Source organism: Sminthopsis crassicaudata, chromosome 2 (genome assembly GCF_048593235.1).
Source record: "Sminthopsis crassicaudata isolate SCR6 chromosome 2, ASM4859323v1, whole genome shotgun sequence".
Lineage (NCBI taxonomy): Eukaryota > Metazoa > Chordata > Mammalia > Dasyuromorphia > Dasyuridae > Sminthopsis > Sminthopsis crassicaudata.
In genome coordinates, this window is record NC_133618.1 from 110,569,670 (window position 1) to 110,685,678 (window position 116,009).

The 116,009-nt window shown below is 35.7% G+C and overlaps 2 protein-coding genes across 8 annotated transcripts; one reads left to right on the forward strand and one right to left on the reverse strand.

The window, feature by feature from the left end:
• Positions 1 to 4,768: 4,768 nt before the first annotated feature.
• On the reverse strand, positions 4,769 to 98,762 carry PUS10 (pseudouridine synthase 10). 6 transcript variants are annotated; one of them, XM_074287003.1, is made up of 18 exons: positions 98,376 to 98,762; positions 87,276 to 87,412; positions 86,007 to 86,261; positions 85,524 to 85,610; positions 53,262 to 53,296; positions 49,713 to 49,824; positions 43,109 to 43,170; positions 39,982 to 40,027; positions 24,051 to 24,115; positions 22,462 to 22,547; positions 19,973 to 20,098; positions 16,339 to 16,395; positions 14,777 to 14,853; positions 14,638 to 14,693; positions 14,056 to 14,173; positions 10,885 to 11,027; positions 6,939 to 7,038; positions 4,769 to 5,027 (listed from the first exon to the last, which is right to left on the reverse strand). In XM_074287003.1, the coding sequence occupies exons 2-18, from the start codon at positions 87,399 to 87,401 to the stop codon at positions 4,989 to 4,991; spliced, it is 1,590 nt and encodes a 529-aa protein (XP_074143104.1). In that variant the 5' UTR covers positions 87,402 to 87,412; positions 98,376 to 98,762; the 3' UTR covers positions 4,769 to 4,988. The 6 variants fall into 6 exon arrangements, with proteins under 6 accessions (XP_074143104.1, XP_074143105.1, XP_074143106.1 ...); XM_074287004.1 differs by having other exon boundaries at positions 87,276 to 87,416; positions 98,376 to 98,508; XM_074287005.1 differs by having other exon boundaries at positions 87,276 to 87,416; positions 98,416 to 98,502.
• On the forward strand, positions 98,675 to 114,744 carry PEX13 (peroxisomal biogenesis factor 13). Of its 2 annotated transcripts, XM_074287011.1 has the most exons (6): positions 98,675 to 98,805; positions 99,251 to 99,423; positions 102,212 to 102,906; positions 105,543 to 105,668; positions 109,339 to 109,440; positions 113,988 to 114,744. In XM_074287011.1, the coding sequence occupies exons 2-6, from the start codon at positions 99,275 to 99,277 to the stop codon at positions 114,047 to 114,049; spliced, it is 1,134 nt and encodes a 377-aa protein (XP_074143112.1). In that variant the 5' UTR covers positions 98,675 to 98,805; positions 99,251 to 99,274; the 3' UTR covers positions 114,050 to 114,744. The 2 variants fall into 2 exon arrangements, with proteins under 2 accessions (XP_074143112.1, XP_074143111.1); XM_074287010.1 differs by lacking the exon at positions 113,988 to 114,744 and having other exon boundaries at positions 109,339 to 112,379.
• Positions 114,745 to 116,009: the final 1,265 nt, after the last annotated feature.

The following is a 116,009-nucleotide window of genomic DNA, read 5'->3' on the forward strand; positions in this document are numbered from 1 at the left end:
CTCTTAAAATTTGCTTTTATGGACAAAAATTAAAGTGAGTTTCATTCTCCCTGTTCCAACTCTTGCATATAAAGATAAACCTGGGAAAACTTATTTAGCAATCTCTGCCCCAGAAAGGGAAGAAGTGACCCCTGAGTATTGACAGAAATGTGATACTTTGTTATTCTTTACTCAAATTTCTAAGTAATTAAAAAATATTTGAGATCCCTTCTGATCAAACTGGGGGGTCACTTCTTCCATTTCTGGGGCCCTATGCTGAGCTGACACACAATTTTGCAAACTTTTTAATTTTATGAAAGACTGAAAAATTCTATTAAAGTTTTCCTTAGAAAATAAGCAATATTCAATAATCAAGTTCCTATCTACATTAAAAGCTCTTGTCTATTTTTTTCTTTTCAAGCATTGAAGGTTATTAACATTTTGTGAGTGGTAGGGTGAATTTAAAAATTTGCTATATTCAGCTACAGTAAAAATCTTAAATATACTCTCACTTTCTAAAGGAAACATAAGATTAATTTTTAGTACCTTATTTTTTTGCAGAGATGGGAAAAAATGACTAATTTAGCAATGTAAAAGTCACATGTGTTCTAAAATAAGCTTCAGTAGTCAAACTGGGACAAAGGAAATTACAATGGAAAATGCCCTTAAAAGTGAAATTTGAAGGCAAGATCTGTTCATTATAAAATCTAGTCACCACTTTTCTGTTTCCCATCTTGAACATTAAACATCCAAACAAATGGCCACTTGACACTGATAAACCCTAGTAGGTGAAATGACTTAGTCTCCCATCGATGTTCTTTTAAAGTAAATAATCTCTTTAAAAAAATATATATATATATATTATATATAATCTCCCCTTAATAGTAATGGCCATAATTTTTCCTCATAATGGGTAACATTTATTATCAATTATATATTTTATTAAACATGTTCAAAGCTAAGAGGTGGCTACTAATACAGACTGACAACTATTTTTGACATACTTTGAGGAGTTGCTTAATGTCTGTTGAATTCTAATGTGATTTCTCTTCATAATATTGAAGAAAGAGCTGAGTGATCTGTTTTCAGTTTTCTTAAAGCACTTCTCTACTTCATGCGCCCATTAAGGCACGCTCACAAACACTTGAGCACTTGCCACTAACTATGCTCACTCCTGAGCTGTGGATCCTTTGGCTTTTAAGTACTTTTATCCCCCAGATGGATGGCAATCCCTTGCTACCAGGCTTGCCAAAGCTTTTGTCATCAGAGTTCCTCAAATAATTTCATTACTCCATGGTAATTCCCTGTAGCAATTTCTAGAATGTTGCCCAGAATTACTGGGCATAATTATCTGAGATTTCTAACTTTTGTCCTCCAAGACTGGGTTTTTCCAGAAGCTATAGGCATCTGCTCATGACTACAATCTTCCTACCAGCCCTCACTCCTTTCCCTTTCTGTTTCAGATCTTCTTTCTAAGGAATTTAGGGAAAATAATCCATGTACATAGCAAGCTAAATTGTCTTGCATGCTATCTTTACATCCTCCTGATGAAACTTTTAAAAATTAAATTCCAATGGAAAAAAAATCCATTTTTCTCTTCCTTTCACCTCCCTCTCATTGAGGAAAAAGCAAACAAAGAAACCAAATAAAGATAGTCAAGCACAAACAATTCCTGCACTAGTCATGTCCAAAAAATACTTCTTGGTTTGCACCCCGAGATCATCACCTGTTAGGATGAGAGGCAAGGTTCATCCTGGTACTTCTTGTATTATGGCTGGCCATTATGGTGAAGAGAGTTGTTAAATGTTAGGTAACTTTATAGAAGAATGTCAATAAAATTCTTTGGGAAAATAAAGTCTTTTGTGCAAAGCATTTCCAGAAAGTTTTCAGTGCCACAGAAAGTCTATCATAACAGCAACAATAAATCAGAATTGAATTTCAAACAGTATTATAAAGCTTTTGGTCTATACACTAACTGGTTCAAGGTGGGTACTGCAGGAGGGTCAGAAGTGAAATGATCTAGCCAACAAGCATCAGAAGCAGAACTTGGATAAAATAATTAGAACGGGACTCTGGATCTGGCTTGACCCATTTCTGAACATGAAGCCTCCCTTCAACATCCCTGCCATGTCATTGTTCGGTCTGGCGCGAAGGCCAGCTTCTTGGGATGAGGGATGTCTTCTGCCTTTTTTGGTAACCCTAGCACCAGCACAGTGCCTGGCATCTAGTAGGTGCTCAATAAGTGCTTGTTGACTTTATTTGAGGAGAAGTGTCCTGTCTCCAAAAGCATTCTGTTTAGGAGCAGTTATTTGGGTGTCTTTTTTTTTTTTTTTAATATAATTTCCATTCCTTTTTCCAATCTCTACCCTTTGGCAGCTCAAACTCCTTTCTTTCTTGATTCCTAAATTCGGTACTTTTCCCAGTATACCACCCTGGGGAGAGAAGAGACATGGCTAAATTCACCAAATGAGAGTGGATGTGTAGGGATGGAGGAGAAGAGTTAGAAGAAGTATGAGGAAGATGAGAAGCATTTGTCCAAGGAATCTTGGACGAGGCAATCTTCAGCCACCAATCAGCATAAATTAAGAAATTCATGCAGGGAACCAGCATAGCCAGAGACAACAGTAAGCTACTGTCCCAAGAGAAAGTTTCCCTCGTAGGTCAGTCTGCTTGTTCCCTAAGCAAATATAGCATCTTCCTCTCCAAGACTAAAAGAACATGTCACTACCACACTATAAAGAAAAAGAATAATGGATCTATAAAATATTCAGTATTTTACCTATTAATCACTCCCTTCACTTCTATTCTTTTTGAGGTTTTAGACTTTTAGACTTTTCATTTATTTTATATTGCTATAGCTCAACAATGAGTGATGAATATTCCTCCAATTATTTATCTTCCTTGATGTAAAGAGTATTTTGTAATTATATTTAAGTCTTGTGTGTTAATATGACAGTTCCAAGCATCTGAATGAGTTTTTTTCCTCCTAGAATACACACACATGCATGCAAGTATGTATATGTAAATATGTATACCTATACATATATATTTACATACACACACATCTTATTTGCAAAGATAAAAATATAAGTGTTGATACATTAAAGTGATTTTGATTCATTTCTTCGTTAATACTCTGAAGCCAAGATCAAGCTGTCTGTAAATAGATTAGGCACTTACTTGAGGATATGTATGCCTTTAATTTCTATATTTCTTGTCTAATTACAATCATTAGCATTTCTAGAACCACATCAGATAATACTAACAAAGAACATTTATTAAGCCTATCATCTAGTGCCAAGCTCTGACACAGAGAGCTACAGAGCCCCTGACTCCAAGAAGCTTATATTTTTGAGACAGATCATAAAAAGTAAAGGGTAATGGTGAGAGGTTGGGGAGTGAAAGGGATCAGGAAAGATTTCACATAGATGATGTATAAAATAAATTTTGAATGAAACTAGAGATTCTAAGAGATAAGAGAATACTGAGCAAATAGGTCAGTTCAGCTAGACCAAAGAGTGCAGAAGGAAAGTAATATGTAACAAAGTTAGAATCAAAGAAATGCCAATTAAAGAGTTTGTATTTGATTCTAAAGGAAATATGGAATTTGTGGGACAGGACAGAGATAAAGGTAAACATGCACTTTAGGAATATCAGTTTACCAGAAAGATCAAACAAATAGGAAGCATCAGAACTGAAATTTGAACCCAGATCTCTCCCAATTCCTCAATTGTTCTACCATGCCTTCTTGCTTTCTCTCTATCCTTGGAACAAAAACTTTAACTGTGTTGAATCAATTGCTAACCCAATACACTGGAAAACCTGCGTTCTTAATTTCAGGATCTGGAAGAATATTTGGGAAGACTAGGTAGACAGTTGTTTGTCTGAAAAAAAGCCTACAAGCTCAATATGAGTCAACAGAGTAATACCCAGTAATGAGAACAAAACTACCTACTCTGTAGGATTATTGCAGGGATCAAATAAGATATTACAGATAACAGTACTTCAATAATAAATATCTTATTTATCACTAATTTTTCAAACAATTCCCAGAAATCCAGGTTGCCCTCAGCCTTTTATGTTTAAAAGATTTCTTGAAAGTCCACTATACATACTATGTATGCATCATTACTCGAGTCTGTTTTTCTTCCACAGGAAAAATAATGGCAACACCAGGTTAATAGGGTGGTTAGTAAAAAAGTGTGCCAAACAACAAATTATAATTAAACTAATAATTCTCAAAAAACCCAATTAACTGAGATTAGCTTTGTATATCATAATTTATGTGATGAAAGTAAAAATTAAAATTTATATAATGCTTTAAAGTTTGCATAACATTTTACATGTATTACCTCATTCTATCCTGTCAACAACCCTGAGTGGTAGATGCTATGATTACTCCTATTTGGATACTCAGGCTGATAGCTCATGATACTTGCTTAGGGTCATAAGTGTCAGAGGCTGCACTTGAACTCGGGTCTTCTAGACTCCATGTCCAGCACTCAATCCCTTACATCACCTCCTTCCCTTTCATAATATGTTTCATAAGCCTATGTATAGCTTGTAGCTGGACTTTATTTCAAAAAGTAGAGAAAATTTTTGATTCAGAACACAAAAGGAACGAAATGTCTCACTCACTGGAGATAACTAAGGAATAGGGGGTCTGTTAAATGTCAGCACATGTATCTTGTACTCTACATACTTCTCACAATGAAAGAAGCAGAGAAAAAGCATTATCTGTTACTATTTCAAAGACTGGGTGAAAAGAAAAAAAACCACAATTAAAATATCCTCAGACCAACTTAATGTTTAAAAAATAGCAATTAGATGAAAAAATGTTAATGACTAGAAAACTGTGCAGATCAATGTGATCCAAGTAGGTCTCGAAGACACTTTCACTTCGGGAAAGAAAAGAAGCTATCTCGCAGCCTATGTCGTGTATGAATGTCCTGACAGATGTCATCGGCAGGACAATCGCTGAGCTCTTCTTCTGATTCCCATCTTCAAAGTTAATTGTCCAGAGCAGGTGGCCAGTCAACATCAACAGACTGGGAGGAGGAGAAACTAACATCATTAAGGTCGCACATTACTATTTTATTTAGCGTTCATTAACAATTGTGATGCAATATAGCAAGGAGAAATTCTCATTTGAAGCAAGTTGCTGAGGACAGCTAGATGATACAATGAACAGGACACCAGGCCTAGTCAGAAGAACCTGAATTCAAACCCAGCCTCAGATACTTATCATCACTTCCTAGCTGTGTGATCCTGGACAAGTTACTTAGGCCCAATTGCCTCACACACACACACACACACACACACACACACACAAAGCTGGTCAATGGCACCATTTTGAATGACAATTTAAAATCTGATCTTTCAAGGCTCTGTACCTTAAACTTTCCCTGAATCAATTAAGACCAAGCAGCAGAAATAGTCTCTTACATGCTCCACTTCTTAAAGAGATGAGAGATTAAGGTTGAGGTCAAAAGACTATATCATAAGTTAAATTTTAGAAATAATGAGATTAGTTTGACCTATTTATGGGTTATTTTTTTAGTTCTGGCTGTCCCAAATATTTGAAAGAATCAAGCAAATATGTCAATATATTTGAAAATCTGTGTGACAAAATACTTAAAATATTTAAGTTTTATTATTAATGCTGCAAATTACTTCTAGCTTTTTAAAAAGTAGTAAGACAAACTGCCTCTGCACTTGAAAAATAGACTTACTGTCATCTGTAAAAGATACTTTCACCAGGAAATGGGGGTGTGAGGCCTGAGAGAAAATAATCATTTAAAAAAAGCGGTGTTGATGATTTTGATAGCTTTGTCCTGCCAAGGACACACGCCAAAAGTGCTCAGCTTTTCTTGCCAAGAATAAAAGAATAGTCATACCAAATCCACTCTCACTGTTTACTTACAATTTGAATATGTGGCCTCAAGATGAAGCCAACATATATCTTTTTCAGACTTAAGGTAGCTTTGTTTAAAAAAAAAAAGACCCAAGAAAATATCTATCTGCTTGCCATTTTTCTTAGGAGCTGTTTTCCACATGTTAGCGGTCCCTCTTTCTCCTTTTTAGCTAATCCATTAAATCTTCTCATTTCTCATTTCTCTTTTAAGAAAATAAGAACATATATATTCCCACTCCTTTCCCATTCTAAAGTTCCTATTGAAACCCAATTATTTAAGCACTTAAAAAAAATTCTAAAATCATTTCAAGTTTGTTTTCTGGTGTATTTAAAGGTCTGACTGGCAAAGATAAGTAAAAAAATATACATTTGAGGTTTTCTATAAAGAGAATTTATAGCTTGCCCATGGATAACATAAATGAGATAGAATCAACATCTTGAAGACACTCTGATGTCATTTACAGCCACTGGCAAGGGTCTTTTAAAAGATTAAATGTACATTATCCACTAAGATGCCACAGTAACCAGTGAACTACTGCAGCATACTATATTCTCAGTACCATAAAATATAAAAGCACTATTTCCTGATTTTTCTCAAGAGCAGAATGGTGCTATAAATAAGAAAGAATTCTGTTCTCTTCACCTCAATTCTGCCGCATTTGACTTGAATTCCACATCCCTGAATATAAAAGCTAGAGAAACCATAAATAAATACAATTTAAGATTTTTGGCCTTTTAGCAAATTAATTTCTTTTTTCCACTGCAGTTTCCTCACCTGGCTTCAAGCCCAATTATATCTGATATCTCTGGGAAAAAAGCATTTTAATGAGAATGAGTATATTTTTATTTTGCCAAAATCCAGCATAGTCCACCCAAAACACTATTTTAGGTATAAAAGTTCTGACTGTTGACTGCATGTTTGATTACTATACAAATCAATATAATCTTTTTAAATCCTTTTTAAAGCCCAAGGTTTAATGTTAAAAGATCCCACATAAGGAAGAATATTCTTGACTTTTTTCAGTATATGATGCATGGAATTTACCTCCACATCCAGCTCCAGAATATCAGCTGTTCCATTCATCAGGGAACCAATATTTGGCTTGGTTCTCCCAAAATCTCCATGCACAAATTCTTTAATATAGCTAGATTTTACTTAAGGAAAAGTAAGTATGGTCAAGGGATACCAGATGTTTGCAGAGATTCAACAGGTAAAAAGGAAATGATAAACACAAAAGCAGAAATATTAAAAAAGAAAATCCATTTCTGAGCTATGTTTTACAAAATAAGCTACAGAAAACTAGCCCTAACAACTGGAAAGCCAGATACTAAAAGGGCCAAATTCTTTCCAGGCCATGTCTCATCACATATCAATCAGAGCATGGGCATGAGATTTTTTCCCCTTAATATCTACTTTTATGATTATAAAATCAATCTACCCATCTTTTTTGGCCCTAAAGAGTCAACAATGAAAGCTGGCCAATCTCTTTTAGGCAGCAGATTTTGATAGCTTCATGTGTGTAGAAAGATTCTCATTAAAAATTTTTCTTAAAAGATGGGCTGAATAAACCAAGTCCCTTATGAAATTACATTTAAACAGTGTAGACAATAAGAAAGTACAGAAGAGATAATTCAAAATTTTAATGAAAACCCTGTAGAAGTATCATCACAGTTAAACTTTATTTAACCCTGTCTTATTCCATGCATCAGGACCGACTTGGTCCAATCTATTCCAGAAGAAAGAATCCTCTCTAAAACCTCCCAAAGGCCTATATTTGAAAACCTCAATGAAAAAATTTCCACTTATTCCACATATTTCCACTTTTGGATACCTCTGGTTGTAAGAAGGGCTTCCTTATAAGAAGTTCCAACGTGTCACTCTACATTTCTATCCATTGTTTCTAATTGTGGTCTCTGGACTAAGTAAACAAATCTAATCACTCTCCTATAAGACAACCTTTCAAGTACCAATCTACCACATCCACTTCCCCCAAGATTAAGTCTTCTTTGCGCTAACCTCCCAAATTCCTTCATTTTTTCATATGGCTTCCTGTCTTCTCATCCTGTTCACCATACTCCTGACAATCCCCTGGCAATGCTTTTGTCACTATCTTAAACTGAATACAATTTTCTAGATGAATCCAGCAGAGAGAATCCAGAAGGACTAAGGCACCTCTTATTCTGGACCCTCGATTTCTATGACTATCACCAGAGATTACATTAGCTTTTTTCACTGCATACCCTATTCCTAGTTTACACTCAGTCTATAATACAACAAAGCCTTTGGGTGTTTTCCATGGTCTCTGGCTAGTGCCATCTCTCCTGACACATCAGCTCAATTTTTGAACCAGTGAAGCACTTTAAATTCATCTTTATTAAACATTACCTTATTAACTTTGATCTATGACTCTCACCTCCTGAGAAAATTTTGGAACCTAATTTTATAATTCACAAAGGTTACCTATCAAAAAGTCAAATCAACAAGTATTATTAAGAATGTACTATGTGCCAGTTATTGGGCTAAATGCTGGAGGTCAGGGAAGGCAAGAAAAGTCTCTGCTCACAAGGGGCTCAGAGGGGAAGATAACACACCAGCAAGCCTGTAAACCAAGACATGATCCCAGAGGGAAGGTACTAAGATTAACAGGCCTGGCAAAGGCTTCTTGCCAGAGCTGAGCCTTTAGTTGAGACTTGAGGGATGTCAAGGGAAGGAAATGAGGAGGGAGAGCATTCCAGGCATATGGATCAGCCAGAGAAAATGCACCGAGTTGGAGAGCAGATTGTATTGTGAGAGGAACATTGGATAACAGAATAAAAGATGACAGTGAGGGAGTAAGGAAAAAGAAGCCTGGAAAGGTAAAAGGCCCCACCAGCTATACCTTCATGAAATCATTGATAGAAATATTGAACATAAATGGGCAAATGATAAATGCCCAGGCAATCACTAAAACCCTCTCTCAAAGCTGACACTACCCCATTAATTACCACTCTCAGGACCAGGTTATTCAAGTAGGTCTGAATCTATATTCTCTAGCTGACAGTTTTCATCTTATCCATAAGGATATTGGGAAGGGCTTGTTTTATCGGGATTTCAGCAAAACATTTGAAAACATCTAAAGAATTCTTATCTTCTAAGAATCTACTAATAGTGTCAGAAAAGGAGATGAAAATTATTATGGTGCAACTGGTTCTTGATGAACCCAAACTGGTTCACAGTTAATCCTGTAATTTTTTGATCATGTATATTATATGTTCACAAAGTACTTTACACAAAAACACTTACTATAAACTGAACATTACAATAAAAATGTTAAGTTCTTAGATGTGATAAAGTTTTTATAGAAAACAAGATTCTATTTTTTCCCCAGAACATAGCCCTACTATATATACTCTGCTTTTTTTTTTCCTCTTACCATATATTTGAGAAGTATTTTGACTAGACAATAGTATCTTTATTCCCCCAGTCTATTTTTCACTTTCTATTCCTTCATTCATTTACTGGGAGACAGTCAGGATTAAGTGACTTGCCCAGGGTCACAGAGCTAGTAAGAGTCTCAGGCCCAATTTGAACTCAGGTCCTCCTGATTCCAGAGCTGGTGCTCAATCCACTGCACATCACCTAAGTGCCCCCATTTTCTACTTCCTTTAGGACAGACTCTGCTGCGGGATAATATGTGAAGTGGTGGAGACCCAAGGCCCACTAAACAGTACAAAAGGTTCAGGTATAACTTCAGTAAAGAGAAAACCAATTAACTCATACTTGTGGCAAAACTGCATTAAGGTGTTAAGAAAAATCACCATTTCCATCCCTTTTTCTTTATCACTCAAATTATTCTGATATTTGAAATAATCCACATATGGATTAAACCAAATGAAAAACTACTGATCTAAGACCTTAGAACTCATTAAATGTTCAAGCTAGAAAGAATTTAGAAATCTTCTAGCCCAAGACCATTCTCAAAGGGCCTAGGGAATGTGAATACAGTAAAAGAAGGAGGGAAAAAAAAAAGAGAGAGAGATCCTAAAACTAGAAAATTCTTTATCATGTCCAAAACAGAGAGGATCCTAGTGGTGGGATCCCAGATAGTATGTTAAAGCTAAATTGAGCAGGGAGGAATCTAGTTTTATGCAATGAAGGCCAAGATTTGAGAAATATTTCTATGGGAAGAGAAGTTTAGAATCAATCCCTATTTCAGAATATTTACTTAAAAGCATGATCATTTTATATTAAGATGCTCCAGTAATTTGTCCACAGTCTATTAATTTAATACCTTGAACCCAAAACAAGTGTTAAACAGTATTTTTTTAAAAAGGGATCTCTTGAGTTGTTTAAAAGATAGTAAGCCCTGATTAACAACCTAATATAAAAGTGATATGGCATTCTTTTAAAACATAAATTATTTTAGAAATTTCTATAATTATTAAATTTTATTAAATCACAAAAGCCTATCAGTTTTAGTTTTGAATCTCTTACCTTGTTTAATTCCCAATATAATGCTCTTGTATCTCTCCTATAGGAAATATGTATGCTTTAATGAACTGATGCAGCCAACAATCTTTATTATAAGGTCACATATAAAAAAGTACACACCTCTTTGGCTTCTAACAAACTACTAAACACAAAGAAAAATTCATTCATTCTGAAGCAAGTTTTAAAAATGTTCAAAGAACCTAAATATGACAGCGAATTTGTGATTCTGTGTGGAAGAGGCTTTCTCCAACTTAACCAAAGGCTCAAACGCGCATTTACTACATGACTACTACTAGAGCAGAGAGCTAGTTGTTTTAATTATAAGAGATAAATGTAACTCTGAAAATATGAGAACTGGCAACTTTAATTAAAAATGGCAATATAAATATTTGCTGGGAGGCTGGGGAGATTAAGAGGAAAAAAATACCACTTCCCATAATGCCTCCTACTTCAAGCAAATGTTTTTGCCAGTATAGCACTACTTATACTAATATCTGGTATATTGAAAGTGAAAGGATACGTTCCTGCCTGAGTCTTCAAATGGAGACGAAAATGATGCTCATCTATATAGTGTGTTTCCATGGTGTGAATTATACGAACTCTTATGGCTAGAGGTCTTCGGTGAAGAACTCGAAGTGGTGTTTTCTGGTTGATCTGTAAGTCCTGAAGTGGTAAATTTTAAAAAATACAATTATATTGTGCTTTAAGAACAACAAAATGCTTCCCACATATTAAGACAGATTAGTAATGGAAATAGTACCCTAATTTTACAGATGAGAGAGCAAATTATCAAGGGCTAAATGATTTGTTCATAATCTCACAACTTCAAAGTGTCGATGGCCTGATATGAATCAAGGTCTCCTGAGTTCTATATTCTCTCTATTCTGCTATGCTGCCTGAATACTAAACCAACTTGGAGTTAGGGCTGGCTCAGACTAAACTATGAGGCACATATTTCTCTCTGCCTTATTTCCTTCTATACCCTTACCCTACAAGAAACGTAGTTCCATTACTCCAAGAAGACCTTGCTCTCCTTGGCCTTAACACCCCCATAAGTGAAGCAAGGCCCACCTTCCTATCACTGAAACATTTTTGGGGGTCCAAAGTGTGAATTCTCTGTTGAATCAGCAATTCTTCCATAACATATAGATACTGAGAGGTTAGGTGACTGGCCAATGTTTACAAAGCCACATGAAGTCTTCCTGACTCCAAGGCTGCATTCATTATCCATTCCCAATGAAATTGACCTGTCCTAAATTTCATACCCTTAATGACCTTAAACCATGTTAAGGTGACAATTTTATCAGATGAATACCTCTATTCCTTTCTCATCTGCCTTAAAAGAGAGCATTCTTTGGGAACATTCTCATTTGTGTGGACTAACCAAAAGTCTGATTCTGATGGTGACTGTTTTTGATATGTGAGTGGGGACAGCAATGAAACAGACTTTTTAATAGAAAGGGTATGGCAGAATCTTTCAAATCACATTGTGAGGTAGCTATCTTTTCCACCTACATGTAGAAAAGTCGTACATTTCAAAACTATATTACATATGTTTCTTTTCTTCTAGACAGATATTTTGTTGTTCAAAATACCAAATTGAATTCTGAGTATACTTCTTAAAGCCCTAACAACAACAACAACAACAACAACAACAACAACAACAACAACAAAATCCCATAATTCACTATTTCTATTAAGAGTGCTAAGATAAAGCTTAGGGGGAAAAAAAAAATCAATAAATTTTTGATATGCCATCTTGAAAATGAAAAAAATCTAATGTCATGGAAAATATCATGGATAAAAACCTTACTATTCAGAATTTAATAATCTAGAAAAGGTAAAGTTGAGTTAAACTTATTTAATGAAGTGTTTAGTCCCTCTCATTTTACAAATAGGAAACCTAGGTCTAAAAAGATGAAGTAACTTCTGCAAGTTCATATATAGGATAAGTCAACTTCAGAACAAGTACTGAACTCCAGAACTCCAACAGATTTCCTGACTTTGATACAGAATTTTTTCCTACTATATCCACTGTCTCCTTGTTAAAAAGATTATTTTCAAATATCTTAGTAGTATTAATTTTCACAAGTTATATAATTGCAAAAAAAACCCTTATCCTATTTAAGTTTTCTAATTTAGTCTAATTCAAAGTACTTAATACTTCATTTTAAAAAGTCAGAATTTTCACTAATTCTAACAAGTCTTCCCATTAGTTTAAATTGCTGAGGGTTCTCTTACATATTTTAGAACACTTAAATGAAAGGCAGTGTTGACACTAAGAGGTTATTATTATTATTATTATTATTTAAAGACCTCTAACAGAATAAAAAACAGATTCATAACAACCCTGAAATGTCTGTAGTTTCTTGTTAGTACAACTCCTTCTGTAAATAGAATTATGGGTACAGGAAGTGCCTAAGGACATACTCAGAAAAAAAATTAATTGAGACCTGCCCAGTGGCAAAGAAGAACCAGTTCCAACACTATTGTACTTGAAGAAAGATAGATGCTTCAAAAGGGTTGTATCCTTAAAAGTGTTGTTTTCTCTTTATTTCCTGTGACTTGCAACACAATTTCAGGAATTTTGCAGAGGTGACCAAACTATTTATGACACTACTTTACCCACCTACTCTAATAAAAATGTCATCTAGTCCCCTCACTATAACAGATGAATTAAGCTCCACTCAGGTTCACCCAGGTAACTAATAAATTTTGGTACTGTTCAGTCCTTCTCTGTGATCCCATGTGAGGATTTCTTAACAAAGATACCAGGTGGTTGCCATGTTCTTCTCCAGCTTATTTTACAAATGAGGAAACTGAAGCAAAGAGAGTTAAGTGACTTGCCCAGGTACACATGGCTAGGAAGTACCTGAGGTCAGATTTGAACTTAGGAAGGCTCATCTTCCTGACTCCAGGCCTAGCACCAATCCACTGAGCCACCTAGCTGTCCATAATTAATAAGTAGCAGGGACAAAATCTGAATCCGGGTCTTGATCCCAAATCTAGTGTTCTTTCTACATGTTTCCTTTGCACTTAACATGTTATCTTTTGTACCATAACAAATACCTTATTAGCAAGCTCTTTTAAGACAGGGAACAGTGGCATTTTTTAATCTTCATGTGTCCACTACAAATCAAAGAGCTTTACAAGTACTAAAATCAATAAATATTTGAATTTATTTTGCTGATATTACTCTCTATCCCCTGTTCTCCTTATATATATATAAATTATCTTGTTTTACCTATTTGTCTCAATGAAACCAAACAGAATCAAAAAGAGAACCACAATTTCACTAAAAAACATTCAAAGAATTCTGAATTAGCATTTTTCCTGCCTAAGTACCCTGGATCACTTCAAGTGGCTTGCAGGGAACACTGAGCATGTCAATCTACTAGAAAGGAGGGAAATAACATTTCAGATTGCAGTTAATACCAGGAAATCTTGATTTTATTAATAAAAAGGGGTGGAAATTCCAAGTAAATATGGCATTTAGAATTAGATAGGTTGTCCAATGTGCTTGCCACAAACTTCCTTGAAAGTTTGACCAAGTAGAATCTCTCTAGTCTCCTACTTTCAAAGTATTTCTACTTCTCTTAAAATGATGCAGGAACTCAAAGCAACAAAACAGAAGGCAACAGAATTGCCTGTGAATCTTAAAATAAGAGGGGAAAATAAAAAAAAAAATTACCTTTAAATCATCTAGGAATTCAATGTCCTTCTTCTGTATTGCTTTATCAGTCCAGATTAAGGCACTGTAAGTCTTAGTCTTTTCTTCTTCACCTTCTTTCATATGTCCTATTGCTTCCCTAAACAAAATCAATAAAACCACTGTTACCAACACATAAAAGGATACAATGAATGCAGTCCAGGACAAAACATTTTTCTTTCTTTTTTTTTTTTATTTAGTCTGTTAAATATTTTTTAATTACATGTAAAGAGTTATGGTTTGTTTGTTTTTTTTCCCTAACAATCTATTAAAAAAAATATATGAATTCCAAATCCTTTCCCTCCCTCCTACTCATCAATACCCTTCTCCTAGAGAAGGCAATTTGATATTGATTATGCATATGGAGTCATGTAAAACATATTTCCTTGTTGCAAAAGGAAACACATACCCCCACACACATCAAACCCCCCCCCCAAATAATGAAAAAAACATATAAATATGCTTTAATCTGCCTTCATTAGTTCTCTCTTGAGAAGGATAACATTTTTCTTCATTACTAAAACATTTTTCTAACAAGAATCTACAACAACTTGACCCCCTCACCTGGTAACAAGCTGCAAGTCTCGTACTTGGATTTTGTCTGATGAGATGTTGATTTTCTAAAAAATGGAAGTACAAAATAATCTAAGTAATTCCAATAGAGACAGAGATGTGACTAGTTTCATGTCATTGATGCATTTACCTGCTGAAGTTCTTTAATGTCTTGTGAGGTGAATTGAACTCTACGAGGATTTACCAGTTCAACTGCAAAGGGCCTTCCTGGGAGCAGAAAAACAACCATGCTGTTGGAATTAACATATGAATTAAAGCAAGAGATCTGGGAGCTGCAAAAAACAGGGACCTGAAAGTTAGAGACAGAAGTGGACTTAGAGAAAGCAGAGAATATGTGAAAAAAAAAAAAATTGTTTGGTGGAAAAATTAAAAGATTAGTAATAAGTGAAAAGGCTTCTTGACTTGCTCCAAAGGCTCCCTAAATAAGTCTGTGCAATGTGCTCTCCTGGCAGTAACAATTACTAGTCTGTCCTAGGCCCAACAGAGTAGCTTTGACCACTGACCTTTGCAGTGTGAACTCTACCCGGCTCGCCTCCTCTGAGGCCTTCAAAGGTCTCTGGCCATGATCTTTTGAATCTATAGTTTAATAACCGGTAGCGCACTCAAGAACAGCCACGTGAAATCTTAAAAGCCTTTATTATACCTACTCACATAATGCCCTGACTTGTTGGTTCCCAAGTGAACACCTGGTCTGAAGACCCACGTGTTCACTACCAAAATCCTTACCTCTTTTGGCTATCCATCCTGGCTTGGCCACCTAGGCTAGGGAGCCAGGGTGAAGAGCGCCAGGTTAAAGAGAGCGACTGCTGCCTGCAGTGGGCTTATAAAGGGCCTGTGAGGTCACACACACGGCCAATCAGCGAGAGAGTCACCCATTCCGAAGTTATTTCAACATGGCCAAGATCCCACCTACAAGGCAGTCCTAATATCCACTGAGATTACTTCTGGGCCTCAATCTCCTGATGCGCTGTGGCGCCGCCCATTTAAAGGGCTCTTACAATTCCCTTCTCTTGTTTTGTGGGAACTGCATCCTTACAAGTCTGTACTAATTACACATTAAAATAAGCTGACTATCCTTGTCCTAGTTTTTGCTATGAGCAACAATGCCCAGGTAACACTGATTTCAAGTCCATCTCAATTAAGAAAACATCTTTCAAAAATGCTAAAGCTGATTCAAGAGCCATGGGGATCTCTGGTAAGACTAATTTTCGTCATCTTTTCTATGTTCTTATGCCTGTATGGAAGCCACACCACACTTGTAATATTGTTCCTTCTCAAGAACAAAAGACAAACAATAATGATAAGATGAGAAAAATGAAAGACAGGATATTGGTAATGGAATACTGTAGTTTCTTAGAATTTTTTCAGAAAGTATTCAAGTTTTAGTGAAAAGCATGCTAAATGGAACAAAAGCAATAACAAATAGAAGGTATGCCAAATTCTGCAGTATCTTGCTTCTAGGAAATGAGTAAGTAACAAAGATATACTTCATAGAACTTAAGACTCCTGGTTAAGAATTTTATAAAAGGATGTTAATTAAAATTGATCTGAGTTGACAAAGCTGAGATAATTTAAAAGCATTAAACCAGTGGTAATGTTAGATTTAAATAATTATTTCCATCTCTATTTGCCAAAAAAAGGCTAACTCAGTTATCTTTGAGGATGAGTTAAATGAGTTAATGATATTCTTACCATTTCCTAATGTTCTCACATCCACATCTTCTCTTCCAGATGATGAAAAGTTAAAACCTTTTAAAGAGAAAGTCAGAGAAAAATTCAGATATTCCTGACTTTTTAAGACTCTGGTTTCCAAACTTTTATTACATACATAATTTTATAATATTATTATAACAATTAACAGTTATATATTAGTTTAAGGTTTACAAAAGCAGTTTATATAAATATTATTCCTATTTTACAGATAGGAAATTTCTCCCCTGATAGATTTGAACAGGCTTTCCCTCTTTTATTTTAGTTGAAAAAAGAAGCTTGTCATCTTGTTTAATTATTTCCAATAGTGAAAAAAATATTTCAGAAAACAGACTAAGACCTAAAAGTCTTAATGGAGTTATCTTAAAGATGGTAGCTCTGTTTTCTGATGTGGTTTTTGGAGACTTTTAACATTTCAACTGGAATTAGAGAAAGGAAAAACTCTGATTTTTGCATCTTGCTATTTGGGGTGCTAGGTACCTTGGCAATACTCCACAAAGAAAAGGAAGCAATCAAGAAGATCAGAAAGACCATTGGGGCTAGTGGGTATATAATCAACTCATAAAACAATTCACTCCCTCCATTATTCTCAAAGCAAAATCTAAGAACAGAGATATTCACAAATAGTAGTCTGGTTAAAGTGCCAGGCCTTGAGTCAGGAATTCCTGAATTCAAATATTAGCTTCAGATACTTACTATCTATGTAAACCTAGGCAAATCATTTAAGTTGTTTGCTTCAGTTTCCTCAAGGGAAACATGGGAATAGTAATAGCATCTGTCTGGCAGAGCTGTTCTGAAGCCTGAATATTTGTACAATGCTTAGAACAGTGCCTAACACATAGTTACTATATTAAATCTCTATCCCTCTCTGTATTTCTCGCTCTCACACTCTGCTTTCAGTATAGCATAAAATCATCCTGAAGGCTGAGCTTAAAAAGTTCAAACTAAAAAGTAAAGGTTATCTATTTTTGTTCCTGTTACAGGTGAAAATTATAATCCATATATACTTAAGACAAATGAAAAGCAGTTTCATGTTTTGTTAAAATCCAATTTTATCAAGGAAAAACCTCACCAAGAATGTCAAATATTTATGTTGGGAAAAAACTGCAAGGAGAAAACAAAACTCTGTAAGGAGGCATCAATAACTCTAAAGGCAAAACCAAGTTTCCTTACAACCCCAAAATTCAGAACTGCATACTTCCAGATTTTTCTCATAGAAAAGATGGAAAGATATTCTGCTCTAAAACTTTATTTCAATTCCTCGTAACTATACAAAAAGGAATTCCAGAGCTCCCAGGGGAAGGAAATATGGGGAGATTAGACTATGAGAGTGGCCACTGTTTGTTCTTGGCCACTCTTTGTTCCTAGCACTTGGCACATAGCTAGCACAGAGCAATTGCCTCTTTTAAAATTAGGTACCTACTGATTAAATAATGTAGAATTAAGGAAAAAAGTAGTGGGAGCATTTTAACCAAAGGGATAATAATGGGTGGATTACCAAAATGCTCAGACTTGAAGGAACATGGTTGCCTGTGAAGTCCAAGAGTACTTCTGCAGAACTAGGGCAGAAAGGTCGGAGCCCCACTTGGCCCTTTCTGTGAGGGCCTGCTCTGCTGCTGTGGCTGAGTGTGGGCCCTGCCCCCGACATCACCAATTATGCTGGTGTCTGCAAGAGGGGATGAGGGCCTCCAGTAGGATGGAAGAGAAAAGAGGGCAGCAAGGGGGGGGGCAGTACAGAGATATGAGGAGGAGGGTGGGAGCCTATAGAATTGTGAAGGTGATGGCTCTCTTGGGTGGGGTGGGTTTGAGGAGAAAGGAAACAGGATCCCTTTTAGATGGTAATTTTGAGATGCAGGTCTGAAACATGGAATAGTAATAAGTGAGGAAGGAATGGCTTTCAAGAAAGACACTAGTGCTGGGTGTATGGACCTGGGAGACATCTGCTCACAGATGATAAAGGAAGCCATAGGAACTGACCAAGTCACTGAGTAAAGGTGCAAATAGTAAAAACAGTGGGTTCAGGACAGAGCTTTGTGACAGGACACTGACCTAACAGAGAACCATGAAAAAGAATAGTCAGACAGGTAGCAAAATAACCCAAAGAGAGCAGTCTCCCAGAAACTTAGAGAGCAAAAAGCATCCAGAAGGAAAGGCACCCAACAGGGTCAAATGCAGAGGCCAACAAGCATGAAAACTAAGAAAAGACCGTCAGTTTGTCAATTAAGAGATCACTAAGAGAAGAGGAGACTTCTCAGCAAGATGGCTGCCCAGGTAGAGACAGGCCTCCCCTCCCACCAGACTAAAACACCTTCTTCCAACAGTGAAGGATCAAGGAGGCTCCAGGTGATGTCTTTCATGCTGGAGTCACATGAAACACCAGCCAGAAGCTCTCGGGCAACAAAAATGGGATAGGGGATGTCTGTCAGCAAAACTAACATAGCGCAGGAATTATACAGGACAGTCAGGACCAAACACAGGATAGAATGACAAGTGACCTCCAGGTTTTGTGTCCGGAGACAGCCAAAGTGCAAGGCTCCTTCTAAAAGAGGGAACCAAAGATCCTTGAGAAATGGAAATTGGAAGCTGTGAGCAGCAGAGACTAGGATCCTCCAGGTTGGGGGTCTCTGAGGCCCTGATGCCTTGTGCTCAGATGCCAGCGAGGGTCCTGAAGCTCCAATAATCAAAAGCTCCTAAATCCAAGGGGGCCAAACCCTGGATAGTGGTCATGGAAGGAACCCAGATGACCCACACACTGCTTCTGTAAAAAATAATCCATCAGACGATGAGATGGCATTTGCCAAAACCTTCTAGTCCAGGGTCTTAAATTTCTCTAAGCTGGCTCTACTTTTTCAGACTGATGGATATGAGACAAGCAACATCTGCAATTACTGTTAAATGATTCAATTCTTCTAATTAACAACTCTTAGTACCTCAAGTTTGTCCTTAAGGCTGATGTAATCTTTCCAGCAACATTTTTCTACATAGTATTTGCTAATATGCCAGTATATATGACACTTTTGACTTCTTGATCTACCAGGTCTAATTAGAGTAAAAAAAAGATAAATCTGATAGGACCTGTTCTTCTAAGGCACATTAATTACAGAGAAATCTGTATAGTAGCCTGGCCTTTCTATGTTAAGATAAATTAAAAGCTTTGCCAGTTATTGTGCCTGAACCAGCTCATAGCATTTGTTTTGAAGTAAAGTCCTATGAACCATCTAGATGTTATTTAAAAAACAAAACAAAATCTTTCTTCAAAATAAAAATGGAAGCTATTTTTAATTCGTTCCATGTAGAAGATTTCAGTCTTGAGTATTTAAAAGTCAAGACTTACTGAATTCATCTAGGGTATGTAATTTTTCCCAATTCCCATCAGAGATCCTATATCCAAAACTAGATAGGTACCAGAGCCCAAAGAGATTATAGAATCAAAGTATTCATCTATTGAAAAATAATTCAGTTTAACACTTTTACTTTGCAGATAAGTAAACTGAGGTCCAAAGGAGCAAAGCAACTTACTAGGACTTGAACACAGGTCCTAAGATTCCAAAAGTAGCGTCAGACATAATTTTTGCTTATATAAATGCAGTTTAAATAGGAAAATTATAATACTCACTCTCAGCTTTAAATACTGTCAATAACTGATTGGAAATCAATTCCTCCACGGAAGATTCCAGTTTTCTTTCTCCATCAATTATCCAGGGAGTTTGTGGTAAATTTCTGGAGTATTTATTGTATCTTCCTGCCAAACAAAAACAAGTGGAACAAATCTTATAAATATAACAAAGTAACTATAAATTTAGTATTTACTGAGTATGTATTATGTTCAAGGTACTGCATTACAAATACAAAAAGGTATAATGGAACATGCAGTAAAGAAATTCACAATCAAGATTTACAGGCAAAACATAAACATGTAAGAAAATGAAAAACATTTTAATAAAGATTCAAAGAAAATGGTCTTTTTTCTTTTTTGATATAGTCCTCTGCCTTAGTTTGGGCCCTCTACAATAACAACCAAACTAAAATGTAAGTGGGAAGGTAGGTAGCACAGTGGATAGAGTGCCAGATATGGTGTCAGGAAGAATTCTCTTCCTTAGTTTAAATCCAGCCTCAGACACTTACAAACTATGTGACCCTGGGCAGGTCACCTAACCCTGTTTGCCTCCATTTCTCACCTGTAAAATGAGCTGGACAGTATTACTACTGGGCTTATATCCCAAAGAGATCTTAAAGAAGGGAAAGGGACCTGTATGTGCAAGAATGTTTGTGGCAGCCCTCTTTGTTGTGGCCAGAAACTGGAATATGATTGGATGTCCATCAATTGAAGAATGGGTGAATAAATTGTAGTATACGAATGTTATAGAATATTATTGTTCTGTAAGAAATGACCAATGGGATGATTTCAGAAAGGCCTGGAGAGACTTACATGAACTGATGCTAAGTGAAATGAGCAGGACCAGAAGATCATTATATATACTTCAACAACAATACTATATGATGATCAAATCTAATGGATGTGGCCCTCTTCAACAATGAGATGAACCAAATCAGTTCCAATAGAGCAGTGATGAATAGAACCAGCTATACCCAGTGAAAGCACTCTGGGAAATGAGTGTGAACCACTACATAGAATTCCCAATCCCTCTATTTTTGTCTGTCTGCATTTTTGATTCCTTCAGAGGTTAATTGTACATTATTTCAAAGTCTGATTCATCTTGTGCAGCAAAATAACTGTATGGACATGTATACATATATTGTATTTAACATATACTTTAACATATTTAACATGTATTGGTCTACCTGCCATCTGGGGGAGAGGGTGAGGGGAAGGAGGGGAAAAGTTGGAACAAAAGGTTTTTGCAATTGTCAATGATGAAAAATTACCCATGCATATCTCTTGTAAATAAAAAGCTATTATAAATAAAATAAAATGATCTGGAGAAGGAAATGGCAAATCATTCCAGTATCTCTGCCAAGAAAACCTCAAATGGGGTCACAGAGAGTTAGACATGACTAAATGACTCAACAACAAAATCTTAAGTAGGCTTTCTAAAATAGGACTCATCACAACATTCTTGGGTTCAAAAGCCCTTTAAATGGCTCAACCTGAGATCGAGAGGGGTCAGTTGATCTTTCCAAGGTAACCCGCACAGGAAGAAATGAGAAAATTTTCATGAAGTATTTAATTTGTTTAGTTTCTCTAACAATACTGCAGCTACTTGAGAGTAAAGCACTGTTGTCAAACCTTCACAGTGCAATGTTTTATCTAAATTATAAATATCTACTGACTGGATAGACTGAGGTACAATTTAGCAATGTCCTAACCCATAAAAGCAATCGTCAGCCCTATTTCTTGATTAGTACCTTCAGTGAAACTCTATGTGGTAGTATGAGATTATTTCTCCAGTAAAGAGATTAAGTTTTTTTTGTTGGCTTTAATTTAAAAAGCAAAAGCAAAACTAACAGAAATATGACTCAGATGAATAAGCAAATAAAGAGGGACTGCAATACTCTATTATTGTTTCAAAGCTGGGTATTAAGGTAATCACATTTTCATTTTAAATTCTTAAGTTATTAGATATCAACAACTTTCTTTACCAAAAAGCAAAAAGAAAAAAAAGTCAAAATGAAATTTCTTTTTTCATAATGTTAACAGTTTTATTTTCCTAGACTTCAGGGAATAAAAGTGCACAAGAAAATTTTCTGGAAGAAGTTGAAACTACTTGTCGTTCTAAAGTTAATAAAATGAGGGGAAAAATAATTATCTTTTACTTCTACCTTCTCTTCTGCATTCTTCCTCTTCTGGTTTGATGTTATTCTAAGTATCCAACATTAAAACTTCATCTGGCCATCACAAATACTACTACTTTACTGTAACTTTTTTATACTTCATGTCACTTAAGAAAATTAACCTAAATCAGTTTGCTTCAAAAGCATACAGAACATTAAAATATCAACGACACTATCATCTCTAATTCTCTGAAAGTGACTTAAAAAGCTATTCAGAATATGGCAACAGCAAACCTAAGGACTAAGAAGACAATTGTGTTTTCTGGAAAAGACAGAAACTTAATGTAAATTTATTTTAAATCAAATACTCACCAGCTACAAAGACTGCACCATGAGCACACTGAATTTCAACAGCAGAACAAAAAGCTTTTGGCAAACTTGGTGGACAAGGAAACTTCCTGAAAAATAAAGGGACAAAATAAAAACTTATGACTACTACTTTCAGAACAAGAGACTCATACAAATAGCTAAGATTAATAAGAACATTCTGAGTCAGAAGTTTTGATGTTGTATGAACAAAGAAATTTTTTTCATGTTGGGGCGCTAATTTACTAAGCCAAAGAGACTAGGTCTGTAAAGATATTTACTCCTTTTCAGTTAATGGAGTTCAAAGTAAAGTTGTGGAGACTCTTTAAGATCATTTATCTGCTTTGTGAGCTGGGCAAAGGCCTTGCCTTACCTAGCTCTTTTACTAATAGTTAAATCAGATGGTATTTTGCCTGAAGAGGAAATGAGACAAGTGTTTTCTACCCCGATTCTCTTCCTTTCCTCCTCCTCAACCTCAGAGACCTAAGGATTGGTCCCAGTGACGTAAATGACTCAATCTGGACAGAAAGTGGGGGAGACTCTCTTCTTTCCTTTTTCTCACAGTAACCTCATAAAACCTGATCTCAGATACCAGTTAAGACTGTGAAGAAATTTATCTTTACCATTTCAGATAATGAATATTCCAGATATTAAAGAGCATATCAAAGACTCCCCATGTAGTTTGATTTGATCAGCAATTGTTTAGGTTCAGGGAAACTATAAATTACACAGATGATTTGTCATGGAATGAAAGAAAGTTTATAAAAGAAGTTTATAAGAAACTTCCCTGGGTTCTGAAATATAATCATCCTGGAAAAATCTTTATTTATAGCTTTCTCACCCACTAATCAAATAATTAATTAATTGAACTGTTTAAATTTAATCACTTATCATTAATCTACCTTTTAATTAAATAAATAATTGGTATCATTAAAAATAACCATTTCTGGAAAGATCACTGTGGTGATAATTTAAATAGAAAATTCATGCAATAGCAGTATTTTAAACCAGTTAAAAAAAAAAAACTATTAGATTTTTATTGAACAAAATTTTAGCAATTAAGGGAGATCACATAATTTCCATTGTGTTTTTTTTTTCCTACAAAAAATTTAGACAATAAGAAAAGCAGATTGTTGTGTCATAAGGGAGAAAAATGTAAATTAGGAACCTGGGTTTTGATAATACAGGTTGCAAAGTAGATAGTAGGAGACTTTAACATGAGAAGAAGCTGAGTTAAATCCAACTTCTCACATTATTAGTTATATGACTGGGAAAGTCACCTACCCTTTTTGGGTTTCATTTTCCTGCTAAAATCAGGATCAGGAATACTTACTAGCTGGGTAACACGGGCAAGTCTATCTACCTCCACCTGTCCCTGTGTCAACATCCTAATTTGTAAAAGAGGGGCAGAATAAAGAATCCCTTCTAGGTTTAAGTTCAGGATCTTTTACTGGCTCTGCCACCAAATAGCTATACTAACCATGGGAAAGTAACTTCATTTTTTTTTTCTTTTGTAAAATGGAAAGGTCAGACCAGATAACCTCTTCAGTTCTAACAGACTTTTTTTTTCTGTGGGACTGTATACTTATACATACTTGCGGAAATCATCTTCTTTTATTTTGTCCAAAGCTTTCACAACTGCCATCCTGGTGAATACAGACTACAGAGGAAAATGAAAATAAGATGAAATTATATAAATTTGTATCACACAAAGGGTGAATATCTGAATAGCTAGATGTATGAATATTAAAGCAAGTATGCAAACAATGCATCTCTAAACTTCTACTTCCTTTCATGAATAGAATACTTTTCCTCTTAAATGGCAGATTTATTATCTAACCAAACCTTCCACTAAAATTAAATTACCTATCGCTATTCTTTTGCTAAATCCGATTCAGGCACCATACATATTTGCTAAGCTGATTTCTTAGTGCAGGAGAAGTAGGTGGATGTTCGTTACTATAGATAAGCAGACTACAATGGTATAAACCCATGAACACCCTTATGGTGCAAGTAAGTAAAGCAGTCATAAACCAAGCAAAACAATGGAAAATTCAGTAACACTGTACAAAATAATATCTGCAATAAATATTCCTTTTCAAAGTTTTACTAATGCCCTTTGTTTTTATATAACATTATTTTCCCCTCTTACTATTCTATTAAGGGATCCAAGAAATATAAAGAAAATAGTTTGACAAAATTTCTGACTTGGTCTGAGAGCATGTGCAATAGTCCATTATTACCCTTGAGTTTCTATAATTTTTGAAAGTCTAGAGTTTCAGAAATCTGAGAACCTTGGCTCAAATCCTGCCACTGATACTACACATGTAATCTTGGCCAAATCGTATAACATAGCTTTCTTTTTCCTCATTTGTAAATCTGGGGATTGGACTAAATGACCTCTAAGGTCCCTTCTAGCCTTATGATTCTATGGTCTAGAAACTAAATTATGTTATCATCACTTTAAACATATTTGTACGAACCAATAACAAGAAACAAGTATTTCTGCAATTATTAAAATCATGTTATTTCTTTAATGAGCATTTATAATTATATTTGTATTCTTAGTGCCTCAGTAGATAACTCCCAGGTATGTTTTATGTTTTTTTTGAATGTGATTTCTTTTTTCTGTGTTTTTCTTTCTGGCTTCCGATCTTTTACATTAGAGCATAGGGATCTTAAAGGCCATAAATTCCAAACTGTCTTCCCTCCCATTGTTCAGATCAGGAAACTCAAGGTCATTCATAGCTATCTGAGGCACTAAATATTCAGTTTTGATGGTGTATATGTGTAAATAGTACATCTGATGATTCCTTTAAAGTCTATTAGTTAATTTTTTACTTATTTATTATTTAAAGTTTTGGTAATCTAATTTTCCCTCTTTGTCGATCAGTTCAGATTATCCATTTTGTTAAGGTTTTCCCTAAAAAAATTTTTTTTTCATGGATATCATCCTTGTTTTCATATAAATTATGTTATTTCTCAGAGAGCTATTCTTTACAAAAAAGAAAAAAAGAGAAGAAAACAGTGAAGCAAAACCAAATATATCAAAGCAAACAAACAAGTCTGACATTATGTGTAGTGTTCCATATGCATAATTCCTGACCTCTACAAAGAATCCGGGCCAAGCGTCTTCTCATCTCTTCTTTGAAGCCAATTGTAATCATATCTTTGCATTACATTTCAGTTGTTTTGTTCTTTCAATTTATACTGCTGTATAGTACATTAGTGTATCCATCTTTCTACACTCTCTCACACTGGCTTTTCCTATTTTTTGTTATCTTGACTGATTTGAAGTAAACCTTTATTTTGATTTGCATTTCTATTATTAGTGATTTAGAGCATTCTTTCATAGAGTTAACAAAATACATTTATCCTTTGATTTATTATTTATTGGGAATGGCTTTTGGTCTTATACCTTTTTGATGAGGGAGGTAATGAGTCATAATGAAAAGGGTTTTCTGTTTGGCTACCAAAGTAACTTTCTTCTAAAGGGTAAGTTTGCCCTGTTGCTCCCCTTTTCCCCCCAATAAAAACCAGCAAATCCTCTTTACATTCAGGACAAAAATTCTTTGACATCATAAGGCCTTACAAAGTGGTATCATATTGGTGTAATACCCCATGCCTTTGCACTGGCTGTCCCTTATGCCCACAATGTTTTTCTTCCTGTATTTTGGATACCCTAGCTTTCTTCTAGTCTTAGTTCAAATCCAAAACTGCTGCAGGAGGCTTTTCCAGGTCTCCTCTCCTTTTCCTCAAGGTCTTTCTCAGAGATTACCTTTGACTTATTCTACATCTTACATATATAGTATATATATACACACACATATATATATATATCTCCATAGTTATTTATATTCCATCTCCTTTAGGAAAGGAACAGAATGTTTACTTTCTTTGTATATATACATATATGCTTAGCACAATGCTTAGTACACATGCAGTGTTTTTAATAAAACCCAGTTGACTGTAGAAGCTCCTAATACCCATGAAATTATATACTGAATTGCTGTCCAATCCTTATCCATAACTGCTGGTTATTGATATATTTCAGTCATTGTTTTAGTCTGATTGTTCCTATATAATGTATTTGTTAAACCCTTTCACTGTGCCAGAAAGTGTAATGTGCCATGAGTGTAAATCTTGCTCATTCATTCACTTATATTCAACTTTTCACGAATTCCATGGACCATAGCACACCAGGCCTTTCTATCCTCCACTGCCTTCTCAAAATCTGTCCAACTTCATACTCCTTGCTTCCAGGACACAATCCACCTCATCTTGTGCTGTTTCTTTCACTTTCTGCCTTTAGTCTTTCTCATCATCAGAGTTTTCTCCAAAGAGCATTAATTATCATGTCATTATGAGGCCAAAGTATTTGGGCCTCAATTTCAATCTATGTCCTTCTAATGAGAAATCTGGATTAATCTTTAGATACTGAGTGACGTGATCTCTCTACTGTTTAAGAGGCTTATCCAGCATCATATTTCAAAAGTGTGATTCTCAAATGTTAAGCTTTCCTTATGAAATTATTATGACATACATAAGTTATACATTACTGGAAAAACCAAAGCTTTGACAATAGGGATCTTCATCAGTCAGATAATGTCTCTGCTTATTAATATGCCATCTAGATTATGATAGCTTTCCTTAAAAGGAGCAAGTCTTTAAATCAACTGTTGCTGAGTGAAATGAGCAGAACCAGAAGATCACTATATACTTCAACAACAATACTGTATGAGGATGTATTCTGATGGAAGTGGAAATCTTCAACATAAAGAAGATCCAACTCACTTCCAGTTGATCAATGATGGACAGAAATAACTATACCCAGAGAAGGAACACTGGGAAGTGAATATAAATTGTTAGCACTACTGTCTAATCTACCCAGGTTACTTATACCTTCGGAAGCTAATAATTAATGTGCAACAAGAAAAAGGTATTTACACACATATATTGTATCTAGGTTATATTGTAACACACGTAAAATGTATGGGATTACCTGCAATTGGGGGGAGGGAGTGGAGGAAGGGAGGGGATAATTTGGGGAAAAAAAAAAAAAAAAAAAAAAGGAGCAAGTCTTTTTTCATTTCATAGCTGCAGTTGCTATATGAAATGAGCCTACTTTCATTTCTTTTCTATTTGCCAAGAAGTTATGAGACCAGTTGCCAGGATCTTCATGGTTTTTTTTTTGTTTGTTTGTTTGTTTTTTAAATTTTATAATTATAACTTTTTTTGACAGTACATATGCATGGGTAATTTTTTACAACATTATCCCTTGCACTTACTTCTATTCAGATTTTTTTCCCTTCCTCCCCCAACCCCCTCCCCCAGATGGCAAGCAGTCTTATATATGTTAAATATATTACAGTATATTCTAGATACAATATATGTGTGTAGAACCGAATTTTTTGTTGCACAGGAAGAATTGGATTCAGAAGGTAAAAATAACAGTTTACATTCATTTCCCAGTGTTCCTTTTCTGGATGTAGCTGGTTCTGTCCATCATTAATCAATTGGAATTGGATTAGCTCTTCTCTATGTTGAAGAAATCCACTTCCTTCAGCATACATCCTCGTACAGTATCATTGTTGAAGTGTATAATGATCTTCTGGTTCTGCTCGTTTCACTCAGCATCAGTTGATGTAAGTCTCTCCAAGCCTCTCTGTATTTCTCCTGTTGGTCATTTCTTATAGAACAATAATATTCCATAACATTCATATACCATAGTTTACCCAACCATTCTCCAATTGATGGACATCCATTCATCTTCCAGCTTCTAGTCACTATGAAAAGGGCTGCCACAAACATTTTGGCACATACAGAACCCTTTCCCTTCTCTAGTAGTTCCTTGGGGTATAAGCCCAGTAGTAGTATGGCTGGGTCAAAGGGTATGCACATTTTGATAACTTTTTGGGCATAATTCCAGATTGCTCTCCAGAATGGTTGGATTCTTTCACAACTCCACCAACAATGCATCAGTGTCCCAGTTTTCCCACAGCCCCTCCAACATTCATCGTTATTTGTTCCTGTCATCTTAAGCAATCTGACAGGTGTGTAATGATACCTCAGAGTTGTCTTAATTTGCATTTCTCTGATCAATAGTGATTTGGAACACTCTTTCATATGAGTGGAAATAGTTTTAATTTCATCATCTGAAAATTGTCTGTTCATATCCTTTGACCATTTATCAATTGGAGAATGGCTTGATTTCTTATAAATTAAAGTCATTTCTCTGTATATTTTGGAGATGAGGCCTTTATCAGAACCTTTAACTGTAAAAATTTTTTCCCAATTTGTTACTTCCCTTATAATCTTGTTTGCATTAGTTTTGTTTGTGCAGAAACTTTTTAATTTGGTGTAATCAAAATGTTCTATTTTGTGATCAATAATGGTCTCTAGTACTCCCTTGGACACAAACTCCTTCCTCCTCCACAAGTCTGAGAGGTAAACCATCCCATGTTCCTCCAATTTATTTATGATTTCGTTCTTTATGCCTAAATCTTGGACCCATTTTGATCTAATCTTAGTATGTGGTGTTAAATGTGGGTCCATGCCTAGTTTCTGCCATACTAATTTCCAGTTTTCCCAGCAGTTTTTGTCAAATAATGAATTCTTATCCCAAAATTTGGGATCTTTGGGTTTGTCAAAGATTAGATTGCTATTTTTATTCACTATCTTGCCCTGTGAACCTAACCTATGCCACTGATCAACTAGTCTATTTCTTAGCCAATACCAAATGGTTTTGGTGACTGTTGCTTTATAATATAGCTTTAAATCAGGTACACTTAGACCACCTTCCTCTGACTTTTTTTTCATTAGTTCCCTTGCAATTCTCGACCTTTTATTCTTCCATATGAATTTTGTTGTTATTTTTTCTAGGTCATTAAAATAGTTTCTTGGGAGTCTGATTGGTATAGCACTAAATAAATAGATTAGTTTGGGGAGTATTGTCATCTTTATTATATTCGCTCAGCCTATCCAAGAACACTGAATGTCTTTCCAATTATTTAAATCTGACTTTATTTTTGTGGCAAGTGTTTTGTAATTTTGCTCATATAATTCCTGACTCTCCTTTGGTAGATATATTCCCAAATATTTGATACTATCGACTGTTATTTTGAATGGAATTTCTCTTTGTATCTCTTGCTGTTGGATTGTGTTGGTAATGTATAAAAATCCTGAGGATTTATGTGGATTTATTTTGTATCCTGCAACTTTGCTAAAATTCTGAATTATTTCTAATAGCTTTTTAGCAGAGTCTTTGGGGTTCTCGAAGTATACCATCATGTCATCTGCGAAAAGTGACAATTTGATTTCTTCATTTCCTACTCTAATTCCTTGGATCTCTTTCTCGGCTCTTATTGCCAAGGCTAGAGTTTCTAGTACTATATTGAATAGTAATGGTGATAATGGGCAACCTTGTTTCACTCCTGATCTTACAGGGAAAGGTTCTAATTTATCACCATTACATATAATGTTTACTGAAGGTTTTAAATATATGCTCCTTATTATTTTAAGGAATAGTCCATTTATTCCTATACTCTCAAGCGTTTTTAGTAGGAATGGATGTTGGATTTTATCAAATGCCTTTTCTGCATCTATTGAGATGATCATATGGTTTTTATTAATTTGATTATTAATATGGTCAATTATACTAATAGTTTTCCTAATATTAAACCAGCCCTGCATTCCTGGTATAAATCCCACTTGGTCATAGTGTATTATCCTGGGGATGATTTTCTGAAGTCTATTTGCTAATATCTTATTTAAGATTTTAGCATCAATATTCATTAAGGAAATTGGTCTATAGTTTTCTTTCTCAGTTTTCGATCGACCTGGTTTAGGTATCAGTACCATGTCTGTGTCATAGAAGGAATTTGGTAGGACTCCTTCAATCCCTATTTTTTCAAATAGTTTACATAGCATTGGAGTTAGTTGTTCTTTAAATGTTTGGTAGAATTCACCTGTAAATCCATCTGGTCCTGGGGACTTTTTCTTAGGAAGTTGGTTAATAGCTTGGTCTATTTCTTTTTCTGAGATGGGACTATTTAGACTACTTACTTCTTCCTCTGTTAATCTGGGCAAGCTATATTTTTGAAGGTATTCTTCCATTTCATTTAAGTTATCGAATTTATCAGCATAAAGTTGAGCAAAGTAGCTCCTAACTATTGTTCTAATTTCCTCTTCATTAGTGGTGAGTTCACCCTTTTCATTTTCAAGACTATCAATTTGCTTTTTCTCTTTCCTTTTTTTAATCAGGTTTACTAAGGGTTTGTCTATTTTGTTGGTTTTTTCATAAAACCAACTCTTAGTTTTATTAATTAATTCAATAGTTTTCTTGGGTGAAGTTATTAATTATGTCTATGATTTGCTGTTTTACCCAATCATTCTTTAGTATAAGATTATTTAGTTTCCAATTATTTTTTGGTCTATTTTCCCCTGGCTTTTTATTAAATGTTATTTTGATTGCATTATGGTCTGAAAAGGATGCATTTACTATTTCTGCCTTACTGCATTTGATTTTGAGGTTTTTATGCCCTAGTATATGATCAATTTTTGTATAGGTTCCATGAACTGCTGAGAAGAAAGTATATTCCTTTCTGTCTCCATTTAGCTTTCGCCAAAGATCTATCATATCAAACTTTTCTAGTATTCTATTTACCTCTTTGACTTCTTTCTTATTTATTTTGTGGTTTGATTTATCTAATTCTGAGAGTGCAAGGTTGAGATCTCCCGCTATTATAGTTTTGCTATCTATTTCCTCTTGCAGCTCTCTTAATTTCTCTTTTAAGAATTTAGATGCTGCACCACTCGGTGCATACATGTTTAATATTGATACTGCTTCACTATTGATGCTTCCCTTTAGCAGGATATAATGCCCTTCCTTATCTCTTTTAATTAGATCAATTTTTGTTTTTGCTTGATCTGAGATGAGGATGGCTACTTCTGCTTTTTTGGTTTTGCCTGAAGCATAATAGATTCTGCTCCACCTTTTACTTTTAGGTTGAATGTCTCATCCTGTTTCAGGTGTGTTTCCTGTAAACAACATATAGTAGGATTCTGATTTTTAATCCAGTCTGCTAACTGCTTCCTCTTTATGAGGCAGTTTGCCCCATTCACATTTATGGTTAGAAGGACTATTTCTATATTCCTTGCCATCCTATTAACCCCTGCTTATGCTTTTCCCCTTTCCTTCCCTCTTACCCCCCTACCCAGTATTAAACTGGTGAACACCACTTGCTTTTCACAGCCCTCCCTTTTTAGGATCCCTCCCCCACCTTAAAGATCCTCCCCTTATTTTACCCCTTTTCCTCACAATTTCTGTATTCCCCTTAGCTTACTCCTTCCCTTTCACTTTTCAATGAAGTGGAAGAAGTTTCACCATAAATCGAATATGTCTATTGATACACGCTATGTTCATCTCCCTCCTTTCTTTCACTCAGATATAATAGGTTACCTTTGCCTCTTCATGAGATGTAGTACCACCACTTTACACTTTTTTATGATATAATCTGCTTTCCACCACTAGTTTCTAAGACAAATTGTACATATCTTCTTTACATATTTTTTTGACAGAAGTATAGTTCTCAAGATTTCTTTTTACCTTTTTAGAAATCTCTTGAGTTCTGTATTTGAAGATCAAACCTTTTATGTAGGTCTGGTTTTTTCATCAAAAATAGATGGAATTCATTTATTTTGTTAAATGTCCATCTTCTTCCCTGGAAAACGATGCTCATTCTTGCTGGGTAAGTTATTCTTGGCTGCATACCAAGTTCCTTAGCCTTTCGGAATATCATGTTCCAGGCCCTGCATTCTTTTAATGTGGACGCTGCTAGATCCTGGGTTATCCTTTGTAGCGAGCTGTCGTCTCCAGAAGCTGCTGGATCGCTCTCTGGGAAGAGATCTGCTGTGTCTACTACAATCTTTCAGACAGATTCTTCTTCCTGTAGTGAACCGTTGTCTCCAGGCAGTTGCTGTTAACTCTTGTCCTTAGAAGTTACTTCCCTTCCTGCAGATAGCCCCGTCAAGCCATATGTAGTGCAGTCTTCTTCTTGAATCTCCTCCAGCTCTTATCCTTCTCCAGGCCGATCTGCTCTCTGCGCCCAGTGCTGTCTCTTTTATCCTCCCAGAGAATGGGCGTGGGATAATGCAAGGGCTTCTGGGAAGAACCACCCCAGCCAATGAGCTTGCCCCCTCTATCAAGTCAACCTGAGTTCTCACCTTGTAATTGTCCAGAAAACCTGAATTCTCACCTTGTCACTATCCAGACAACCTTAGTTCTCACTTAGTAATCCTAACATCTCCCCCTTTCTTTTGATTTAGAACATAGGACAGTCATGACCTTGAAACATAAATCCATCAATATGGGAAGTATTACACATAATTACATAAATTACATAAGCACATAGTAACATAATACACGCTAGAAGTATATAACAAATAACATAATCAAATAATCATAAATTGAAAATTTATAAATGTCCATAAGTCCATTGTCCATTAGTCTCATCTTGTGTGAGGAAGTCCAATGATTCCTGCTGGTTTTTAAAGTTCTTTAACAGTCTTCTTATTATCCATGCTCTTTCAGTGTCAGATGTTTCTTAGATCTTCTCCTTTATTTTGAGGTCTTTCTCTTTTTCTGTCTCTCTCTGATGGACAAGGCGAATATGACTCGTTGGCACCCATCTGATTCCTTCTCCTGCTGAAGAAATACAAGCAAACCCTCTCTCCCAGGCAGTTAACCGCTTTCTAAATCTCTTCTCATCATCTGACAATTACATTGGAGTTGTTTGCACTGGATACAGCCATGTTGGTTTAAAAGGCCTGTATTCTCCCCAAGTGTAATCCATTTTTGCAATCTGATTGTCTTTTGGCTGATTGATTGGGTAATCCCTTTCTTCCATGTGATTGTTTTTCAGCTGATTGATTAAATCACAGTCCTGGCCTTCTAAAGGCTCTTTGGGTGTAACATCAGCTGCCATCATGCCCCAAGTCTTTTTTGCCTGGGGCCCTGGATCTGGGCCCCTCATCCTATTTCCCTGAATTAGTTTACACTCTGATGCCCAATGGAGTCCTCTGTTGCATTTTGGACATGGGGTTTTAGGTCTTCTCTCACCCTGTCTTCTCACTGTATCTCCATACCTACACTGAGCTCTTAGATGTCCAATTTTTCCACATTGAAAACATCGCCGAGTTTCTCTAGAAGTCCCTTGCCAGGAGGGACCCTGTCTTTCCACATTCATCATTGTCCGGGTGTAAAAAGCATTTGTTCCCACTGTAGCACAGCGTCTTATGATCTCCTCTAAAGGAGCATCTTTGTCTAATCCCCATATAATTCTTTTGCAAATCTCGTTGGCATTTTCCTTAGCCAGATGTCTGGTCATTATTTCTGTAGCTGAATTTTCTCCAATAGTTCTTTTGACAGCAGTTTGCAAACGTCCCACAAAATCTGCAAAAGGTTCATTGGGACCTTGCTGTATTTTAGTGAAAGCCTCTCCCTGATCTTTCTGTCCAGGGAGGACACCCCAAGCTTTTATTGCAGCCTTAGCAATTTGTTCATATATTGTCATGGTATAATGAATCTGTTCTGAATTCTCTCCATACTGACCTTCACCAGCTAAGTGCTCAAAAGTGAATTGTGTGTTAACTCCTATTTCCAAATTGCATCTGACTTGAATTTTACATAATTCATGAAATTCCGCAAGCCATAATAAATTTTCTCCAGGTTCCAGACATGTCCTTGCTATGGATTTCCAATCATTCGGGGTTAGGACTTCATAAGACAAACCATCTAGTAACATTTTGACATAAGCTGATGTAGCCCCATAAAGGGTACAACCTTTTTTCAAATCCTTAATTTTATTCAAATCTAAAGGTGCATATCTTCTCCTTTTTTTACCTACAGAGTCAGTATTTTCAATCACAGGATATGCATGTATAAAATCACTTATATCCTGTCCTTCTCTCTTAGCTTTAACCAATGCTTTTTCTAATCTTGTCATAGGCTTAGGCTTCTTCACAGGCAATTCTGTTTGTGTTTCTGCCTCTTCCCCTCTTTCTTCCTCCATCTCTGAAGGTGGGGTTGATGTGGGCCTGTCAATAATCTGTTCTCTAGGCAGGGTTGAAGCTTCTTCAAGAGAATCATACCATAATTCCTCATTTAAATCCTCTTGCTCTAGGGAAAGATCTTGATCTTTCCTTTTTTCCTCACACTTCCTCCTCTGTTCATTTTTTGAACTTTTCCTTCTCCTACAACTTGCTTGATAGTTTAAAGCTAATTGAACTATGTTGTAGATATAAAATACTTCTGCAGAAATTGAACGAGGCCCATTTTTTGCTTGAAATTCTTTCATTTCATATCCCACTAGCTTCCATTTATCTACATCTATCTTTTCTTCCTCTAAGAACCAAGGGGATGTACGTCTTAATGCAGCCAAGAGTTTAGCAATCTGTACCCAGGTTACAAGTAAACTCTGCTCCTCAATTATCTTGATTATACTCTCTATAGTACCACTCCTGAATGGAGCTGAGGTTGCGTCTGGGGCTGAGGTTGAGTCGGCTGAGGTCCAGGGATTGAATATAGCTAACATCTGCCCCATTTCAGCTATTAAGAGATTCCTGGTTTAGCCCTTAACAAGTTAAGTTCCTTATTTATCTATTAGCATGCTCACTTAATCTTTTAACAAAGTTTCCTCGTTACTCACGGTTCTGGGTCAGAGAGACTGAGATCTAGATCAGAAGCTTTTCCACTGGAATCAGGACTGTGTCTGTCCCTGTTCGGGCGCCAAATTGCGAAGGTCTGGTCTAGCTCCTCTTGTCAGGATAAGCAAAAGTCCTTGCCCCACGTGTGGACGCCAAATGTAGCGAGCTGTCGTCTCCAGAAGCTGCTGGATCGCTCTCTGGGAAGAGATCTGCTGTGTCTACTACAATCTTTCAGACAGATTCTTCTTCCTGTAGTGAACCGTTGTCTCCAGGCAGTTGCTGTTAACTCTTGTCCTTAGAAGTTACTTCCCTTCCTGCAGATAGCCCCGTCAAGCCATATGTAGTGCAGTCTTCTTCTTGAATCTCCTCCAGCTCTTATCCTTCTCCAGGCCGATCTGCTCTCTGCGCCCAGTGCTGTCTCTTTTATCCTCCCAGAGAATGGGCGTGGGATAATGCAAGGGCTTCTGGGAAGAACCACCCCAGCCAATGAGCTTGCCCCCTCTATCAAGTCAACCTGAGTTCTCACCTTGTAATTGTCCAGAAAACCTGAATTCTCACCTTGTCACTATCCAGACAACCTTAGTTCTCACTTAGTAATCCTAACAATCCTTATTGTGGATCCTCCATATCTGAATTGTTTTTTTCTAGCAGCTTCCAATATCTTTTCCTTTGTCTGATGGTTCTTGAACTTGGCCACTATATTTCTTGGCGTTTTGATTTTAGGGTCCCTTTCAGTAGGTGATCGATGAATTTTTTCAATGTCTATTTTACCCTCTGTTTCCAGTACGTCTGGGCAGTTCTCTTTGATAATTTCCTCGAAAATGGTGTCCAAGCTATTTTTTTCCTCCCATTTTTCAGGGAGTCCGATTATTCTCAAATTGTCTCTCCTGGATCTGTTTTCCAGGTCTGTTGTCTTTCTGGTAAGGTACTTGACAGTCTTTTCAATTGTTTCATTTCTCTGGTTTTGCTTGACTCCCTCTTGGTTTCTCCTTGAGTCATTCATTTCCACTTGTTCCAGTCTAATTTTCAATGATGTATTTTCTTCACTCACTTTTTTTATATCTCTTTGTAATTGTCCAATTGAGTTTTTATCTTCTATGGAATTTTTTTCCATTTTATCCATTTTATTTTTTAGAGAGCTGATTTCTTTTTCCAGCTCACTAATCCTGTTTTCCTTGGAGTTGTTTACCTTTTCCAGCTCACTAATCTTGTTTCTCAATGATTTGATTTCTTTATCCACTCTGTCTTTGAATGCATGGGATGACTTCTCCAGGCTCTCTTGCCAAGCTTCCTTTTCCTTTTCCCATTTCTCTTCCAGCTCTCTTGTGAGAGCCTTTTTGATTTCCTCTATGAGGTTCTTTTGTATTGAGGAGCAGCTTATATCCCTCCCAGGGGATACATCTGGGGACAGTCTGTTCCTAGTCTCCTCAGCATTTGAAGTCTGCTCCCTCTCCACACAGAAGCTGTCAATGGTTAGAGCCCTTTTGAATTTTTTGTTCATTTTGTCAGAGCAGGAATCCAAGAAAACAAACTGACAAGAGAAACAATTGGTCTTTTTTGCGGGGGATGGGGCTGGATGGTATTTATGGGCTTCCTCTACAGACTGGGGGTAGGGCAGCAGAGAGCCACTAACAGAACAGCAATGACTGTACTGAGTCTGCGCTCTGAGGCTCCGAGAACGCACCGAGTCAGTCCAGGTGGGGGTTGGGGGTGGCCGGGCTCTGAGAGACGCTGGCTTTCTGGGGTTTTAATCTTCACCTCCGGTGTTTACACCCTCTCCACCGCTCCTGGCTTGCTGCCAAGACGGAGCATCCACACTGGGGCAAAAGCCTTTTCACAGAAACGGCAGAGATCACACCCCTCCCCCTCCGGTCTGAGCTGTGTGAGCTGCCTGTCTTGCTCTGGCTGTCTGCCCTCAGTCTGCGCCCAGTCTGATTGACCCTCCGCCGAGCAAACACAGACCTTTTCTGGCGACTTTCAAGGATGTCTTCTCTTGGTGATTATTTGTGGATTTCTTTCTGGGTCAAGCATTAAGTCAGAGGCTTGTCATGAAGTAAGTTCTGAGAGAAAAGGAGGAGCTCAAGCAGCTGTCTGCCTCCACGCCGCCATCTTGGCCGGAAGTCTGTTTGTTTGTTTTATTTTTAACTTCAAGTCATCTTTGAAACAAGCAAAACAATCACAGCCCTCAAAAGCTTATATTCTAACCTGGGAAGACAATAAATAAAAGCAGGCTGGGGAGGAGACAGCTAAAGATATTCCTAAAATGTGGATACAAACCAGAAGCCCAAGCAACGTAAGGCCCAAACTAGCCTATCACAGCTAGTATGGCATCAGGGTATAGAGTCCCATTCTCAGGTAGAAAGGTAGTCAAGATGATGGCCAGAATGAAATGGAAACCATGATTGTAGTTCTTACTGATTTCTTTTCTAACTCTTCCAAGCATTCTTCTTTTTATTTCTTCTGTTTTCCTTTGTTTTTCTTCTCAATTTCTTAAGTGAAACATTTAAATATCACATACTAGTTCATTAACATTCTTTTTCTACTTTACTAATGAATGTTTTCCGAGAAATAATTTTTTCTTTTGAAGGCAATCACTTCACATTTTAGTAGATGCTACAATCAAAACAAAATACCTGACAGGTGACTAATCTTCAGTTTATAAACCTTTCCAAACTTCCTTAGAATAGTCTCATTGCATAGTAACTGTATTTAGATGCAAAGTCTTTCTAGATGGTTAGAAATTTGCAGGCAAGGATCACTACAAAAAAATAGCTAGATGCACAGAATATTATATTTAACAGATTTATTCTACCCTCCAAATTATAAAAGTATACATTTGGCAAATTTTATAATTTAATCGTATTTTCTGCCTTGACATTCTAAAACCTTCAATGTTTTAAGTTTTAAAATGTACAAGTTGGTCTTGATTAAGGAGTAAGATCCCATTTAGCTCTAAATCTATGATCCTAAACTAGCTAAGTATTCGTAAGTTAAAATGCCAACAGATGCTAGACTCATGATGTGTATATAATAATAGTAAAGAGAATATGAATTAAAAATGGATTTCATTAAAATAATTTCTGCAAAAGATGTCTGATAAATGTAAAATAGGCATAGATGGTTTCAATTGTATTATGTTCCTGTGAATTGACTATATATATATTTTTCCCTGAGGCTGGGGTTAAGTGACTTGCCCAGGGTCACACAGCTAGGAAGTGTTAAGTGTCTGAGACCAGATTTGAACTCGGGTCCTTCTGAATTCAAGACTGGTGCTCTATCCACTGCTCCACCTAGCTGCCCCCAAATTGACTATATTTGTAAATGAAGGTATAAAAAGTAAGAAATACTATGAATCTATACAAGTTAACTTTTTTCAAGTGTAGCTATAATCAGACTAACAACTCAGATTATCTCTGGGTAAAATAATCAATTTTGGGGTTTATAAAAAAAATTATATATTTTTAGAAAATGAACATTACATAAAATTTTGAAATGTGGCAGTTATATAATGAAACTTTTGGATTAGAATTAAATTTTATTTTCCATATTGAGAAACACAAGCATTACTGAAATTATGATACTTATTTTAACATTAGGGAACAACTCAGAAATTGTCATGAATATATGTACATATATGTTCTAGAACTTTTTAGTTAGAAGGGCTAAAAAAAATAAGCAATGCAAATATCTTTCAAAAGTATTTTATATCTTCTAACAAAGTTCTATTCTTAGGACTCAGAGTAGAATGAAAGTGATGCTGGCCTCTCCTAAGACATACAAGCTCTACTAGGTCCTATTAAGCTAGTCTTGATAAGTCTTGAATATGGGCCCAGGAACATGTCATCAGATAAATCTACTTAAGTTTGGACAAACTAATTACCCAAAGGCTGGCTATCAGTTGATGATTTTTATTTTTTTTTCTGGACATGGGGACTCATTAAAACTATGTTTCTAGGGCAGGGCTTCTTACATTTATCCCACTTGTGATCCCTTTTTGGCTAAGAAATTTCTTGGCCCTGGGTATAAATATATAAAATAGGTAAACACATGAAACATTTACTAATACTGTATCTTAATTTCACAACCCCCACATTCAGTTATGCAGCCTCATGTGGGTCAGGTCCCAGTTTCAGAAGCTGGGATCCAAAGCAGTGGTATCAAACTCAAACAGAAAAAAGGACCATTAAATCACCCAAAAAGGATCTTTGTGGACTACATGTTGACTTTAAAATCCATATAATAATTATTGTCTATGTTCTATTGTACTTTTTTTTGTTAAGTATTTCTCAACTATATTTTAATGTGGTTCAGGCTGTACTCAGGAGGGCTGTGAGCCTCATGGACCCCATATGTATGATGCATCATCATGAAGGATGCCCACAGCAGTATGTCTTCGAAGCACTGGATCATGATCAATATATGCAATACAAACATTACTATACCCATTTGAAAGACATGGAACCTGAATCTTGGGAACTCTAAATGACTTTCTCAGGCAAAGCAGAGACTCAAACCTGAGCTAACAGTAGAGAATCCCTGAGATGAGCACTTTATAAATAATACAGGGGATAATGGGAAATGACAGTTATGAGAATATAGCCAAGTCACTTAAACTCCATGACTTTCACTTTGACATCTCTATCAGAAAGATAATATCTGGAGAACCTGCTTCAAAGGCCCTTTTGAACCCCAGATAAGATAATAAATGTTAAGTGCTTTGAAATCTTTAAAATACTCTATAAGTTGTGTATTTTATTGGTGAAACTTCCACTCATATACCTTCTCCTCCTTCCCCCCCAAAGAATAAGGGAAATTTTCTACCTGTTTATTTTTGGCTCGTTTGAAACAGTCTGGGCATGAGGTGCTCCTAAAACAAAATAAAATTAATTTCAAGCATTATTACTATACTTCTAGATAATAAAATTTAAGTATATTTTATATAATTTGGCTATTGACTTCAGAATATCAGGTGGGAGCAAAAACTCTACAATGATAACAGCCCACATTTATCCACATTAATGCATAGCACTTTCAATTTTACATAGTTCTTTTCTTAAGTTCCTGTGTAGTAAGTAAAATAAGTATTATCTTTATTCTACAGTTGAGGAAAATGAGGCTGAGAGAGATTACATACTTGCCTGTGATCACACAGCTGTTAAATGAGAGCGCTAAGATTTTAAACTAGATTGTTCTAATTTAAAATCCAGAATTTCTCCAATGAACTGTGCCATTACTCTCCTAACCCATTTTGCCAATTCTCCCTTGTTTAGGAAGATTAAAGCGGCATGGTCTAGTTATAGTAGCAGTTAGAAGTGAGGTAGATACTATTATTATTCCTGTTTCAGAAATGAGGAAACTGAGGCTAAGAGAGTTTAAGTGATTGGTCCAGAACCACTGTAGCATGTCTGTGCAGGATGTGAACTCAGATCTTCCAGACTCTCAGTAGAACACCCTCTCAACTCTCCACCTAACTCTACTAGCAGTTAGAAGATATGGCTTTCCCACTACAGTGGGAAAATATTATATATATTATAAATTATAATTATAAATTGATAATACTTTACCTTTGCCAAGATAGGTGGAAAAATGGATATAAAGAATTGGCCCTAAAGTCAGTAAATACAAAGTTCCAATCAGATCCCAGATGTTAACTAGTTGAGCGACCCTGGGCAGGCCACAACTTCTTGGCTTCCCTTCTGTGTCTGTAAAATGGGGAATGATAACACCACCCCCCCCCTTTCAGAGTTATTACTGAGAATAAAATGATATCATATATATAAAGAACTTTTCAGGATTTAAAGTATTTTATCAATGCTTGCTATCACCATTATTACCATTTCACTAGAGTATTGTGAAGTCAAATAAAAACAGGAATGTGAAATGACGAATATTAGGTAAATGTAAAAAATCCTAACTTATTTCTTCGCTCCCTTAAGTATATCTGGGATCTTTAAGGTCAAGGAATTTTTTTCACTTGTTAATTCCAACAAAAGATTTTCAAGAGAAAACACTGAGTACCAAAAAAGCCTTAAAACAAAAGCAAGGGGAAGCTGGGTGCACGTGTGTGTGTGTGTACACTGAATGGTATCATATGTAGAATCAGAAAAGGTTTGGACTCAAATACCCACTCTAGTCCTCTGATAAAACGGAGATATCATTTAATATCCTTGAGCCCTGGGTTTGTTCATCTCTAGAATGGGAGCATTATCTTTAGTTCCTACCTCAAATAGTAAATGATATGTTTGCAAATCATCTTATAACCTGTAAAGAGTTTTATTAAACATTAGCTAAGATTGTTATAATTATCTCCAATTCCCAGTGTCTAGGCTGAGCCCCAAGCTGTAGCAATTCTTTTACTAGAAGCTGCAGCCAAAATTTACATCTAAGGAGTTGCATGAGTTTTGAAGGACTATCAGGTTCAACATTAAACCTAATATCAAAAACATATTAAATGACTATTCTCTTATTCTTTGCTCTAACCCCAAACTTCCTCCCATCCTAAAAAAACACAGGTCTGAGTATGTTACACCTCATCCCCAAATCAATAAACTCCAATGGCTCCCTGTGTTTGGCAACAAAAACCCTTCAGCCATGTTCACTTTACTCTCAGTTTTCTTATACCTTAATCTGTCCCTCTACATCCAGGGTCACCTCCAGGTGTTTTGATCTACCTCTAGCCACTGGACCAGATAGCTCCAGAGAGAGAGAGTAAGGCTCGTGAGCTCTCCCTCACCTGCAAGTCTTGCAACACGGGAAACCTCACCCGGCCCAGACACAGAAAGGATTGACAGATTGATAGCTCTTTCTCCATTCTGTGGGTGGTGGTGCATGGCCGTTCTTAGTTGGTGGAGCGATTTGTCTGGTTAATTCCGATAACGAACGAAAGACAAACCTCCTACACCACTATTTTCATCACTCCCCCTTCCTGTGACGCTGTGTCACTGCCCCCTTATTTAACCCCTTGAGAGCAAGAACTTTCTTTCTTTGTAGCATAGTACCTGGCAAATGCTTAATATAAGTTTTCTGAATAGGACAACTAATCAGTGGATAGAGTGCTGGGTCTGAAGTCAGAGAGCTTGAGTTCAATGTGACTTCACACATTTACTAGCTATGTGACACTGGACAAGTCACTTCACCCTGTTTACCTCAGTTTCCTCATCTGTAAAATGAGATGAAGAAATGGCAAACCACTCCAGTATCTCTGCCAGGAAAATCCCAAATGGGGTCCTGAAGGCCTAAAAACAACTAAACAACAAAAAACTGACTTATTGGCTTCCCACCATCTACAGAGAGCCTTCCCAACCCCCTTTAATAGAAATGTCTTCCTTTTGTTGATTATTTCCAATTTATCCTACGTACATAAATATCTTATTTGTACACGGTTGTTTGTATGCCGTATCTTCCATTAGATTGTGAGTTCTATGAAAGGAGTTTCTTTTTGCCCTTCTTTGTATCCCTAGTGTTTAGCAAAATGCCTGGCACTGTATAGGTCACATAGTGGGCCCAGAGAAATAGTACTGGATTAGAAATAATTTCTAACAAAATCATTTATCTTTCATGAATTTCAGATTTACCATTCTGGTGATGTGAACTCTTTTAAGGAAACCAAATAAGAAAATCTTTGAGTTAAAAGATCCTTTGTAAACATAATAAGACTATAGGATTTTAAATTTGAAAAGGATCTTGGCAGTTATTTTATACTGTATAAAATAAAATCCACAATTGGAGTTTGGTGGCCAAAAAAATCCTCTAAGAAGATCATAAGCAATTATTACCTATAATAATACCTATAAAATTAGGATATGAACTGATTTAATGCTTGAATTAAAATTAAAGAAGTGTAGGAGGAGAAAAATAAGCCATTAAATTTACCTTCATGAAAACTAAAGAATATGAACATGGTTATACAATTATAAAGATTACTATCATGCTTACAAAAGAAACTTACAGGAAGTGGCAATCCTCATCTGTTTCAGGGTGAGCAAAGATCACACTTACTTCAAACAAGCTCTAAATCATAAAAAAATAGTTTTGAAATTAGCAAAGGGAAACATCTCACAATTTATGAATGAAAATATAAATTAAAACTTTCAAAGTAAAAAAGAAAACTGAAAATGTTACTACAACCAGCTTGCTCAGAGCCTAGTTTTATAAGACACTGATTTAAAAAAATATATATTGTTAAAACTTAGACCAGTGCAGCCCGTTAAAATTAAAGATCAGAGTTTATATTATATAATAACAACAGTTTTTGTTGTACGTATATATGAAATATATGTGAAAATGGGGTGGGAATTTAGGGGAATAATACAGTGAAAGTGAGTTTTTAAGGTTTGTGCCTTTCAATCTTAAAATTATGATTATCTAATACAATGCTATAATCTAGTAGCCAACTCTATATATATGGGATAGGAGGGGAAGAGGAGAAGAGAAAGAGAAAGAAAGAAATCTGAGCAAGCATATTTTCCCTTGTTTGAAGGAAGCTAGTTGGCACAATATTGCTGACCTAGAATTCAGAAGACATGAGTTCAAATCTGAACTCAGACACACACTATACTGTATTCCTGGCAAGCAATTTAATTTTTATTTGACTCAGTTTCCTCCATTGTAAAATGTACCTCCCATGTAGGGTTACAATGAGAATCAAATAAGATAATATTTGTAAAGAATTTAGCACACTTACTAGCACATAGCAGATTTTACATAAATGCTATTGTAACATTATATAATTACTTTAACAAGTTGAGATGAGAGTAAAGTAAAAGTATCAATTGATTACACCCTTTTCTCTATTTGAACAGATTCTATTTTCAGGGCCTAATTACATGAGAGTATTTTTCCTAACTTTACCTTCCCTCTCCCCAGTGTATTCCCCTTCCCTACTCTCCACTCTTTAAATTTTGTCTATAAATCCTTTCTATGGTCTCTACTAAGGCTCCAAGGGGATATGTGTATCCTCTTCACATATTAAAATGTAGCAGTTTATCCTTGTTTAGTTTTATATCATTTTCATTCATGATTACCATTTTGTTTTTCTTTAGTTAACTTTAGGACTTCAATTCTGCTCCATTTTTTAAAAATCGAGAATACTTAAAAGTCTTTTCATTTTTTAAAGAGTGTATTTCGCCCTGCCCTGACCCTGTAGAATTATACTCAGTTTTATTAAGTTATTTTTTAGCTCTAAGCCCATATCTTTTTGCTTTCCGAAATAATGCCTTCCAAATTCTTTATAGTAGTTACTGCTAAACTCTGTGCGATTCTGATTGTGGCTTCTCAGTAACTGAATTCTTTCTTTTAGGCTGCGATTTTTTCTTTGTTCTGGAGACTCAGGAGTTTAGCTATTATGTGCTGAGAGTTCTAATTTGGGAGTCTGTTTTGGGAAGTGGCTGATGGATTTTTCTGTATTTCTACTTTGCCCTTTGGTTCTAAGAGATCTGGGTATTTTTATGACATCTTGAAAAAGGAAGTCTAAGCTCTTTGTTTGTAGGTTTAAGGTAGGTCTGTGATTCTTAAATTATTTCATCTTGATCAATATTCCAGGTTAATTGTTTTTCCTATGAAACATTTCAATTTTCTTTTTTTTTCCCCCCAGCCTTTTGACTTTGTTCCAATATTTTTTGTTGCCTCATGACATCACTAGCTTCTATTTGATCCTAAAATGGAAGTTGTTACTTGGGTAAAGGTTTTTATTTTTATTTTATTTTTTTTTTTAATCTCTTGGGCTAAGCTATGATAATTCAGTTTCTAATTCTTTCTTCTATATCTCATTTCTTTTCCAATTTTTTTCTCAAGTGATCTCATTTCATTTATGAAAACATTTTTAGACTCTTGCTTCAACTCTTTTAGGAATTCTAATCAAACTTTTGCTCAAGCTGTTTTTCTGAGTCTTTGCTTACTGAAGTAGCCTGGGGAGTGGTAAGCCTCCAATGTTCCCAAAGTGATCTGATTGTGCTGGTGGTTAGCGATGGGCATAGTTGCCTTCCAAAGTGGGCTGATCCAGGGCAAATCTGATTGCTCTTCTGATATGAGCTCTGAAGTTCCTGACCTGCGTTTGGGTATGAATGGCAATTAGGTCATTCATAGGCCTCCATCAACCAGCTAGGCAGTTCTACTGATTCAGTGACAGAACTGTTAGCTTCCCTTTACTCTGGGATTCTTGTTCTGGTTCCTCCTCTGTAGGCTAGGCTAGATGTTGGAAACTACAAGGGTTTGAGCCACACCACTGATGCTTGCTTCTAAAAACTCCCTCTTGTCTCAGTACACTGCCCAGGGCATTCTTACCCTCATGGAGGAGTCCTCTCCATAGTCCAGCCTGGATCTACCAGGTAACAGGCAACTAAAGCTGACAATTTGTCCTTATTGTAACGCCCCAGGAAGAGTCTGGAAATCCTTGTGCCTCAACTACCGTGTCTCCATAGGGGAGATGCTCCTGCCCTGACTCATTTGCAGACTTCTCTACCTTCCACTATACCAACCTGGTTCAGCAAAGGACTAAATGAGTATTTGAATTTTCCCAATGAGATTTGGTCTCTTAGGGGCAGCTAGGTGGTGCAGTGGATAGAGCACCAGTCCTGAGTTCAGGAGTACCCGAATTCAAATCTGGTCTCAGACACTTAATACTTCCTAGCTGTGTGACCCTGGGCAAGTCACTTAATCCCAGCCTCAGGGGGGACACACACAAAAAAAAGAAGAGATTTGGTCTCATGTATTTTTTTTTTTATCCATTTGTAGGAGAATTGTTAAATAATTTTTGCATCCTTTATGTTCATTACTGGATCGTAAGACTTCAGAAAAGGAACTTCTGAAATCTTAATAGTAACATCTATTATCAAGGACTGTGATATCTCCCTTCTACCTGTTGTTAACAACAACAAAACCAAAAACTAATCATAAATATTCCTTATATCAAAAGAAATAATCTGTGTGAATATATAAGTAGTGTTGCTTTTCCTATATCTTTTTTAAAAATAACTTTTGTTCTCACTTCAATAGGTAAAGTTATTAGTGCATCAAAACCGATTTTTAACCATTTTAATCATTTAAGATATTCCTGTATGGAACTCCTTCAGCTGAGGCAGAATGACAATTTATCTATACCTTACAATCCTAGAGTTCCTTGGAGCATGGAGAAATTGTATGATTTAAGTAATTTGTGTTAAAGACAAAACAGGATCAGACTCTGACTCCAGGAAGCTGACTTTTTACCACTTTGCTACTTTCATATTGGAGTACAAGTTTTAGAGTTCCAGTTCTACACCAGTAATTCTGGGAAAATCAAGGTACTTCAATGTCCTCAGATTGAAAATTGTGATAATACTTATACTACCTCATTCATAGGACTTTAATACTTTATTAAAAAAAAACCATATAAATGTGAGTTATCTTCTCTCACTTCTTCATTTATACAAGAATCAGCCTTCAGTTATAATGTGGTGGAATTATAATTGGTTTAACTACATAATTTTCCACTATAGTCCTACTCTGATACCTCACTCAGAGAAAGGGTATTAGATTAAAATAAATCTTTTCTAATCTTTGAACATGGCAGGTTCTGTAATGACTACAGAGATTGATTCAATCAATAGGTATTTATTAAATAGGCAGTGGGTCATTTTGAAAATTCTAATTGTTTAGATTAGTAAAATGTGAAGGAAAAATGACAGCAGTATATACAAAAGATAGTTGAATATATGGAGGTTTTTTTCACCTATTAACATTCTTGCTACTGTTAATGAATGCATTGGACCTACAAAATTAAATGTACTACTCTTTTAAGTTAGGTAGCATTCTTTTTACTAACTGAATGTGTTATTGCCTTTGTTCTACATTCTATAAAAATATAGAAGTACTGAACTTAGAGCGGAAAAATGGTAAGAGTTTAGATAAGATATGGCTAGGCAGTATTATCAAGTGATAAAATCAGCTAGTTTCTCACATGTTATTTGTTGAAGTAGAGAGATCAAGATCTCTTACTATTCTGCCCAATTATGCAGATTTACAACTAACCTAAGTGTCAGTGTCCAACAGGGGTGGTTCTTAAAATGCAATTGTCTATAAACTTTAAGAGTGAATTTTTAAAAAATATTTTGATAACTATATTTTAATATAACTTGTTTCTTTTGTAATACCATATCTTATGTTATATGTTTTGAAATACTATTCTGAGAAGGCAGCCCATAGGCTTTTACCCAAGGGATCTAAAATATTAAGACCTCTTGCTCTATATAAAAGTTGGCTTAAAAGTAATTTTGCTATAGGATCATAACACTATTATTCATAATTGCACACAAAGATATATCATAAATCAGATCACCAATCACACAGTCCTTAAAAGACTGATGAAAAAATGAGTAAACCTATGCAACTTTTTCTAATACCAGATTTCTAAGGCAAGTAGATGTAGATAGCATAATACATAGAGCACAGCATGTGAAATTGGGATGACATAAGTTCAAAATCAATCTCAGACACTCACTAACTAAATGACCCTAGGTAAGCTGCTTACCCTGTCTACCAAGTCACCTCATTGGTAAAATGAAAATCGTTGTGAGGATAAAATGAGATCATACTTGTAAAGTGCTTTGCAGACCTTAAAACACTATATAAATGCTAGCATACAAAAATTGTTATTATTCTTCACCAAGTTCTATTGTACTTCCTTGTCCTGTCTCACATCATATCAGAAGAAGACGATGAATGCTAACTGACAATGATAAAAATTTGAAGCTGATCAGCACACAACAGGGTGTTGCTAAACATTTGATTTGATCCAGAAAAAAAAATTTTTTTTAAATCTTCATTTACATGTGCATAATAGAGTGGGGATTTTTGTTTTGTTTTTAGCAAGACATTTTATTTTCTAAAATCCCTAAAAATCCGACACATATGTGAGACACACAGAAATGGAGAGAAGGCAGCAGTCACTGCCAGGTATGAGATTGTGTTTGCTGGATTGTGGATTAGGAAGAGTAGGCTAAAGTAGACATAAGAGCCAGCAATGAAATTATACCCTGTTCTTCTGAAAACCACAGAGATGATAATAGCTATCAGTTCCAAGGAAAGGCTAGAAAGACTGGTGGAATCTTGGAGATCTTGTTTTCAAGACTGGGGGGAGAAGGGGAGTATATAACACCCTGGAGAACTCTGCATTTGACACCTGATAGAGTGAAATTTCAGTCCCACAACCAAAGAGGATTAGTTCTAGCATATGCAAAATACTAGCACAGATCTTTGTGGAGCTCTTGGGCAGCATCTCTGCAGCTCTATTATCCACGGGTGAGGTCTAGAGAACATCATAGCCATCTGTAAAGTAGCAGCAGCAAATACTAGGAAGTAGATGTGGAGGTCCCCACTTGGGTCAGTCAATCCAAGGGGTTAAAAAAATCAAAGAAAACAAAAAAAATCAAGATTAACTGGAGTCCCCTGTAGCTTCATCCTTTGAAAAAACAGCAGGAGGAGTGCCCTTCTTATCTGAGGGAGTCATCTCCCATTTTTACTTCCTTCTAGTGTCACACAATTGGTTGGACACTCAGGATTTCTCAGAGGAGGAACAGAAGCAGACTATTGGACCCCAGAGTGCTCTGTGCTCCTTGAGTTACCTAAGGGAACAAATGCAGAACAGCAAACCTCCACCTACCAGAAGATGGGCTGTAGCTGCTCAACTTACACACAGAGAGGACCCCTGACTCCTCTTTTTAAACCTCAGTCAACAAAGGGTTGTAGAAATCCTTGATGATGTCATCATCAATCACACACTCAGGGATCTGCTGAGATGGAGGGAAAACTCTTCTTCTAGTGAGTACTAGCTGAGCTTCTGGTTCCTCCCCTTCTATGCCCACGTGGCCCCAGCAAGGTGCCAGAGTTACAACAGCAAGGTTCTCGCTGTGGGCAGGTCATGAGGCGGGCCAGCAAAGATCACATACCTGACACTGGATCTGGCCAGTGCTCTGCCAAACACGACATCCAAAAGCCTTCCAACACCACCCGGGCCACTACGATGCCATTGCCAATGAAAGCTGGGACTTTCCACGTGGGCAGGGTGAAGGACACTAGGCTTCCTACCCAGCCCTGTACTGAAAGCATCGTGCCAGCAGAAGCAGATGGAGGCTTAAAGACCTGCCTTGGAAAGGAAAGAGAGCAGCAGGGGTAGAGTATCTAATATAGATTCAATAGAGATCATTAGGCATCATGTGGTCCGATACCTTCATTTTGTGGATGAGGAAAACAAACAGATAAAGAGACTTGCCCACAGTCACACATGTACTAATCATGGAGAATATTACTGAAGCTCTTGATTCTATACTTAATGCTCTCTTTAAATTATTTCTGCCAGTTGTACAACAAGAAACATGCTAAAGAATTCCATTATGGGCAGGTTCATACAAACCCATGAAAAAGAATTGAATAAAATCAGGAAATTAAAAAAGTTTTATATTTATCCAAGGGATTGTTTAGAGAAAAGAATACTTTAACTCTAAGGAACTCATTGATGTTACACAACTTAAAAACCACATGGAAAAAACGAACACTATTATTACTTAATTAGTTAATACCTTTCCATCAACAGGAACACCCAGCTCCTCTGAGAACAAGGGATGAGAAATCCATTTGTAGGCTTCTTTAAGTTGAACAATATCATCTCTTCCCAGAAACAGACCCTGTTTCCTAAACATCATTAAAAAAAAAAAAATAAAAAAAATTCAGCAGGGTGAGTTCATATTTTTCCTATCAAAGACCAGAAACTACAAAAGAAAAAAATAGTTATTCAGTGGTTATAGAATAAGTAAAATATTTTCACCAGCAAGGTGTTTTTTTCTGAATTAAAATTAGCATATTTGCTTATGGCCAGGTGGATTCTAATGTTTACAGAACAGAAAGTACTGGAAAAGTTCATGTTGTAGAGACATGAAATGAAAAGAATTCATTGTTATACTCCAACTCTGATGTCTCATCATAGCAGGTTCTAACAAGCTGGAAAAGCTTTGAATATGGAACCAAGATGAACTGTGTATCTGCCATATGAGAAGCAGTTGAACTGAATTTGGAGGGGCTCGTAACCAGGTTGGTTAAGAGGTAATCAAGTATTTGGTTACAGCAACTCTCAAAGTCTACCTACCACATTATAGAGGGATTCTATCTGTGTTACCAGAGAATACCCGTATTGACAAAATAACATATTCATAAAGGAATAAAGTTAAGAAGTGTTAATATAATTTTTATAAGTAAACCAGTGCAATATTAGAAGAAAACCCAATTCATGGGTTCTGAAAATCTACAGTAAATATGTTAAGATTTCAACTCTTCAACATAAATTGAGAAAAAAATCAATTAAGTACCTATATGCAGAACACTGTGCTAAATACTGAAGGATAAATATTTTAAATATTATTCCCATTATAATATATGATAATTATACCAGAGTCAGAAAACATTGTGTGAAGTGCAGGGAACAAGGCCTTTGGAACAGATAGGAGGTAACACCAGAGAAGTCTTCATCAAAAAGTTGTCATATGATGTAGACTTTAAAAGATAGGGTTAAATTGAGCAGGTAAAGGGTATGAGAAAGGACATTGTAGGGTACAGAGACCAGCACAAATAAAGACACAGAAGAGAGAAGTTATAGGTCATTTGGTAAAAAACAGTATGACTTGGCTGCATTGTAGGATGCATGGTGGAGAGTATTAGAAGGCTAAGAAGATGGCATGCAACAGATTAGATTCCCCTGAATGATAATCAAAGGGATTTGAAATATAGAGACACGCAATAAGGAACTGATATTTTTAAGGAGTTATGATTCAACTAGATCTATGCATAAGGAAGATTTAAGAAACTAGGTAGGATAAAGGATGAATCAAATGGGAGATGTTAGGACGATATAATAATAGTCAAGGTAGAAGGCAATTTAAGGCATTTGTAAAGTGGTGAAAGTAGGAATAAAGAGAAGAGATAATTGCCAAATGAAGAACTGGCAGGATTTGGTAACTGGAAGGATAAAAAGCTAAAGACAAGCCCAAAAGTTCATTTTTAAGAACCTGAGAAGTGATTTCACAGTTAGAAATAGTGAGGCCATGATGAGGAATAACCAGTTTAAAAGTAAAGATAAAACATTCGATTTTGGAGATGAGTTGGGGGTGCTTATATTAAGTTTATATTAGGTTAAAATGTCCCCTAGAAAGTTAAAGATGTCCTAGAGTTCAGAAGAGGAGGCTAAAGGTTAAAAATTTGGTTAAGTATTTACTATTAAAATCATGGGAATAAAGGAGATTGTTTAGGGAAAGAACATAGAAAGAATAAAGAGAAACAAAAAGAGATTCTGAGAATCCTTATTTCCTTCAATAAAAAGTGGCTCAAATGCCACTTTCTCTGTCATTGCTGTCAATCACAATAGTAAAGGATCCCTGCTGGCTACATACTAATGCAGAAAACTACAAAAAGCAGAGGTGAAGGGCCTAGCCCAAAGTCACACAAATGCACACTATCTTATATTGTAATGTATTTGAGTTATTTTGGTAAACATTTCCCAATTACACTTTAATCTGAGTAAGGTCATGAAGTTGACACATTGTGGGAAATATCCATATCAAGAAGTCAAAATGATCATAAAAGAGTAAAAGAACCAGAAGTAACATGTACAAGAAGAATCAGTGGGGGTACTTCTTCAGCCAAAAGGAAACATCAGTTCAGAGGAAGTGGCCAGTTGACAGTTTTTAAATCTATAACCAATTAAAGAGCATTTTATTAAGTAAAGTCAGGAAAATATAGAACTGTGTTATACTCATGGGCCTATTTAGACTAAAATTTAATTGGGAAATGTTTACCAAAATAATTAAAAAATGCAATACAGAGAATGTTCATTTGTGTTTTTCTAAGTTGCTAGGTAGCCAGCAAGGCTAGATCAGAGCATATGTGGAGGTGGGTAAGGTGTAGAAATGGCTAATAATAAAAATACTAAAAATGATAATAACTTACATTTATATAGCACTTACTATTTACCAGGTACTATGCTAAGCACATTGCAATTATTTTACTTGATCCTCATAACAGCCTAGGCTATTATTTTCAACATTTTATAGATAAGGAAACTAAGGAAAACAGAAATAAAGTGCCTTGCCCAAAGTCACACAGCTGGTGACTGGATTTGAACTCTGGTATTTCTAAGTCCTCCTAGTCTAGTACTATATCCACTGCACCACTACCATCTGCTTAATGCAAATATAGAAAGAGACAAGGTTGTTTAGAATCGTCATTGTGGATAACAACATTGTTCTCCTAATGCTAAAGTTGTCTTAGATGTAATTTTGTTGATATAAAATCGAACAAAAGCAGATAGAATAAATTTATATAATCCTGATGAAAACATAAAACAATATGTATTATTATTTTTTAAAATATCAACAAACTCAATCAAAATAGATTATATTTGAAAATAGACCTAGGATCTGGAATAAGCATATTGTACTTCCCTATTGGTTTAAAAATTTCATATTGAGACTACAAAAATTATTTATCATTACATAAACATCAAGTAAAAAAAAATGAAATCTCTTTTTTATCTTTACCTTTAGAGAAAAACTCTTCTCATTTTGCTTTAAAAAGTAGCAAGACCTATTAATCAGCAAATTATTTTACTGCAATAAATGCTTAATGATTAGTAATCAAAACTCCAGAAATTATTCTAAATCCACTTTCAAAAATCTAGTTACAGCTCATATAATAAAACTATTCTAGTATATTCACAAACGTACCATGAACTTTCCTAAAAGATTAAAACAAATTTCTCTTGTCAAAATAGCTCATCAAACCATATTATATAATGTGGTTGCCTAGCATGTATTCTACCAAAATCTATCAGTATTCACGTTAAAGTTGCAAAGATTTAACAAGCTATCAGAATAAATTAGTGTGCTTCTGCTGCTATGCAAAGGAACTGATTAGAGAATGATAACACAATGAACCCAAATAATCACCAATTTTTCTTTATACTCAATCTAATAATGAGTGAAGTCACCCTATAAAAGAGAAATGTAGAAAAAAGTAATTTTTTAAAAAATCAGTAATCTGTATTTAAAAGATTGTAAAAAATCCCTGCTTGAATTACTCACCCCATTTCCTGTTTTACCAGCAACCATGCAGCATGCTGTAGGCAGTTTAGTCACACCCAGAAAGAAAAGAAAAAGGGAAAAAAATGTTCAGTGAAATTAAATTTCAACATTATCAATGAATACCTAACTAATTTTCCAATAAAACTATTTTTTAGAAGAGTTAGTTTTTTAAAATTTAGTAGTGACTTCACTCTCAGCAAATACTAGAAAGGCATTCAAACATCACTTTGTTCATAGTAAGCCTCGAATTAAACAGGAGGTATCCCCTTGACTCCTACAGATTTTCTATTAATGTTGCATGAGAACTAATGAAATCACATGTTTATTTTTAATGTATTTTCCCAATTTATAATGGGAGTCCCAAACTACATTTGACCCCAAATTACAAATAAATAGCTATTCTCAAGCATGTATTTGGAAACACAAATTTTAAGTTAGATTTTTGAAAGGAATACTGAAAAACTGAGAAATTTTATCCACTTCCATGAAATGTCTATCCCAAACTTTAAACAAAAGACTCTAAATATACATTTGATATATGTATACATTTCCTATACATGCAGACCATATTGCCAGGTTCATCACTAGCTTGACAAGCAAATAATGAATTTTTTGGCCACAGAAACACCTATAGACTATCTACTCAAAATAGAGCAAGATTACATTCTATGACTACACTTACTTACATATGTAGGTATGAAAGTAAAGTGAAACACACAGATAAAACATTTGACTCAAATATATATATGTAACCTGAAAAATTCTATGAGAGCAACTAGTTACAGATTAAAGACACTGGCCAAACACTAAATAGTTTTATTATCATCTATTTCATTTGCTTCTTGCTCCATAAGATAAATCACTTGAATTTATAATAATGTAAATACTTTTTACATATATTTTATTATTTAACACAATAACAATATAAAGTGTGACAGTTATTACTCTTGTTTTACATATGAGAGAAAAGGGAGGATGAGAAAGGTTAAGTAATTTGCTCATGGTCACATAGCTAGCAAGTATATGAGACAGGGTTAGAACCTGTCTTTGTGGCTCCAAGATTTGCCCTTTGTCTATTATTCCATATTATTCTTGGTACCTGCCTTACAGCCTCTGAGTACTTAAGTGAAAGATATTCTATTTAATCACCGATTAAAGGGGACATCTATGACTAGGGAAGGCAAGGTGGTGACATGGAAAACATTTAAGATCTGGAATTGCAGGACCTGGGCTCTACTGAAATCATTTTGCTCCTTTGGGTCTCAATTTAATCACATAAGGGAATAGGCGTGAACGAATGCTGAATTCTCACTCCACATGAAATCTGTGACCTTATTAAGTCCTGTCTAGGACACATTTAAGTTCTAGAACATGGGGCAAATAATTGCTTGTTGTCCCCCAGGCAACTTTAAATTCTTAGAGATGAACTGCTGAGCTACATCAGTACAGGAAGTTTCAATGTTGAATTTCCCTACACTGATGAAATCACAAATCTAGACCAAGAACAAAAAATCCAGACTAATGTGTAGGGCTATAGCAAAAAACTTAGAATCAGGATTTTACTGCCTGTATATTAATGAGTCCAAAGCTCAACATATAAGCATAACTCATGATAACATTGTAGATGCAACATCCTATGTATCTCTGACCAATTCTTTAAGATGTAAAACTTATTTTGGCCTAAAAGTCTAATGGATGAATGCATACATTGAAATTAATTCCTAGAACTCTCTAACCATGTTATCTAATCTTGGGGGTGGGGAGCGGGAGGAGAGGTATGAATAAGAGTGTGTGTACCCCAGAAAGTATGTGAAATGATCCATTAAAAAACCAACTGGAAGAAAAGTTACACCCCAATCTTGATGAGATTCTACCATCTATTTTATTCATTTTTGTCCAATGCTAAACCATTCCACTAATGACCCAAAATGCTGCACGATTCCCCAACCTCACCCTTTCTGACCAAGTATTCTCAATAGAGTTATAACTTTCAACCATAACAGCTGTGCAAGTACAGATAGGATAATTCCCACGTCCCCTAAACATATATAGACCTTGCCTCCAGAGCACCATGTGGCACTTGCAGGCTTGACTGGCTCTATGCTCCAGGGCGGCAATCAGTAAGTAAGAGTCTTGGCTACCCAGTTTCATTGGCATTGGGAGAAAGGGAGTACTAAAGGATAAAGTTACTTCTAAATCAATGAGATTAATGATCCATTTTAATATCTGAGAAAACTCACCTGCTTGGTTTCTATAAACCTACAAGTATTCATTACCTCATGAAATAAGTCACAGGAAAGTGAAACATATATATATATATATATATATATATATATATATATATATTTATTTATTTATTTTAAAAAGAGTATAAGTTGGAGACTACCAAAGATGGGTGAGTAAGAAGCAGCAGCATAGCCCAACTCTCTCCCACTACTCAAAAAAAGAGTAAAGAATATCACACTTGGTGAAAAGTTAGATAAATTCAAGGTCAGCCATGCCTCCTCAAACCATCACTGGTCATCTAGACTCTGTTCTAACACTGGGCAGGAGTGACTCTAGAAGAGAAAGTGTGGCCGACAACCACAGACAACTCTACCTCACTGAAATCCAAATCAAAAGAACATGCAACAACATATAGCAGAAATACAGCGACAGCTATGCTGCTCTGACACTGAATCAGGATCCAGCCCACAGAGGCTGGAGCCTTCTGCTACATACCCAGGTAGGGTGTGGATCTCAGGGTGGAGACCAAGGCTCAGTCACTCTGAGCCCAGAGCAGGTTCTCAGCTCACAGATCAGGACTGAGGCCTAGGCTGAGTAACTAGGACAGGGAATAACTAGGACAGGGAGCAGGGCTCAGAGCAACATCAAGTACTCAGCTGTATTGCCCAAACCTTACCAGAGTCAATAAAGCTTAGAAGAGGAAAGCAGCCAACAGCCATATTTTAGTTGACACCTACAAGTGTGTTTAAAGTTCAGAGCAACCTGGCCCAAGCTGCACCAAGTTCCCTGAGAAACAGTACTCAGTACCTGAAAAAATGCAATTGTAGGATTGCAAATACAAATCAGCACCAAACAAGGCCAAAACATTTCCTGACTCAATTCAGGAAGATGAATGGAACAAGGCAACAATAAAGATACCGGTGATAAGAATAAGACAAAAATCCAGAAGAAATGAATAACTACCCAACATCTACAAGCAGAACTTCAAACAAACACACCTCACCAACAAGGTTTGCAAAAATTTCTGGGAGAAATGAAGAGTAAAATAATATTAAAAATGAATAAGTTTTGGTGAAAAGAATTTCAGAGTACTTGGATCATGAATGTCCAAACATTTACAGATAATGGTAAGTTTAAAATTATCTTTCCAAGTTTTTTCTCAAGAATTCTTTTTTTTCCTTCTCCCTCCTATTCTTTTTTCACGTCTGAAGAAATCAATCTTCTAAATATAAGCTTTTGCCCTAATTGTAGCTTCCCATCACTGTAGCCTTCTGCTACATACCCAGGTAGGGTGTGGATCTCAGGGTGGAGACCAAGGCTCAGTCACTCTGAGCCCAGAGCAAGTTCTCAGCTCACAGATCAGGGCTGAGGCCTAGGCATGAGTAACTAGGACAGGGAATAACTAGGATAGGGAGCAGGGCTCAGAGCAACATCAAGTTTCCTGTTTCATCACTTGTACCTTGTTTTCACTTCTTTCCCTTAAAAATGTTGGCCCTATAGCTAATGGGCTCAATTTAACACTGTCCTCTAGCTTTAAATCCCTTACCTCCACTACTGTTATCACTAATCCCTTTCCAAAGTCTTGGAACACATTTTCATTAATGTTGATAGAGATGATCACACAATTAAGCCAACAGTGTCCAACATGGATACAAATCAATGGTATGTAATTTCAACTAAACTCTCATTACATCACAAAATTTTGAGTCTTTCCTAATTGATGCTCTTATCACAGTGATATAAAAGTAAAATAAAACTAATTTATATGTAAAAAATTACATAGCCTACACATAATATTTTTAAATCTAATATTACCTATGTTTTACTATATTTTTACTTATTTTGTAAAATATTTTTCAATTACACTTTAATCTGGTTGGGGCCACATGCAATCATTTGAAACCTCTACTCCCACATTTCCCACAGCACTTGTTCTATACCTTCTTTTATTAACTTCCCTGGGCAGAAAATCTCACTTTTTACTTTGACTGCAAAGCAAAAGTCATCCACTCTAGTTTCTCACTAATTCTACACCTCAAATCTCCTCAATGTCACCTCTCATTATCTTTTTCTTTGCTCCATTTTGGAAAATGGCTTTTCTCATGCCAAAGCCAAACCTCCTCTGCTTTTGCCCTTGCCTAAATTTTTTTTCCAGTCACTTCTGGAAGCTTGTCCCTTGATTCATTCATTACCTGTCTCTGATCTTCAATTTATCTTTACTTATCACGTCTTTCCCTTCTACACATACTCTTCCCATCCTAAAAAAATCTATACTTAAGTAACCACCAAATAGGAAACTTCCCTGATCCAGGTGAATTAAAGATGAATTATATTAAATATTTAAAGAGGAATTCAGAGCTAAGATAAATTGTTCTCAAAGTTGAGAAAGCAACCATTCTGCCAAACTCCTTTTATGAAATAAGTCCTCTCAATAATGAATAGAACTGGAAACCAGCTAATTTACATTATTCTCAAGGGTTGGTTGTTCTTCATTCTCAAAGAGGACCAAAATAACATCGATAAATTGTCAAGTTAGTAGAGTGTCCAGCTGCAGCTAATCAGACCAATACAAGCTCAGGAGGCTCTACCATGATCAGACACAAAATAGCCCCTATGAACATTTGGGGTGGCTTCTCTAACTTTATGCCTCTTGCATTTTTTCTGAGCAACTTCAGCTCTGCTTTGCTCACAGAGCACAGCATCTTCTCTGATGGGGGCACACCATGCTGGGCGGTCCTGTGCCAATGACTCCCACGTCATACTATCAATTCTGAAGTTCTTAAGAGAATCCTTGAAAGTATCCTGATTTGCTTTTTTTTGGCCACTTTGTGAGTGCTTCCCCTGAGTGAGTTCTCCATAAAATACTCTTTTTGATAAGTGTACATTTTGCATTCAAATAGTGTGGCCAGCCCAACAGAGTCGCACTCTCTGAAGTAGAGCTGACATGCTTGGCAATTTACTTAGAGAAAGGACCTCATGTCTGATGTCTTATCCTGCCAGGTGATTCCAATTCAAATGGAAGCATGGCACTGGTATACCATCCAGGTTTCACAGACATACAACGAGATCAGCATAATGGCTCTGTAGACTTCCAGTTTGGTAATCACTCTAATAGCTCTCCTCTTCCCACAATTTCCTTAGGAGCTTCCCCCCATATTGAGCTATCTCTGATAACATGCATATCCAACTAAACTCTCTATGTGCAATTGAATCTATAACCTGACTTATATTTAAATCTATTCAACTTTTTTAGATTAAGAGGATGTTCTATGTATCAAATATTTTTTCTCTGTCTGATATAATTTTGCCCATAAAAATGCCTCCTAACAATCCTAATCTTTGTTCAGGGTTATTTTCAACCTCCTGACTTTATGCTTAACTATATTAAAACCTAGATTTTTAACCTCTATAAATTCTGTGTCATGATAGACTCATTTCACAGTAGTTAACAAGCATTTCTCCTCTAATAATGTAAAAACTTCTACAAACCTTAAAATGCTCTTTAAGTGGTAGCTATGCTTACATTTTAGTTGGGGAAACAACACATAAAGGAGGTTCCCTAGGCAGATGGAAAGGGCCCATAAATCTTAGGGTTCATCACTCTAATGGCAATACATTTTTTCTTTAAATGTCAAATATTATAAAAAAGCACCTATGTAAAACCAAAATCTAGAATCATATGCAATGGAGAACGACTAAAATCTCCCATGACAAATAGTAGCAAACAAAACAAAACAAAACAAAACACCTGTGGATAGCTTGTTTAGCCATCTTCATATTATCACTCCAATTAGATTAGAAGCTTCTTGAGGTCTTTTACGCCTCTTTGTATCCCCAGCACTTTGCATTTCTACTTATCTCAGAGTTTTGTGGCAATAGGCAAATATCAGCAGGCACAAATACATTGGAAGTTGAAGTCATAACCCTGTACACAGGTGGCCCATGCCATAGCATCATTGCCTTCTCACTAGAAGCAGCAGTAGGATTTGGCAGTCCCCTGGGTATCTGAGCAGCCTTTTTTAGGATCATATTACTTACCTCCAGGTGTGAGGAAGGGGCTAGAAAAAATGCCCTAAAAATTGTCTGCTTACCCAACCTTGGCCTGATTACCACAGCAGGTGGGGTTCCCATCCTGTGGTCAAAACACTAAAAATATGTACAAAAACCACTGCAAAGCTGATTCTGCTCACCATCAGTACATGGAATGTACACGCCCTTATAGACAACACAAAATCCAGTAGCCCTGAAAGATGAATAGTTCTTATTGCAAGGGTCTTCAACAGGTACCACTTCCAAATAGCAGCCCTGGGTAAAACAAGGTTGGCAAATGAAAGTTCGAATTGAAGATGGAACTGGATACACATTTTTTTGGAGTAGCCACAGTGAAGGGGAGTGTCATGAAGCTAGTGTAGGTTTTGCAATCAAAACTAATTTAGCAAACAAGCTTATAGGCTTTTCAAAAGAAACAAACAACAGGTTCATGACAATGGAATTGCCACACAAGAAAACGCTAAGCTACCATCATTATGCTCCCACCGCAATGAATCCTGATAAGATCAAAGAAAAAATTTTATGAAGAACTGGAGCCCCTTATCACCAATGTGCCAAAAGAGGACAAGCTTATAATTCTGAGTGATTGTAATGCTTAATGTAGGCTTAAACTACCAGATGAGGTAAGGAGTCTTAGGAGGAATGGAGCAGCAACAACCAGAGTTATTTACTACTGAAAATCATCTCATGACCTCATCAATAACAATGTATTTCATTTACCTAAAATGCAATAAAACTTCATGGGTCCACCCTCATAGCAAATATCAGTATTTAATGGATTATGTGATTAAAAACAAAAGAGACAGAAAGAATGACAGAATGTGAAAGTAGTGAAATTTAAGAACCACTCCTGTTGGACACTGACACTTTGTTTTTAAATTGTAATACTGGTTCTGTTCACTTCACTTTTCCTCAATTCAAATGACTCTTTCCAGATTTCTCTGAAAACCTTCGCTTTCCCTTATAGAAAAAATAGCCCTCCCCAGTTTATGGGCATCCCCCTACCTCAGTTTCCAATTCGTCATCATCACAAAAAGAGCCGCTATGAATAGTTTTGTACACATTGTGGGTCTTTTTTCTCTTTCTTTGATGTCTTTAGGCTATAGACTTAGTACTGATATAACGGGGTTAAGGGGTATTTAGTTTAATAGCTTTTGGGGCATAATTCCAAATTGTTTTCCAGAATGGCCGGACCAATTCATAGTTCCACTAACAGTGCAATTGATGTATCTGTTTTTCCCATAGTCCTTTCAGCATTTGTCATTCTCCTTCTATGTCATCTTTGCTAATCTGAAAGAAAGTGAGGGTTGGGATTTGGGGGCTAGTATCATAGGGCTATTTTAATTTGCAGTGATTATTAGTGAATTAGGGGTTCCCCCCCCCTCCCATGATTATTGATACCTTGGATTTCTTCTGAAAACTCTCTCACTCACTCCTAAATTTTCAATCTGGCTTCTGATTCCATCACTATATAAAAAAACCAAGATGCCCATTATGTGGAGGGTAGAGCCTATGTGGTCAACCAACAATAAAAAACCGAAAATGCCCACTATGTGTAGGGTAGAGCCTATGTGGTCAACCAATCATAGAGAAGAGCCATACAAAAAGGGACAAGCATAGTTAGTTAACAATCTGCATGGTTTGAGGGAATATCCAAATTGTTAATACCACAGATCCCTTTAAGTAAATATTAATAAACTTAAAAGTTGTTTTTTTTAAAGTTCAGAACCTACATTGAGCAATTGCTCCCAAGAGAATCACAGAAGCTCAGAACTGGAAGGACCAGCAAACTAGTCTAGTCAATATTAAGAAAATTAAAGTAGATTAAATATTATTCACTCCCATTTTCTGACTATTAGAGGATCTGCCATTTACTTGTTAGATGCTGATGGACAAGCTATTCTACTTAATCCCAAATGATATACAGAAGGACTATTAGATTTAGTAAAGATTTACCTACCAGCTTGGCAAATATTTTGAAGTAGTTTGCCATTTCCCTTTTAAGCTCATTTTACAGATGAGGAAACCGAGGAAAATGGGGTTAAGTGACTTGCACTAGTTAGTATTTGAGGCCAGATTTGCACTTAGGAAGATGAGTCTTTTGACTTCAGGTCCAGCGCTCTAGCCCCTACATTAGCTCAATTTTGAAATGTTTATCTTTCCAAAGTTAGCAAGAACCCACTAATCACCAATCTTTTTTAGTCTCTTTAGCCCCCTAATATAGTTAATAATTCCCTCCTTATTGATATTCTATCCTTCCTGGAATTAAACTTTGGCAATATCTTTTTCTCTTTCTCCTTCCCTCCATCCCTCCTCTCTCTTTCCCCCTTCTCTCCCTCGCTGACCTTCCTTTTCCTCTTCCCCCTCTCTCATTTCCAGTCTTAATATCATTCCTTTCTGGCACTCTCCATTTCTGTCAACTGGCCTGCTAGTCGAGTTATATTCCATCCCTTTCTATTATGTTTTTGCAGACAGAAGTGGACCTCTCAAGTATGAAATTCACCTGTGCCTCCCAGAATCCCTAGGTTCCTTCAAAACACAGCTCATATGTAATTTATGGTCTTCTGACAAGTGTTTTTCCTCTCTTGAAATTACTTTGTATACACTTAGTGAATATATTGTATTTCCCTCTGTAAAATATTAATCCACAGAGGCAGAGACTATTTTGTTTTTGTCTTTATATTCCCCAGTACCTTTGCATATTGTATACAATAAATGTTTGCCAAATTAAAGTGTTTCTGCTATCTGTCAAGTCATTCTCTCATCCAAGTGTTCTTGTCTTCCAAGGCTTTTTTCCTTAGCTGACTTCCCTTTCTTCTCTAAAAAATCTCCTTTGGCAATTTAATCTGATCCTATGGCTTCAATTGTCATTGAATAATTGTAATAGGACCACAATTTACAAGTCTGACAGGATTTTTGGACTCCAAACCATTCATTCTACAGATAAGGAAATAATTTCAGAAAGAAGACACAAACAGAAGATTTTCCACAGCACTTGCTCTTTTACAATATCAAACACCAAGTCTAAATATCCCAAGCAAATAATTAGAACTGTCTGCTAAATACATCTATCTTACACTCAATATGACTAAAAGAAAACTCATCTCCCCTATCTCAAACTTACCACATCTCCCAAATCAATCACTTCTGTTGACAGCACTAATGTCCTATCCACTGAGGCTCAAAAGTTTGGAGTCATCTTGAATCCTTCCTTCTCCCTCATCTCATCCTCCATAGCTAATTAACTGCTAACTCCTTGGGATCCTGATACCTTATTCTATCAACCAACATTTTCCTCTCTATTCACAATGCCACCATCGGGTCCTCATCACCTTTTGCTTAGATTGGTTTTCCTGTTTCCAAGCTCATCTTTTTTAATCCATCTTTCCTATGATTGCAAAATTTTTACCCATGAAGAGATTAGTCATAACATGTGCCTGCCCACTAAAAACTTTTGGTGGTATCCTACTGCTTATACAAAATAAAACACAAACTCTTTAAAGCTTGCCATTCATTCTGGCTCCAAGTTACTGTCCCAGCATTATTTCATAGATTTTTGCTCACATAATCTAACCAAACTGCACTCCTGTCACTAATTCATCTTCCTTTCATTCAGGTCATTTCTCATTGCTTAAAAGACACCCTCCTTTCCACATTTTAAACCCAGCTTAAATGTCTTTTCTACAAAACTCTATTTCTACCCCAAATGAGAGTAATTTCTCCATATTCAAAGTAATTTGAACATGCTTAAGTGACTATACAGCAGTGTGTCAAGATCTCTTTGATTCTCATCACATTCTGCCCATTTCCTACTGATTTATGTATATATGCTTCCTCATTAGGGTATATAAACTCCTTGAGGTCAAGCAATATATATTTTTTCTAATTATTGTATTCCCAAGGCATAGAACCTTATAGGTATTGTTTAAAAAAAAAAATTTTGCTGAAGTAAAATGCCTTTTATTTCAGTCTCTCTTAGAAAAGACACTGTTCATTTTTTCCTTTTTAACTATCTTTGAAGCTCCCCTGACACTTATTCAGGCCAATCACTAGTCAAGACACTTTCATTAGCAACTGAAGAGTAGGAACAGGAGAAAGCAAAGGATAAAGTAATATTTTGGACCATAATTTACAAGTCTGACAAGACTTCTAGAATCCAAACCATTCATTCTACAGATGAAGAAACAATTTCAGAAAGGAGAAGACATAAGCAAAAGATTTTCCACAGCACTTGCTCTTTTACAATATCACCTCTGGCTACATTTTTTATTGTAGTGGGTGAAAGGGGCTCTCCTCTGACTTCTTTACTTTTGTATTTCTCCCTTCCTCTTATACATGCTTTCAATGTTAGCTTTAAAACAGACACATCGCGTCTGAGAATCCTGGAAATCATTTGATTGGGGGAGTTAGGTGTCTAAGGATATGGCACATGCCATGTCAGGCCAAAATTAGTTCTCTTGTCTGTATTTAAAAAAGGGCCAATAAACCCCAGACTCCTCTACTGGCACTTAAGAGATAGTGGAGGAAAATAAGTTATCAGATCTCAGAACTTGTTTCATCTTGCCCTGTCTAATATATTCCAATTAACTACAAATATAATACAATATAATTAATAGAAAATGTACCTTAAGTTTCACTTAATAGTTTGATAAAAGTGAATTGTACAGACAGGACTTTAGTATGTGAGGAAAATCTCAAGCAATTTCTAATGAATGGCACAATGACAAAAAATATATACCTAATATTACATATACCACACCAGTATATAAAATTAAGAGATAATTAGAAGACAAAAAAAGGCTTCTTTTGATGTGATATGATAATGAAAACATTAAACTTTAATGAAATTTTAATTTTAAAAATAATTTTCACATTTTCTCTTTTGCTACCTTATATAATTCCTTGAAGCTTGTGAAATTTTTTTGAGAGTAACCGAAAACATGCAAAACCTTCCAGTAATAAAGAATACAAGCTATAAAGTAAATATTCTTGGAATTCTCTCTACTCACTTTCCCCTATATTAAAAAAGAAAGGTTTTAAATGAAATGAAACCAAATCTTGGATTTAATAGTGAAAACTCCAAATTTGTATTATGAAAGCACTGTGTGTGTATGTTAAAAATTAAAACAGGAAAGCATATAAATTAGAATTTTAAGACACATAAAAATATCACTATGCTTTACCTTAATGATTTCAACAGTGATTTCAGGTATGAAAAATATAAAATGCAAACAACAAATTGAACATTTCGCATGTAAAGAAACATATGCGGTGTTGAGTCTTAAAGAACTTTTGTCTATTCATGATACTACATACTGTGTTTCTGTGGTAAATAATTAAAAGTGCTTCAAACAGTATATATGGTACATCTGAAATGTTTGCATAAATAATATTTACAAATAAAAATGTCAATTAGAAATTACCTAAATAGGTTTGTATTTTTTAAATATACTAATGTTATTACAGATATATGATACCTGGTATCAAAAACAAGAGACTTAGAAAATAGGTCAAGAATATCTTAAGAATCACTAGACTCCCCCAAAACTATGATTTTTTTTTTAATACTCCACATTGTAATTCAAGAAATCATAAATGGAAAATGCCCAAATCTACCAGAACCTAAGGACAAAGGGAAGCTAGAAAGAATGCCTATCTTCACAGCATTATTTCTTGACAGCAGGCACTGGTTTTCATCTATCTTTATATCTTTAAATAGGGCTTCTTACTCATATATAATTAATAAATGTTCATTGAAAAAAAATAGGGGAAGGGGAATTCTCAACTGATTCATCAAGCTAGATATCACGGAAAGTAGATTAAAGAAATGGCCAGAAATCCACAGAAGCAAAATCCTAGAAAGAAGTCATCAATAAGACTTTTGGACTGAAATGTGAAATACATAAACACACAAGATTTGGATATGAGACTCATGACTGACACGGCACTGAAAGAAGCCATTATTCATAAACAAAAATCCTCAAGATAGGTAAATGGGTGAAAGAGACAGAACAACATATGTACTTCCATGAGGAAGTCCAAGATGGTAGTAGTGGTAGGTGACTGAAATCACCTGGCTGACAATCAGCATCACAAACAAAAGTAAAAAGAGAAGCAATGTTTTCATCCCATCACACTAGATCACTGAGCAGAACAACATAAGAAGCTGAGGTAATCAGATAACAAGAGAAGGCAGTGTGGAGTTGCGATGGGGGACTTCAATTATCTGTAATCTGCTGGAGCTCTTTACATCCATTGCAGTGCAGCTAATAATGTTTGGGTTTTTTTATGATATGTCCCATCATGGTATGGAGGTAATCCTCACCTCTTAATGATTTTGCTAGCAATGCATAAGGTCTGACAGGTTCCACCAAGCTGAAAAGGTTGAATATGGCTCAATTCTTAAGAGATCAAGTCATTTTATGAGGACAATCTTGATAATCTTGGAGAGACCCATTATCAGGTGTTTTTTTTTTTTCATAGCAACCAGTGAAATAAAAAAAATTAAAAATAGCCTTTCTGCAGAGACAGAAATAGAATGGGACCAAAGACACAGAAAGTACTAAGAATAATGAATTCTAAATCATCAACAAACTTTGATTTGGATGTTAGTACAAACCTTTGTCCAATAACTAAGAAGGGAACCTATTGCCAGAGGAGCTGAATCACTCTTGATATTCTTACTGTAAATTAAATCAAAAGAAAGAAGTCATAGTTAAACAGAAAGATGGCTAATAGGTACTTCTAAGAGAGAAAAAGAAAGTAATGGGTTTAGCCTAAGTCTGAAGCTGAAGGAAAAAAAGTCATGGGACATCAGGTCATCATGTATTTCAACACTAAAGATAAATATTTTGTAAAAAGACTATCTTAAAAATAATTTTAAGATGGCTACCTATATAGAGAAAGGCAGAGTAGTTCCCTGACACCTATTCCAACAAACTCTAAAAATCATACTACACCAAATAATAATCAAAAATTCAACAAGCAACTATAGATAATGACATCTCCCATCCCCACAATGAAATAAAATCAGCCAGAAGGTCTGTATAGGCAACAAGAAAAAGGGCCACCAGAAAAGTCAGTGCCCACTCCGACAAGGAAGCTGGCAGCCTGATAACAAACAGAAGGGAGCCCAAAGTACACATATCTTAGAGAGTTCACTAGAAAGTCTCAGAACAATGTGGCAAGAAAATCACACAGGGAATGCTGTGGGAAAGAGATGAGAGAGTCAGAAACAACAAAGGTAGTGCAAGGCTCTAAGGCCCCTAGCATGCTATGCTATGTCCTGAGCTGCCAAAGCTAAAAAATATATGCTATTCTGAACCTCAAAGATCAGGGAGTCCCAAAGCCAGAGGAGATCAAAAACTCAGATGACTCAGGCAAAAATCAAGCAGTTCCATGACACCACCCAAAAGTGCATCAGGAGGTAGAATCTATCCTTAGATAAAGCCCCTTAGTTTTAGAACTAAGATGGGGAAAATGAGTAAAATAAAGAAATCATCAAGTTCTCTAAAGAATTATTCTAAATCTGCTCTGATACTCTGAAATCCAACATAAACATACAAAGAAAATATCACTATAACAAATGCAAGCAGTTGTTTTTTCTCTTTTGAGAAAAATTTGGCTTTTCCACAAGAACTATATGATTATCTAAAAGAAACAAAACAAGAGATAAAAAATTAAATAAAAGCTGGGGAGGAAATAACTGAAAATAGCTTAGAAAACAGTAAAACTCAAGTAAGAGAAAACACCTAAAATTTTAATAGACTAAACATAAATCAACAATTCCATGAGATGGCAAGAAAAAGCCTGCATCTTAAAATCCTGTTCTATCGAGAGGGGACAAGTAGAGCTACTCCAGGCCCCACTTTTTCTTCCCTTTGGAGTACTTGACAGACTTGGGGTACCCTGCTTAGGTTGGGCAGCAGGACTGTCTTGAGCACTGTTATTTAGCAGAGGCCAAGTTTAATGTACAAATGACTACAGACCTAACTCACAGTGAACTGTCCATCTCAAACTGGATTCTCTGGCTGAGATGCTCCCTAATTACAGAGGACTTGCTATTTCTGCAACAAGGAGACCTGTGTGTCTCCCTAAATGAGGAATGCTGGTTTCATGCTAATAACGCTGGGGTTATCAAGGAGAGACTGGTCTTTGCTATAAGTCCTTGCATTTTTCTAGTTTTAATTTGGTTTATTTGTTTTACATAGGATTGGTCAAAAATTATAATGCTAAGACCTTCTAGAGGAAAATTCAATGATTTGAATATTCAGGAGAGAGTGTGGAATGTTATGCCACAGTTCTCTTATTGTTCTCAGTTTCCCTAATTGTCCTGACCCAATCCTGCCTTGTTCTGCTTCAGTTTATAATTATCAGCTCAAAGCTCAGTCCTGGAAAACCTCGCTTCCCTCTTTATCAGAATATTTGATAAGGATAAAAGATTTTATGTTTTAGAATATCAGAATGCCTCTCCCCATCCCAAGCTATTGGAATGTCGGATACTGTCTTATCAAGATGCCTCCCCCCATCTCCAGTGGTTCCCCCGACCCTGTCAGAGTCCCATAGCCGCTCTCAGCACCCTGACTCCGCCCCAGCCTCGATCTACCCCCTGAATCTGAGCCATATATATATGTCATTGAGAACTCACATTGTTTACTGGATTCTTGGGAGACTGATAGTCTCATTCAGGCCTGGGACCAAACCATAGATCCATTTGGTCCCAGTAAATCTCTCCCATTTAATAAATTATTAAATACTCTCTAATCTCTATCCTCCCTCAATTTCTCTGACATTACATCTTGGAGACTTCCCACCAAGATGTTAAAAAATGAGCAGGATTAGAGATAAGAGACCTTCCTGTCTCCCCCTTGGGCCTCAGGGTAGCTGGGGAATCTAAATTCTTGGCTTAGAGAGGCGGGCCCTCTGGATTTTTTTTTTCCAGAGCCTCTAGGAATGAGCAGTTTCCAGCCACAACTGTGCCAGAAGTAGACACTCCATTTCGGCCACGGAGAGTGAGTCTGATGTCTTAAGACCTGTTCTGTCTATGCTAGCCTCTGGATTCCCAGAATTATGAAATGCTGATGGGCATAAATTCTGGGAGTAGGGTCCCCTGGATGCAGGGGTCACTACCTGGTGTCTAAAGACACATCTAGTTCTGAGTGCCAATTGATACAACTCTGGGCATTCCAGGGTATAAATCTGGGTGTCTTTTTTAAAGACACCATCTGGCTAAAAAAAAAAAAAAAAAAAAAAAAAAAAAAAAAAAAAAAAAAGCTCCATTTGGATTCAGAGAGGGAAGACTGGAGCTGACAACTTCCCTAGGGCTATTCTAAAATTTCCATATAGCCCCTGGTCTGCTTTACATGTTTTTGGCTGTGCAGTCATGTCCATGTGTTTTATGTGACTTGTTTGTCACTTGTTTGGTTCAGAGCTCTGCTAAATTAAGAAATTTGGGAAAAGGAACAAAAAAGCAGGTTTTCAGAGATTGCTAGAGTGAAGGGCAATAAAGCCTGATTGAAATTCAGGCTGGAGATAACATCTGATTAGAAATTTTAGGATAATTTAAAAATTGTGGGAAATAATTTTATTATTGCCTTTGCATGCCAGATTTGTTCTGAATAGTCTTTTGGGCAGCTTTAAAGTTGTGGGAAATAATTTTATTGTTACCTATGAAGGCTAGATTGTTATCTTTGATGTAAGATCTTAAGAACTTGTTGGAGTGAAGTTCTGTTAACTTGCCTGAAAGGGGTCACGAGTCTCTAATTAGGTAAAGAAAGGTGGGATAGGGATCTTTTGTCTTCAAAGGTGAAGATTAAACTCACCCCCACAGCTCTCTGCTACTTCAGCTACAGAGTGCCTAGTTAGCCAGGGGTGAAGGTTAGCTCCCCTTCCCTTCTCTCCCCTCTGCCACTTTGGAGGTGGGATGGAGGGAAGGGTGGCCAAGTGGAATTCCCACCCCCACACTAAGTGTGTTCCAGATTTCAAGAGATTGGCCCGCTTTTAAGTTAATTGATATTTCTAAAGGTTTAAAGAATATTTTTAAGAATCTTTCAGATTCTTTTCTGTAGAATTGGGTATTCTGTATAAGTTTAATTGATTGTATATTGAGGTTATGCCTATCATTTAAAGGGCTTCTGAAAGTAATTGTCCTTTTGAAAATGTTTCTATTAGCAAAATAACCATTTGGACATGTATACATATATTGTATTTAACTTATACTTAGCATGTATTGGTCAATCTGCCATCTGGGGGAAGGGGTGGGGAGGAGGAGAAAAGTTGAAACAAAAGGTTTTTGCAAATGTTAATGCTGGAAAATTACCTATGCATAAAATTTTTGTAAAAAAAAAAAATAATAATAATTAAAAAAAAGAAAATGTTTCTGTTAAATATGAAAGATAACTTGTGAGATTATCAATATGAGGTTATGGTATTTCTAAAAGTTTAATATTTTTAAGAACCTCTTGGATTCTTTTATGTGGTAGTAGGATATTCTGTATAGAATATTCTAAGTTTTAATTGATTGTATTGGGTCATCCTGAGGTCATTTAAAGAGCCTGAAAATAAAATATTTTTTTTGTCCTTTTGAAAATGTTTCTGTTATGGACAATATGTAATTTGAGATATTTATCTATGTATTAGGTATTTTTTTAAAGCAAACTGATTTGTATGTATAATGTTCACTTATGGAAACATCTACTTAGATATGAAAGAAGTAAACATACTGAGACAAATTCTTACTGTTATAAACATAAGGCTATAGTAAATATCTGTTTAGGATTTGTCTGAATCTTGGTTAATAGAATTTGTTATTAGAAGTAAAATTCCTTGGGCTTATACTTAGTGCTTTTTGGGAGTTTTAAAGCTCCATTCTCTGACAGTTAATGGGACAATTAACTGGAATAAAAATGAATTAAAGCTATTTTATCCTGTTTTGCTGAAAGTTAAGTTTTAACTGCTTATGTTATGGTTGTGTCCCTGCACTTCTTCCTCTTGTAACTAATTTCTAAGATCATAGCAATGGTCAATAAGAAACTGTTAATGCAATTCAATTATGTCATACCTTGCTATTTCCAGTCTGGTTATATGTTATATCTTGCTGTTTCCAACCTGCTTATATGTAATCATTATATCCTGAATATTTGGCAAATGAGTATTTACCCTGGTCATCTATCTGTTACTGAATATTTGTGTCTCTGGATTTTCAGGTTTTTAAAGGTTTCTAAATATTGAAAGGACAAAAGCCCAACTGCCATTTTATCTATTGGGATCTATTTTATCTATTGGGATAAAATCTCCTCAGAATGAAGCAGTTTTTGAGAAAATCACTGCCCTGATGTAATTTGGACTGATAATTGGGGAATGGGAAAGTGGTTGAATTTTTGTTAAAATTTTAACTGTATCACTGTGTTTAAGATTTGTTAAAACTAACTATTGCTGTATGCTTGAGGAATTTTTAGGAAACTTACTGTACTAGATTGTCATATATAGGAATTTTGGTTCACTCTTGGGATTTATATGTGGAATGGTCATTTGATAATTCTTTTCTGTGGGGAAAAAAAAAATGGAGGAAGGAAACTGGTCAGGAAATTGGGAAAAACTGATGTATTTTTCTTAGGCATTTCTGCCCTGCCCCCCATTTCAGTAATTCAGATTGAATTGGAAATTATTTAAATAGGCCTTTTCGTTTTTACTCCTTGCTTAAAATTTACTGGACTATGATTTGCTAGTTATGTTTTAACTTTGAAATCCTTTATTCTGCTGGAATTACCCTGGCAGACCCAGTTTTTGGAATCACTTTTCCATCAGACACCTGCCTTGGGACTGGCAGTCTCTCTGATCTGTTTCTCCACTTCTGTTACCCCAGTTCCTTAATTAGTATTTCAGCATACTTAAAAGGACTTTGCATTTTGATAGCAGGCCTCTAATAGTTCAGGGTTACCTGCCAAGGTCTAACTGCATAATTTGATCAGAAATGTGTCTCCTAGTAGCAGCTCCTGTTCTATCGAGAGGGGACAAGTAGAGCTACTCCAGGCCCCACTTTTTCTTCCCTTTGGAGTACTTGACAGACTTGGGGTACCCTGCTTAGGTTGGGCAGCAGGACTGTCTTGAGCACTGTTATTTAGCAGAGGCCAAGTTTAATGTACAAATGACTACAGACCTAACTCACAGTGAACTGTCCATCTCAAACTGGATTGTCTGGCTGAGATGCTCCCTAATTACAGAGGTCTTGCTATTTCTGCAACAAGGAGACCTGTGTGTCTCCCTAAATGAGGAATGCTGTTTTCATGCTAATAACGCTGGGGTTATCAAGGAGAGACTGGTCTTTGCTATAAGTCCTTGCATTTTTCTAGTTTTAATTTGGTTTATTTGTTTTACATAGGATTGGTCAAAAATTATAATGCTAAGACCTTCTAGAGGAAAATTCAATGATTTTCATATTCAGGAGAGAGTGTGGAATGTTATGCCACAGTTCTCTTATTGTTTTCAGTTTCCCTAATTATCCTTAAATTATTAAATACTCTCTAATCTCTATCTGGCCTCAGCTTCTCCAGCATTACAACATCTGTATCTACAAAAAACTGCTTCCTTATCTGGATCCTTCCTAAACAGAAAATTTTATAACTATTCTGTACTACTTTACAATCCCTCTCATGGTGTTTTGTACAATTTATTTTCTTTTAAGATTACATATTTGCATCAGTGGCATAGGTTAGGTTCATAGGGCAAGATAGTGAATAAAAATAGCAATCTAGTGTTTGATAAACCCAAAGATCCCAACTTTTGAGATAAGAATTCATTATTTGACAAAAACTGCTGGGAAAACTGGAAATTAGTATGGCAGAAACTAGGCATGGACCCACATTTAACACTACATACTAAGATAAGGTCCATGATTTAGGCATAAAGAACGAGATCATAAATAAATTAGAGGAACATAGGATAGTTTACCTCTCAGACTTGTGGAGGAGGAAGGAGTTTGTGTCCAAAGGAGAACTAGAGATTATTATTGATAGAAAATTTTGATTACATCAAATTAAAAAGTTTCTGCACAACCAAAACTAAAAGGGAAGTAACAAATTGGGAAAACATTTTTACAGTTAAAGGTTCTGATAAAGGCCTCATCTCCAAAATATACAGAGAATTGACTTTAATTCATAAGAAATCAAGCCATTCTCCAATTGAAAAATGGAAAAAGGATATGAATAGACAATTTTCAGATGATGAAATTAAAACTATTTCCACTCACATGAGTGTTCCAAATCACTATTGATCAGAGAAATGCAAATTAAGACAACTCTGAGATACCACTAAACACCTGTCAGATTAGCTAAGATGAGAGGAACAAATAATGATGAATGTTGGAGGGGCAGTGGGAAAAATGGGACATTGATGCATTGTTGGTGGAACTGTGAAAAAATCCAACCATTCTGGAGAGCAATCTGGAATTATGCCCAAAAAGTTATCAAAATGTGCATACCCTTTGACCCAACAGTGCTACTACTGGGCTTATATCCCAAGGTAATACTAAAGAAGGGAAAAGGACCTGTAAGTGCCAAAAGGTTTGTGGCAGCCCTTTTTGTAGTGTCTAGAAACTGGAAAATGAATGGATGTCCATCAATAGGAGAATGGTTGGATAAATTATGGTATATGAATGTTATGGAATATTATTGTTCTGTGAGAAATGACCAACAAGAGGAATACAGAGAGGCTTGGAGAGACTTACATGAACTGATGCTGAGTGAAACGAGCAGAACTAGAAGATCATTATACACTTCAACAATGATACTGTATGAGGATGTATTCTGATGGAAGTGGATATCTTCAACATAGAGAAGATCTAATCCAATTCCAATAGATCAATGACGGACAGAATCAGCTACAGAATCAGCTAAATGGAACACTGGGAAATGAGTGTAAACTGTGAGCATTCTTTTGTTTTTGTTTTTCTGCCCAGATTATTTTTACCTTCTGAATACAATTCTTCCTTTGCAACAACAACAAAATTCGGTTCTGCACATATATATTGTACCAAGCATATACTATAAGATATTTAATATGTATGGGAATGCCTGCCATCTAGGGGAGGGGGTGGGGGGAAGGAGGGGAAAAATTTGGAACAAAAGGGAGTACAAGAGATAATGTTGTTAAAAAAAATTATCTATGCATAGGTACTGTCAAAAAAAATGTTAAAATTATAAAATTAATTTTTAAAAAACCCATCAAAAAAAAAAAAAAAAAAAAAAAAAAAAAAAAAAGATAACATATTTGCAATGGCGTTTTTTCCCTTGCCTTCTCAGTGAATTGGGGAGTAGAAGGTGGGAAGAAAAGAATTTGGACTAAAAATAAAATTAATTTTTTTAAAAGGATTATTTAATTGGCCTGTGAAAAGTCAGGATGCAGTAGCCAAAAACCCAGCTTGATCCTTCAAGATAAATTTTGGTTTTTCAGGTGTTAATTACTTATTATGTACTAAGCACAGAGGATACAAAAAGAAAACAAAAGATAACCCCTGCCTTTAAGGACTTCCATTTCTAAAGACAATACATATGGAATATTTCAGCTAGAAGTCAGCTGGAAAAGTAGCAAGGTCCAACATTAACAAATATTATGCCTTTTCTTTAATGTCATTTCCACTGATAAAACGTTATCCCTTTCCAGCACTGAATCATTTGACAATATTGAGGACTATGGTAGCAATAACTTTCTTTTATGAATATGCAGTAGCTGTGGTGATTATACCTAAAGGAACAGCAACAGGCTGCATGTTCACAAGAACAGCTTCCCAAGATGACAGCTGAGGTCTTTGGGGTAGAAGCTTTGCTATTCCCAAAGGTCTTGGATTATCATCATGATTTCCTTCCTCAATGACAGCTGTGAGGACTGGGCAGGAAACAGGTTTGGTAATTTGAAAGTATCTGAGAAGCTCTTGGGTCCAGGGTCCAGAACTAAATACATCAAATTTTGAGGAAAAGGTAGAAGTTTGAGTTACCTGCTATGTGTTGCCTCCTATGTCTGCCCCTCAAGAGTACCTTACTTACTATTTCAGGATTGTTTTTAGGAAACTGTAAAGCTCTTTTGCTAGAAAAGCTAAATGATATAGCAGGTGTAGTAATAGGCCTGGAATCAGGAAGAACTCAAATACTTACTAATTATATGAATACAGTCAAGTCATGTAACCTCTGAACATCTTCATTTCCTCCTCTTAAAATGAGGATAACAGCATCTACCCCTCAGGATTGTTGTGGGAGAATATTTGTAAATTAACAAATTGCCTGGCATGAAGTACATTCTCTATGAATGCTAGTTCTTGCTATTGTTGTTGTCCCTATTATACTGATCCCAAGCTTCTTATAACAAAGACCTATCTTTCTCATATGAACATTTTACCAGTGCTACTATGTAGCACTGAGATATGGAACAACATTGCCTCTAAAAAACTACAGATGATTATTACACTGAGGAAAATTGAAATGCAATTGGCAGATGTAAGTAAGCTATAATTTATTAATCAACTAGTGCTCTCCAAAAGATCAGAAGAACACCACAAAGAACTCAGGACAAGAAGAGAAGTTAAGTTGGACTTATAACAAAATGGCAGTATGGCAATATATCCAGAGTGTTCTCTTAAAGCCTTGAGGAAGACCTATAGCATAATGGATACAACTCCTGCAATGAACAATTGGGAGCTAATGAAGAAAAGATGCACTGGACATCATTTGGAGAAAAACTTAAAGCCTTGAAATCACAAATCTGCCCACTTAAATATCTGAGAGTCTTAATGATAAAGTCAAGCTTAAGAAGGTAGAAGAACCAACAAGGGAAAATGCTATTCTGATTTGATTCTCACCAATAAAAAGAACTTGTGACATGGGAAAGATAAGAATCTCAGGAGACTGTGGCCATTTCATTTCTGACAATCAAGAGGAAAACCTAACATGTTTCCCATGTACCCTAGACTTGGGAAGCAGAATCAAAAGAATCAGAGAAAGGATAAATAGAATCCCACAGAATAGAGCTCAAAAGGAAAGTCAGCACAAAAGAGATGAGAAGGTCCTAAGAATAAAATTGTGAAGACACAGGACTAAACAATGCTTAGGAGAAAAGAAAAGAGAAAACTGTCTTTTAAAAAAAAGTAAAAACTGTCTTTTAAAAAAAAGTGAAAACTGAGGATTAATCAACCAATTTTAACAAACATTTTCAGAAGATAGAAACAAAAGTGGGGAAAACAAAATGTATCCAAATGGTCCACTCCTATAATAGTGTCAGGTAGCTAAGGATACCAAAAAAGTTTTTTTTAACTAAAATGGCTAGAAAAAAGAAGAGGATCAAGAACAGGAAAACACTGCTGCTCAGAGGAGATGTGATTATAAAACTGATGGAAAAAAGACAAACTGCCTGACTCTTACACTGCTTATGTTTTATTTGCAAAGGAAAATTATATATGGATTGGAAAAGTCAAAACCAAAAATGTCTAATAAGGTGATTTTCACAATTAGTAGTCAGTTAGAAAGTACCTAGCTGTCTTTATTAAGCTAACACAGATTCAGGCAAATTACAATATTACCTTGGGTTCTTAAAGAACTCCCAGATCTGAGCACTAAGCCAATATTGGTTATCTGTGAAAATCCCTGGATTTCTGAGACTGGAAGATTTCTTGAGCTATGAAATTCTGAGCTGCAATGGACTATGCTGATTCGGTAACTACACAAAGTCTGACACCATTATGGCGAGCCCTCGAGAATAAGGGACCGCCAGGTGATCTGGCTGATGTCAGAAATGGACTGTGTCTGGAGCAGCTAGATGGTGCAATGGAAAGAGCAACGGCCCTGGAATTGTCAGAAGAACCTTAGTTCAAATTTGGCCTCAGACACTCAACACATACTAGCTGTGTGACCCTGGGCAAGTCACTTAACTCCAATTGTATCAAAAAATAATAATAAAGAAATGGAGTATGCCAAAGTTCCCCTGATGATCAGTAGTGGAATCAGGTCCTTCTGTAGTTTCTGTACTTCTGGTCTGGGCAAAATAGGAAGATCCAGACTTAAAAGAAAAAAAAATTCTGGAGAATGAGAAAAGTATTGGGAAAAAATGCAAAGGTTGTTCTAATTTTCAAAAAAAAAGGAAAGAAAATAAAATCTACAAACTATGTCAATGAGCTTGACTTTGACTCTTTCCTGTCAAAACGCAAAACGTTTTGTGAAATGTTTAATGACAATTTAGTTAATATCTAGAAAAGGAGGCAGTCCTCATAAAAAGTCAGCATTACTTCAGCTAGACTGGTAAATCATGAGACTGCTCCAGATATTGTTCCAAGAGACTTGAGCAAAGGACTTGCATGCTATCTTTATGGTAAAAACATTGAGATATAGATAGACAATAACAATTACCTGAACTTACTGGTTAGATGGCTGGACTCAAAGCAGTCCCCAAGGGTTACTTGGACATAAGCTTCCAGTGGAACATACTAGAGATCCTATACTGCTTTTATTTTTACCAAAAGACTAGGAGAAAGGAATATATGGAATGCTTAGCACATTTGGAAATATTAAAAAACCAAAAGGGATGTTCTTCTAATATATTAGAAGAATAATGTTAAATTTTCTCATGTGCAAAAAGAAGTGGTTGTACTACTAGATATCTAGGGTCCCTTCAAGCTCTAAATATTAACAACCTTTGATTCCAAGTCAATAGAAAGCTTGAATAAAAACAAATTTCTACCTATTTACTGACCCAAAGTGATTTCATCTGCTTCTCCAGTTTGCTGCATTGAAAGGGGCCTCTCATACAAAATGGCAGAACAAGATTGCCCTCTACTGATCTAAACTGGTAAAGAACAAAAAGAAATCAGGATTCAAAGTAAAATTAAATTTTTAAAGGACCTGTTCAAGATACTATTGTTCTGGGAAAGTATAATCAATCATTATACAAAAATCTAGACTCAGCAACTTCATTCCAAAATTTGCTTCAGTACCATAGTGTGGGAGAAAACTGAAGAAACAAGATAAAAACACAAATAATGTTTCCTAATACTTTAGATTTTAAATTTTAAAAATACATTATATATCTTAAGTCACATAATCAAATTTTCAAGGATTTTCTGAAGCCTGTGAGTAATGTGAAAGAATTAAAACAAGTTTATCACAATGGTTTTTAAAAGACTCTGGGGTCAACTACTTACTGCATTCTGCTCAAATCTTATAAAAGGAAATCAAAACAGAATCTGGTTTGTACTTGCAACTTCAATAGTATAGAGCCTACCATGACTGATATTTCAAAACTCTTCCATGTGTCTGTAGATTGTCTCCATGAAGTGGTATGATTCTACCCTACTCCCACCCCCGCCCCGAGAAAAAGAAATTTCATCTACAGAATTTAGATAACTTGTTCCATAAAACAGGGAGCTGAAGGACTCCAAACTGAAGTCTTTTCAGTTTGATAGGGTTTGCTAGATCTTGTACTCTGATGGGATAATCTTTAAGAAACTAAGGTTAGCTCTATGCCATACTGGAGGCATTGAAATGCCACTTTGATAGGAAAAAACTTCAGCAGTAAGCTTAAAATGCAAAAATAAATAAATAAATAAAGATCTACTTAGAAGGAGAATAGCAGGGAACCCCTGAAAGTTCTATCAAATGCCTTATACTATTTTCTTTTAAAATCCTGTCTTCCATAATAATGACTCACTTCAGACTCAGTTTGTTAGACAAATATCATTAATCAATCTCTACTATCTTAAGATATGGATAGTCACAGAGCATAATGACTCTATCTAGAGGTAAATTACATATTCATGAATCTTTAGCAGTTGTAGCTGGTCACTAAATTCCTAAGTCTTTCAAAGTTGATTATCAATACAATATTGGTATGGCATATAATTTACTTTTAAACTTTAAATAATTATACCACTTAAGAAAAGTGCTTGGTTAAATTTTTTATAAAACCAATGATGTTCAAGAGCACAAGAAGAATAAAACAATAATGTTAAATTATGGAGATGTTCTAAATTCTTCAATCATTGTTATATAACTTCTGTGCTAAGCATTTGGGTTGTAACAGTCAATATAAAGTAGACAGACATAACAATCTAATCCTTTAAAAAACAAAACAGTGTGGGGCAACTAGACGGCACAGTGGATAGAGCACCAGTCCTGAAGTCAGGAGGACCTGAGTTCAAATGTGACCTCAGACACTTAATACTTCCTAGCTGTGTGAGTCCATGCAAGTCATTTAACCTCAATTGCCTCAGGGAGAAAAAAAAACATGTCAACCAATCAATAAGAATTTATTAAATATCTCCTATGTGATAGGCACTCTAAACTTAGGTTTGGAGATGTAAGTATGATAAAGAAAATAATCCTTAGCTGAAAGGAGAATCCAAATCTAACAGGCAAGTTTACAGCTTAAATAAATCACTAATAAATACATTTAAGTGCACAGAAAAGGCTGGGTGTGAGTTGCATCTTGAAAGAAGAGGAGAGGTAAGGATGATAATAATAAAATCTACTTCTCCACAGGCTAGTATGAACACAAAATGAGATGATATCACTATAGCTCATTACAAACCTTGAAGCATTAGATATATACTAGCTATGAAGTTTTGTATTTTAGAAGGAATGACTAGGCCTGGATGTGAATATGTTTTACAAAGAAGTAGGGAGGTGAGAAGAGAAGAGGGGGGAGAGAGAGACAGCCAGAGAGAGAACAAGAGAAATACACACACACACACACACACACACACACGCGCGCGCGCGCGCGCATAGCAAACATAAAATATACATATAAATAACCTTTAAAGAAATGATAGCTAAATCTACACCAGCTGATAAAATTACCAAAAGAATGTAAAGGGAAAAGAGATGAGGACTTAGGATAGAATCTTGGAAATGACCCACAATTAGGAAGCATGATATAGATGATGAGCCAGTAAGAGACTTGAAAAGAAGTGATAAGACTAGAAAGAAAATCATGAGAGACTACCATCACTAAAATTCAGGGAGGAGAAGGAACTCGATGTGCTAAATGAAGTAGAGAGGTGAGACAGACTACCAGATTTGACAAGTAAGAGATCAATGATAACTTTGAAGAAAGCAGTTTCTGTTGAATTGATGAGGCAGGAAAGAGCTGAGGGAGTGATGTGAAGGAAATAAGCAATTTCAAGTATTGTAGATGAGAAAGAAATAGAATGACAACTAGGAGGGGATAAGAATCATGCAATAAAGAATGTTTTAAGGAAAGGGGAAACTTGGGAATGTTTAAGGGAATAAAAAAGGGAACAGCAGATAGGAGAAATTAACAATTAGAGAAATAGGAAAGGTGACTGAGAATACAATCTATTGAAGATGAGAGAGTAAGAGATCAATTGCATATATAAAAAAGAAGTGCCACCTCTTTTTCAAAGATTAGGAAAAAGGGAAAGAATAAGAAATTTTGTAAAGGAGTTTTGAAAAGAGAATGGGTGAAGAAATATGTACTATCTCTAATCACTTTATGTCCAATGAGCATTCAATAAACAGTAAGTAGTGATTCTTATAAATGATGAAAGAGATGCTTAGATAAACTACTAAATAAATATGTATATGTATATGTATATGTATATTTATATGTATATGTATATACACACATATATAAGCCTTTGAAAGGCAGTTATTACCTGGTAGGAAACTGAAATTTAAGAAGATTTGTTTTGCATTCCTGGATATGTCACTCACAACCTTTCTGATGTCTATGTTTTCATATTTACTTAAAGGAATTCTAATGGTGACCTTAAAACACAGAAGAATTATGATCACTGACTAGTAAAGGCCTACAGAAATTATAAATAATTTTAAAATCTGACATTATAAATGTCACTATTATGATAGAATTTTCTTTCCATCCAATGGCCAGTTACCTTTTTATCAATGAAGACAACAATGAAAAGCATTCTAGTCTTTCCATATTTCTTGGGGAGGAATGACAGAATCAATGTCTTTCTGAAATGAAAGCTTAGAAATCACTTAGTTCAATCTGTACTTAAAGAAAAAAAAAATCTCATCTTTACTTGAAGTTCTCTTTAGAGACAAACTACTACCTTCTGGGACAGATCATTACATTTTAGGTGGCTATACCTGGTTTTTTTTCCTATCACACTTAAATTTTTCCCTTTTACAATTCCCACTCATTGTAGTGAATTCTATCTTCTGGAGCCAAGAAAAAATAAGTCTAATTGCTTTTCCATAAGGCTCCATAAAGCAAATTAAAAAAAAAAAAAAAAAGAAAGACTACTGTGCTCTCCCTAAACCTTCTCTTCACTAGGATAAACATGCCCAATTACTTTAAATGATGTTTACATGGCATGAACCTAAGGGCTTTCAGTGTTCTGGCTGTCCTTCTCTGGGCATTCTCTGGTTTATCAAAGTCCTTCCTAAACTGTAGCATCCAGAACTGAACATAGCACCCCAGTTGTGATCAAATGAAAGAAATTAGGTCTCCTAAAAGTCCTGGGAGCTATGTTTCCCTTATTTCAGCTCAAAATCCAATAGCTTTTTTGTTTGGCTACCATATCACGTTTTGTGCTTAGGGACATAGGATTAATAAGTAGAAAAGCAGGGATTCGATTTCAGATCCTATGACATCAAACCAGCATAATTTTTACTATACTACAGTGAGTTCATTAAAACATAAACAATAGGAAAAAGAAAACTTAGTAGTTAACCATTTCTCATCTAATAGTTGTAAAGCTGATTTAATGAACCCAGTTATCATCTTTACATTTCATCTAATTCTAGTTTCTACCAGCACTGTTTTTGGATCTACCATGGTGGCAGAGTAAAGAATAACAATCATATCATGTAATTGGCAAGATGACTCAATAGTGGTTTCCTACATATAGTTCCAACCTGGCAAACTCAAAAGAAAGAAAATATTTACTAAAAGTGGGATAATTAAGGCTGAACCCCTAAGATGAAAAGACAGAAATATCATAGAAGGTAAAGCCTTATGAAATAAGTGAGAAGCTACAATACTTAGTAATTCCACTCAGCCCTCACTTTATACAAAAGGAATAGCTTTGGCTATGGTTTTGTCTCTCTATGACATTTAGTATTAAATATGAACGATCTCTACTCACATTATTCCCACAAGGCCCAGACATTTGAAGAAAAGGAAAGACAATTTGGAGGTGTGGTAGTGACAAATGTAGTTATACATTAAAAAGATAAAACTTAACAGAGGGGAAGCCCTAGGATGATCTATGCCTTAAGGAGAAGTAACAAAAAATCAATCAAGGGTCAGTCCTTTCTCACTAAGGTCACTGTGGACAGGGTACCAGCTGGGTTCCCATGCCACCTAATCAAGAAGTCTGAAGACTCCATACCTCTGGGGTCTATGAAAGGGGAAGAGAAGGAAAAACAAAAAGTGAGGAAGGAGAAGGAGGGAAGAGAAAAATGACTGGGAAATTCTTGCAGCCTTCCCTACCTGACCCTATACTATACTCTCCATACCAGCTGTTCCAAACTTACGCTTTTCTCCAACCAACTTTTCCAGTCCTCGTTCACAGATTCTCAAGAGACGCTGCCTTCCATTTGACTTAGAATAATGCTCCCTTTTCTCCTCAATTCTGTACCTCAAGCCTCCTCCAATGAATCTCCCTTTCTCTTTTTTTACCTCATTCTCTTCTCCAAGACCCTTCTCCTTCCCAGAGCTGACTTTCTGCTTGTACTTCCGATCACATCCTTCTCAAATACGCCAGGACCGTGTCCTTTTTCTCCAAAAACTTTCACTTGGTCAAACCTTTCTTGAAGTCACTCTATCTTTATCCTCCTTTTCATAGACAAATTCCTAAAAAAAAAAAAAAAGGCAGTATTCCCTGTCTCCACATTTCCTCACTTTTATTAATTTCTCATTCTTTGTAATCTAAGTTTTTTACTACACTCAACAACTGGAACATCTTAAGATTAATAATCTCTTATTTTTTACTAAGTTCTCATCTTTCTTGACTCTTTTAACATTTGACATAACTGACTATCCCCTTCTTTTTTAATACCCTCTCCTCCTCGAACTTTTATGAGAGCCTTCTCTCTTGGTTCTCTTCTTACCTATCCAACCATTCCTTTTCAGTATTCTGTTCTGGCTCAGTATCTATATTTGGTGAGCCTATGTATAAAGATAAGCTTCACATTGATGTTTCTAGATTTTTATCTCCTCGCTGAGCTCTGTGCTCATATCTTCAATATCTTTACATGGATATACCAGAGCCAAAAACTAAACACCTTACCTTTCCTATAAACTCATCTCTCTCCCAAACTTCCTTGTTTCCTTACAGGAAACCGCCAGCCTTTGTAGTCACCCAGATTCAAAACCCTGGAGTCATTCTCAATATTTCCCTTATCCCTGTCTTCAGAGGTAATCAGCTATCAAGATTTGTTGATTCTACTGCCTTAACATCTTTTCTTTATCTCTCCTTTTCTCCATTCAGATTTGCAGAGATAATTATGATAACTTCCTAACCTCTAATTTCTAGGCAATATGAGTGGACTGACCTCCAGACCTGGAGTCATGAAGACGTGCATTCAAATTTTATTTCAGATATTTAACTAGCCATGTGACCCTGTCTTCTGAGATAGTCGAAAAACATTTTGAAAACTTTAAAGCAATATATCAATACTAACTGCTATTATTATATTTTGTCATTATCATTACTGCAAATTCATCCTCCAAATAGGCATCAAATAGATATCCCTGAATCCAGATCTGATAAACTACAAACATTTCTGTTCAATACTTAAAAGTTCTTCACCAAATGGTTGCAACCCATTTTTCTAGATTGATTTTCTGTTCCCTCCCTCTGTGCACTTTACATTCTGGTCAAACTGGCTTAATTGCTAACCCCTGCAGTGAATGTTTCATTTCCTGTCTCCATACCACTGCAAAGTCCAATCTCCAAGCCTAGAATGCTTTCCCTCCTCTTCATCTTCTCTTAAAACCCCTAGAAGTCCCTTTAAAGCTCAGGCTTAAACAGGATTTTTTTCACATGGCCATTCTTAAACTCCTTTTAATTGTTCAGTCTCTCTTCCCTCTAACCCATCCCTACCAACAGTCCTTTGTATTTACTTTTATACTGTCTATATTAAATCTTTTGTCTATATGCTATTTCATGTCAATAGATAGTAGTCTTCTGGAAAGCAGCGACTAATTTAGTTTTGTCCCTGGAAAGCAGCGACTGATTTAGTTTTGTCCCTGGAAAGCAGCGACTGATTTAGTTTTGTCTCTGTCCCCCTGACACATAATGTAGTACCTGAAATTTTTTAAACTAAATGTGATTTTGCTGGTTCAGAAGATGCCCAATTAAGAAATCCCCTCTGTTAATATACATCAGTAAGTATTCTACAGGCTACAATCTTGGAGAAGAGCAGCCACAGACACATAGAGGGTACATGGCTCCACTAGAGTGGGCCACACAGTGTCAAAGGCTGATGCTGGACTTTGTCAGCTCTATGGTCACTGAACTATGCTGAAATCTGGAATTATGCCCAAAAAGTTATCAAACTGTGCATACTTTTTGATCCAGCATTGCTGCTATTGGGCTTATATCCCAAAGAAATACTAAAGAACGGAAAGGGACCTGTATGTGCCAAAAGGTTTGTGGCAGCCCTTTTCATAGTGGCTAGAAACTGGAAAATGAATGGATGCCCATCAATTGGAGAATGGCTGAGTAAATTATGGCATATGAAGGTTATGGAATATTATTCCTCTGAAAGAAATGACCAGCAGGATGAATTCAGGAAGGTCTGGAGAGACTTACATGAACTGATGCTGAGTGAAATGAACAGAACCAGAAGATCGCTATACACTTCAACAACAATGCTGTATGAAGATGTATTCTGATGGAAGTGGAAATCTTCAACATAAAGAAGATCCAACTCACTTCCAGTTGATCAATGATGGACAGAAACAACTACACCCAGAGAAGGAACACTGGGAAATGAATGTAAATTGTTAGCACTACTATCTATCTACCCAGGTTACTTATACTGTCGGAATCTAATACTTAATGTGCAACAAGAAAATGGGATTTACACACATATATCTAGGTTATACTGTAACACATGTAAAATGTATGGGGTTGCCTGTCATCTAGGGGAGTTGAGGGAGGGAGGGGAAAATTTGGAAAAATGAATACAAGGGATAATGTTATAAAAAAAATTATTCATGCATATATACTGTCATAAAAAAATTTATAATTATAAAATTTTTAAAAAATTTAAATAAAAAACAAAACAAAACAAAACACTAAACTGTGCTGAAACATCAGTCCTTCTGAGACTTAAAGTCATAGAGGAGTTGTGGTGAAAGGATTGGTGAAAGGTTGATTTTCTGTTCCCTTGGTGAAAGAATTATTCTGATAGGAAAAAAATCAGTGATCACTGAACTACTGAAGTGTTTAAAATTATTTTTCTCCTATAAATGGAGGAAGATTAAGTACCCAAGTTCAATGAAAAGTCCAGAAAGTTCTTCCCCCTATACTGCCAGTGAAAACAGAAACTCTTGAAAGTTTTTTTATGTTCTGAACAAGCCGGAGAACGATGTGGCCTCTCCCAAACAGGAGAAATATGCTCCTTCTTCTCCAAGCCATTATGAACTCTGGTATTTCCCAAAAAAGTGTCTCTACATAGCCAATCAGACACTTGTCACGTGGCCTCTCCCAAACAGGAGAAATATGCTCCTTCTTCTCCAAGCCATTATGAACTCTGGTATTTCCCAAAAAAGTGTCTCTACATAGCCGATCAGACACTTGTCACTATTCATTCCACTCAAAAGGAATGCAACTCTGAAAAAAAATGTTAATAACTCATTATCTGGGTATCTACTCACCACTAATACATTTCTTTTAATATTTAGAAATTTACACAAAAGAGGAAATAAACAACATGTTGCAACATCATTCTAACTTTTCCCATATTTTAAGCATTTATTAATATATGAATCAAATGGTGAAAATGGTCATACCTCTCTTACAGACAACTGTGGTGGGAAGGACACTGAAAATACCAAGTTGGTGAATTCATACCCAGAAGACACAACCTTCTGACACACCTGAAAAATGAATACATTTACATAAATCCATAGGAACTTTTGGAAATTTCACTCTAACTTGAAATTTTGATCAACTAATTGATATTAAAATATTCCAAATTTTTAGTTAAGCAAATATAGTTCCAAATGCTGTAATCTATACTAGAAAAAAACATAGGACTAAGAATCACAAAAAACTGGCTTCTAGTTCCAACTTTGTCATTTAACTGGCTGTGACCTTCTACAAGTGGTTTCCTTCTCTGGGTCTTCTCTCTTCATTTATACAATGCAATTGTACTAAATAGACTACTACAATAATCTTAAAGTGGGTCTGTGTGCCACAAGTGTCTCACTGCTACAACCCATCCTCTGCTCAGCTTTCAAAGTGATATTCCTTAATAAGTACAAATCATTTACCTTTTTAATGAACTTCTTCTCACAGAATTCTTGCAGAATTCCCAAACATATATTGCATGCATTTAGATATGGCTTCTCAGGTATCATATTTTCGTCCTTCACAATGGCAGTTATCTCCCCACCATTTTGACTCTGATCATCAATTTGAGTCTCTTCATCTTGTAATCGAATCTTCTTGAGGGGTGGTTTGGTAGCTTCCAAAGATAAATCATCATCTTCAGTTTTCAGGAAATTCTCGAGCTCTCTAAGCAAGTCCTAAAGAAAGGAAGTTGAATGAGAAAAAAAAAAAATTTTTTTTTGGATAATGCCTCTCAAGGCATCTCACACCATGTATTAAAACATCAGTGAGAAATATTAAATACAATATATTTAATTTTTGTTCCCATAAATTTTGTAGTAACTTCTTCATCCTATACCTTCATGAAGTTCTATAACATAAGAACTCTTAAGTTCTATAACATAAAAAGGATTTAAAAGATAAATGTTAATTCTGGAATGTAGCTTTTAAGAGTTAGGGAGACTAAGCTTAAACTCTCACTCAAATATCTAGTACTTATTTGACCTTGGGTAAGCTATCATCATACTAATATTTATATTTTTCCATCCCTTATTCTCCTCTTCTATAATATGCGGGGGTTTAACTAGATATAATACTTCCACATCCTCTGCAAGGTGACCCTGGACATGTCATTTATAATATGTCAGGGCTCTGAGCAATTCTATGGTGCTAAAGTGCAATAAAAGTGTTGCCTTGAATTGAAAGAGGCAGCTTCCTCCCTGGGAAATTCCCTATACTAATGAAATCAAAGGGAAGGGCCACTGAAGAGTGTTGGAAATCAAGAAGGCCTAAAATTAAATCCTACATCAGAGATTAGCTAAGCAATTCACTTAACTTCCCTCAGCCTTAGGCTTCTTCAGTCTGTAAAATGCAGATAATAACTGCACTTAGCTGGCAGGCTTATTTTGAGGATCAAATGAGATAATATGCAAAAGGGGTTTTATACCTTTAAGTGTTATATAAGGGAAATGTTTCATTATACATGCCTCCAGCAGAATGGCTATCTCAACAATCAATGCATCATAGGATTATTCTCTGAACTTTTTGTTTTGTGAGAATCTCTTCTTACCAGTGTCAATAATCTTCTGTATTTTGTTAATATAGAAAACTTAAACTTACTAAAGGATTAGGAATAAATATAAAATCATACATACAGATATTCAGGTATATATACATAGCATTTTTTTTAATTTAAAAAAATATGCAAAGACCTTATATGGAAGTTTGTAAGGTGCATGAAAATCCACACCACAGAATCTGAAGATACATCGTGGACAAGTGCCAGTACTGAACAGCAATCGAGCAATAGACTTGTCTTTTTCAGCCAGTGGGAACATACTGAGAAAACCTAACTTCAAAAACAAACAAAAAAGTTATAAGGATAACAAGTAATTTCACATTTAATTTTAGCAAATACAAATGGTAACCAAAATACTTATAACAGTTCTTATTTAGATAATGCTTTAAATGTTTACAGGTACTTTAAAGACTCACCTCCCCAAGAACACGATCTAGTCTCTTTATTTAACAGATGAAGAAGCTAAGGCTCTGAGAGATTCAAAGATATTGATTCTATAGACAATTACAGTCAAATATATGGAAAGTATATGAAGGGATATTTAAGTCTAGGTCTTCTAACTTTTACTTTCTATTATGCCATGCTGTCTATTGTTCTTTGTGACATTGTTGCTCCATTTAACTGTTAAATAATATGCAATCTAAGTTAAGTACTCTTGATATTTGCCACATCAGTATTTTCACTCCCACTGTTCCCAAGGCCTGTAATGCCCTCTCCAGCTGCCCCAATTTATTAGCACTTGTTAATTTCATACTATCCTTTAAAACTCAGTACCAATGCTATCTTCTTCATGAAACTATCTCTAATGTCCTAAGGAAAATAATTTCTCCTTATCTTAAAATTTCCAATATACAGTTATCAAACACAAAACCACCAAGTTCTGATTGAGTTTGCTGAGAAGCTGGGCTTTCTTGCCATCAGTAGTAACATTCCTCATATCCATCAATATTCTACCTGGCCTCCTTTCCTAAGGATTAGCATATTCTCATCACCTTTTAGTCTCTTTCCTAAGTTATAACTACTACAGGACAAACTCCAGGCCCTCCTTAACACCAGCTGCTTTCTCCCTATTCCCATTCATCTGTTTTCTTATCTATCTTCCCTCTATGTCCCATTACAGATCTGCCCATTCCTTCACCTTGTGGCTTCTGGAAGATCAGTTCCATAATTAACAAACTTCCTTTCATTTTAGGCTTTTTTCTTTCATGATCCCTTTTATTTCTGACATTCACAGAGACTAGCTACTCCTGGATGATGACATTCTCCTCGCCATCCATTTCAATACTGTTCTAGATCTTAACTTCCTATTACAGACAGTTCCTGTTTTAAGTAAGCGGATTTGACAGAGTAGAAACCCCATAGTAGTAGAGACCCCTATCTATACTTTTTAAGAAACCCCCAAGCCATCTGGCCTTGAGAATGATGCAGTCACCTTAGGAATGTAGTCATTGTTAGTGAAGTGGAAGAATGTGTGTGAAAGAAAGGTAGTTGGGCTTCATAACTTTATTCCACTAAGCTATTCTTCAAGGATGTCTGGTTTATCACCCAAATGTCTAGATAGCTATTTCACATCTGGACTCAAAACAATGAGCATTTCTTAGTTTCATCAAAGGAGAAAAGGGCTCATTGCCAGCCTCATTAATAAAATCGTGTTGACCCCAATCCCATGTCATTTATCCTCCTGTTTTTTGATCTGTCTTCCCCAAATCCCTAAAAATTTACTTGCTTGTTGTCCTTTTGCTATTTTCCTCTTTTGGAATCTGGCCTACTTTAATTAGCAAAACAATTTACATAAAACTCTGCCTCTAGACTTGGAGATTATCTCCAAATTCTTCCAGAATGAGAATATTCTGGGGTCCTTCTGAACTCCAACAGACTGCCTTTATAAAGTGATTTTTACATAATGAAAAACTGCTCACTGGAATGTTCAAATACATAGGAGGATGGGGGCCAGAGAAGTAAGAACTGGAGAAAGAATAGGAGCACTCAAAGGCTCAAATAGAAAGGGAAAACAGGGCAGCCAGGCAGAGGCCTTACATGGACATAGACAGGAAAAATAGGAAATATGAAGGTGAAAAGAATCTCAAGCACATGGGGCTGGACAAGGTGGAGTGAGTGGGCAAGTTTCCTCTCTCCGCTCCTGGAAGTCTAAAGCCAAAGCTCCATCAGGAGGTAGCTATCTCTCCAGGACTCCCTTTTCTTTCCCTTAGAGGGTTTTAGGTTTGTTTTTCTTTCTTTCTTATTTTTTTTTGTAGATTTTTTTTTCTTTTTGGCTGGGGTGGGAGAGGGAGAAAGGGGAAAGGGACTGGGAAGTACCAAAAGAAGCTCAGGAGCTAGGAGTGAGAGAGCATGTGTCTGTATAATAAAGTAAACAAAGATTTTTTTTTTTTGGAATGCATATTTATTTCAGAAGTCTTTATGTAAAGTCATTTTTTTATTACAAATTTATATGAAGCAAGAACTATCAATATTATTATCTCACTGGCTACTTATAAACTTATATTAGCTGGGGATAAGGCCAGATAGAGGAACCAAAACAAGATTCAATTTCAAGATACTTTGCTTTATGGAGTTAAAAAAAAAAAAATGTACTGCATTAACTGATATGAATTGAGCCTTCAAGAGACTCCTACAATTCCTACAATCTTACAATTACTACAAGTCTTTCTGGTATTTTAATCTCCTTGCCTCAAATCTCTTATCAATCTGATTCAATCAATTAAGCACTTAATAAGTGATTACTATGTGCTAAGAACTATAGATACAAAAGAAAAAGAAAAAGTCTTCTTTAAGAAGCTCAGAAGAGACAACACATGAGAAATCCAACATACAAGATAAATACAAAATCCATTGAAGGTAACTCTGGAGGGGGTAGCATTAGTATCTGGGGAGACCAAGAAAGGCTTCCTAGAAGACGAGATTCTTGAGCTGAGCCTCGAAGCCAGATAGTATGAGAGTTGGAGGTTAAAATAAAGAACATTTTATGCCTAAAGAGCAGAGAATGTAAAGGCACAGAAATCACATGGGAGGCAAACAGCAAGTAGACCCCTCATTAGGATTGGATCACAGAGTACATGGAGGGAAGCAGAATGTAAGCGAAAAGGGGCCAAACATACATGCCACAGGCCTAATTCTGATTATTTCAGAGTCTTCCTTATTCAATAAATTCCAGAAGCTCCCCTCTGCCTCTAAAAGAGAACAGAGACTCTGATGAACATTTACAGTTCTTCAAAACCTTGATCCACTCCAGATATAGATCTTCCCTCCACATGCCACTTCCACTGACTTCATACAATGCTCCATCTCCCATTTAGTTATTTTTGCTCCCACTGTCCCCCAAGAACACAATGTTCTCCCTTTTCACCTTTAGCTCTTAAAATTAAAAAAATAGCTTAAAAGTCTCCTATAGAAGATTTGGTTCTCCAATTAATACTATTTGCTCTCTAAGGTGCCTTCCATTTACGTTGTATGTAATTGTGTGTGTGTGTGTGTATATAAATATGTAGTCTCCCCATATGTATGTATATAAATATGTAGTCTCCCTGTATGTATGTATATAAATATATAGTCTCCCCAAAAACAATGTTAGCTTTGTGAAGGCAGGAATCATTTCATTTTTGTCTCTGAATTCCCAATACTTAACATAGTGCTGGTACAGAAAAAGTGCTTATTAAATGCTTTTTGACTGACTAGTACATGCCTTATCACCCCCTACTGTATTATAAGCTCCTGGTGGACCATCTTAATTCATTTTATTTTTGTATCTCCAAGGCCTAAACCAGTGGTCCTCAAACTTTTTAAATAGGGGGCCAGTTCACTGTCCCTCAGACTGCTGGAGGGCCGGACTATAGTAAAAACAAAAACTCACACTCTGTCTCCATACCTCAACCCATTTGCCATAACCCGGCAGGCTACATACACGTCTTCAGTGGGCTGCATCTGGCCCTCGGACCATAGTTTGAGAACCCCTAGCTTAAACAGTCCATTTCACACAATATAATTCATGAACTGTGCTCAATCAATCACAGTACATTTATTAAGCATTTACTATGTGCCAAACACTGTGCTGGGCACTGGGGAAAAAGACAAAAAATTACAACAATTCTTGCTTTCAAGGAATTTACATTCTAGAGGGCTTGACAACATGCATTTATATATTTGTATGAAAACATATATATATGTACATGTAAGTACTATATATAAAAATACAAAAGAAATACAAATTAGTTAAATGCAATATGGGAAATGGAAGTAGAGGAATCAGAAAAAAAATTTATTTCGAAAATGGTGCATGAATTGAGTCTTGAAGATAGCAAGGGATTCTTTGAGGCAAAGGTGAAAAGTGAGAGAATTCCAAGAATAGGATGGCCAGTCAAGGGCACAAAAATGGGAGATAGAACGTCATAAGAGGAATAGTTAACTGGACCACAGAGACTAAGACAGGAAGTAATAGCAATATGTGTTAAATAAATGAAATGAATTAAAGAACATAAAACATATATATATATATATATATATATATATATATATATATATATATATATATATATATATATATATATATACACACACACACACACACACACACACACACACACACACACACACACATACAAATTAAATATTTTGATAGTCATTAGCTATTTTCAATTGGGAGGAACCAGCCTCTAACCTTGGGTGACCAGAGCAGAACAAAGCAAGTTATAGACTGGAATCAGGAATTAAACAAATTTAAATTCAAAGTGAGGTAGAAATATCATGTTCACCAGGAACCATGTACTAGAGGTCCTGTCCCTTAAGGGGGTTCAGCTTTAGTGGGGTCAAATCTTAATACTTATACCAATGGCAGCTCAGTGGGCAGTAGCCCTGACAATAAGAGATAATAGCAGCAATGTGACAAGTTTGATTCATAGCAGGGCTTCATGACTAGAACACTGGTCCTTCGACAAGGTCAGAAAACACCTGGTACTGGTAAAAACAATACAGTAATTATGTGGGATTTTGCCAGAGGGTGAGATTCCTCATAGGAGGATTGCAAAGGATTGTTATTAGTTCTGGAAAACTAGTTATTTCTAATATCTTGACACTATAAAAGAAAACTTTATCTGATATTTTAGTAAAGGATTATTAAAGGGTATATTTATCATAACTCAGTTTCTGCAAAACACACACACACACAAATGCTTCAACTCCAATAGCAATCAAATTACTTTTTATTTTTCTCAGACACAATCAAAGATGACCCATACCCTTGATCTTTTTGTTACCCACAAATATATTGACTCCTATGGTCAAAAATTTTGAAATCCTCTTATCTAAATCATAATGTACTGGTTTTTCACATTTCCCTCTGATATACAATTCTACCCTTAATCTTCACTGTGACCTCCTTGAGTCCTCTATTCTCTCCCAGGCAGTCTCCCCACTAACCATTTCTCCTCTTCTCCCTATCTTGATTCCTTGGTGAATCCATTCTACTTCCACACTTTTGTTCTCTCTTGAATCTTTAACCGGCCCTCTTTTATCACCAATTTCCCTCCAACAAAACCTCAGCCTCAGATTGCTACAGCCATTTATCACCTTCATTTCTGCACATGTACAGCTGAATGAAGATGGAGAAAAATCACATGACCTCCCCTTCCAACTCATTCTCCCACTCTCTTGCGTAGTTCCCCCAAACTTTTTTATCCCTTCTCAAACCTCCCAAGGTTTCCTTTACCCCCCACTGTCTAAATTGAGAATCTTGCCTCAGATTATACAAAAAATACTGAGGCCATTCACAGAGAACTCCCTCTTCTTGATCTTCTCTCATTCAGGCTCCTTCTGCCACTTTCCCTTCTCATTCCTGTTCATGATAAATGGCCTTACTCTTACTCCTTACCAAAACTAATGTCTCCTTGTTCAAATGATCCCATCCATCCCCATCTCCTGCAACAGATTGTCTCCTCAAACAATTTTTACAACTGGTATTTCAGAAAAGACCTTATTTCTAAAATACTTAGAGAACTTAGTCAAATTTATAAGAATACAAGTTATTTCCCAGATGACAAATGGTCAAAGGATTTGAATAGACAGTTTTCAGATGAAGAAATTAAAGGTATCTATAGTCATATTTTTAAAAAACTCTAAATTACTAAAGAAAAACTTTAGAGTTAAAAAACACACCTGTAAGATTAGCTAAGATGACAGAAAATGATGTTACCAGGGATGTGGGAAAACTGGGACATTAATATACTGTTAGTGGAGTAGGAAACTAATCCAACCAATCTGGAGAGAAAATTAGAAATATGCCCACAGGGCTTTATACCAATGCATATCCTTTGATTCAGCAATCCCCCTACTGTGTCTATATCCCAAAGAGATCATATAAAAAGGAAAAAAAGGCACATATACAAAAATATTTATAGCAGTTCTTTTTGTGTTGGCAAAGAATTGAAAATTAAGTAGATGCCCATCAATTAGGGAATGCTAAACAAGTTGTGGTTTATGAATAGAATGCAATACTATTGTTCTATAAGAAATGGTGAACAGGATGCTTTCAGAAAAACCTGTTAAGACTTATACGAACTGATGCTCAGTGGAGCGAGCAGATCAAGAAAACACTGTACACAGTAACAGCAACATTTTGTGATCTACTATGATTGACTTGGCTCTTCTCAGCAACATAGAGATCCAAGACAATTCCAAAAGGCTTGTGATGGGAAATGCTATCCACACCCAGAACTAGAGAAACTAAATGCAGATTCAAGCACACTATGTTCACTTTTTAAAATGTTTTTTCTTTCTGTGGTTTTTCCTTATAACTAATATGGAAATGTTTAACATAATTGTACATGCATAGAATGTTATGGAATATTATTATTCTGTAAGAAATGACCAACAGGAGGAATACAGAGAGTCTTGGAGAGACTTAAATCAACTGATGCTGAGTGAAACGAGCAGAACTAGGAGATCATTATATACTTCAACAATGATACTGTATGAGGATGTATTCTGATGGAAGTGGATATCTTCAACATAGAGAAGATCTAATCCAATTCCAAGTGATCAGTGATGGACAGAATCAGCTACATCCAGAAAAGGAACACTGGCAAATGAGGGTAAACTGTCAGCTATTTTTTTTGTTGTTGTTTTTCTTCCCAGATTATTTTTACCTTCTGAATACAATTCTTCCTTTGCAACAACAACAAAAAAATTCAGTTTTGCATATATATATTGTACCTAGGATATACTATAAGATATTTAATATGTATGGGAATGCCTGCCATCTAGGGGAGGAAGTGGAGGGAAGGAGGGGGAAAATTCGGAACAGAAGGAAGTACAAGGGATAATGTTGTATTTAAAAAAAAAAAAAAATTACCTATATACCTGTCAAAAAAAAGTTATAATTATAAAAATTAATAATAAAAAATTGTATATGCATAAAATATATCAGATTGCTTGCTGTCTAAGGGAGATGGGAAGGAGGGAGAAAAATCTGGAACTCAAAATCTTACAAAAATGAATGTTGAAATCTATCTTTCCATGCAACCGGAGAAAAATATTATTACATAAATACAAAACAAATAAAAAAGATTACCACTTTGTCATCCCCAATTTTTCACTTATTTTTAATCTCTCCTTGTCACAAACATGCTCATAGTTCCCTTACCCTAAAAAAAAAACAAACCTCAATTGTTCCATCCCTTCCATCTTCCATCCCTGCTCTTTCTAGCCAAACTTCTAAAAAAGGCTGTACAATCGGTATTCCACACTCCTCTCGATCTCTTTTTTATAAAACATGGCTTCAGATCTTAATATTCTACTGCAATCACTCTCCCTCAAGTTTCTAATAATCTCTGATTTGCCAAATAAGATAGTCTTTTCTTAGTCCTCATTGTCTTTAACCTCGTTGTAACCTCTGAGACAGTTGATGACTCTAACCTCCATTGATACTCTCTGCTCCCTAAATTTTCAGGGGACCACTCTGTCCAGATTTTTATCTGACTCGCCCTTCTTGTTCTCCTTTGTTGGATCTTCCTCCAGATCACACTCTTTACATTTTACTCATTACAACTGTAAGTGTTCCTCAGGATTATATCTTTGACCATCTTCTCTTTTCTCTCTATATATTACTTTACTTTGGACTTTAACATCACTATACTGATGATTCTCAAATCTACATTTGTTGTCCCAATCTTTCTGTTGACCTCCAATCTCATGTCTCCAAGTGCCTTTCAGATATCTCAAACCAAATGTCTAGTAGAAATCTGAAATTTCAATAGAAATCTCACTATGATCAAAAAAGAATTCATTATCTTTCCCAAAAATATTTTCCCCCTCCTATCTTCTTCATTAATAGGGGAACACCATCTTCTTAAGTCTTCCAGGTTCAAAACCTGACTAGACTCAAGTCCTTACTATCTCTCACCCCTATATCTAGTCTGTTTGCCAAGGCCTGTTGACTTTACCTTTGTAAAATCTCTCAAACACACTTCTTTCCTCTGACACTGCCCTCATTCCAGTTGCAGGCCTTTATCACTACTGACTACTGTAAAGTCTGCCTGCTGCAAGTTTCTCCCTATTCCAAACCAGACACTAAAGTCATTTTCCTGAAGCATGGTTCTGATCATGTTACCCTCCTAATCAAGAAACATTCCTAGTGCCTCCAGTACAAAAGGCTGTTTTGTTTTCAAAACCCTTCAAAACCTGGATCCTATCTCCCACCCCTTCTTTCCAATCTTCTTACACCTAACTCCTCAAGACATACTCTTTGAGCCAGGGACTCTGGCCTCCCGGCTGTTCTCCCCAAGGCTAGAATGTTCTCCCTCCTCTATCCTAACTACTGACTTCCTGGGCTTCTTTTAAATCTAAAATCCTATCTTCTATAGGATGCCTTCTGCATAGCCTTTTAATTCTAGTGCTTTTCCAAAGCTTCTATAGTTATTTTCTATTTATTCCTTAAATACCTTGATTTGTACACATGTTTGCACATTGTCTCTCCAATTAGATTTTAAATTCCTTGAGGGCAAGGAGTCTTTTTTGCCTCTTTTAGTACCCCCAGTGTTTACCACAATGCCTGGGACATATAGATAGAAAGTAAAATAAATTCTTTTTGATTGATAGACAAAATATCCCACATATCGTTTCTCAAACTCTAGCATTCAATCACATCTTAGTCCATAGTATCCTTAAAAATTCAATTCATTTGCAATCTCCACCTGGAAGTCTTTACTAATCCAGGGCTTCTGCAAGATGCTCTCATCCTCAATTATCCTGTATATATTTATTTATAAATACACTGTTTTCTCCTAGCATAATGCAAGGGCTTTCAGAGAAGGAACTACTTGTCATTTTGAATCTATTTCCTGCACTTTACATATAGTAGGCTTTTAATGTCAACAAACATTTATTAAGCAGCAGCCAGCAGAAGCCAGGCACCATGCTAACAGGTGCTATAGTGTGATGAGTTCGAGGTCTACAGTAAAAAAGAACCTAAATTCGAATCTGATCTCAGACACTTCCAAGTCATGTGATCATGAGCAACTCAACCTTTTTGCATCAGTTTTCTCACCTGTAAAATAGATGCAATAAAAGCACCTACTTCCTGAATTGTGAAGAATGGAAGAAATTAAAGTACTTATTATCAGCACAGTACCTGGAACACAGTTAGAACTATATAAATATTAGCTGTTATTATTATTACTAAGCATTGTTTGTTGGATTGGTGTTTGTATTATATATAAGCTCCTAGCTTTAAAGATTGACATCCTTTCTACACACCTTTCTAATGATTAAGACATGTTAATTCAAGAAATGCGTGACATTAAAATCCTAAAAAAAGAGGTTCACAAATCTGAAGATCCCTCAACCCTCTTTCCTGAATAACTCTAATAGATTTCTAAATAGAAGACCTTTCTAGAGGTTAAAGTTTTTTTTATTTATTTGTTTATTTGTTTGTTTGTGTAGGCAAATGGGGTTAAGTGACTTGCCCAGGGTCACACAGCTAGGAAGTGTTAAATGTCTGAGACCACATTTGAACTCAGGTCCTCCTGACTTGAGGGCTGGTGCTCTATCCATTGCGCCACCTAGCTGCCGCTAGAGGTTAAAATTTTAGTGCTTTTTACCTCATCATTTCCTAATATATACCTCCTCTATTCAGCAAGTAACGTCTTCTCATAAAAAAATAAATAAATAAAATAGGAATTTAAAAAACAATTGACTAAGCAAAACCTGTTTTTAGTAACTCAGGCACTTAAAAATCATACCACATATTGTTTTAAACCAGCAACCAAAGATTCATTCAATGATTTAAAGCTTTTTTCACTTTACATTCAATCTTTCAAACTGGAATTACAATAAAAAAAAAAAAAACTTACTTACAATAACTATATGATCCTCATTGCAAATATTTTTGCTCCTATTTTCTTCAATAGTCTAAAATGAATTGTCTGAATGCCGTACTGATCTTAACTAAGCTAAGATTCTCCCCTTCCTCCCACTCCCCACCCCAAAACAAAACACCTCTCCCCCCCAAAAAAAACCACTCAACCAAAAAAAAAACCCCTTTTCTTTAAATGAAGAGATTGTTCTTTAGCTTAAGAAAGTTGATCCCGCGATAGCAGCCTGTAATTGCTAGAGCACGTGTTACGCTAGCATAGGCTTCGAGAACCAAGTGTTACCTGCGAACCTCCTAGAAGTATAAGAAATGAACTTTAGTGCTCAACCCTTGTCTTGTAGATTAGCAAGAGAAGCTGAGATTCGAATGACTTGCCCAGCCACATTGCTTTTAAGTAACCGGAGAGATTCCAACTGCATTACTCATAAAAAAAAACCCAATCTCTTCACTCCCAAATCCGGTCAGGTTTCACTCAGCTACAAGGGAGCGACTGGGTCTCATCATCATTTCTTCCTCAAAAAAACCAAAACAGACAAAAGTACTTTCCTCCTCGCCTTTTGTGCTAATTTAGGATGAAGCGAGGAGTGAGTTTGGACCCAACAAAGTTCTCTAACTTCGGGCAGCTCCCCTCCCACGTGTGCCGGCTGCCGACTGTAGAGATTCCTTCCAGCTCCGGGAGTTTCTTCCTCCTTTGGCGCCCCCAGCCCCACCCCGCGCAGTGGGGACGGGGATGGGCACGGACTTCTGGATTACTACCCCCAGCCGTTTAAGACTTCTGGATTACCCCCAGCCGTTTAAAAGGAGAGGAGGAAGAAAAGGTAACGAAGGCGTTTGTCACCCCGGGACGATACCCACCTGGAACAGCTAAAGCAGCCTCTCTCACAGGCAGTCTCACCTCAGAGACTTGAGGGGTCCACAACTTTCCCGGGCAATCTGCGGGTTCCGGCGCCGAGCTCGCACCCGCACTCGCAGGCAAAGTTCGCTCGCGTCCCTCCGGCCGAGTCCAAGCTCTGGCAACTAGCCGCCGGCCTCGGTTGCTCCCTCACACACCTGCTCCCCAGTGCGCGGCCGCCGCGGACACGTAAAGGCCAATCACTCTTCTGCCCTAGTGCTTTCAGGCCGGTTTCTCCACGTCTGCTTCCCGGGAGCCTCTCTCCAGCAGCGGCGACCGCAGCAACCGAAATTAACCCCTTCAGTCCCTCCGAGGGAATGGGGACGAAAAAAGAAGACACTTGGTGCTACACGCAATCCAGTCCCCAGAGGAAACACGCTGCGCAGCACTAAGGTACCGCCTTTCCTCACCGCCATCTCTGGGCCTGCCCCTCTCCCGCCCCGCCCCTGTGCCAATTAAACCAGCCAGAGCTCTCCGTGGCTGACCTTAGAAAAGAGTGGGGTTTGGAGGCCTAAACCAGTCTCAGTGATTCCCGGTATCGCTTCCCTGTGGAATATTGACTTCCATCTAGAGGGGTGGGAAGACAACGGTCTCCAGGCCTTCTTAGCCGCGAAAAGAAACATCGATAAGCCCCGCCCCTACTTTGCGAGCTTCCACTCGTAGCCAGGAAAGGAAAGAGGAGAAACCAAGTTGTGTTCCACAGAATGTACTCGCGTGTCACTCAATAGAGCCTTCGCCGGACTAGGGACTTGCCTTTGCTCGTGAAAAGCCGAACCTTCGGTCTGGAAGGGGGTGGGGGCAGGTTAGAAAAGTGGATGATTCGTCGCTCTTCTCGTAGGGCCTGGCGGCGCGGGACGCTCTGATGACCCCGGTTGGAGCCGCCGCTGAACCGAGCGGGAGCCGAACGGAGCCGCAAGAGATGGCGTCTCAGCCGCCGCCCCCACCGAAGCCTTGGGAGACTCGGAGGATCCCGGGGGCCGGGACAGGACCGGTGCCCGGCCCCGCCTTCCAGTAAGTGTGGGGGCCCTTTGGCTCATGCTGTCAGGGAGGCTGAGGAAAGTGGGGTAGCGGCGGTTACGATCGTTGGGTTCGGTTCCCCTCCCCCATACACCCTCTGCGCCGCGGCCTCCGGGGTGCCAGAGGCCGAGAGTAGATGGGCGGGCACCGAGAAACATATCTGGACTGGCTGCGTTCTTGGGCGCTCAGCAGGTCAGCAAACGTTTGTTAATGTGCCCGCTGTGCGTGCCCGGCGCCGGGGACCCGGAGAAAAGGAAAGCGCTCACTGCCCCGCGGAAGATTTGGGGAAAGGCCCCCTTGCCCACTGGGAAGACAAAATGCAAACAACTGTGTTGCAAGTTATATACGGAATATATGGGGAATAACTAACATGACATCAGAATAGAGGGCCCGGGGAAGACTCTGGTGGCAGGGGGGATTTTAGTTGGGCCTTAAAGGAAAGCCTGAGAAGTCAGTACTTGAAACCGAAGAGGTAGCGAATTCCAGGGCTAGGGGACAGACAGAGAAAATTTTGCTCCGAGCTGAGAGGTGGATCGTCTTAATTTGTGGAATAGCGGGGTGAGTCTCTGGTATAAGAAGGTATAAAAAATTACAGGAGGGTTAAAGTAGGAGGGGGTTTAGATTTTGAAGAGTTTTGAATGCGGATTTGGAGATCTATCGGAAGCCACTGAACTTTTTGGGAGAAGGAGCCTCATAGGATCTGACGTGAGTTTTAACAAAAAGTATTTAGTGGTTGAATAGAAGTAAAATTGAAGTATGCAGAGATTTGCGGCAGGTCGAGGACTCCTTCCCCCACCTCCTGCCGCACTAGGCTGTTTCACTAGTCTGCACTAGAGGAGTGGGACTTAGGGAAGAGCAGAAGGTTGTCTGTACCCCTGAGTCTCACTGAGGAGTTATTAATGGAGCGCAGAAAAAGAATAAGAATGCTATACCCATCTTTATGAGTATTCAAATCACTCAAAGCCCCGAGTAAGCCCTTGCATTGCTCCTCAGTTCTAACTCCTTAATAATAGATTGGCTGGAGCACCTCGTATATATGAGGCTTTAACAAAACGTGGATTTTTAAAGGCATTTAATAACTATTGGAATGATTTTGTTCTTGACCTGCCAAGTTCCGTTGATATTTGGATGTAGATTTTGAAAGTAATTTTAAAGCACATTCCCCTCTACTGTGTCCAGTCTTAACTCCTGATGGTTATTCTGTGCTCCTTGCTCAGATGGAAACGATTTTTAAATTTCGCTCAACTGGGAGGAAAAAAAACAACAACAAACAAACAAACAAACCTCAGCATGTAATATATATTCTTGCCAAATTGCATCTGTAGATGCTTTGCAAGTTTTGAAATTCCTGAAAAAAAAAAAAAAAAAAAGATTTAGGATTGTCCACATAATAGAACCATCTTTTTGTGTTGATTGTTCACTGTTAATAATAGCAGATATAACATAAATTGCAAACAATTATTTTTATATTTCTTGTTTCTAATTATGTAGAAGATCTGAGTTTAATGAATATGCAGTGTTTTGTTTTTGCAGCTTTTTTGAATGCTTCTGGGTTTCAACTATGTGCCCCAAACAGTTTCCATTGCATTGTAGTTCTTTGTCTAACAATTCTGAAACTAACAATGATGGTGATTTTCAGTGACTAGAGTAAGGAGAGGGAGAATTGATGCCGTATAGTTTCTCTCCTTTTACTTTTATTTAATTTAAATTCATTTTACTGCAAGCAGAGCATTATGTTAGACACAGGAAAAATATAAAATTTAGATGATACAGTCCCTATCCTCATGGAGCTTGTAGTCTTAATAAAAAGATATACAACCATATCTATAATGTACAATATCACAAGTGCCTTGTGGTAAAAATAACAATGCATGAAGAGAGGGAAAAGACTTCTATGCATAGGAACAGAGACTGGAAAGAACACTAGGATATGTGGTAGGGAGAGAATAGAGGAATTTAGCTATTCTGTATAGGATAAGAAGAATTAGAATATGACTCAGAACTGAAAATAGAGTAGCATCATATTGTATAAAACTTTCCTTGATAGAGTTTAAACTTTCCTGAGTAGTTGATAAGGAGGGCCTAAAATTTTTTGAGGGGAAGAGTGTTACGATTAAGTTTTTTAGAATCCCCTATGCATTTCTTATACTAGTCACCTTATTTAATTATATATGCCATCTTATATTTTTATTTTATGAATCTTGTGTCTTCAATGCAATTATCAAATAGTAGAGAACAAGAGCTATTTCAGTAATTACATACCTTATGTTTACATAGGGCTTTACAGTTTTTAATACACTTAAATATGGTTTAACAGTGTACAAATGTTGTGATAACAGATACTGTTTTATATAACCTTTGTATCTTCTTTAGTGCCTAACAGGGCTTTAAACATAATAGATATGAAATAAATGTTTCAATGAATAAATGAAATCTCATTTGACTTTCACAAGCTTATGAGGTGAGCAGGAATTTTTTTTTTTTTTTGCCCGTTTCCTGAGTAAGGAAGCCAATGCTATATTGTATCTCTTGTCTCAAAACTAAGCTATCTTTGGAGGAGGATCTTCTTCTGGAATTTTGACTGACATAACAACTCAAAAAAATCTAGGAAGGTATAGAGAAAGTACACAACTTGAAATAATTTAGCCAAAATGTAATATTTTTATATTCCCTATAGTATGTATCTCAACTTAAATGAACATTAGGACCTTAATAAGTGATTATCCCTGAAATTTGGATATGGATCCTGAATCTCTGAATTTTTTTTTTTTTTTTTTTTTAGATCTGCTGATTTGGGTCCTACTTTATTGACAAGGCCTGGGCAACCAACTCTTACAAGAGTACCCCCACCGATTCTTCCAAGGCCATCACAGCAGACAGGAAACAGCAGTCTGAACACTTTTAGACCTGCTTATACTTCCTTTTCTTCTGGTTATGGAGCATATGGAAATTCCTTTTATGGAAACTATAATCCTTACAGTTATGGATATGGTGGTTTAGGGTATAACCGGTTCCGTATGGATGATCTTCCTCCCAGCAGATTTGTCCAGCAAGCTGAAGAAAGCAGCCGAGGTGCATTTCAGTCCATTGAAAGTATTGTGCATGCATTTGCTTCTGTCAGTATGATGATGGATGCCACCTTTTCAGCTGTATATAACAGTTTTAGGGCCGTTTTGGATGTAGCCAATCATTTTTCCCGATTGAAAATACATTTTACAAAAGTGTTTTCAGCTTTTGCATTAGTTAGGACTATACGGTATCTCTACAGACGGTTACAGCAGATGATGGGTTTAAGAAGAGGCTCTGAGAATGAGGATTTATGGGCAGAAAGTGAAGGTACTATGGCTTGCCTTGGCCCAGAAGACAGAGCCGCTAATTCAGCAAAATCTTGGCCAATATTTTTGTTTTTTGCTGTTATCCTTGGGGGCCCCTATCTCATCTGGAAACTGTTATCCACCCACAGTGAGGAAATAACAGGTAAGGACTATTTATAAGGTTATAAATAATCATTTCTGTTCTTAAAGAATAAGGTAACATAGCAGTTTTTAATGAATGGGGTATATCATCAGATAGTAGAAATATTTCATCTGTTTTCCATCCTTCTCTACAGATATTTTGAGTAAAGGATATTTTGACTGGAAAGAGAATAATAGTGAAAAACACATATTGATGATATCCAGACTCCCCCCCCCCCCCCACTGGCATGCTTGGCTCCCAACTATCATATAATTTAGCAATTGAGATGAAAAGTCTACACAAGAAACTACAATGCACAGACATATATAATGAAGTGCTATACATAAAGAACAAAGTACTAAAGAAGGGAATAATCATCTCCAACTGAATTTTTCAAGGAAGGCTTAGAGGAGATAATATTTAACCCAGTTCCAGAAAAATGTGTCTTTTCTGAAGGTAAGATGAGTTAAGAGTTCAGGACTTCTATTTTCAAAGACTTCAAAAAAGTTGCCAATCTGTGTAGGTCAAAGGAATTGACTCATACAAGAGTTTCCTCCTCCGATATATTAGGATTCAAATAAATAGGCAACTAAATAAAAGTTTCAAGTGTGTTTTAGAAACCATGAGTAATATATTTAGGGGAATAATGGAAATGAGGCTGAGACTAGATTGTGAAAGGAAATTTAAATACTTGCACTTAACACCTGGTGCTTTAAGATTTACAAAGTATGTACTTCTTATTTGATCTTCACAATATCCCTGAAAAGTTATTATTACAGATACTATACTAAATATGGATGAGCTGGTCTTGTGACTGGGTCACTTTTCCATGGGCACAAAGCTAATTAATATTGAAAGTGGGATTTGAACCCAGGTCTTCTAGTCCACTTAAATGCATCACACTTTCCCCTCAAGTTAAGGATTTTAAACTTTGCAGACAGTAGGAAATCACTGAACATTTTTGAACACTAGGATATAGCATTAAAACTGTACTTTATAGAGTAATCTGACAAAAGTGTACAACATGAATTGTGGGATAGAGTGTGACGAATACCCATTAGGAGATTAGTACGAGAGTCCAGGTCAAAGGTATTAATCCAGTATGGTGAAAGTAGAAAGCAGGAGTCTGGAGACATTTCACAATGCCTTGTTGGATATAAACCATAATTGTTGAATTGCAGTGAGAATCAATAGGGCTTAGTAATATGCTTAGATGTGTGAAAGGAGGAAGGGGAAAGAAGTAAAACCTTCTAAGGTTTTAAGCTCAGGTACTGAAATGATGATGGTGCCATTTTTAGAAGTAGAAAAACATGAAGACCTAAATTGGGGGTGGGGAGTAAATAACAGTTTTGGTTGTAGGTTTAAATTTGAAGTACTAACAAAACATAAGAGAAAGATCCAATAAGCAGAAATGTGAGACAAAGGCTAGATACATAGATTTTGAAGTTATCCAAAAAGTTCATAACTAAATCTGTGGATGTGAATAAACTTGCTAAGGGAAAAGAAAGAAGAGACTTGCAGGAAAAGGAAGGTACCTCAAGAAAATTGAAGATGGAAGTGTCAAAAGGTGAAAAACAGGGCAAATTATTGAGGAGAAGTTTGTGATAGATGGGATCAAAAGTACTTATTAGTAAAAGGGTTAGCCTAAAAAAAAGAAATTACTTCCTTTGCTATTGAAATGAAAGAGGAGATAAGAGAAACAAACATAGGTAAAAAGAAGGAAAATTTAAAATTTCACAGTTTGATCTCAATTTCAATTTTCACTGAATACCTCATGCCAAAAACTAAAAGATAAATCAGGGGATGAACAATAGGAAAAGTTTGAAGTGAATTCAGAGGAATTCAATATTTATTTTTTTTTTTTTATTATTTTAATAGTTTTTATTTACCAGATATATGCATGGGTAAATTTTACAACATTGACAATTGCCAAACCTTTTATTCTATTTTTTTCCTTCCTTTCCTCCCCCCCAGATGGCAGATTGACTAATACATGTTAAATATGATAGAGTATAAATTAAATACAATATTTAAATACAATAATACATGACCATTATATGATATATATATGATATATTATATGATAGAGTATAAATTAAATACAATATTTAAATACAATAATACATGACCAAACAGTTGTTTTGCTATACAAAAAGAATCGGACTTTGAAATAGTGTACAATTAACCTGTGAAGGAAATCCAAAATGCAGGCGGACAAAATTAGAGGGATGGAAATTCTATGTAGTGGTTCATAAAAATCATCTAGAGTTCTTTTGCTGGGTGTAGCGATTCAGTTCATTACTGCTCTATTGGAACTGATTTGGTTCATCTCATTGTTGAAAATGGCCACCTCCATCAGAATTGATCATCATATAGTATTATTGTTGAAGTATACAAAGATTTCCTGGTCCTGCTCATTTCACTCAGCATCAGTTCATGTAAGTCTCTCCAGGCCTTTCTGAAATCATCCTGTTTGTCATTTCTTACAGAACAATAATGGAATTGAATATTTATTGATAATATAGAAGACATTTTTTGATTCTCTTAAGAGAGTAAAATATATTGATAGTTTAAAGTTATACCTAATAAGCTATGTGGCTTTTTCTGCTGATATTTTATAATTTACTAACAAATCTAATTCATAATTTGGAATATAGCTACCACCAATTGGGCGAGTGGTGAAGATGATCATGTTGTAGCTAGAGCAGAATATGATTTTGCTGCTGTTTCTGAAGAAGAAATTTCTTTCCGGGCGGGTGATATGCTAAACTTGGCACCCAAAGGTAAATTAGATTCAGTATTTCAGTAGCATTGATGATATTTAATGTGTAAATTCTTTGTTTTCTTACCTGTGAAATTTTTTGTTTGTGATTAAAGTGCTCCTAATTTCTACTGAGGATTCAGGATACCATGATAATTTCTAATTACTTACAGTAGTATCTCATATATTAATTTAAAGCCTCAAAACCTTTAGAAGAGAAATAGAACATCAGAATTTTGTCCAATAACAATAAAAACAAAAAAGGGAGACGTTTTGTGTTTATATAGTGCTTCTTTTAGAAGAACTCAGAGTTATGTGAATAGTACACCACCTTTTCGAAGTATAATCCTTGTATAATCAAATAAATAACCAAGAATTATTGGCTCTTATTCAAGTCTGTATAGGAAATATAGGATTACTTTTACTCTTGGTAATGATATTAAATTTATATAAGATATAAATTATATTAAGTTTATAGTAGAAAATCTATATACTTATAAACCAGGAATAAGGCCAAATTTTAGCAAGCCATTTATTTTGAGTATTCCTTTTTAATTAATTTCCAGTGACTTAGCAAACAACTAGAATTTGTATGTTGAATTGCCTTTTTAAAAAAATTGCTATTTTAATGACTTAAGATAAAATTCTTTTCATCCTTATTCCTCTCTAGTCAGAGTAATAGAAATTTTTTTGTAGAGACTCAAGTTTGGATAGCAATATTGAGGTCATAATTTTTTTATTAATCATTTTTAAATATGTCTGTTATTTTGATGTAAGCACTAGCCCTTTAAAATTTTTACCTGAATTTACTGTTAAATACACTGTACTAACTACATTGTAGTAACAGTGTTACTGTTACTTTAAGGTACCTTACTTTTAAGGTAGCTAGTCGGTGAAGTGGATAGAGTGCCAGTTATCCCATCAGGAAAACCTTAGTTCAAATCCAGCTTCAGACACTTAATTAGCTGGGTGAACCTGAACAAATTATTTCACCCTATTTCCTTCAGTTTCCTCATCTTTAAAATGAGCTGGAGAAAGAAATGGCAAACCGTTCCGATATCTTTGCCAAGAAAATTCAAAATGGGGTCACAAAGAATAGGACATGACTGAACAGCAGCAATAACACATTCATTTGTTGTGTGAATGATTGAGAAATTTTAACTAGTTAAACTGGTTAGAACTTGCTGACTCTTGAACCATCTCTTCAAATGCAGATATCTTTAATTGCAGATTCCACATAATTCTTTTGATTTATTTGCTTATTTATATTATTATTAGATTATAGTGTTTTTCTTCCAGCCAAATACATAGTAAAACAACTGAACTTTTTCAGATTTTAGAATTTGTCTTTTGAGTTCTTCAAAAAAACCTGTTACTCAGCAAATACAGAGTTTTTTTGTTTTGTTTTGTTTTTTAATTTAGTATTATAGCCACCTACATGAAATGTGATAAGAGACGAAAGTTAAGGCAGTGTTTACATATAAAGATCAAATAAATGATAGGACAAAATAACAATGGAAAAATGTCCCTGATTTAGTCTGACCCACTTACAGGACCCGTCCTAGAATGGCCTCTACATTGGGTAGTCAGAGAAACTCTCATTTTCCTCTTTTTTCCTCTCTTATTCACCTCACTGGCACTTCCTGATTGTCACTTTATATTTGGGCTGGTCTAGAATGACCCAAAGTGACAGAAAGGAAGGAGGGAAGGAGATCTCCTTTCTCTCCTCTCTCTTTACTGCTGCCCTCTTTCCTCCCTAGACTATATCCTCTCCAGAAAAATCCAGGCAATTCACTGAATCTTGTCATCTCCTTAAAGTAAATGAATGCTACTTCAATCTTTGGTCTATCTATCCCCACACTCACCGATGGTTATCTTTCCTCATAGGAAATGACATCTCTTTCCACATAAGTGGATTTTTTCTAGGGAGCTGAGAGTGGGAAGGGGGGAGAGTGTGGAAAAGGACAGTTAGTTCTACCCCCCCCCCCCCTTTTACTCTTTCTTTCGCTGTCCCTTGGGCTTGGAAGAGTGAAGCTGGAAGAAAACTGAACTCATTCAGCTCATCTAGTCCTGAGGCATCTCATCTTTCCTCCCCTTACCAGGTGAGCCTGGAACCAGGAAAATCTGTGGTCAATCAGATACTAACTAGCTTTGCGATCCTGGGCAAGTCACTTTGATTCTCTTTGCCCCTGTTTCCTCAGCTTTACCGTAGGCATAACAATGAAAAGCCCCTACCTCCCACAGTTATTACAGGAATCAAATGAGCTAACATTTGTAATATACTTAGCACATAGTAGTCACTTAATATTTGTTCCCTTCCCTCTTCCATAATTTTAACTCATTTTACAAATGAAGAAACTGAGGCCTTGGTTTAGTTTTTGAAGTCATTCAAAGTAATTAGTGTCAGAACTAGAATTAGAATCCAGTTTTCTGCCTCATAGGTGTTTGCTTTTGCCACTTGATAAGAAGTATGGTCGACAATCAAACAGGAAAAAAAATAAAATTCTATGTAGCCTCCAATTCTCCAAAAACTTAGTATAATAAAATCCATTTTTTATTCTAGTCTTCTAATGACTCCTCTGTATTATAATACAGCATAGAGTAAGGAATGAGGTTAACTTCTGCTTCTACCTTTTATGTATTATAGCTGGATGACAGTGACAGAGGTAAAATATTGGAACTATCAGTGCCCAAGCAGAATTTTTTAAGACTTAAAAGTTTCAGAGGAGTTGCTAGTTTTCCTCCAGAAACTCCTTTCCTGAGTTTCCAAACCAAGAATTCCCTAATTCAGTTCAGTGACAAATCTGGATCTTCCTTTCAAAAATTGATTGAAATTATCTGGAGTCACTCAGGAAAAGTCAAGTGTTATATTCCACATAAGAAGGGCTTCATATACTTTAGAAACATTTCTACTAAAAATGTTTTAAAAGCTCTTTGATACTACTGGATTAGGTTAGATAAATGAGGTACTACTATAAATATGCTTTTGTAAGTTTGAAGTATTTAAATTATTAAACAGTAGATAGAATTAGCACTTAACTTTTTATTTATGACACCATATAATTAGGCATAAATATAAATTATTTAAATTTTTTAAAAATTTTTTCAGTTTAAACTTCTTAGCAAAGTGGATAGAGTACTAGGCTAAAGTCAGGAAGACTTGAGTTCATATATGACCTCAGATACTTAATACTTGTGTGACTCTGAGCAAGTAAAAACCTCTATCTTAATTTCTTCAGCTGGAAAATGGAGAGAATAATAGGACTTACCTTACAAAGTTGTCATGAGGATCAACTGAAATAATTCTTATAAAAGCACTTAATATAGTGGGAGCTGGCAGAGAGAAGATATTTAATTTTCTATCACCTTACACTCTCAATAGATGGACAGCTACTCTGGGTTTTATAGAGCAGTGGCTGTAAAAGTTACATGTAAATGAATATTATTGAGCATTTTAGATTTTTAAACTTGTTTCCAGGGACTGGTTCATTTAAGTAAAAGAGTTAATTTTCTGATAATTTTTTAGATTATAACTGAAATGTCTTAGGCAAACAAAACTATTAAGAACATTTTTAAAAATTTGAATTTTATCTAATTTTTTTTGCTTTATATTTTATTTTTTTTAATGTCTGTTCTGTTAAATATTTCCAGAATATTTTATAATTATAAAACCCTTTTTTTCCTTCCATTAGAACAACAACCTAAAGTTCGTGGCTGGCTTCTTGCTAGCCTTGATGGTCAAACAACAGGACTTGTACCAGCTAATTATGTCAAAATTCTCGGTAAAAGAAGAGGTAGGAAAACAGTGGAATTGAATAAGATTACCGAGCAGCAACGAGCTTTTACCAACTCGACCCTAATTAGTGGAACCACTGCTGCTGACGCATTGGAGGAGCAGGAAGCTGCCTTTGAATCTGTTTTTGTTGAAAATAATAAGGTTGCTGTTACATCTGAATCCACTGGCAAAAGTGGAGATAAACAAGATCTTTGATATCCTTCATGTTTACTTAAAATTGAACTGTTTTCAAAAATACAGTTTTGATAATTCTTTAAAAGAAATAGCCCACAATCTAATGCAAACATTTGTTTTGGCTATTGTAGGTGTTTTTGCTGCTAGAAAAGACTTAAAGTTGTACTTTAGTAAGCTGGTTCAGAATGTTATCTGGTTGCATTCTACAGGTCATTGGAGTAGGAAATTTTCTTGGTCCTGGATTAAGACTGCCAGTTTCTCATCAAATGCCCCATTGTTTGTTGAAAGAGTTACTTTGATGAACTCTAGAATGTATTGTTAATGGAATGTGGAACACTTAATTTTTTAAGACTTCTGAACAGATTGTCTGAGAATCCTTAGAAATTAGGAGGTAATGTGTGAAAAGTTGAGAACCAGGCCAAAAAAAAAAACCACATTTCTTGGTGTTTTTTTTAAAGACTTTAACTACCCAAAGTAGTTTAAGGGCATGTAGCCAGAGATTTGTCCTTTTAAGTAAGAACTCCTGAATACAAAAATTAGATGACTTTTATTGCAGCCCAGTTCTGCATTATTTACTTTTGATTATTTTTTTTCACCTTTACAGAATAATTTCACATTTATTCTTTTTAAAAAAATATCTTGAAAAGTTCAGTATAGGAGCATTGTGAATAAAACTACTTACTAGAATGATTTAAAGACACCAAAATGTCTCCAATAGTAGTTGCAATTTTTTTCCTTTTTTGAGTCCAGTATGTGTGTCATTGCTTTGTGTTTAGAAGCCTACGTCTTTTAAGCTTTTAAAAATATGGCCATTTTTATGGAAAGAGAGTCAGAGTACAGTAGAGATGTTTTTCCTCAAAAAAAAAACACCTGAACATACGAGCTCTTTGAAACTGAGTAAAATGATTTACCCAGTTCTAGACGTGGTGATAAATTAACTTATTCGTTAAAATCCTGTTTCTGTCTTAGTGTGATTACTTTTTTAAATTTCACATGTGGATTATCCTGCAAAGTAATTTAAAATGTTACAGGTTTTTTCCTTTAGATTTAAGATTTGCAGCTAGCAAAGCAAAGTAGATCACAAAATACTGTATTGCCATTCAGTTAAGTAACCTACTTGATTTGAGTTCTTTGTTTAAATAATGATTTGAAATGCAACTAAATTTCAGAGTGCCTAAATATCTTCTAGCAAAGTCTGGACATTCTTCTAAACCATGATTATATATGACAGTGATTCCTTTAAAAAAAAAAAAATTCTTTAACACTAAGCTCAAAATAGTAAAGAAGTTTTAAGATGATGTCTAAAACTGAATTATTTGATAAAATTATGCATTAATGTGCTTTTACATTTTTTCTCTATAACTTTGTATTCTCTAAATAAGTACTTTTTGTTTATATGTTTATATTCTCTAAATGAGTACTTTTAGAACAAACTCTACAATGTGAGTAGCTTAAATGTAAAGAAATTTATTAAAGGACATCTCTGAAACTTGTATAGTAGACATTGCTTAATTAGTACTCCTATCTGAAGAGGAATATGGAACATTTTAGAATTTTAAAAATGTATGATAGAGCTAAAAAGATGGAGAGAAAATAAACTTTCTAAATATGTTAGAGATTTAGCCAACGTATATTAAAAAAAAATCTTTAAATATTATTCTTACTGAATTTTTCCAAATTTTGTGGTTCATTCTTTAAATGTAATTTATGGGATCCATTCTAAATCTCATACCAAAATTCTTTTTTAAAGCACATTAGTTATTTGATGTTGGGACAGCAAAATTGAATAGGTTAAAGTATAAATAAGTGGTTAAAATAAAAAAGCCCTTGGTGGTGGCCATATTAAATTTGAATTTGAAGTATTTAGTTCCTAGGCTAGGGAGTATGGTTGCTATTAAGAATGAAGAAGGAATAACAGAGCATAAAATAATAAAGTGGATAAATATAACTTCATCTTCCATTGATTTAGTTCCTATGTCCTTGATGTTTTTAGTATGGTAGATTGCTATATAAATTATCACACTGGTGAGTATATGTATGTGTGGGCATCCCTATTTCACTGGAAAACCAGGAAGGGAATTAAGAATTTTGAAAAAGCAAAGAGTATCTTTGAACTTTCTGTTATCATGATCTTTATGATACAATTTTTCAAGTAGGGCTAAATTTGTTTGCTGTTCAGGTCCCCAATGTTTTGCTTAATCAATTATTTAATTAAGGAGTGGCTATTTTAAAGAAAATATTAACCAAAACATTTTCAAGTTAAGTACTATGATTCTCACATTATCAGTAAGCAGACATTTAGCCTTCTCAGTTTTTCTGATTGTATTCTTTGACCTATTGACTTAAAGAAAACAAAGTAAGGATACTATAGTTTGTTAGTCATTAAATGTTTTATTTTTAGGTATCTGATTTAGTCTATCACTGTGTCATAACTCTATATTAACTTGAATAAAATTATACTTTGTCTTTCATTTTCTTAATGAAAAAAAGACAAGAGAAAATGGATACAGTTAAAATATATTTTATTTTTAAATGATTGTTGAAATCATATGTACTGTATAAATAAAAATAAATTAAATTTCATGGATATTGTTTGCAGGTAAACTGAGATTCTGTTTTTCAATTCAGAAGCTAATGAGAAGTTAGAGTTTTTTAAAAGTTAATTTTCTCATGTCATGCACATCAAACTGTTTCTAAACCATTTACATGTTTTATTCTGATTTAAACAGCTCCCAATAAAAATAGTTTTATGTTATTATAAAAGTTACATTAAATGTTGTATGACTACTATAAAAATGCTGGGCCAGTGAATCAGAAGCCCTACACCTAGTGCCATAACAAATATTCATGTGTCCTTTAGATAAGTCACTTAACCATTTGCTCGGTTACCAAAAAAAAAAAAAAAAAGGAAAAACACATGCCCTGCCTACCTCACAGGGTTGTTGTGAGGATCAAATGAGATTGTGTGTTTATGAAAAGCATGCTAGAAGCAATTATTAGGATAGATTCACAGCAATGATTCTGGCAGCAACAGCACATTTATTAAAATGCCATATAATTAAATGTTAGCTCAGAAAAATGAAAGAAGATAGGGAAGAAGTAAAAATTTTATAATTTTAAATTTTTCATAAAGATACTTATGGAGCAGAGGTTCTTAATCTAGGGTCTATGAAACCCATTGTCAGAGGGTCCAATAATTTGGGGGAGAGGGGAGATAATTCATCTTTATTCTCCCTAATCTTTAAATTGATACTTAATATCTTCAATTTTGAATGTAGGCAACAAATAGATGTTACCAAACTGCCATAGCATCCATGGACAAGAATGGTTAAGAACCTTTGCTGTCAAGCTGAAATATAGACATTGGTAACAATATTGTCATGTATGTGTAGAATGCTTCTTTTTTTACCCTCAAAATTTAATTATTTCATCAATTATAAATTATACATAAACATATGTGTGTGTATATATATATATATAGACATTAGATGTAATTCTTCACAAAATAAAACAAAAATACTTGTGTTCAAGTAACAGAACAGTTAATTTATTACAAAAGTATGATGGGATTTTATGTTCATCCAGAAAAAGGGAAATTGAATTTAGTTTTTCTTTCTTCTTAAAAAGGTCTCTCATACTGATTTATCTAAACAGACTGAATTGATTCATTTTTTTATATGGTTAAATCATGTATTGTACATGTGCCAAAAGCATTTTTTTCAAATTTTGTATTCAGTTTCTTGAATATTCTTTCCTTAAGTGTCTTTAATTTGCTTGTCTTTTTTTATCTTATTAGAAAAGTTTCTAAATTACTTTTATTTTAAAATTTTATTCAGTTATCATAGTTAAATAAGTATTATTTTGTAAAATAAGTACATTTGAATAATCAATTTGAATAAATGAAATTACAAATTACATTTTGATAACATGTATCTTAAGGGAAATATGTTAACAGGAATTTTACAAGTACTGTGTCTGTATCCTAATGCAGCTTGAAAGAAAAGGATTGTTGAATGTGAAATTTAAAATTTCCAGAAATTTGAAGCAATAGGGGAATTGGGATGAAGAGTAGTACAAGGACTCAAAATTTGAAGGGAAACATATACAATACTTATTAGGATTTTTTTTTCCTACCAAAAAACATTGTTCACTAAAGAATATAGAAAGGTATTGTGTAAAACCTGGCTAATTCAGAAATATATCACATTTTGAGAATCGAGAGATGTGAAAGAATTTTTCCCTTTAATTTTGGGAGCCTTCATAGCTCTACATAAAAACTAATGTAAATAAGTTCTTGGACTAGGACATCAATAAGCATTTGAAAGATCAAGTTCTTTAGAAGTAAATGTTGATTTTTTCTCTTTCTCTCAGGCAATGTGTTCTATGTACCATCTTTTTATGACTCTATTGTGTCTCAACAATACCCAACATAAATTGACCCATGAATTCTTCAGTTCAAGCTCTTCGATTTATTCAGATTACTTCTTTCCTTCTGTAAGTGACCCTGGACTAAAAAAAAATTTAAAAGATTTTTGCCATTCATAGTTTCTTTTTCGTTTCCAACTCCCAGATTTTTGCCATTCAGAGGTTCTCCTTATACCAAATCCCTCAATCCTTTAACCCCTTTGCATAAGCTATTTTTACCCTTTTGGTTGGGTAAAAAAAATATCTAAAACTCAGATAATCTTTTCTGATAACTGATTTGTATTTTAATCCCCATCCTAATATTTTACTAAATGTCTGCCCATCTGATCTTATTGACAGTTGCTAAGAATGTCATTTTCCCTTAGAAATTATAAAAGGGATCATCTTGCAACATTGTCTTTTTACATTATTCCCCTTGATGCAGTGAGTACCCTATAAAGGAAAAAAAAAATAGCATATAAGCTTAATTGTGAATATACTGATGCTAATTATAAATGACATTAATACAGTGTTAAATTTGATAACTGATACTCACAAATACTAGGAGAGTATGTTTTATTTTCCTAAGTCAACTTGTGATGCACTTTTGGCTTTACACTCTTTTATTATGTTTTGCTGATGTTCTAGTACACCAATAGACATTAATAAATATTTAGGTAAATAAGCAAAACAAAAAGCAAAATAAAATTCTGTATACACTTAACTGTCTGTATTATGAATAACCAGATCTTGCTTGAAATGTTTTCTCCATGCCCATTCTAAATTATCAGAGCTGAGTACAAGTGCACAGTAAAGATGTAATGTTCTTGAATCCTTTAATTTATTTATTGTTATCCAAATTTAGTTCTAGCTAGCAGCAAATTCAGTGATTTTTGTAAAGTTGTAAAGGAGGTTTTGGGAATTATATGGTTGCATCACTCTTTCCCTTTCACCCCAACATTTAGAGAAAAGGCTGCAAATCATCTAAACATTTCACTTACATCTGAAAAAATGAATTGTTCCTAAGAATAATTTGACAAATAGTCAATTACATAATTATAAAAAAAATTTGTGCTATTTAGCCCTTTAGCATTTTGATTTTTTTTTCTTTTTTTATATATTCCTTTTGACAACCCACTTCACTTATTTTTAGACTTGAATGTTACTGATTAAGGAATTTGAAGTAACTTTTTTTTTCTGTAAATCTACTTTTCTAAGCTAATTCAATATCAATAATTTGTTCTCTTAAAAAAATTAAAAAGCAGCTTGTAGAGTCAGTATAGAATCAGCCAAGTTTTCAACAACTTTTATATTTATAGTGCTGTCCTGTTAGATTTGTTATTTTAAGACAGAACAAGTGCTTTCTGAAGTATCAAGGAAAGTTGGTCAAAGTAGTTTAATGGGAGTTTGTGTCTTAATGCATTATTTTAAATAGATAATTCATAGTAATACAGTTATTCTGTTAACCAAAAATAATTAACCAGATTACCCAGTTTTCCAAATGTTCTGGATAAATAGAATTTTACTGTAGTCTAGTTGACTTTTTTATTTACATGTGGAAAACAGACAACTTTTAAAGACCAACCGAAATTAAATTCTTAGTGTTAATAACTTCACTATTATTGTTCAAACCATCTAATCAAAAATTTTTAAAGTATCAAAATACACTAAAACTTCATTACTGGGAGCTAGAGATTGTAAATAGTTTAATTTGAAGAAGATACATTAACTAGGTTATTGCTTATTGTACTTTAATAATCATTAAATGATTAAATGGTCTATAAATTTCCATAGTCCCTGGCAGCCAACTTTCTGAAGGGTAGATGATTTTAGTTTTTTTAGTGTTTATTGCCAAGAATCTTTGCTAAATGTATTACTGTATGTAGGAATGAAATTTCTTTAGGAAGCTACTTATAAAGAATAAAAGATATTTCAGAACTCTGCAGGAATAAAAATGATATGCTGATAGAACAGAAACACATGAACCTT

Excerpts from the sequence above, each read along its gene's own strand:
- PUS10 (XM_074287003.1), bottom strand. The coding sequence starts at position 87,401 with ATGTTCCCACTGGCTGAAAAAGACAAGTCTATTGCTCGATTGCTGTTC. Across the intron at positions 14,174-14,637 it reads GACTTGCAGCTTGTTACCAG|GGAAGCAATAGGACATATGA; the intron begins GTGAGGGGGTCA and ends GATTTTGTTTAG. Across the intron at positions 7,039-10,884 it reads TTGAAGACTCAGGCAGGAAC|CTATATTAAAGAATTTGTGC; the intron begins GTATCCTTTCAC and ends AGTAAAATCTAG.
- PEX13 (XM_074287010.1), top strand. The coding sequence starts at position 99,275 with ATGACCCCGGTTGGAGCCGCCGCTGAACCGAGCGGGAGCCGAACGGAG. Across the intron at positions 99,424-102,211 it reads GTGCCCGGCCCCGCCTTCCA|ATCTGCTGATTTGGGTCCTA; the intron begins GTAAGTGTGGGG and ends TTTTTTTTTTAG. Across the intron at positions 102,907-105,542 it reads CCACAGTGAGGAAATAACAG|CTACCACCAATTGGGCGAGT; the intron begins GTAAGGACTATT and ends TTTGGAATATAG.